Raw genomic sequence first — 121,896 nt, 5'->3', positions numbered from 1 at the left:
CAAGTGTACACCTTAGCTAGAGTTTAAGGGTGAGAAGCCCGACTTTGGACAGGGTTTAATGATCGATGCAGACGGACGAGCGCTGCTAGGAACTGCGAATTTCGTTAGAAATTGAGTTTCTTGAAATTATTAGAAAATGAAGCGAGTGGTATGTGTTGGCCTCCGAATAGTTTCAGCCAAACTGCAGTAATTTAGCTCTCACTCAAATCACAGTGCACTGGGGTTTCAGAATGCACGCACGAAAGGTCAGACACGTAGCCAGAAATCTTTTTTGGGGTTGCCCAAGACAATTTTAAGGTGATGGTTTGGTTTACTGGAGTTTAACGTCCCAAAGCGACTCAGGCTATGAGAGACGCCGTAGTGGAGGGCTCCGGAAATTTCGGCCACCTGAGGTTTTTTTAACGTGCACTGACACCGCACAGCACACGGGAAAACCTTAGTAGCCCCAATTAGACGAAATTCCGACGGCGACGGTTGTTGAAGCAGAGAGGGTCCCTAATAGACGTCGTCTAGCCACCGCTCTTCTTCTTACCCCCCCCTCCCCCCCCCCCCCCTCTCGGGTCCGACGCGCCTGTCCACATGACGCCAGAGTCCAGACGCCAGTTTTCCCGAATACATTTGCACCAGAATTGTGCTGCAACCTTTCTCGTACAGCGTTCTGGCTGGTGTCATACGATTTTTCGTTGCATATAGCTTACATGTGCTGGTCAAGTGAGAGGGTAGCTTGCGACAGGGATTCTAACCGACGACATGACAAGGTTCAATTTTATGCCTCCCTGGACTCTTTACCCCTCTTAAGAGAATATTGGACATGAAGAGCAAACTGGGTCGCACAATCCTCATCGTTTGCATTAAGGCGCGGTTAAAGTGTCCACTGAGATGCGATACAGTTACTTTTCGTATTAAAAATGTGACGCAATCGTTCGTAGTACACCGTTGCGGATGGTGTCGTACGATTTATTGTTGCATATAGAATACGTCTCTTAGGTTGGAGTCTAGCTCGCGACAAGTGTTCGAACGGAGTGTTTCACTGGGACCTTTGAGGATTCAGCGTTTCTGGAATCTGCGTTCGGTGGCGCGTCTTCGTTTCATTTCCAAGTGCGCAACCTGGTTCGAGGTGGGACGCTCACGATGACACACTAATGAGTTCGCCTTCACAGCACATAATTTTTTTTTTGTACCGGGAGGAGTACGATAGGGGAAGGGGGTGGGGAGGCACCTTGGATATGTGCCTACTAAAGTTGACTAATGTATACACGCGTGCAGTTTGTGTGTACATAAGTCTCTCCAGTCTCAGGCAACTTACGGACCAGGCACCCGTAACTGGGGCACATACTACACGCCGAGATCTTCAACCGGCGAAGCGGTGCACGGGGCGAGCAGGCCGAAGTTGACCATGCGGAACGAAGCGTTGAAAAGAAAATCCGTCCGAGAAGTTTCCCATGGTCGATCATGTAGTTCCTGGAGCAGCTTCTGGGGGCGTAATGGTTCTGAAACCGGTCGGCCGGCAACGGGTTTAAAAAAACAAAAGCAAGCAAGTTAGGCTATATATACTGATCTGCTGAAATCAAAGCACTTCGACCGTTTAGATAGGATGGACCGGTTATTTGAGACGGGTTCGGAACTGGTACGGCGCTTCATTTTATTACACGTGGTTTAATTAGCACATGTATGCTTAATGACCAGCTTTAATTCACACACATACTCGAACAAATTATCCGCTTGGCCAGATAATTAACCGAACCTCAGAAGCGGTGCTCCTAACCTATGTCAACATCTTCATTAAAAAAAAAAAAACTTGTATTGAATAAAATGAGACATATTGTATACACCACCCTCATTTTCGGATTCTTATGTTTTGAAATTCAAGGAGGTAATAAAAGTCGGGCGCTGTTTCTTCAGCGAAAAGTATGGGAAGATTTCGGCTTTTGTAGAAACTCTCAGTGATTCAGGTTTCCTAGGCTGCTTTTACAATGAAGCAAAATGATCAGGGCCGTCCGTTTTTTACGGCACGTCAAATACTTTGTTCACAGAAAACGTTCAAAAACCTAGGACGCAGAAATGAAATGTTTACCGTGTCATTTCGAACTGTCGATCAACACGCCCCCCTGCCATGTGCTAGCCGTCCTGGTTAGCATCGTTGCCAGAGCGATCGGCCCGGATAGGCGGTGCTCCCGATGTTGCATCCGCAGATCCGGTCGATGTTTCCTTGAACAAAGAAGTTTCTATGAAAGATGTACAGCTTCCTTTTTTTTTGTAGCCATGTGGCTGCGTTTGAGTGGATGTTAATGATTAATTACTACCTAATGCTCTTGAAATAGTTAGATGACACTTGCTTGATCTCGAGGCTTGATAACCCATAACTGCGGTCTTTCAGACATCTGCAAAAGCGAAACCTCAAGGGAAAACTGTTTCTCCGCTCTTCTTCGACTCGCGCCGGAGTGACTTCAGAAGACTGTCCTGCATCGGCATAACCATCGTCATTCCCCCCCTCCCCCCCCCACACACACATACACTCCCTCCCAACGCCATTGCAGGACAAATAACTATTCCAATAACCACGCATCCTCGCCAGCTGTTGCCACCCTCATACCCTTGCAAAATTCTTAACCTCATCTCCGCGCCAACGTATAGAGAAACGCCTAAACGTGACGTCAAATTTACGCAAGCGCATAGCGGCGTTTCTTGCGCAGTTTCTTCTCTTGTCCCAATACTCCCCCCCGTTCTTCTTTTGGCGATCGACGCGTGTTGCCTCAAAGTAGCGCGCACACACACGCGAAAGTGATCGACTGGTCACACGAGCATAGAAGAGCGTGTCTGGCACTTTCTTAGCCGACTTTGGGGTCTAGACATGGCGCGATGACGAAACGGCGCGCTCCCGTGCTACGGGGCAAGGGCATGAAAGGCGGGCTGATGGAACTGCTACAAAAAGTGTGACGGACCGCCTTACAACGCCCCTCGCACGATGTCTTAAACGTGTGCGACTCTAGAGCACCAATACGGGCAAAGGAGACAAAGAGGCCATAAGAGAGCCAACACAAAAGCTTAATAGATCTATTGCTTTGGATGATGTGCTTGAGTAGCACATAATCTACAAGCTAACTCTACTTATAGTTTTTCTTTTTGTCTTCTACAGAAGGCTGGAAGGGGGTCTGGGGAGAGAGAGCCGGGACACCGAAATCCTTTCAGGCAAGCGACAGAGTCAAGGTCGGCGGGAAAGCGAGGGTGCGTGCCCCAAATGACTGCTTGCCGGAGTTACCTCCTGCTCAGGCACTCTCCTAGCGGTAATGAAATAGTAATACTTCTAGGCCCCAACACGGCCAAAGTGCGCAAGTGCAGTCGTTGGTCACCACGTGCCCTGCGCGTCTAGCGGCATTCACATCTATAGCTCTCTTGTTTCATTCACGTACGGCCAAGCTAAGAGCTCGAAGGAAGAAGTGGAAGGGTGGGAGCTCGGGTGTACGAGTGAAAGCGTACACGACGTGGCCGCGAAAAGGGAGTACGTGGTTGTGAGGTGTAAAGGGGGAAGAGAACGGGGAGAGCGTTGTTGGAGGGGAAGACAGTGGGAAGGCACCCCCATCGATACGTGCGCGTCTAACGTTGCGACACTATATACAAAAGAGGGTTGCCCCTGGTAACCGCAGTAGGGTCCGTGCAGTGGCGTCAACAGACCACGTGGGTCCACTGGTTTCACTTTCCCTGAGAGGAAAGGGGGAAAGGAAGGGGAAGAAAGGTAGCACCATGAGAGGGAGGGAGAAGGGAAGTACGTGTTGTGTGTGCGCTCGGCTTGAACACGCTGCAGTCGCTGCCGTTGTAGGCGCGTGCTTCGGGCGGCAAGGTTCGTTGGGGTGCGTTCTACTGCAAGAATTTTTTTTTGAAACCTTATTAGTCTACATGCTTTTCACTGTGCTGAAGGAAGTGGATCTGTAGAGGTCAACTTTCGAGACACTTTTGACAGGTGACTGCTTTAGCACGCGCTCCCTTGACAAGCTTTCTTGACTTTGGACGCCGTTGGATTTTTTGGCTCTGAACTGACGTCAACGCCCGGACAGTGAGCGCTCGGTGGGGAGGTGACGCATTCTTCGCATTGTGAATGCTTCGGACAAGACAGTACACGTCAAATATTACCGAGGTCCACAGGTAACAGTGGGCACTCGTTTACGATACCTCAACTCACAGATCTCCAAAGTACAGAAAGTGTCACCGGTCGCCGGTACAAGTTTATTGCGAATGGTTTGAGAGGAAGACGTCGCTAGTCTGTAGTAAGAAAACGGTGAAGAAGTCGTACAGCAATTGTGACTCATTGTCGCGGAAGTGCGAAGACCTCAGAGTCTGTCCTGGACCCAGAGAGGCCAGAAGACAGCTCGGTCGGCGGAGGTCGGCGAGTGGTGCGGACGATGGTCTTGTAGGCGACGCGGTCGTCATGCCGGCCTTCCGCGGTCGGTGCGGAACCGCCGACAGAGACCGGGACAGCGCTAGTATGCCATGAGCGAGGACTTGGAGGCTTCCCTGCCGCCTACAAGCACAGAGGGCCAGACCTGCATCAGCTACGGAAACCCGCTGCCATCACGGTGAGTAGTGAGTGCCCCGCCGGCAGTATCGGAATGTGAGGGCACTTAGAACACAGCGAGCGATGTCTCACAGCAGTGGGCGTGGTTCCCGACGCAAGTTCACGATTTCGGTGAAGCATTATGTCGCGCAGTTAAAACTGTCTTTATCATAAATGAGGCGGCCCACCACTGTCGCAGTACACGGAGTCATCGTAGACCCATTACTGCTGTGATTACTGCGCTCAAGAGGGAGGTATAGAAATTTGTGTAGGGATCACATTATCCTTGTTAAGAAGTCGGTTCAGATGTATCACCATGGAAGACTGATCCCACATAACTGGTGATATAGGAGGAGAGGAAAGCCGAATTTCTGCAAGCCTACCGTTAGCATTGCCACTGCTACACACCATGCACTGTTCTTTATTCGTGCGAAAGCACTGTTCCGCATTGATCTTAGCCAAAAGGCCGACAAGCGGGTTCGATCCCGGCCGTGGAGGTTAAATTTCGATGGAGGCGAAATTCTAGAGGCCCGTGTACTGTGCGATGTCAGCGCACGCTAAAGAATCCCAGGTGGTCGAAATTTCCGGAGCCCTTCACTACGGCATCCCTCATAGCCTGAGTCGCTTTGGGGCCTTAAACCCTCATAAGCCAAATTAGACCAGCACTGTTCTCATGGGTCAACCCGGAGCAAGACCTTGGGATGTTTGTACGCTTGCGGTGTTCGGTGTTTGTGGGCTTACGCCATGTAAAAAGGTCAAATAACTATCCACGACTGGGAGTCGAACCCACGGCGGCGTGAGCAGAGAAGCTTCGCAGGCCGCTGCGCGAGAGCAATGGGCTATCGCCGCAGCCGAACACGCGTCGTGTTAAACTACAACACACTCTCACGCTGTGCATTGCACCTGATCATATTTTCCCACTAATACTGCTCTGACACTAATATTCGCGCTTTGGGATATATGTGATGGTAGTGACAGAGAGATGTGTGCTGCATAAGGTGGCGTGGGCAATGCTGTGGCAGAAACAAGGCGCTAGAGCAGTGCGCGTTGGCGTTGACAACACTGCTGCAGAAACGCGACACTGGAGTGTAGACCGCCGGAGTACATTAGATGAATTGGCATGGACGACGAAAAAGTTGAAGACGATCACAACTGACTACCTTGGTCAGTGGACACCTCAATCGCACTTTCAGGTACGTGGCGGTGATGTCCACCTGCGAAAAACTGTGATTTCGCACAATATTTCGTGCTTAGCAATGCTAAACCACGAGAAATTTTATTTTGTTCAAAATAGCCACAACCATGAACTGTCAGGGCAGACAGTCTGTACTTTTTTGGTGCTGGCAGTCAGAACCGTGCCCGCAAACGAGTTCCTGAAGAACATTATTCATGTACTCCTTGTTGTCTTCTTCGTGCTACGCGTTAGCAAACACAACCTTCGTATGGAATCTATGATAGGAAGAACGGAGGTGGGAGGTAAAATAAGATAATGATGATGATGATGAATATGGCGAAAACTTTATTGGCCTCAGGGGTTCTTGACGACTGGTTTGGTCGCTGCCCTCAGTTGAGGACACCATTGGCTTCCCCGTTTGCTCTATGACCTGCGTGTCGTATATTGCGTTGGCACTTGCGACGCGTGTACTTAAAAATGTGGCTTTATCTTTCGCATTGAGTGATTTCATGTGGCCCATTGTTTTTCCTTCGTAGGGCTGTCTGTAGTTTTTCAGCTCACGTGTGACCGGACTTCACGACCAAGCTCTCTAAAGGAGTTTGCGTGAATGTTTTTTATTCTTACGGAAAGTTAAACGAAGAATACTGGATGATAAAACCGTAACTGTCAAGGCACTTTTGTATTCTTTCTTTCAGAAACGTTGCGGTGAGGTTGTTTCAAATAAAGATGTGATGCGATTGTTTTCGACATCCCTTTGCCTTAACTGTTGTCTTCTCACCTTTGAGCCCGTGCGCACCAGAAACAGATGAACGAAAATGGCAGTATAAATGACATGCGCTTAAGATGATAACCGCTATTGAGTGGGACATAGCTTACCAACACAATCCATTAACCTCTGCATCTGACCATTTGCGCGCATGTTAATTTTCCTTTTGACTATTTGGGGCTCTGCCGAAAAGTCAGGCCATTGTTAGCTCGATAGCAGCGGTTCTGTTTACGCTTCTTTGGTGTACAAGCAGCGATGGGTGCAAACAACAAAGCACTGCTGAGTGGTCATATTCTCTCCCCCCCCCCCCTCCGCCCCCCCCCCTCCAAAAAAAAAACAACGTGTGAGGGAACAATAATATTGGCACGCTTCCCGCGAAATGTAGTACGTATAGCCTGGTCCAAAGTGCATAGGTTCTGCATCGCATGTGTAGGGTCACAACAAAAGCTGTAGATTCCTAGGAGTCACTGCAATTGTAGGGAAGACGATTTTACCCGCCAAAGTGCCTCCCTCTTTAGTGTGCGAATGCGCAGGAATAAAGTGAGCATGATGTTCACCCAGACTGAGACAGTTTTAACAACCTGCTTCTTTCCGCTGTCCTTAAGGCCAGTTTCTACGAGAAAATTAAACAGGCTCTTTGCTACAAGCGATCGACACATTACATTGCTAACGTAGTAGGGCGACTGGACCGGAGGCTGCAATCGTGTCCCAAGACTCAAGTGGAAAGTTCCAATAGGTCACCGTAGCATCCGGGTCACATGAGAAAGGTACGAGGTTCGATCCCCAGTGCCACCGGGTATCCACTGGTATCCCAATAGACTTTGAGCGTTCCTTGGCCAAAGAATTTCATCCCAGAAAAGCCCAACGCCGGGCGTGGGGAAAGATTGCACCTATTGGAAAACCGGTGGGCACCTGGAGTCACTTGGGATCGAATTCCGTACCTTTCGCATGCGACGCGGATGCTCAAGTGACTAGGCAACCGCTGCAGTGGGGGAAATGTGGAAAGGGGACATCAATAAATTAACTTTTTTTTTGCGGCTGCGGTAGACACTACACAACTACGTCGACGATGTGAACTCAACAAAACTTTTTCCGACACAGCTCTAGTTTTAAGAATATTATGTAAATGCGCGTTAAACACTGGATGAGAAATGATGTTTCAGGACATTTCTTTGACGTCCGAAGTGCAGTTTAGAACGCGATATTGAAGCGGAGAGGAGGAAATGAACAACGAGGGCGACAGAGTTATGGTCAAGATTACATAATGGCATGCGCTATTGTTTTTCCTTTCGCACCTTCACACAGCACATTAGTTCCTAGCCACAAAAAGCAGCACAAATTGAAGAGAGTTCGCGCAAGGAAGGAAAACGCAATGAAAACGGGCTTCATCTGAAGTCTTGTCACGTGGAATGGGTTAAAGCTATTGCAAAAACCCCACGCAGGACCCCCTGCAATTGAGGGGGGGGGGGGGGGGTAAGGTGTAGAGGTCTTAATGAATGGGTTCGCGCTAGGTGCCGTGTACCGAGTTCATATATCTGGAAATTGTATTCATGTCAGACTCGTTTAATCACAACGACATTGATTGTCATTGACATATATAAAAAATTGGGTTCATAAATACCTTTCGATTGAAAAATTCAGTTGTCCAGAATTCCTGGCTAGGCTGCGGCGAAGACAGATAACTCCTTTTCTTGCATCCGCTGATCAAACGTTAGTCATGTACTTGCTACGTGCAGGCCCATCTTAACGCTGGTTTCGTTATGGGGACTTCTGACAACACACGCGTGTTTGGAAATGGAAGTGAGATCACCTGCAAGCAGCCTTCCGAAATATAGGGAAACGTACAGTCTTTGTCAAAAGTAACCAGGCTGCATGGTTTGCTTCTAGCTCATACAGTGGAGCCCTTGTGACTTTCCTAAAGATCAAAAGTTGTTGGAAGGTAAGAAGACCCCCAGTCCTTACATTTAATGACCATTTCAGCTTCAGAGAAGCTGTAAGGGCTCCACTGTATGAACTAGAAGCAAACCATGCAGCCTGGTTACTTTTGACAAAGACTGTACATTCACTTGGTGTTCCCTTCCTAGACGCTTGAACATTAGTTTCCTGCACGTTAGTTTTTAGACCCACCGCTCTGCTTTGTGTGCCGAGTTCATTGACCGTGCTTTAAAGTTCGGCCTCTGAGTTACTTAGCAATCATAGTTACTTAGTTACTGTAGTTCTTACTGTAGTTTTGTTGTTACTGTAGTTCTGTTACTGTAGCAGTAGTTACTGTAGTTCTTACTGTAGTTCTGTTGTTACTGTAGTTCTGTTACTGTAGCAGTAGTTACTGTAGTTCTTTCTGTAGTTCTTAGTTACTTACTTGCCATCGGTGAATCGCAGACTACTACGGTATTTTCCACTAATTCTTATGGTTTACTTTGGTTTAAGGGGGTCTAACTTCCCAAAGCAACTCAGGTTATGAGGGACGCCGTAGTGAAAGGCTCCGGAAATTTTGACCTCCTCGAGTTCTTCAACGTGCATGACATCGCAGGGTGCACGGACTTCTAGCATTTCGCCTTCATCTTAATTCCACCGCCACGGCCGGGTTCGATCCTGACCGCAGTCAGAAAGTAGCCAGGGATCCAACCCAAACTTTAAGCACGGCGAAAATTTGGAAAACGCTTGTCGTGTGTGGCTTTCTTGAGTTTTTCATCCTTTTTTCTTGTTTTACGCTACAGCCATATCATGAAACAAAATTTAAGTCAACAGGCATTCTAAGAAGCAGCCAATTTGATGAAAAATAGCCAGCCGCATAGGAGGAACGCGTATGCCAGTTTCGGCCGGATGTAAAACAAGTTATACGAAGTTACAGTTAAAGAACTCTCAAATGCAAAATTTTGAAGTTTGTTCTTTGAATGATGTAGCGATAACACATTACGTTACTGTGAGAAACCATAAACTACAAAGAACTATGCAACGGCGTAAGAATCAACTTCCTCAACGAGTTCGACCACGTCATCGGGCGTCTTTTCAAAGAGTCCATTGCGATTTCAGTACCTGGGTGCTCCACCATCCGCCGCTCTCGAAGCGCGGCTGCGGTTTAGCGTTAACAATGAAGCAGGCACACAGGAAACAGTTCGATGCAGACCACAAAGCGGATATCGGTCCACAAGCTCACGTTATATGCAAATAGCAAGAAAAATTTGACTCAAATCTTGCTCTATTTTTCAAAATAACTCGCTAGGCTATAGTATGGAAATCGCTGTCGTTTCGCGATGGAGTGCCGAATACGTAGTTATAGAAAAAAAGGAGGAAAAATATATCTATATATATAAAGAGAGGTAGGAGCTGAGATTTGCACGCTATATGCAAATCGCGAAAAGAAACATTGTTCCTCACGAAAGCCGCAGGTCTTTAGAACAAGCGGACCGTCAACACTGCCACTTCCTTTTCGTTCGATTTTACTAAACCCGCGCAGAACTTTTCCGTTCTCTTTCACCTGAATTTCATTTTACCCTTTCCCTCTATCCTATTTTTTTACCTAAAAATTTTCAGCCATTGCCACTTATGGGGAAAGCGGCGGTAATGTTAGTTATGGAGAATGTCAAATTGCACGTTGTACAACTAGTGGTTGCGATACGACGTACGCGTAAAGGTCACCGCACCGGTATATTTCTGACGTCACTGCGTTTGACGTCTGCGTAGTCCTATCAGTTATACAACACTCGCCGCTTTTTGTTGAACACGGTTCTTGGACCTCAAGGGCGTTATCACTTTATTCCACATTTTCACAATGCGTGTTCGGTCGATTTCCTGCTATCAGCATTCTGGACTCTAAGCGAATCACAGACTCTGAGGTACAAAGCCCGTCAGAGGGATTGTATCGCCAGTAGTCTGAGCATGTAGGTGAATGTTTGGTAAGGATTTGGTAACTGCGGAAAAGACGATAGATAAAAAAAGCATCAATAAAAGAGGACGGCAGAAGGATCTGCCTGTACGCAAAAACTATGTTATACGGTTTGCGATAGATGTGCGAACATAGGGATTCGATTGCGCAACCTTGGGGTCAGCAGCCGAACGCCAAAGCCACTGAGCCCCTGCATCGGGTAGAGCTAGAGAGTGTATATATAGTTTCATGGCTTACAAGAAGGAACGAAACGAGAGACAAGGGCGAAAAGATACGTAGGACCACACCGGTTGCAATCCACGAACCGACGTAGGTGCATGTTGCAAAACGACACAAATATAAGACGCCAAGGTCATAGTGTAACTACGAATAAGGGACGTCAAGGTCAAAGTGTAATTCGATAACTCGTACTAATGGGCGCATAATATTCGGACCACCAAATAAAGCATGTACGTACAGAACCTCTTTTGCTAACTGAACGTTCTGTACACACATGACGAACTCGAGCTCACAGCTGTACAAACTGGCTCATCGTGCTTGCAGCATGGAAGCGCTAAGCACTGAACGCACAAAGACGTAGTCTTGCTCGTTTACAGTTCAGTGACCTGAACCTGTGGCTTAATTTTAACCACCTCTTTCCGTTCATATTGCGCGCTGAAATGCAAGGCTACACTTCGATGAAACGTGGTCATGGTTATGGTTGGTTATGGTTATTGGGGTTTAACGTCCCAAAGCAATTCAGGCGATGAGAGACGCCGTAGTGAAGGGCTCCGGAAATTTCGACCACCTGGGGTTCTTTAACGTGCACTGACATCGCACAGTGGACGGGCCTCTGGAATTTCGCCTTCATCGAAATTCAGCCGCCGCGGCCGGGATCGAACCCGCGTCTTGCGGGTCAGCAGCCGAGCGCCGTAACCACTGAGCCACCGCGGCGGGGCAAAACGTGGTCATATATTAGCGCATAAAATTAATTCAAATGCATTTCACGGGGCTACGACACGTGATTCAAAGCTGCAAGGAAAGCTTTGGAAACTTAATAGGTCGACTGCAAAAACAACAACAACAACGACAACAACAAATTGTTGCTTGAGAAGTTATATTAAACCTCACCCAGGATCCAAACTCAATATCTCTAGGTTCGGGAAAAGCCACAAAACGACAGAGCCGACCGATGACACCACATCTGTGGTCCAGTATGCATCGTTCTCACGAAGGAAACACGTTATACAAAAGCTTTTAGAAGCGTCGTCCAGGACAGGGAGCGCGGCAGAATTTCGACATGGGAAAACCGTCTCGGTTGGAGACGGAGCGCAAGAGAAAGATGGCCCGTCCTCTTCAAGAAAAAAAAAAAGCATAAAAATAAAAATACACAGCCTGGACGTGGCGACACCATCATTTGCAACGACGACGGCGGCGCGAGCTGGCACCGCGCAATCGAAACACAGAGCCGTTAAAGCTCGCTCACCGTTGACGCTACGGCCGCTACAGTCAGCGATAAAGAACTCGCCGAGCGCCACGCTAGACCCGATAGTGGACGGGGTACGTGATGACAGACCGCGGTTCGGTTTAAACGACAGCTCTACGTGCCGCCGCATGCGCTGTCGTTGTGTGTGTTCTTGCAAGGCCCACATGCGTGGTGTATAGGGGCGGGGATAGAGGGTTAGGAGGAGGGGGGGGGGGGGGGGCTGTTGTGTAATTGATTTCCCACGCCCCGCGAAACGCCGAAAGATGATGAAGGGCCCTCAAGGGCGTGCGAAAGTCACGATAATTGTTGCGACAATTCCCCCGACTGCAATGTCCTTTCTATTGCTGCCGTTTCGTCGCTGAGTCTGTTTGCAAGAGCGTGCCCGTGATGTTGCGATGTGAGCTATGGTGGAGGCGTAACTGGCAGTCCTTTGGGAGCGAGTGAGGGCAGCAGCCTTTAATTTTAGCTGCGACGAGCTAACTCGGGGGAGCGTGTCGAAACTGCACTGGCGTCTTCAGTATATACGTAGTCGGCTTGCGCAGAGACCGTAAGGTAGAATAGAAGGGCTAGTGTGACCCGTGAGGCGTGGAGCTTTGTGAATTTATATACAGCGATGGCTGACGTCGTTTGACCAGGAATGAAATATTTTTCTCACGAGAAGATGGCGCAGAACTAGAAGGTGCTGTGCATACTGCTCGAGAAATAGTTTTTCAGTATGGTATTGGTTTTTGAGGAATGGAAATGGCGCAGTATCTGTCTCACTTATGTCCGTGGACACCTGAACCACGCCGTAAGAAAGGGAGGAAGGTGGGAGTGAAAGAAGAAAGAGAGGAACAGGTACTGAAAGTTTTTTTGTTTTATTCATTTTCTTTCTGATAAACCGCACGTTCGAGCGGTCGTAGCATGTAAGCAAGTATTGTCGAACGCCAGTAATCTCGCAGACGAAGTCATCGAAGTTGTTCGATGCTGATCAGTGGTTACTCACCGTCGACTGCAACCGTGCTTAGCCATCGCCACATCATTGTGCCTTCAGCCCTGCCCTACCTCGCTAAAATGCTAGCAAAAAATGCAGCTTTTCTCGAGAAGCTATACCCACCAGACAGTATATACCGATATTGTCGATATCTTCCTCATAGCCTTAGTCGCTTTCGGACGTCAAACCCCACAAACCGAACCGAACCAAACCAAACCAGACCTTGTCTGTACTGCCTTCTGCCATACTATGGCCTAGCGTACCTTCAAACTGCTCTGTAGACGTTCGCAAAACGCGTTCATTCGTCTGTAAAGTTTTTTTTTATTTCTTGCACGCCTTACATTTGGCAACATGCGCACAGGATAATGGGTGACAATTGCATTTGATGTCTCAGTAATTACCTGGTTCGAGCGCATGCAGTAAGTACACACAAATAACGTATATAGTGGCGAGTAGCAAACATGCGCAAAATCTGCGCTGTTCTGCTTAAATTGGCAAAATAAAATAAACAAAGCAGTAGACATAAAATTCTAGCAATGACATCACTTGGCACGAGAAACACAAACAAAACGCGCTTTCTTTTCCTGAAATGCTTCAAAAGTGCAACAGTACTGGAACTAAGATAATAGAATTAGCTGCAATAATCAAATATGTAGATACAAATAGCGTACATCGTTTTTCAACGCGAGAACAAACTTTGACAAGAAGCAGGTTCATTTTTTGTTTATTAGGCCTTTTTCTGAACGAGAATAGTTGTTTTCAACCTCTATAGACATTTGACTACTGGCAAGCTTAAGATGCCTTGGCCGGTTTTCATGGTCTAGCGTTCATTACAAGCTGTCCGCAGTTTAGCAACGTGGTGAGAGTTAAGCACTGTTCTAAATCCACCGTCATGAACATTGCAGAACACACCATACACGCAGGTACTGTTGGTCGCTCTTAATCGTGTAATGCCCAGCGCATCAAGTACTGTGCACACTGTAAAAATGTGAACATGTTTCATTCATACTCTGAAATGTAAATCAATTTCTTAAATTACTGTAGAAGGTGCCTTTTCTAACGCATGTATCTAAGCAAGGTGAAAGTGCCAGCGACCAGTTCTATAGGAAGCCTGCCGTCAAATAACGCACTGCAAAATAAAGCTAGCCCCAAGACCACCAAAAAATTTCCTTGGTCGTGCTGTTGAAGTGGCATATGATGGAATGGTGTGCAATTTCTCTGCTGATAAATGTTCCACCCGTCTGAGCATTTGTTTAGTTTTATCGTTATTTCACATCTAGAAATTACCATAGTTCGTAAATTCAGCCATGCAGTAATCTATAAACTAATCTATGCAGTTATCTATAAACTAGCAATAAAATGCTGGACGCTCCTAATTGGAATCCAAGATGTTAGTTGCTTGGGCATTACAGGAATAAACCGTTGTGTTAAGATGCAAGGCTGCCAGCTTCTTCTGCAAGCTGCAGCTTGCAGAAGTGATTATCAAGTCTAGTGATTCTCACTCCCAAACATCAGAGTATAACCATTCTGACCAGAGTCCTTACGTTCAGCCAAATCACACGGAAAAAGTAATCTTTTTTTTGTATCTAAAAGCCTGCCATTGTGCATTATTAGATGTCGCAATTTTTTTTCTTCACATCATCGACGTTCAAAACAAAACAAAAAGAAAGAACGAACTATTAGAAACTTGCACTTTTTCCACACTCTTCCTACAAATGTTGATGGAAAGTCATCAGATCTCATTTCGCCAAAGGGCACTGCCAACAACGCCAGCAAGTCCAGTCCGGGAGAGTCCGAGAAAAGGACCGTTTGCGCATCGTTAAGCCTAGAACGCTGTGTACACACACAGGCTCTATTGTTCTTCGCTTCCGCCCCATTCAGTCCGCTTTCGTTTATACGAATTTCGCTCTTTCGAGGGTTTCGCGAGCCCCCTGCGCCGTGAAGGCAAAGCTTTTGTACCCATCAGCTTTTGATTTCTTTCTTTTCTCTTCACGATACATTAACGACCGCGCACGAGCAAAACTACAATAGAGAGAAAAAACAGGAAAGTAGACGAGGAAAAGCATAAAGGGATGCAACAAGAGTCAGAAAGGCGTCGCGGCGAAGGTGCGAGATGCCGAGAAGATGAGCGTCTCTCGATCTCGAGACTCGCCCCCCTCGTCAAATGGACTTTCGGCCTGTCGTAATGGACGGGGCCCATCAGGGAGGCGCTATACTTTCCTAAGTCAACGATAGACGGAGAGAAGAAGAAAGAGAGACACAGAATCAGGTTTGAAAGCGCCGCTCCCTTTTTGGAAGATGTGACCGGGAAATAGCCGTCGCAGCGAACTGCACTCGCGTCCCTGTTTTCTTCGCGGTTCAGCGGGCACGGTTCGGTCGAATTTTTGTTTTTGTTTTTGGTCTGCATATATATATTTATGGACCAAGGTGGCTTGCTGCGAAGGTGGCTTGGTTGTTCGGGCTTTCGAACGTTGTTCGCTACGCTGTATAGACGTTCTTAACGAAAACTACAGGCTGTTGTTTTCGCTTGTGGACTACGGCCATTGGTTCTACAACCCTGGCGACTATGTCTAGACGAAGAGAAGGAAAAACGAAAAATCTGGCACAGTCCTTTTTGACGCCGTAATCGCACTGAACGTTCGTGCACAGTTGCCTTCGTTGTGCAGACGTTGCAAAAAAAAAAGTAATAAAAAAAGGTGTGTCCTGTCCTAAGGCGTTGCCTTCTACGAGCTAGTCTCAGGTCGGTGTAAATCCCCCTTACGCGGTAAGCCTGCGGTCGTTATACGTCACAGTCGGACAGAAGGGGAAGACATACTTATGAGGCTTACGGAGGACAATCGGCATTGTTCGTCGGTTACGGTGCCAACTATGGAGGTGATGTTGGCGGTAGCGTCTAGTGCTAGAAACCTCTCTGCCATTGGGCAAAGCAAGTCGGCAGACGATGTGGGCGTTCTCAATCAGTGGAGCTGTACACTCATCACAGCATGCCCAGCGAACTAATGTTGCTGAATAATAAGGGGAAATCACTGATTCACATCAACCCGGGCGCAGCAATACGGCAACTAAGAAAAGCTACACAAATTTCTCAGGAACTTGGCTGTTAAAGAAAAATTCGTCCTGATCCAGGGTTCGAACCCGGGACCACCTCTTCACCGGAGAAGTCGCTCTATACGAACCGAGCTAACCGGAACGGCAAGCGCATGGTAGGGCGAGAGCAAATTGATCAATAACTCGAAGTGGGAACAGTGTTCGTCAAATGTGTTGGTCATTTGACAAAAGTGTTGCAAAAGAGCAATCCAAATAAAGAGGAAAGCGCTGAGGCAGCTTGTGAGCATCGAGTGTTAGCAATATCTAACGAATATTGCGTCATTAGCCATCTTCGCTACACCCAGTACAAATCTTTTGTTATAGTCGGATATATATTTTTTTTATGCCAACGAATACAGCGCAAGAAGACAAATCATTTGACACCACTCCGAATGTCCTACATCAATTGGCCTGGCCGTAATGGACGTTGAAAATTTCAAGAAGCCACGGTTTCGGGAACCAAAGGTCGTTCGTGAAAATCCCCTATTACATGCTACGCTTTGATTCAACTAATAATCTTATGCTCCGTAACGCGCTGACTTGTTTGATACCACTCCGAACATTCTACGCCAATTAGGTGGTGCACAATCTGTGTACCAATGATACCACCCACTGGTCCCACTTGAATGACCTTGTGTTTTATACTGACGTGACCTTGAGTAATGTGAATGTTCGAGCTAATGATCTGAAACACTAAACCACGTCGCGAACTGTACTCTTGTATTTTTTGAGGGACTGTGGTCCCTTATCGTGTAACCATGGGGTCCAAAAAAATTCTCTTGACGTCAACCTGATATTCGTACCTTCATCCAAGTTACATTAACTTTAAGAGGGTTAACTGGTGAGCTAGTTGGTTTTCAGACATAATAAATTATTTTTAGCGCAACGGGCACACACCACAAAAAAGAAAGCGCCCGTGTTGTCGTCTTTCTTGTGTTGTGTCCCCGTTGCGCTAAAAATCATTTATTATGTTTTATCAACTACGGGAACAAGGCGTCTCTTGTCACATAGCGACCATGTACGAGCTATTTACGTGATTTTCTGCATAATTTCACCAGATTCTATGCCATCCCTGACAGCGTTTTTTTATTCTGTTCAGCATGCGCTGCTTGTAAATAAACTGTATATTTGTTTGCATGCAGATGCCATACCACTTGCCAGGACTAAACCACATACTTATTGCACGCAAGTCCACCCAAAACCACTTAGTCTTAATTTCAGCTAAGCTTTTTATCAACACTCGTTCTTTCTCGTCTGCATACTGCTATGTTTTTATTTCTTAAACAAACACAAAAAAGGTCTGTTAGCATTGCCAGGGATCTCTCGTGTTTTATCGTCGAATACCTGATCTCTTCCTTTGGACAGAGTAGCCTCATCAGACATCCAGTTGACCTAAATTCTCTGCTCGGCCGTCGAGGTTCTGGCGGGAAACAAATCGTGGGGCTTGTTTGACGACTTGACACCAATATTGTCAACTCCCTGATACGCAATGCAGCGCAGGAAAGAGCATATACGTACTCGAGGATTCAAATCGGGTCGATTCGACGATTCGGACCACATCTTCCATGTAGCCTCGAGAGAGGACGTTCTAGGGGGTAAAAATTGGGGGGGGGGGGGGGGGGGGGGGGAGAGATAAATTCTTAATATGAGCTGCAGTGCCGATAGAATGTGCTCTTCCTTTAGCGTCGCTAGAGTATGATTGAACGTGCATGCTTAACCACACTGAAACGTTTCATATGAGCCGCTCATATGAAATTATGGTAATATAGATTCTATATAAAATGGAAAGATATATGGAGACTCATATGCGCTCTTTATGTGTTTCGTATGGCATCCATAGAGTTTCCATATTTTTCCGCATGACTTATCTATAGCGTGCATGACGTCGGATTGAGTCTGTATGTTCCTTTATGCACTGCCCACATCCCCCATATCGAATCCATATGATCCATATAAAAAAGAGAGAATTATTGGACTTCTCATGGGGGAAGTTTCAGTAGGGCTGTGTGCGACATCGGTCGAAATTAATCTGGAGTCCTCCCCTAATAAAAAACTTTTATCGACTTTCTTATAGACTATACTGCCTCCCTATAGATATTTCCTTGGGCTATTCATAGTCTATAAAGAGTTGTGAAGAAGCCAGCGCAAAAAAAACAGACGAGGGACAGAAGAGAGGACACTTAAGACTGTCTATAGACAAAAGTCTACTAAGTGTGTATGACCATAAATCTATAGATTGTCTATAGACTGTCCATAGGACTTGTATTGTCTATAGACTAATCTATAGGATTTGTCTATATAAACTATATACACTTTAGTGACAAAAGTCTGTGGAGAGTCCATAGAGTTTCTAAAAAAAATTAGGTAAGGGTCCACTACGGAGACTATCTTTTCCTATGCGTCCTTTCAGTCACCCTCCATCGTTCTCCCTCCCTAGCGGCACGGTTCATCGCCTTTCCTACGAAATACGTGAACCGAGAATAGAGCGCGAAGTGTCGTGGTGATTGAAAGAAATAGTTGTAACTTACGAGGTTGATAGAAGAAGACTTCGCCCGCACCATTGATGTATAGCGGGTGATGAAGAACATCTAATTAAAAATAAAATAAAGATGCATAGTGCCAAGAAAATAAATAAATTTTGATAAAGATGAAAGGGAAAAAGGTTCAGGGATGAAAGCAGGAAAGAGCAAAGTTAGGCTTTTCACTAGTCAGCGTTTCACAGTCTTGTTTTTCCTTTTTTCTTCCTCCTTGTTTGTCGTTTTCCGTTGTACAAATCGTCACTGATGCGTCTTAGTACGCTGGTGCGATTGTGCTGCGTTGACTGATTCTGTTGCTATGTTGCTTTGCCCCCGTGAAAGCATGCTAGCCCCTTGCCTTGCGGTCGCAGGAGTAACTTCGGGGGGCAACGCAGCTTTTCAAGTTTTACTATCTCTGGTTTTCGCTTTTCTACGTTTTTTTCCAAGCTTTGCTGTCAATATTTTTCTTCCATGTTACGTTCGGACACAGTTCTGCAGACAATGATCGAAGTCTCGCGCTTCAGAACCACATTTGCAAATACTCTCTGCCTCGATACTGAATCGCTGGAAGTAAAATGGAAATCGTCCGTGTCCAGTGATGTGGAGGTCAACGGCAGCGCAGACGCCACACCCCGGTTGCGGGATCGTCCGATCAAAGGTGACGTGTTCCACCCAGTCGCGCCGAGGCATCCACTCCTGGCCGCACACACCTCCCCGCGAACCACTAGGCTAACAACCAAACGTACTTCCTCATTGTGGTCGTATAGATGCCGGTTTGATGTCTCCCAGGGTTATTTCCGGCATCCGTGATCGTTGTCCACGTGCAAAGATAGCATCCAAGATAACGCGCCGTCGTCCATAAATGATGATGATTACGTTGACGTCACGGCCACGGAGTAGTAGTTGCACAGGCCGGCGTATGGAACCCGTCAGCTTGTACTACAGCGCCGTTCCTCTCCCTAATCGACCTTGACACGGCACGGGAGACAGGTTTCCCAGCGTTGCTGCCCTGTCTGAGTCTTTGTTTATTTGGGCCTTCTGCCCCGGGCTGGTCTATTTTCGGGAGGGAAGGGAGGGCTTTAATGACCGCGGGAGAGGTCAGGCGTGCAATTATTTTTGGGGAAAGCGCGGCGGCGGACGGTACAGGACGCCCCCTTTCCTGGCGCTTTTCTCGTTTCATATATACCTTTCTTGCCAAAGCGCACACCGTCAGAATTGTGAAGGTCTCAGTAGTAGCAGTATAAGAGACAGTTACGCTATTAATCAGTTTTCTCGCTCGGTTCTCGAATATGCCTGCGCAGTATGGGACCCTTGGCATAAAACGGATATCGATAAACTTGAGATGGTACAAAACTTGGGTATCCGGTATGTCTTTAACAACTATACCAGGAGCTTTAGCGTTTCACGTGCAAAAAACTCGCTGGGATGGAAGACGCTTGAAAAACGTAGATATTGTTTGAGGTTAAAATTTTTTCATAGTATTCACTATTCCAATACTGGCATAAACCGTGACCTGTTCATCCATTCACCAAACTGTACTTCGCTACGCCGTGACCATCAATTAAAAGTTAAATCTCTGTAAATCAGAGATGTACAAATATGCTTTTTTTCCCTAGGTCTATAAGAGATTGGAACCGGCTCTCTGAAGAGGTGATATTAATTACGTCAGGTGATTTATTCTCTTCATCTCTGTGAATGCTGTTTTTAGGCTGTATTAATGTTGCATCATGGTTGCATTGTATGTGCTGCACTTTGTTACCTTTTTTTTTCGTTTGTATGATGTGTTATCCCCCCCCCCCCCCCCCACTGTAATGCCACTTGTGGCGCTGTGGGTATTACAATAAACAAATAAACAAATACAGTTCCTTAGCGGACGAAGCCTGCACTTTCAAGGTGGGGGCTCCGCCATAACTGCACTTGCAGAACTTGGATATTACAGGTGTGATTTTGTTTGGCGCAGCTGTACAATGGATTGTAGCTGGGCCAATAGGTGAACGTATTAGTTATATAGCACGCTTTCCTCCCTTTCTCTCTGTGAGAAGATGGAAGAGGATCCTATTGGCGAAGAAAAATGGCACGAGAATTTCAGCGAGGCAGCCATTAATGTGCCTAGAAAACATGAAAAACTTCACCACCCAACAGGTATTTGCACATACAGAAAAATTAATGGCAATTGCGCGTGTTAATGCGGATGTTTAGCGATAGACACCCGTTCTTAATTGGTTTGTTTATAGAGGAGGGCATGTAATGCGAAAGCAAGATAACTGCTGGTCCTTAAGGGTAACGGAATGGATTCCAAGGGAAGACAAGCGTATACCAGGGGGCGGCAGAAAGTTAGGTGGCCGGATGAGATTAAGAAATTTGCGGGAATACGGTGGCCGCACCTGGTACAGGACAGGGCTCACTGGAGGGATATGGGACAGGCCTTTTGTCTTTCAGTGGGCGCAGTCAAGGTGATGATGATGATGACGATCTGTCCTTGTGCTTTTGAAACTTTTGCATTTGCCGAGCATAAGTGTGACGATTTCTTTTCCTGTTTTGGGAGGGTTACAGCGAGATACGGCTTATGTGCCCGGGGTAATCACACCAGCGCCCCCGTGATGCGATACCATCATCAGAAATTCAGGACAAGCGCTTCTAGTTCCCCTGTTAGCCACCACATGGCGTATCGTTAAAAAAAAAAAATAACGCGTCGTTTTCATTCCGCACGTAAGAAGGAAAGAGTATGACCAAGGGCCTGCAGAAAAAAGCACGTGATGGGCAGTTAGGCTTAGCGACACTGGCTTGGCGCTGTCCCGAATTGCTTGTAATTTTCGTGCGCGGTACCACGCTGCCACGTTCGGATGCACGGAGGCTTGATGGTTACAACTACTGTGTTTAGGCCGGGAGCTTCCGCCTAGGCGCGAAAAGCATGGACGAAGTCGACTGGTTTATGAAGTTGGCAGTGGTGAATACTTAAGTATACATCTGAAAATGACCGTAGTTTATGACAGCCGCCGCGGTGGCTCAGCGGTTATGGTGCTCGGCTGCTGACCCGAAAGACGCGGGTTCGATCCCGGCCGCGGCGGCTGGAATTTCTTTGGAGGAGAAATTCTAGAGGCCCGTGTACTGTGCGATGTCAGTGCACGTTAAAGAACCCCAGGTGGTCGAAATTTCCGGAGCCCTCCACTACGGCGTCTCTCATAGCCTCAGTCGCTTTGGGACGTTAAACCCCATAAACCAAACCAAACGTAGTTTATGACAAGTTAAGTGCACAATAGATGGGAGGGGCTTCCAGGAATGTGAAAGAAATAATTTTAGGAATCTTTTTCATAATTCAAATGTTATAACTATACAATGAAATACCCCTTGAACGAACGTTAGGGCTACCTTGAGGAACTCCTCAGTAAAATGGTTGTTCGCCATACTGATATGAAGTTTGTTTCGATCAACCAAACTAAACATCGAGCATTCAGTAGCTCCCAAAGATACTTATTTCACACTACTGAGAACTGCACGCATGCATTGGGTCACACATGATAATGTGCTGCAATTTTCCAATGCTGGCACTGTCGTAAACCGTGCAAGTTCTATGCCTTTACATTTTTTCTGCTACAGACACGAAGTTTGTCGCCTTCTCTGGACATTTTAATTAGTGTCTCAATTCTCGTGCAACTAAGGCGGGTGCACTAGCCAACACTGACCAGGATACAAGCTGTGTGCGTATAGCCGCACCGTGAAGCAGACATGACATCCCACAACTGGGCAAGGGGAAGGGTGGCGCTGTGAGTTTCACAAGCATCGCAGTTTCAGAGTTGCATGGCCAGCATGATGCTTAAAAATGGGTTATGCCCTTTACGGCACGAAAACAACGAATAATACGAGCACACAGAGCGCGCTGTGTGTGTCAGTGTCATTTTCTCCGTGTTTGTGCTGTAAAGAATATTGCACGTTGTAAGCATCATGTACATACAACCAACTACGCCCTGTTCTTGTGCCCTTAGCCGTGCCAGCAGTTTTGAGGGCCGAAAATTGCTGCAAATCTGCCGAAATGTACATGTCCCGGTTGGAGTACTTTAATGATTTATACGTTCGCTGAACTGAAAATTGCGTTGCACTGAAATTCTTTCAATTAAAACTGATCTGCAATGGAAGCAGTGGCGTGTCTCAGGGAATTCCCCAAATGTTCGTGTATCTTGAAAGTTCGTTCAAGCTGCACTTCATTCTATATATTAAACCCGGCTTCGATTGCGACCGTCCGATCAACTTGACATGTGCTTCCGGGATACAAAGAGTCGAACAGCGCGAATGTGCTGGGTGTATATCCCCGAAACACACTGTTTTAACGCGCTCACGTTAAGGCTTCCGTACTGCTGAAAATCAGGTGTCGTCGTCGGTGGCAGCGTTGTGAGTCGAAAAACAGGTGACTCACCTGTCACCTAGGTCACGTGACCTCTTGGCGTCATCACAACCTGCCCACCGTGGCAGATGGCGACCTGCCCCCTTGATTGTCAGTAAACAGGCAACCAGGGCCGGCGGCAATTAAGTTAAGGATTGGTCGCGTGAGGTTGCTAGGGTAGGGCAACCTGGGTCTCAACAGCTCCTCCATTGATGTGTTTGAAACAGCCACCTGCCGGTGCAGTGGTGCATCACAGTGGTAGGAGTGGTATGAGGACTCCTTGCGTTATGTGAACGTAAAGTGGAGACTGCCCAATGCCGCATACATGGGCATGTAGGCACAACTTGGGCGACAGAGGAGCAATTGCGCGGGAGGGATCTCTAATGATATCGCACTGTACTCTTGAGAGAAGGTTAATAGTTATGGGATGGTGAAAGAAAGAATAGTGTTCATGTGTGCAAAGTGATACGCCAACAGGAGGCTAGACTGATGAAGGCATTCATTAACGCTATCACCTCATACCTTTAAGGCAAAGCTTAAGTGATCCCTAAAATTTTTCTCTGGTTTATATATCCTGCATATATAATTCCCAATTAGAGCAGTGACATTCATCGTTTAAACGAGTGCCGTTTTACTTATTTCTAGACCGGTAATGACAAAGACGGCAAGCACGATGGTCTTATCAAACAGCAAAAACGTCCTTCAGTAGGAAAAGCAGATTGCTAAAACTTCGTTTATTTCGTTAAATTTTCAGAGACGTATCTCCCAAAAGTGTCGAGGACACCTTCATGAAAACGCACGAAGCAGTTATAGTTAAGAAACAAGAACAGGGGTCAGAGTTAATAAACAGCTACCGCTGCTAGCATTTTATTAACTTTCCTAACTCTGTACAATATGAAATCATATGCCCGGAAAGAGATCCTCAAGCCCCGTGGCAGCTGTTCTCGTCTAAAGCGAAGTTGCAGCTCTAGAAGTAGATGAGTAGAAATATTTATCAATGGTTCACGAGAATGAAATTAATGCCTACAATGTCACGGCGAGTATTTTGAAGAAATGTAGCAGTAAAAGGTTCCTTGCGTTTCTCAACTTTTTTTGATCTGACTACTCTCGCTGTGACCCCCGAATGTAGGCATACGGTCGACCCTTGGTGCCGCACAGGATCCGGTTGACTTATGTTCCACCGAACGTTGAGCGGAGGCCTTGGCCTCCCAGAACTGTCTAGCCATGTGCACTCGAAATCTGTTTGGTCAAGAATGATATGAGGGTGGCAAGGGTAGCAGGGGGTGGCGGAAAGTTAGGTGGGTGTATGAATTAAAGAAGTTTGTGGGGATAAGGTGGCCGCAGCTGGCACAGGACAAGGTTAAATGGAGATAAATGAGAGAGGCGTTTGTCCTGCAGTGGGCGTAATCAGGCTGATGATGATGATAATGGTGATGTGAGGATGGAACACTGCATTTGGTCTGCTAAGGCTCGTCAGTATATCAATTCAGCGTGAATACACAGAGAGCTTTCCTGCCAAGTAAACTATATTCCCTGGAAGTCAAACGCATGCGCAGAGGTGCCAAATGCTCACACACGGTTTCAAACGTTCTTTTCGTCTCACGCCGCTGCATGCAACCTTGTGGAACCGGCGTAACTAAGAAGACAGAGTTACCAGGTGGTTCTTCCACGCACAAACCGGAAATTACGGAGGAACGCCTCCCCATGGCTTCTAAAACTGGTCTTGAAATGGAGACGGCGTCTGCTTCGGTAGAGCCTTTGTCAAAAACATACAGCCCTCTGAGTTTATTTCTGGGCAACGCAGTATGCGTATAGATGGTTACTTTTCTATCTCCAGCATTCCAAACCTCTCGAAGGGAAGATGAATTCCCACCTTCATACCTCCAGAGCTTGCAGGCATTCTACAAGTGCTAGAGTGGCTCACAATACGATCTAAAAGCAAACCCAATGGACAACATATTGTCGGCAAAGGCTTTAGATCTCGGATGCTCATACGAGTGGTAACATAAGGCTGCTAGGACACAAGAGCTATGCCATAAATGACCGACTTTAATTCGTTACTTAACTGTCGCTACAGTGGATCAACTGCTAGCAGCATTGAACAAAACTGTAGTCCCAGTTGTAGTTTACAGCAACTTCCACCGCTTACAAAGTGGATGCAATGTTCATTGAGTTCGCACAGTGGGGCTCCGCGCATGCGCACACTCCCGAGCCAGTTTCTTCAGCGGGTGCACCTACTGGAGCTTGCTGCTACCGTCTATCAGCCGCTCCCCGTACGGAAGGCGAGGAGGCCTAAAGGCGACGGCACACACCGCGGAGAACCGGCTGCTAGCGGCGTCGGGTGGGCTTTCGCGGTCGCCCTCCTGGCAAGCCGGTCCGGGGCGTCTCTCGCCACCGCCGACGGCAGCGGTCACGGTTGAACTCCCAGCCCGCGGAGCCGAGCTCGCGAAGCCGGAATACCAATGCCGGACGACTCTCCGCCGCTCGCACCAACACATAGATACACGCACAAATACTCCGGCGCACAGACATTGGGAGCAGACACTTTCGCGTGGCTCCTGTGAGTGCGGTTAGATTAAGAAGGGAGAGGGCGACCACGGACGTGGTCGTGACGGTAGCGGTGGCTGTCAGCTACGTGGGAGGAGAGGGGGTGAGAAGAGGAGAGGGCGAGACTGCGGGGTCATTATTACGTGCCGTGATGAAGGTGGGAGGTAGAGGGAAGTGAGCTTGACCGACCGCCTGAGAGCTCGGCGATTCTAGAGCGGTCTTTTGCGTGCGGTCTCTCGCCTGGACTAGGCTGCTGTGTGCCTTAACGAGATGACGCAGCGTTGAGGGTCTTTTTAGTCACGCATGGGAACACGTTGTGTACGGCGTGCATACTACTGTGCCAGTCCTTTGTGATACTTAAAGTTCGGATGCTAAGGGCGTAAGGGTTGGCATCTGCGGCAGTGTTGTGCTCAGGTATTTCAGTTGTATATAACTTCTCAGGGATGGCGGAATCTTCGCTATCTGAACGAAGCCAACTTTAACAGACGCGTGTGCAAAGCGTTAGACATCAACCTGTACGAAACAGACGGAACCACAAGATGTCCTCCACAGACGAACCACAAGAGAACGCAGATGTTGAGACGTTGTGTTGTACAATGCCGCCATTTTTAAATGCCATATGCAGCAGCAATGCACAGGTAGAAAAATTGGCGGGGGCTTAGCTTTGGTTAAGCCTGGTAGGTTGCGAAAGCAAAAGTGCAGCGCCTCCAACTGAAGGAACGTAGTGCGCCGCGTGTATACAGGTCACGCGTGGCTACCGGCCGCCGCTGCGCGAGGACTCAAAGCGTGTTCGGAATTTTTTTTTATTATTTTGTTTTTGATGTTGTTGTGACTGAGAGAAAGAAAACATAACCTACAGCTGGTATGACGTCTCAGCGGCAGTAGCGCCACAGGTGCGCGGCGCGGCGTAAACTGCAGCCGGGCTATCTGAAGGAACGAGTTGGTCGCCCATATTCACTCCGCTAAAGGTCAAACGTAACTGCGGCCGGGTCACGCGAAGGCTTGAAAGTGCAAGTAGTATTGCTTTCGCAATAAAAATGTAGCCTGCGTTCTATAAAAGCTGGGTTCCTGCAATGACTATTTAAATATGAACGGCGCAAGGGTGACACATCGAATATGTTTATTGTTTTCTTTCTCTTATGGCTTGTTTACCATTCTCAGAGTATTAATTGATATGTAGGTAATTTTGTATGCTGTATGCTCGCTACATGCCATGGTTCCTTGGGTTCCATTCAAGCGAAAATAGTTCGTTTTCTGCCTGAGCGTGTCCACATCTTTATGACGCAAATAAAAATAAAACAAAGGGAAGATACAGGGCGATTTCTGGAAATCAGCTAACATTTACTGAGGGAACACCCAACCCAGCAGCCAAACATAGCACGCGCAAAAGTAAAAAAAAACCCACAAAAGTTAGAGAGGCGTGCTTAGTGACGTCACTGTGACCCTGCACAAAAAAAGTTAAAAAAAGATCAGCGTTAAAAGGCCTGGCAAAAAAAAAAAGAGTAGCAAAGCTCCTTTTCACTCGATAATAGTTAGGGTACAATCGCAGGTGAAATCGCGAGTGCAGAGCTCGCGATTTACAAATTTCACCTACGAGAAGGTGGCATACTCAAGTTAGTAGTAATAGTCGTGTTTTATTTAGAAGTGATAATAAAATGAATTAAAAACAGTTTTGCTAGCCCCGGCATCTGCCATCGCTACGGAAAGTACCTGAGATAGGGCAGCGGAAATAAGAGTGATAGCACGCAGACTGGAGATATAAAATGAAAGAGGTTAGGGGACAGCCAGAAAGGATAGGGGGGGGGGGAGGTGCAATATACAAGTATTCCATTCACACTATAACATATGCACAGGTTGGACGCGTGCATTGTCCATATTCAAAGAGGAAGGAGAGCAAGCGCGCACAATACAATGTACGTACTCAAGTTCCTGAGATGCTCACGCACAACCATGAGGTAAAATACCACCCAATACCTTAACCTCTCTGCTGAAAGAACAGCTATGTTATTTTTAAGGTTCGCATAGCTGATTAAGTCATGTAGCTCCTGGTCTGTGCCCACCTACCGTACTTGTCTATGCGCTGGCTGTAAGCGCAGTGTTGACGCAGATGTTACGGACGCTGATTTGGCGGGCTCACGCAATTCCTTTAATCCAATTCATGCAAGTTAACAGTCAGCTTCTCGCTGTCTGCTTCCCGAATGACACTGCTTTCATCACCCCTGCGCAGACTTTTGCTGAAACATGGTTTTGGCTTGGTCGATTACTCACCACACATGATACCCCTTAAACCTCCTGAGTTTCAAAGCTTGCGGTTTGTGATCTGTCTAGTCATGAGAGGGCTCGAAGTTGAACCAAGGACGTACGTATCAGATATTATGCTCAGTTCTGTTTTGTTTGTTACTGAGAAAATACTGGGAACCGAAGTCGAAACAAGCAGGGGAGTGAACAGGCATCAATGAGCATTACGCCATGAAAACATGTTTACACCTCGTGAAAATTTTAAAAGTTTATTTTACATCAGCAGGTGTTCTATGTTGCAGCTTACCTTTGCGTAAGAGGTCTGCTTCTTAAAACAAAGCTCGCAGTCCTTCCTGTGCTTTGAAATATTTACGGCATATCTGCTTCCCACTTCTGGAAAAATTCATGTTCAAGCGTGGTGATAATTGAGAATAAAAATTGCTAGGACACTTTGGCAACTAAAGTGTTCAGAGACGAAAGCCGAGGACACTATTGTGCGACGACTTCCGGTTGATGTGACGTCAAACCGTTCCCATGGCTATATCGACGTCCGCGCTATTTCGACGCAATTTTGACATTTGTGTCTATAATTAAATAACTAACTAATCTACAGTCATCAAACTTGGCTTCTAGGTTCATTGTTTCCTCCTCTATCTGAAGCAACCATTCGTTTTCTCCTATCTTGTTTAGTTACCGAGTTAACACGAGTTAAACGCGGCCAAAAGTGTGACACCCGCCGCTAACGGACGACAGTCTGAGCCATTAAAGGCTTTCGCTTTAAAAGAGCGATTCTATCTGAGAACACTCGCCGGTATTGAAAAGTGAACATTGGCTAACCTGATCCAACATTGCGACTTCTCAGCTTCTTGTTACGTCATTAGCTTAATTAATTACTTTACTTAAAATACAGATTAGTGCTAGTGCGCGGAAACCTACCTCTTTGGCATGTGATAATGCTGGCTTGTGATCACCCACAGGCAAGTTTTAAGTTGCCCGCATTGTCTTAACTACACGGCAAACTGTTTCTCACTAACAATCTCTCCAATTACCTCTGAAATAACTACATGCATGATCAAAAGTTGCCACGGCAGAGTACATGATTAGCTGAGGCATAGGCAGAAGAAGGTTATAATCACACCCCCCTCCAGCACATTGGTCAAGAAGAAGTCGGTCATTAAGCAAAGAAGCCCAAAGCGCAGGGTTTTTAGTGCTAAAACACTTCTACCCGCACTGCCCGGGTTTCAACGGTGTGTGTCTGCATGAAGCTTCTGAGTAGTAAGTGTAACTGGCTCAATGGGTCAGTGGACTCCTCAGGGAAGGGAGGAAGGGGGGAGTGAAAGAAGAAAGAGAGAAAGAGGTGCCGTAGTGGAGGTGTCCGGTATAATTTCGACCACCCGGGGATCCTTAACGTGCACTGACGTCAAGCAGTCATCGTAAATTGAGAATTTCTTGATCTCCGGCTGTGGAGATTTCAGTCTACTTGGCTGCTAGGGCTAACTTTTAAATGAATAACCTTCCTCAAGGCTCCTGAATCCCAGGCGATTGGCAATTTTAACTTGATTTTCTAATTACATTGCAGAAGGCTGATTTCTGCAATAATGTGATGTATTGATATGTTTCTACGAACATAAATGAACACGTTTTTGTTCAGTATGTACGCATGTATGTATGTACGCATGTATGTATGTACGCATGTATGTATGTACGCATGTATGTACGCATGTATGTACGCATGTATGTACGCATGTACGCACGCATGTATGCACGCACGCATGTACGCACGCACGCATGTACGCACGCACGCATGTACGCACGCACGCATGTACGTACGCACGTACGTACGTACGTACGTATGTATGTATGTATGTATGTATGTATGTATGTATGTATGTATGTATGTATGTATGTATGTATGTATGCGTGTATGTATGTATGCGTGTATGTACGTATGTATGTATGCGTGTATGTATGTATGCGTGTATGTATGTATGTATGTATGTATGTATGTATGTATGTATGTATGTATGTATGTATGTATGTATGTATGTATGTATGTATGCGTGTATGTACGTATGTATGTATGCGTGTATGTATGTATGCGTGTATGTATGTATGTATGTATGTATGTATGTATGTATGTATGTATGTATGTATGTATGTATGTATGTATGTATGTATGTATGTATGTATGTATGTATGTATGTATGTATGTATGTATGTATGTATGCGTGTATGTACGTATGTATGTATGCGTGTATGTATGTATGTATGTATGTATGTATGTATGTATGTATGTATGTATGTATGTATGCGTGTATGTATGTGTGTATGTATGTATGTATGTATGTATGTATGTATGTATGTATGTATGTATGTATGTATGCGTGTATGTATGTATGCGTGTATGTATGTATGCGTGTATGTATGTATGCGTGTATGTATGTATGCGTGTACGTATGTATGCGTGTATGTATGTATGTATGTATGTATGTATGTATGTATGTATGTATGTATGTATGCGTGTATGTATGTATGCGTGTATGTACGTATGTATGTATGTGTGTATGTATGTATGTATGTATGTATGTATGTATGCGTGTATGTATGTATGCGTGTATGTACGTATGTATGTATGCGTGTATGTATGTATGCGTGTATGTATGTATGTATGTATGTATGTATGCGTGTATGTATGTATGCGTGTATGTACGTATGTATGTATGCGTGTATGTATGTATGCGTGTATGTATGTATGCGTGTATGTATGTATGTATGTATGTATGCATGTATGTATGTATGTATGTATGTATGTATGTATGTATGCGTGTATGTATGTATGTATGTATGTATGTATGTATGCGTGTATGTATGTATGCGTGTATGTACGTATGTATGTATGCGTGTATGTATGTATGCGTGTATGTATGTATGTATGTATGTATGTATGTATGTATGTATATATGTATGCGTGTATGTATGTATGCGTGTATGTATGTATGCGTGTATGTATGTATGTATGTATGTATGTATGTATGTATGTATGTATGTATGTATGTATGTATGTATGCATGTATGTATGTATGTATGCGTGTATGTATGTATGTATGTATGCGTGTATGTATGTATGCGTGTATGTACGTATGTATGTATGCGTGTATGTATGTATGCGTGTATGTATGTATGCGTGTATGTATGTATGTATGTATGTATGTATGTATGTATGCGTGTATGTATGTATGCGTGTATGTATGTATGTATGTATGTATGCGTGTATGTACGTATGTATGTATGCGTGTATGTATGTATGCGTGTATGTATGTATGCGTGTATGTATGTATGTATGTATGTATGTATGTATGTATGTATGTATGTATGTATGTATGTATGTATGTATGTATGTATGTATGTATGTTAGATGCAGCATGGGAGGTGCGGGTTTCGATCCCCAGTGCAGCCGGGTACCCACAAGTGCTATATGGTACAAGCTTTCCCCTGCCTGGTGCTCGGCTTATTTAGGGTGAAATGCTTGGGAAATGGCTCCTGGACCTCACCTTGAGTAAAAAAGAAAAAAAAAAACCTTGTGCCATGGCGCTCTTTGGTCACAGCCGCCCTTGCGCATATAAAAATCCATCATCATCTATACGTGCAGCATATGACGATGGTAAAACGGATCTACGTCACGATGCAAAGCTGTGCATTTTCCTAGTGCACAACTGTATCGTCAATTTTGCAAGCCCCATATTTTGGATCTTGCGGAGATTGTGAGATAAAGACGCGCTTATGGTGCAACTAAAAAAAAAAACGACAAACCGACGACTGCAGACACTGCCTCTGTAATGATGGGAGGACAGACAGACAGAAAAGGTAGAGAGGGACGGTCGTACTAAGAGAATGAATCGCCGTTCTGTACGAATGGCGGTTTTGGCGCGGCGTCGACGTGACCTGCACTACAGAGGAGATCTTTGCCGACCATTGCGTAAGCCATATAGTTAACGCCGGTCTCTCTCCTGCTTTTCGGGAACGCCTCGTCCACGTCCCGTATTTGCTTCTCTTCCACGTTGCCGAAAGAAAAGGCGACGTTGAACCTATAGGAGCAGTTTTACGAATGCATTAATCATGGAAATGGATCTTTTTTACTTGCAATCAGGCACTGTGCATTTATTTTTTCTCTTTTTGGTGTGAAAGCACTATTGGTCTCCTAACTTGGAAAATGCCGGTGTGTGGTGAAGCCTCTGAAGTTATACCCCTGCCACACGGCAAATTTAATGTCATTCCCATCGAATGACATTCGTTCAAAACGACATTAGTTTGCTGCCACACGAGAAAATCTAATGTCATTCGATGAAAACGACATTAGGTATCGAATGAGTTCCCTGAACACATTCGCCTGCGACGTCCGAGCTAATGTGTTCCCTCGACACCAGAGGCTTGGTGAGAATATACACCGAAAAACACGATTACAAAAACGTCACAAGCACTGTAATATTTCCGCATCCCTACGATTGTGCTGTCGTTCATTTATGTATATAAAAATGCCAAATAGAATTGGAAAAAAATAAAACTCACTCTCGCTACCAGCCTTGCGTGGTTAACATTCACAACATGGCGACGCCCAGCTCACCCGCTTCGGACCGAATACTGCGTCGCCGCTGCATTTTTCGACGCGATAGCTTGCTCTAAACGGTTGTATTCGCTTTTATTTTGTGCATTCTCATCCCTCCGTAACAATATAGGTTTGAAATATCAGCCGCTTTTGAGATAAATTTCAGAATTTCTTGATGCTAGGCTTAACTATGCACGGCGTACACTGTCGTCATAGCAACGACCCCGAGCGAAGTATTTCTCCAACTTTGCACTAGAATCTACATTTTCATTTCATCCAATTGATTTACATTTAAAAAAAACAAAGCCTTCGAATGCATTCATTACTGCCGTTAATAAAAGAGAAAAACGTTTTTTCGGCACTGAGTTCAGGAGGTTTGACTCGCTATCGTCTAGATGGCGCCACAGTATGTTATGCTTCTCGCGCGCTACGCTAGTCACACCCAACCACCGTGCTCCCTACTAAAACTGTTGTGAGGAGGGGCGGCAGTGCGCGCAAGGTGCGCCTGTAGCATGCGCAAAGCTTTTGCGGACGCACAGCTAATACTGTCTAATTTCACCATAGAGAGCATTTCACAATATGACGTCCGCCATTTGCCTGCCGCCGCTGGCTGAGGTTTGGCTTGGCTTGGACTAGTGGTGGATAGCAGTGATCAACACGCTGTTGAAATCAACGTTTTTAGATCCCTCGCACAGCGCGCCTATCTAAATACGTTGATTAAAATGAGGATGAAGATTTTAGAATCGGTTTCCATTAGCAAAGCAATACTTTTTGCAACGTATTGAAGCATACATCGAAATTTTTGTATGCTGTACTCACTGTACTCTCTTTCCATCGCAATCGCCATCATTTGCAAATGACATTAGTTTTTGCCGTGTAGCAGCGCACAGAAAAAATGACATTAAGTCGAACAAATGTCATTTGATGAGAATGACGGGACTTTGAATGTTTGGTAGTGGTTATGCTGGTTAGGGGTGGGGTCCATTAGATACCCGGAGAAATAAAATAAATATATCCGTGACCAGGCTTTTAACCAGCGGCAACACGAACAACAGATTCGCTGGCCACTGCACGAGAGCACTGTAATATCGCCGTAGCTTTTTTTTTCTTTTATGGTATTTATTCTACATGGTTATGTTCAGAATGTGTGTGTATATATATATATATATAGGTTGCGAAAGCGTGAAGTACTAGACTGCTTATAAGAATATATAGCGAAGTATACGCTTCGTTAAAGGAAACATATTTATTCAACTCGACGTTTCGATCGGAAGACCGATCTTCTTCAGGAGTGATTTTACATTGTGAATGCATCCCCTTTATATAGGGGCGGGCACAGAACAGGAAAGTGGGAAGCACATAGCAGAAAAATACGCATAAAAAATTATTAGAGGCAGTGCGACCCACACACACATAAAAAAAAAAGAAGAGTGCGAGGAACAGGTACTCAGTGAGAAAATACAACGTCCAGATGCGGCCTCTGCTTTGTTAAGCACCACAGGCTTGCTTATTGACAGTCGTGTCCAGCTGGGAGGTGCTCGACAGGTGCGTGGCCGTGCAACAACTTTCGTAGAAAAATGCGAAAACTTGTTCCTTCTCCTGGCCGCGAGAGCAAAAAAATAAAATATGACCCTCCAACAGAGAGAGCATACAACAGAAAAAAGAAGAAGAAGAAAAAAAAGGAAAATGAACAGAGCAAAGAAGAAACCTCGAAAAAAAAAAGTGAAATAGGTAAAAGAAAACCTTTAAAATACTGCTTTTTCTTCGCACCCAGCTATAGTGCACCCACCCCTGGTTGAGGGGAAGTATTGGAAGGAATGTAAAAAAAGAAAAAATATAAGGAAAAAAAATATATAAAAAATGTGAGCTTACATAGTAAAATTAAAAAGGAAAAAAAAAAGAAATTGTGCGGCATTCGCGTGACCACAAGGTGAGCACACCCCGGGGGGAAACGGCACAGGTGTGGCACAGGTGTGGCATGCAGAAAGGGGTATGACCTCAGACGACTTAGTCAGTGTTGCTTTGTTTAATTTCGTAGGCCCCTGACCTAGGAAGAGAGGTGAGGGTGCCGTAAGTTTCATTAATGCCATTTTGCACTGTGTTAAATTTAAAAATAAAATATGATTCTCGTTGCTCGCGCTCACGAGTGTTTTTGAAGCCACTCTGTAGTATTGTTACTTTAAGTTTGTCAAACTCGTGACCTTTCTCGCGGAGGTGTTTCGAAAGAGGGAGGTTGGGGAGGGATTGGGTATGTGAGCGGTGGTTATTAAATCTGAAACGGAAGGAATTGTCTGTTTGGCCTATGTATTGCATTCGACAGTCGCCACACTCGAGCATGTAAACCACGTTGCTGGAATCGCAATTCAGGTCTTCCCGGATAGAATGCTTGAAATTTGAATGGGTGCTTTTAGCCAGTGCCGTGGTTTCCATGTGTTTGCAGACTTGACATCGGCTTTTTTTGCATGGTGTGCAACCTACAGCTCTCGGTTTATTGACTGTCGAATGGACAACATGGTTTTGCAGATTTTTTGGTCTCCTATATGTTACTTGGGGGACCATTGTGAAAATATTTGAAAGGCGGTCACTCTGTTCTATGATATTAAAGTGTTTTTTTAGGATGTTGTTAATATTCGGGAGATTATTTGTGAAGGTTAGTATAAGATTACAGCGCTGTGATGATGGCTGAGTTTCCTTAATGACATGATTAATATTAGTTGCTTCTGCCTTTTTAATGGCATCGTTGATTATAGAAGACGGGTAATGTTGTTTTTTTAGAGTGTCCCGCATGCGATTAGCATTTTCGTGAAAATCTTCCGATCGTGAGCAAACACTGGCAAGCTGGGACGCTCCCATCAGCCTGGACCCATGCCAGCATGCGACTTATACCCAAACCGGGCAAAGCCCTCACTCTTCAAAATTTGCGCCCCATCTCCTTAACGAGCTGTGTCGGCAAGCTCTTCGAGTACGTCATTCTCAATAGCCTGCAACCATTCCTAGAAACAACAGGCTTTCTCTCAAACGTTCAATTCGGCTTCCGCCCAAACATCTCGGCGCAAGACGTACTTCTCGCGCTTAAAGAGTCCCTCTTTTGCACTAAGCGTCGTACAGCCTCTACGCGAGCCATAGTGGCCCTGGATATCCATAAGGCTTTCGACACAATAAGCCATGACCATATCCTCACGACATTAGCCACCACGGGGTGTGGCACCCGCATATGGCAATATATTCGGGCCTTCCTTCAGGGGCGCACGGCAGACCTCCACCTTGGGGATATTGCCTCCCAGCCTTTCCCCCTGCCTAACCGGGGAACCCCACAAGGGGCGGTTCTATCACCTTTACTCTTTAACATTGCCCTAGCGCCACTGGCAAAGGCCCTTGCTGCTGTCCCAGGGCTCCACACAGCCATATACGCAGATGATATAACCCTCTGGACAACGGGAGGATCCCTTGGAACAGCCCAGGATATCCTGCAATCTGCCATAGACATCACCACCACTCATTTAGCAAACACAGGCCTCCGTTGCTCTCCAAATAAATCGGAACTCCTGCAGCTGAAACCCCTCCCCAGTGACCCCCCGATTGAACTGCACATGTACGGGAATCCAGTGCCCATTGTGCCTCAGGTGAAGATTCTCGGCCTTCTAATTAACAACACACTCGATGCAACCGCCACCCTTCAGCTCTTGCAGAGACAGACCAAACAGGTCGCTGCACTTATCAGGCGGGTGGCAGCACGCAATCATGGGCTGTCTGAACGCGAGACCCTCAATATGACAAATGCACTAATCATTAGCCGCATTACATATCACCTTCCATACCACATACTCACTCAGCGGCAAAGACAACAGGCAGACATCCTAATACGCACGGCTGTCACCTCTGCCTTACGTCTTCCACGGACGGTTAGCACGAAACGTCTCCTGGCCACTGGTACCCACAATACAGTGATGGAATTAATAGAGGCTCAGCGCACCAACCAATTAGTCCGCCTGAGTCGCACGGAAACACGACAATGCCTACTGCGACAGCTACGTCTCAATCCACCAATTCCCACCCCAACAAGTCCTACACCTTACATGATTTCTCTGCGCACTCAGGATCACATATATCAGAAGCCCCTACCGCGCAATATGAGTGCTAGTCTCCATCACGGTAGGCGGCAGGCACGAGCGAGCTATTACACGAAAACATACAGCAACCGCTCCGATATCCTTTATGTCGACGCGGCACAAAATTCTAAACCAGGATATTTCACGGCAGTCGCAGCCTATGAAGACGGCACAGTGGGGGCCGCTGCCACTATTCGAACTAATTCGCCTGCAGAGGCGGAAGGAGCCGCCATCGCACTTGCTCTGGCCCACTCCATCATTGACAAAAACATAACAGAAATTTGCACAGATTCACAGGCCGCGTACCGCCACTACCTACAGGGCGTGGCGACTCCAGCAACACACCGTATTCTTACCACGGCCACCTCTCTCGACCGAACGGTTACTCTGTCGTGGGTCCCTGGGCATGCCTCGATCCCCGGTAATGAGCGTGTTCATGCGCTGGCCCGAGAACTCTCCTCCCGGACCACGGATGATCAGGCACCCATCCTTGCGAACGAGGCTACATCGGTCCTGTATACATATCATCAAATTACAACGTTCTACAAACTCAGCCGCATGACACTGCCACCACCCCACAGTACCTTGTCGCCCTCATCCAGCGCCACATGGCGGCAATTACATACAGGCTGTTTTATTTCCCCCCCACCGTCTCTCATGCTTTCACCCCACCTTTCCTCCTGATTGTACCACCTGTGGCGTGCCCAGAGCTACACTTTTCCACTACCTTTGGGAATGTCCTTCCCCAAAGGCAGTACTCCCCATCCCCAATCCCACTCATTCTTCCTGGGAGGCTGCTTTACGGACCGCTCAGCCCGCCGGCCAGAAATGGCTAGTGGATCGGGCTTTACGTGAAGCACTAGCCCGTGGACTCCTGGACCAGTAGGGGACCACCCTAGAAGATTTTTTTTTTGTGTGTAGTAAGGTTGTTTCCATCCATCCAAATTCGTTTGAATCTGATGGCCTGTGAGTATGGGATTGAAGTTTTGCAGTGGCGTGGGTGGCAGCTGTTGAAATGAAGATACTGTTGTCTGTCTGTGGGTTTTTTATAGACACTAGTGATTAATGTACTTCCTTCTACTCGAGCCAGAACATCCAGGAAGTTAATTTTATTGGTTGAGTAGGTGTGTGTGAATGAGATATTGGGATGGATTTTGTTGAATGAGGCGATAAAATGGATGAGTTCGTCCTCGGTTTCTGTCCAAACTATGAATATGTCATCCAGAAAGCGTTTGTAAAAAGCTGGTTTTGTTGGATATGAGGACAGAAAGTCAGATATATATATATATATATATATATATATATATATATATATATATATATATATATATATATATATATACAGAGCACCTAGGCGGGCGCTACGTGGCACAAACATGATAGAAAACATGACGGAGCTAAAACACCGACAAAGATATACAGCGCATCAGGAGAGGAAACCAATGCGGTAAAAAGTACGGCGATAGTATAAAGGACATTTACAAAGAATCGGACTTTATACTAACGTCTTGTGTTAAACTGTAACACACTATCGCGCTTCATTAGCTTCCATCTTTGCGCAAAAGTCCCAAAAGGAAAGAAAATGCGCTTTCAGGTACCTGGCGTTCGTGTGTACTTACAAAAACCTGCTTTCGCACAATATTTCGTGGTTAGCAATGCTAAACCGCCAGACAATTTTTTCCGAGGGGGAGGCGTTCCGAGGGGGAGGGTGTAAAGCATCATGGAGAATGCCACAGCGGAACTGTGTCCTACCAAAAATAAAAAAAAACGAGAACAGAGTTTAAACGTTTAAAATAGTATTAGGAGGCTGACCTGCGTAGACGGAACAGTATCATGAATGTTTGATCGAGTGAACACAGTGTCAGACTCTTGTTGCCTGCGTTTAATATACAAATGATGACATCAACTGTTTTCACGATGCTTGTATCGAAAGTAAAGCTATTGAATTTGTAGTACTTCAATTGCCAACAAAGTTTGCAATGAAAATATTTTATTTATTTATTTATTGAAAGTACCTAGCGCCCATGAGGCATTATTATAGGAGGGATATTACTATATACAATAACACATGCAAAGAAGATATTGGAAAACATGTCAGCAAGGATGTCAGCAAGGAATATGATGGAGAATCCCATTGCGAACTTGGAAATGCCAGTCAGATTATGCTTGCAAACGAAGCAGCATTCGCTGGCGATGAATCATTGATGATAACCGTCGATCACCAACGAATGATAGCCTCTGACCTTTTGCTGGACAATAGAAAAACGATCCAACAGTTAGCAGTGATCAACTGCGGAAGTTTTTTCCACACTTCCCTTCAAATAACCGTCTCAGTTATCACCCAAGTGTTCTTTATGAAGCACGAACAGAGAACAAAAATGGCTAGTGGTTTAGCATTGCTAAGCCTGAAATATTGTGCGAAAAGAGGTTTTTTTCTGCGGGAGAACATCACCGACACGTACCTCAAAGTGCGATTGAAGCGCCATGGATTTGTAGGTGGACGCCACCGCCTACTCTCAGCGCGATTGAGGTGTCCAGCGGGAAGTGCGGCTATAAGCGCTTTCACACTAAAACTGCCCCATTAAGACTCCGGCGCTTTCTGCTAGTGAAGCGTAAGATGGTCTAACTTAGCAAGCACGCCAAAGGAACGGGTTGACACATGGTGATAACCTGCCTTGTATCGCAATACTTAAGCTGTGTTACAGAAGTTAAAGGTGCACTGAAGAGGAATCTGAACTTGTCTTTTTGCCGCGGGAACTCGATCTACACGTTTCTAGCATTCTTAGAAACTGCGACTTATTGCCCTGTATGGCCGATTTCCCAAATTAAATCCTATTAACGGCTGGCTCCCGCCCTTTTTTTCAATTCTGCCTCGTACGGTGGGCGGAGTCGACCAACGCGTGGAGTGCCTTTCACCCAGTCCCGTAGCGGCTTGCCGCTCTGCCATCGGCGGAGTAATACGTAGTAGTCCGTAGTAGCAAATAGTCCGCGCGTATTTTTATTTCTGCGGGCTTATTTTGCGGCTATATTATCTGCGAATAAAACTATTTATTCATGGAAACCTAAAAAACAAAATAAAGCAAACAAAGCCTCCACGGAGCTGGCTGAAAGGAACTTCACGCGTTGGTCGACTCCGCCCATCGTACGAGGCAGAACTAAAAAAAAAAGGGCGGGAGCCGGACGTTAATTCGATTTAATTAGGGAAATCGGCCACACTGGGGAATAAGTCGCAGTTTCTAAGAATGCTAGGAACGTGTAGATCGAGTTCCCGCGGCAAAAAGACAAGTTCAGAATCCTCTTCAGTGCACCTTTAAGAGAGACGTCATCGGTATATCGTTTCTGTCGAGACACACAGTGCACAGCACGGAATTTCTCGCTGTGAAGCTCCGTAGTGCCAAAGGACAATACCGAAAGGGAACTAAGCATTTTATCGACCCTGTAAACACGAATACATCTATATTGGAGTAAAAAGAGCGGAAAGTGTCCTCTATCGCACTACGTTGTATAAAAGGGTCTGCGCTAGAGGATAACTTTACTCCCTTTTTACACCTTTCTGTTGGGAGTGTACTGCACTTGCCACTGTTCTTGCAAGGACGCATAAGGTGCGATTTTTTTTTTTTTTGCTCGTGAGTAGCTGAAAGCCACACACATGTTTCGAGTTCAAAACATCTGGCGTCCTTCAGAGTTAGCACCCGGTTTTATGGAATGGGCATAAAGTGTCCGTGAACACCCCGTGAAACTATACATTCATTAGACTATGGAAGTACATGAATACTCGCGCCCTACTTTCCTCTTTCCCGTATTCTGCATCTCAAAGACTCTTCACTGCAGTGAATATATCCGCAGTCGGGGTATAGAAGCTTCTGTTTTGCTGACCAGTTCCCTCTCTCCAGACTAAAAAAAAAATAAAAGAAAACTGCTTTTCACTCTATTTTCCTTCAGCGCAGTAAGAACTACGCTTCAACCTACTCCTACGTTTATGAGCGCTCACACACTTGTGTTGCGTTGTTTTACAACACAGCGCTGATGGTGGGCATTATTTTCACATGCTTCAGCACGCACAAAAATATAGCGAAGAAGAAGCGGACCTGGAACGGCGCGCTCAATACCTACGCGTTCTATTTTTCTGCTTCCATCGTCGTCCCCAAGGTCGGCCAAGCCGGCGACAACACCGGCCGCGGGTCGCCCAGTTGAGCAAGGCGTCCTCTGCGCTGCCACGGCCGCCGCGCTCGGCTTCCCCGCAAAGCATCCGGCACGCGCCGCACGTCTGCGGTTCGCGCACCGCGCGCGCACGCGTCACAGATAGACAGGTACGGACACGCACTCACGCGAGCGTGGACGACGGCCTCGCGAAATCAAATACCGCAGTTACGCGCTCATAACCTGCGATATTTATGGTGCCTGGTTTATGGGGGTTTAACGTCCCAAAGCGACTCAGGCTATGAGCGACGGCGTAGTGAAGGGTTCCGGAAATTTCGACCACCTGGGGTTCTTTAATGTGCACTGACAGCGCACAGTACATGGGCCTCTAGAATTTCGCCTCCGCCGAAATTCGACCACCGCGGCCGGGATATCGAACCCGCGTGTTTCGGGTCAGAAGCCGAGCGCCATAACCACTGAGCCACCGCAGCGGTCCTGCCATATTCATTTTAGCTTTTAAGTAATAAATTGGTTAGGAGGGAAGGAAAGGCACAGTAACTGTCTCACTCTTCGGTGGACACCTCAACCGCGCCGGGAGGGAAGGAATAAATGATGGAGTGAAAGAAGGTAGAGAAAGAGGCACCGTTTTGGAGGGCTCCGCGGGATAATTTTCATTATCCGGAATAGTTTAACGTGCGCTGACATTGCACAGCACACGGACGTTTTCAAATTAATTGCTTCTTGAGTAAAGGAAATGGCGCCGTGTCTGTCTCACATATGTCGGCGGACACATGAACCGCGCCGTAAGGGAAGGGAGGGATTCGAACCCGCGACCTTGTGCTCAGCAGCCGAACGCCATGGCCACTTAGCCGCGGGAGGGGGGAGGGGTCGTTTAGAGCATGAGAGATCGTAAACGAGGGATCAAAATCAACGGTTCACAGAGTTATATCAGCGGATCGAGCGGACCGCCGAAAGGCAGGCAACCAACAAGACGTGGACACTCCAGACTTTTCCTGTCTGCCAAGCCGAGAGTCATGCTGTCTTTATTTGGGCTGTCGCTTTCAGATGTTTTGCATTATCGTTGCAACGTATTTTCACTTCAATGAGCTTTAGTTTGGCATGCTTTGAATTCGTTCCCGGACACTCATGTAAGGCATACATGTTTCAGAGGGTTGTTCATCTTCTTTTTCCTGAATAATCATTAATGGAAACGCAACGTGTACCAGTTGCATTGAAAGCTGGGCATGAGCCCTTCACCACTCCATCCTTTGTAAACCACGCCAATTGATCTTGACTGCGTTATTCCTCTTATGCAGTGATCACTGAGCAAGCCTATAGATGCCACTTAAAAACTCTGCTGGGAATAATATCCTACATTCTTCAGTGTAGTACGGATGGGTTGCATATTTGAAAGATGTGTTAAAAAACACATTTCGAGGAACTTCCCACGCTGCGCCAGCATTCGCCAAGTTCTTTCGGTTATTGCAGTTGTACTTTATTGCTCCTCGCGCGTTCCATACATGAACAATACTACAATGCATGGTGCATAAAGGGTATTCCTTATTTTTGATAGAAAATTTATAGCCACTTATTGAATAAAAAGTTCAACATTCGCTTCTCGTGATCGCGTTGCTAAGTGTTCGAAGACATACACGACCAAGAGTGCAAGAGACACTCTGGTTCAAAACAGGCAGGTTTTTTAAAACTTGTTCTGCTTTGTCCAGAAGACGCGACGAGATGTATGACTCGCTTCTAATGGTTTCACGACGCATGTCCTTTCTTTCGTCAGTGTAGTAAAAACAAGATATCTTCCCACAAATTTAGCCTCAATTAACTAGCCAGAATTCTACATATTCCAGTACATTCTACTCGGAACATAAATTGTAGAGATCACATAACGAGCAATGGCGCAGTATACTTCGCTAAAGAAAGTCCTGTACAGGAAAACATCCCAGGCTTTCACTCCAACCCAGGGTCGAAGAGGTGATAACGGGAGTTGAACCGCGGTTTTATGCGACTGAGCATCGACACGACGGCTGCGCTCGCTTTAGGGCAACAAGAGACAAACAATGGCGGAAGTAGGCGCAATATCCTGCCGCCTTTTAAAAACAACTCACGCAGCTTCGTTCCAGCTCAGCTGCGTCCGTGACTAAGCTGTTACCTTCATACAGTTCTACTGACTGCAAGCATCGGCCTTCGGTGTACACAAACAAACTACTGGGTGCGAACCGCCATTTGCGTTAGGCGAGTGGCAAAACGCAATCACCGCAGCTTGCGTAAAACAAGCAAATGAACACAGACCCAGAGGGGGAAGTAGAAAGGACACTGCCGGACTAACAACTGGCTTTAGACTACCGCAGTTTACAACACTGGCTCCAATCTGGGCGTCGAGCAGAAAGAACGTGTCGACCTTGCTGTTGCGGGGGCTAGTGTTCATAGGGAGTTCCTGTTGCTTGGTTTCAGATGCATTAGTTTACCTTCTCTTCTTCCTAATCGCGCCTATGTACACTTAGTTTTGTTACGCTGGTTAAAGCCGCTTTCTTATGAATTGAGTTATTAGTCTGGAGGCACAGCCGGCCAAATCTTTAGATGGCGTGCGCGATGGCCGCGTTTTTCATGCTACTGCAGCTTATGACGAAGCAAACGCAAAAAATATCAAATCGAAGCACAGGCTCACTAAAACCGTGCTTAATATTGAACTTTCCGCAAGTTTACTTCGTAAAGCACAGGATCACAGAAAAAGCGGCCGTCGCGCGCACGTCAGCTAAAGATTTGGCCGGCTGTACAATGTCCGTGGAGACTCTTTCCCAAGTTTTCTTTCCTGCATGCTGTATGTTTTTTTTTTCATTGGATTGCGTCACTGTGTTGTGTTGGGTTTTACGAACGGCGCCTAATCGGCTAGGCTTACCCCGTTTCAAACACACAATTAAACTTGTCTGATTTCTCCGGAAAAAAAAAAACTATTTGTTTTTAAAGCATGAGCTTATTGAAAGTATTTGCTTCTTCTAGGAACCTAAATGCACAGGCAGAAACTAGAAAAGTAATTTCTCCAGGACGCAAAGTCGTGTGATATGCTCTTTGTTTATTGAGCTGTGTGCCTGAAAATAGCATATAGTCTCCGTGATCACGACTGATCAAAATTCAACCGTATGTTTATCTCATCTGGTGTTTTTAAACGACGGATTTGAAATTATATAAGTTGCATGCAGTCAGATGGAAGTTTGGAACGTTTTCTTTCCACCCACTGTGACTTTTCCATATGTTGCTTACCACCGGCAATGCACCTCTGTCCCTCACTGCACACAGAAGAGCGAGGGCGGCTGCTTTCCCTCTCCCGCGTTATTACAGCCAGACTTCGCCCCATAAGGCCTGTGGCTGTGGCTATAGGGCCGAAGGAGAGGTCGCCAGTGCACTGGGCTGCTGCTGCTTTTCACCGTGATCTTTAAACGAGAGTGTTTAACCGGTGCACCAGAGGAGGGAAGTGCGTCGCCACCGGTCGCGGGTACGCATACACAGAAAGGAGTAAAAATTGCGAGGACACTTTGGAAACTAAAGCGTTGAGAGGTGAAAGCCGAACACACTGTGCCGTGACGACTACCGGTGGATGTGACGTCACACCTTTCCCGTGGCTATATCGATATCCAAATTATACATCTTTCGGGGATCTCAAGTGTTAATTGCGCTTAATTACACATTTTCCCACCTAATTTGACACAAATCCGACGTTTTCCCGACCATTCTGTGACAATTGCCACTATGCCATGACGACTTCCGGTGGATGTGACGTCACACCGTTCCCATGGCTATATCGACGTCCGCGCTGTTTCGACGCAATTTCGTCATTTTTGCCTATAATTAATGAACTAATTATTCTACAGTAATCGAACTTGGTTTCTGGGTCCATTTTTTCCTCCTCTATCTGAAACAACCACAGGGTTTCTTCTAACTTTTTTAGTTCCCGAGTTAAACGCGTGTTACACGCTTTGTTAATGTACGACAGTATGAGCCATTAAAGGCTTTCGCCTTAAAGGTTAGGAAGCTCTCCTCTTGCGCACACCCTTTTATAGAGGACAGCTCACTCCGTTTCTACTCCCAGATAGGCGTGTTCGCGGTTAAAAAGTAGAGGAGTGGCGTGTTTCGGCAGGAAGATGTCACACTTATTCGGTAAAAAAATTTGAAAATGAGAAAACTGTGAGACACTCTTATGGAAATATTGAAGGTAATGGTCCATTTTTCTGATATGCCACAAAAATTTTTCTTTTAAAGTGTTGTGTTTCCATCCATCGCATCGAGCAGTTAAGACTGGCATTGAAAACCAATGGGGAACGCTTTGAACGATGGCAAAAACGCTAATAGAAGCAAAAAATTCAAGACTCCCGTCGGGTGATATGCGGATGTATTGTTACGAGGAAATCTTACATTATTATTATTATTATTATTATTAATATAATAATAATAATAATAATAATAATAATAATAATAATAATAATAATAATAATAATAATAATAATAATGTAACGAGAAGCGTTACTGTATCTATTGCCTTTTTTGTAGTCCTGGCCGTAACTGCCGGGCCCAGTCACTCAAGCCTCTTGTTGGCTTTGACGGGCCTGAACCTTATTGTATTAGCTACAAAGTGGCAATAAACATTATTATTATTATTATTATTATTATTATTATTATTATTATTATTATTATTATTATTATTATTATTATTATTATTATTATTATTATTATTATTATTATTTATTTTAGGGTAGCAAACCGATTATTCTTCCGGTCAACCTCCCTGAATTTCCTCTTATACCTCTTCCTACATAATATGAAAAAATTGCGTTCATAAACAGTGTCGTGCTCAAAAATGCTTTTATGAATGCTTTATAAAATATAAATGCTTTATGAAAAATGTTTTTTTTTTTCCTGGGTATGAGAAGAGAGAAGGCATTCGAAAGTTTTGTTTTAATACAACGTCTGTCAAACCAGTTTTGTAGTGAAAAAAGCTACAGCTTAGAAGCCAAGAACTAACTGAACAATCCTCACCGTTCATGTTTGAAATTCCTTCGGCGTTCTTCGCCGTTATTATATCAAGCGCCAACCAGCCCAGCTTTTAGCTCTAGCCGAACACGCTTTACCACGCGCAAACACAAAATAGAACAAAGGGTGGGAAAGAAGCCTCAGTCTTCTGAACAATGTTTCGACAAGAGGGCTTGCTGTCGCTCTAGCGCTTTGAGGCATGCCATTTTGCAGTTCACATACCGCAGTTATCTATTGTTCACAGGTTGTCCCGTGTGACCCTTCACGCGGAGTTATGATGGCGCAGAATATTTATCCTGGCGCACATCAGCTTTAATCGCACACGCTTTCGATCAGCCTGCATAACTGCAGATTTTAGCGTAGGAGAGATCGTGATGTTTACTTGACATATTGATGGTAGCATGCCGTACGTTTGCTCTTCGCTTGCTGACTCACAGCCTAGAAAAAAAAAAAAACCAACAGTCAGCTCTCACATGCGTCACACTGGGTCCAAAGCCTGTCTGTGCCTCTGAGGTCTCGGTTGATTTGCTGCAACGTATGGCACCTTCGATGATGGACCTGTGGTGTCTGATGCGAATTCAGGGTAGGAAAGAACGTCTCGTCTCGAATAAGGACCTACTTGACTTTCTTTCCAGACTAAGCAGTGATCTTGAAATTCAAGTAGCTTCAACACATGAGTAGATCATCCTGAAAAGTTCCCAACGTAATGGTGTGCCATTAATGGCACACTTTCGACAGCGCCCCCCTTACTCCACACAGCAGTTTTTCGCAATGGAAACTAAATAAATATGTACTGTATGCCTTAGTCAGGAGGCAAAACAGAGGAAAAGCAGTGGTGTTTGCGCAGTATGTACAACGCCTTGTCGCAACACCAAATTTCTCGGATTTCAATTGATTGATTGTAAAACATTTTATTCGCCGGAAAGAGCTTGGTAAGAGGTCGCGTTAAGTGGTCGAGTGTACGGAGCCCTCGACGACTTTGTCAGCCCACTCTACCGCCAAAACTTGCGTTATGGGGTCAGACAGAGCTAGCCAGCACGCTCTCCTACCGCTCGACACAAGGAGCAGTAACTAGATCACCCGGAGGTGGCTCTATTTTGCAGCACCATAGGATACGGTCGTAGTTGGCTCGTTGGCCGCAGAGTTTACAGTTCGGGTTGTACAGATCAGTATAAATGTGCGCGAGGAGTGATGGGGTGCATATCGATCTCGTCTGCAGACGACGCCACGTCACCTCTTGTTCTTTGGTTAAGGTTTTGTGCGGTGGGTGTAAAGTTCACTCTCTAGTTCAAAAATAAATGGTTAGATCATGATAAGTGATCATGGAGTCCTTCGTGAAATTCAGGGAGCCAGACTCATCCACTGCCCGGTCGGCGAAACCTCGGGCTTTATTGTGGGCTGCCTCGTTCCCCGGATTCCCCGAATGGGCTGGGACCCATATCAGTTCGGAATAATTTGGTGAGAATTTGGTTGCGGGTTTCAAACAATGCCGCAGTGGGCGTATTTAAATGGTGGCGCATTGCTAGAACTCCTGCGCACTGAGATTTCGGCGCGCGCACACACAAAAAACAAGACCACGGTGGTGAATCCAATGTGTACCACTGTAGGGCGTCACCCACAGCCAACACATCTTTGGAAAGGTAAAACGCATCAGTTATTTAGAGGCAGGAGAAAGGGGCAGTAAAAAGAAAGGAAGAAGGAATAACGGACCTACTTACACGCCGACCCAGAAGCCTTTCTTGGAGCGGTCAGTCGTCGACAGTCGTCCTGTGTTCTGTAAGCGCTCAGTCCCAGTGTTTACTACCTGGCAATTTCACCTCCAAGATGCGGCCAGGGACAGAAATAACGCCTTCAAACAGCCGCCGACTGTCAGAGCGGCTGCCACTGGCAAACGGCCGAGATACTGTGGACTGCTTTCGCGAATTATATGTTGCTGAGCACCTAAAACGGCTGGACAGAAGTCGTGTTGTTCGTGCACACTGTTGAGGTGTGCACTGTGCCCGGTAAGAGTGGCACAACGAGTATATGGAGCTCGAGAAAAAGAGCCGCGTCTTGCGTTGTTGCCCTCGAGAGTCATATTCGTCCCTGTGAATCTGCAGAGCCGAGCTGCCACCATCTTGCCGCATTGTCTGCTCTGAAAGCGCGCAGCGTGCTGTTTAAAGCAGACCGAGGTGGAATGAAGTACAAATAAAATGAAATATGGGATATTTGGAGTTAGTGACGAAACATATTTCAGCCGATCTTTGCGCCGCTGAAGCTTAATGGAGTGTGGAGAGATTTTGCGCAAGAATGTCGACGCAAGGAAATAAAGAAAAAATAACGGGGACTTTAAAGAACTTACGTGGCAGTAATGCGAAAGCATTGAAATTCTATTCCAATTCTATCCCATTTTCATTCTGATCATATTATAATTCTACCATATTCCTTCGTAGTTTGTGCACTTGCAAGTACTCACTATCACTGCTGAACATTTCGTATTTTTTGCGCATTTGATGACGTCATGGCGTTTCGACCAATCGTGTGTTTTGTAACACCGTTACTCTTTTGGGTGACGCCGGGTTTCCGTGTCGATGAGCCACCTCATGCTGTCGGATTAATAATTTAGCATGCTTACGCTACGTTGAGCAAGTGCCCGAAACAGCGAGAGCCTCCGTGAACGTTTTTTTTTTTTAGACATCTCCGCCCTTTACATCATTAGCAGGTACGGTCTAGGTGACTCATTTTTAGCGATACCTAATACCAATACCGAAAGATAGTATCGAAGATACGTGTATCTTCGACACTCTTATGCTTGATATGGTTAGATACGTAGACGTACACGCAGCATTGAGCGACGTTTCGAAGCGCTTGGCAGCGTCTTACGACGCCGGTGACAACGACTGTGACGAACAACGCAAATCTGACCGCTCCTGCAACGTCAGAAAGCACGAGGCGGAGACCAAGAATACATTATTACATTAATAACATAACACATCTCCGACCGAAAGTGTAAACATAACAATCTTGTTTAAAAAACAATTGGCACCTGTCAAAACAGTCGATTGTTAAGCAGTTATGCTACCAACACGACGCGAAAATAGATACACTTTAAACAGGAATGCGATTATATGGCAGTAAAAAGGGAGTGAGATGTCCTCGCGTTGCGTTGTCTTTAACTTAAGCTGAACCTTTTTCGTTAGTCTCCACGTTTCTGCCCCATAGGTGACCCATGAAAAGAAAAATTATAAATATAACGTTAAAAGACCGGAAACGGGCATGGTCGGTAAGAGAACAAACAAAAGTTAATGACAGCCTAGTGGAAACCAACACAATACAACGCTACTTGCAAACAATGCGGCGAGATAGCCGGATATGACCACATTTTATGGAGCGGCAAAAAGGCGCCGCCACCGGCGGACCTACTACCAGTCCCTTCTCTAAAGCGGTCGGAGGCTATACTGGCCAGCTCAGACCCGTTGACGCAAGTCCGGGCCACTGAGTGGGCTCACAAGGTCGCCAAGAGCCATGGGCTCGAAGCCACCTAGTATAATGCCCACTAGGGCTCAGCGTTGGCAGTAAAGCAATCCAAAAAGAGGAAGAAATGGGCTTGGGCAGGGCATGTAATGCGAAGGCAAGATAACCGCTGGTCCTTAAGGGTAACGGAGTGGATTCCAAGAGAAGGAAAGAGTAGCAGGGGGCGGCAGAAAGTCAGGTGGGTGGATGAGATTAAGAAGTTTGCGGGGATGCGGAGGTCGCAACTAGCGAAGGACAGGGTTAGTTGGAGAGACATGGGAGATGCGTTTGTCCTGCAGTGGGCGTAGTCAGGATGATGATGATGATGATGAAGCTGTGCTTTAGCGGGAGTGCGCTAGAGGACACCTTGCTCCCCTTTTTACTCCTTTCTGTTTGGAGTACAAAACGGTGTGAGTTTCGCTCCTTTCTGTAGCAGTCCTGCAGAACATTATATTCCTTGAACGTTTGTAGCACACGAAAACTTCGTTTTAAGCGAATGTAGCATCTTTATGATTAGACCGTGGCAATCTATTCATACCGGCCAACTTCAATTCCTCCTCAGTGCCCCTTTGGGCTTTGTTCGGCTGTTTTACAGCGAAAGCAGTGGTACTTTGCGACGAGTACTAATCATCGAGGGTAAATCCAGCTGCCTTAACAGAACTGGTTTGGTTTGGTTTGGTTTTGATTTATTGGGGTTTAACGTCCCAAAGCGACTCAGGCTATGAGGGACGCCGTAGTGGAGGGCTCCGGAAATTTCGACCACCTGGGGTTCTTTAACGTGCACTGACATCGGCAATACACAGGCCTCTAGAATTTCGTCTCCATCGAAATTCGGCCGCCGCGGTCGGGATCGAACCCGCGTCTTTCGGGACAGCAGCCGAGCGCCGTAACCACTGAGCCACCACGGCGTGGACTGTCGCATCAAATGTCTGGTAATCGTCCCATAATTTTTTCTCATCTAGATGGATGTGGTTGCAAGAAAACTTGGGCCCTTCTTTACCGCATTCTTAAACAAGAAAGTATGATAGCATTTGGAAGTTGGCCCACCTCCAAATATTTCAAAGGATCCTCCAAATTTTGGAAACGCGCCCACTACAGAAAATAGATTAAGGTGGGTTAGTGGGGATTAGTGGGTGGATGAGGTTGAAAGGGTGTCGGGTTAGTATAATCAAATATGTTAATCCAATTGAAGGTGACTGAGCATTCTAGTCCTCAGATTTTCAAATTTGGCATACTAATCTCATATGGCAATCTGAATGAAGGTGCTTGAACATTCTAGTCCTCAGATTTCCACATTTGGCGGTGCTGATGACGTCACGACCCCCTCGATCAATCAGGAAAGTTGGTGTTTTTTGCAAGACGACAACCTAAATGCAATCGATACAGCCTTATTATGGCTGCAGTATGTAGAAATAAAATAACAGGACGATGCAGAAGCGTACGCGGACACGACGAGACGATACATCTGCCTGCCAGAGGGGGAAAGGGCTTGAAGGCCAAGCGGCCGGTCTTTTACATGCGTGAGTGTGGGACCGCAGCGCCGTCCTTGGGGAGGGAGCGAAAGTTTTCCGCCGAAAGCCCTTCTCGCCCTCTTTCTCTAAGCGGCCTTCTCTCAAAGCCCCTAACAGATCACGTATGACAACGAAGTGTATTGTGGCATGTATGTGCTTTTTCCACGCGTTATTAGAAATCGGAAATTATAATTCCGTGCATTATCAAATGCACAACTCGACTGATATCTTGATAAACATTGAGAAGACACTGGCAGCAGTTATTTTTTGTGACTCGTTTGGAGAGCAACCGGCGCTTGTATGCCGGTCCCGTAGGAGGGCTTAGAGAGTCTCGTTGAATCTCGTTAAGTCTCGTTCGGTGCCCGGATGTTCTCGTTTCAGAGCCCGGATGAGTGGAATTCAGTGCCCGGATGATGGCTCTCGGTCTCGGCGTGACGTCACCACAATGCCGACAACGGGAGCTAAACGCATTTCATGCTTAAATAAAATAAATGGTGGCTGCTGTGAATGAGGGGCTGCTTATAATCGCGATTACGCGATATGCGACGTCCCCGTGTGCTCCATCACATCCGAAGCTTTACCGTCTCAGCTTTCTCCGCTTTACCGCAGACGTTTTTAATTAGTGGGTGGTCGCTGGTGCGCGCTGTGTCCTTTCTGCGCAACCTACTTTCCATCTTCTCTCCCCCTCCCTCCCCCGCCCCCTATGAAAATGATGCAAACAAAAAACAAGAAAAGCGGAGCACAATTAGGGGGCGTGGTCGAGACAGTTTCGCCGCGCTTGCATGCATGCTTAGCTGCCGCGGGAGTTAAGGACAAAGCGTTCAGCAGTGCCGCTTTTATTAAACAACGGTGTTTTCGCAACTCTGGTCATCTCAACATGCATACCGCAGCTCCGCCGGGGAAGCCAGCCGTGACGAGAAGCGTGTATTACGCGCGTTTTTTTTTTCTGGGTCGTCCAGCCCGCAATTTTCCCTGTCGTTTTCCCCTCGAGTTGCGTATAATGCCGAGCAGCTACGAATGTACGGCTAAGTGCGCAAAAATATGCTCATTACTCTCGCAGGCGAAAAACAAGAAGTTTCACGTTTCAGTAGTTTTGCAGTGTTGACCTCAGTATCTGTATGCGCTAACTAGAAGAGTATTGTCTTTTATTCTGCACTCATGCCAGTTACGAAACTACGGCGCCTCGAAACGCGCCTAGTTTCCGGGCATTGCAGAGAGAGGCGCCGTCTATGAGCCACCGGATAGTGTAATGCATGACGTCGGAAGCTTTTGATCGGTTTGCAGCAGTTCATTGTATAGATACAGTTTATGCCACAGTATGGAGATTTCCCATATTTTTCATATTTTCTCAGATTTTCCTACGACAAACATGGGAAAGGTCGTGGAAACGGGAAAGCTGAAAGTTATTAAAAGAATGTTCTGGCCGCTGCGATGGCCAAGATGTTATAGTGCTCGGCTGCTCAAACGAAGGACGCGGGCTCGATCCCGGCTGCAGCGGTTGCATTTCGATGGAGGCGAAATGCTAGAGGCATTGTATACTGTGTATACTGTGCAATGTCAGTACTGTATGAGAGGTATACTGTGCGATGTCAGGGCACGCTAAAGAATCCCAGGTGGTCGAAATTTCCGGAGCCCTTCACTACGGCGTCCCTCATAGCCTGAGTCGCTTTGGGACGTTAAACCCCATAAACCAAAACTAAAAAGAATCCTGTTCTGCACTGATTCTTGCATTAGAACAGGCTGTGTCGCTTGATACATATTACAATTTAGAACTTGACGCCGCTCCTGCACATTCCAAAATGCGTATGACATTTATGCGCACGTGCAGAACATAGAAGGATGAGAATACTGGAATACCCGCGTCCCGCACATGCGCACACACGCGTACGCGGGCTGAAACGCGTGCATGATATTCATAAAAAAAGTACGCAAATGTGCTATAGTAAGTGGAACGTATGCTCGAAGAGTTCCAAGAAAATAGGCGAATATGGCGCCACCAGAACAAAGAAATGCCTTCGCCGTACTCGAAAAAAGTAGTGAACCGAGGAAACGTCCTATATCACCAGTTAAGCATAAACTAGGAAACATATGGTCCAATATACAGTTTCATTATTCAAAGTCGAAAACCACGGAAAGTGGCAAGGCAAGAAACAATAAGGAAATGGGCTGCTGAGTCTGTTTCTTTTATTTAATAATTTTTAGAATGTCTGTCCTTTCAAAGATCAATCCGCTTTCCTAAGAAGTAACGCTGCAAAGGCATCGCCAGCCTTTGGTTAACGCCATTCAAAGGTTTTAACCTAACGCCTGTTCCCTGGCCGACGACATCCATTCCCCACCGCCTTGCTAGGAGTGTAAAATGGATCATAATCACTTTTAGTGTTGCGGTAGCTGTTATTCTGGTTCGTATTACGTTATGTTTGGCCCCTGATCTGCTTTATCACTAGGCACGCCTAAAGTAACAGAGATCTAGGCGCGTAGCCTTACGTACCGTTATCACACGGGGTGATTAGACAGTTTTAGTATAGCGTTTGCGTTTTTTTGCGTACGCAACACGAAAGATGTTTGCGTACGCTAAATTCAAAGCGCGAACAACACCTTTAGGTGAGCGTTTGCGGTCCGTTCCGCAATAGGCGCTAAGTAGACATACAACATCCAGGTTCAGCCCCGTTTGGGTAAGTACCTAGCGCCACCACACGTCGAAAAACAAAATTGAGGTCGTTTTGAGAAGTCCTAAAAATGGCCGTTGACATGACGACAGTGTACACAACCTGTCGTTAGGCTTACGGGCTTGAAAACAGACTGCTATCTCAAGAGTACCGGCAAGTTATCGCACATAACATTGCGTCCCAGTGAAACGACAGAAAGCGGAAGCGAATACCACCATTTATTGCCATTTGAGCGCCGAATAACTCAATGACGAGGTATTTTAGAACCGAAGCGGGCAAACAGGGCGCCGCCATGTTGTCTCCGCAAGCCCCGCAAAGACGCTACGCTATTTCCAGAAAATTGCGTGCGTACGCTAAACGCTAAGCTTCTTTTAGCGTTCTGCGCATGCGCATTCTACTTGCGCTATTTTATTGCGTACGCAAAGGTTTTGCGTACGCTATACTAAAACTGTCTATTATTAATGCGACTAGATTTTTCGTGAAAGATAGCGATAGCGCACACCTACACTCCAAACAAGAGTACGCCAATATGGGAGTAAAATGGAAGTAAGCTGTGCTCTGGCGAACTACATTGTATAAAAGGTACAGCTTACTCTCTTCTGTTGTGTGTGTGTGGTTTTTGGCGCTTTTCAAATTACAATGATTACAATGATCAATTAGCAACTAGCCCAACAAGAGGTTCTCTTAAGCTTACTCTCTTCTGTTTAGAGTGAATATTTACAATGACAGGGATGGTTCGCGAAGGCACACATAAATTGTCCACCAAGTCCTTTTGAATGCTTAAATAGTGAACGTACTAAAGCTGCGGGCATTGCGATCCCGTCTGCTGCAAAGTTTTGTGCTTCTAGTCCTCGCGTATCTTCAGAGTGTACTGTTATAATACTCTCCGCTTTGAGATGAGGAGGAGGCAAGGTAACTGTGAACGAAAAAGAGATGAACCTGTCACCACACAGGAGGGGCTGATTGTGCCGGACACTGGGCAATCGTGGGCATGTTTTCGTTTGCCCTGTCCTAGAACTCACTCCGTCACCTTGATACGTGCAGTCGGGGACAAAAGTCTCCGGACCACATGTTCCTCTAACGAAGCCGATAGCTCTGCTATTAGTCGGCGGCTGGAGACCACACTTGTGGAGGTAAAAGTTAAATTTTTGTTCTTTTATCTCCACAAGTGCGGTCTCCAGCCGCTGTCTGATAGTAGAGCTATAAGCTTCGTTAGAGGAACACGTGGTCCGGAGACTTTTGTCCCCGACTGTACGTTCGCTACGCCGTGGGTCACTGATGGGTGACGTCGCGCACTCCTGCTCTGCGGAATGGCGCTATTAAGCCGTGGGACATCTCAGATTTTAACTCGATAGCGCTCATGCTCCCGTTCCGTGGAAAATCAGGCGTGTCCATGAGTCCCCTCCTCCAATAGAAGTCACGAATACGGTAAAAACACTTGAAATTTTCACAATCCTATAAGAGGGATGATAAGGTAGATTCTGCTATATGTCGTCTTTCAAAGTGCGTTGGTATTCTTGCAAACTTCCGGTATTTTCTTCCCGCCCACCGCCCAAATCAAATTGAAAATATATAACGCTCTCTCTTTCTCCCATTTAAGCTACTTTTTTTGGTGGGGGGTACCACGACGGAAACAAATATACGTAAAATCTACACTCTAAAAAAAAGAAAACGCTGTCCGTTTCATAGCCAATGTTGTTATCAAGCCCCTATCGACCACCTGTTTTCATAGTACAATATCATTCAGTTCATAACCTGTATAAATATTAAATAATGACCAAGTATAAAAAAAAGCTATTCGATGCAATCAATGGGGACTTCGGCACCTACTTCTAAAAAAAAACTACTACTGCTAATGCCCTCCGACATACAGAAAAATGGTTTATCCCTTTTTGCCGCAGTAATTATGGAAAATAGATGCTCCGTTTCAGAATCCCAAAACTGTTCAATCAACTGTTATCAATAAACACTGATGTGGAATAAAGTGGGCTTCGAGAAATTCGCGATGCTTTAACAGGATAAATTTGTTGCTGCACTGTGAAAGAGTATTTTATGGCGTGTATGCAAGTTTTAGTATGAATATGTTTTATATTGTGAAAAGAGTGTTACCCAATGAAAAATCTTCTGAACGCTCTATAATTTATGCTGTATGTCATGTAAAAAGGGGTCCGGAGGTCCATCAAGTGATCAATTATCATTTTTTACCCGGACCTACCCACATCTATGGTGTGAATAAATTTGAATCCTGAATCTTAATTTTTTTTCATAGAATCTGCGAAAAAATCAAAAACACATACGAAGCTGCTATTACCAATAAGTTGAACACGACGGAGGCTCACTGGTGGGTCACGCCGCACCCAAGATAATCTAAGGGTGGCCAACTGGTGGGCCACGGCGTATAAGTATTACAGCCTCGAAAATTACTGCCGCAGTCAACGTGTTAAGGGACCATTGGAAGCTCCTTCCGCATTACATGCCCTGTCCAAGCCCATTTCTTCTTCTTGATTCCGGCTAGGATGTCATTAACTCTCGTTTGCTCCCTGACCTACTCTGCTCTCTTTCTGTCTGTTAACGCTAGACCTATCATTTTCCTTTCCATTGCATAGCTCGAATAATGGCCTATACTCCCGCCTCTTTGTTTTCCCCAGCTACACCAAGATCTCGGAGCGCCTCCGACGCAGCGCACCCGGGGAGTTCCAGTGTCAGGTGTTCTGCGGCGGCTCCCAGTGCAAGTACGAGGCGGGCGCCAATTGGCCGGCCGAGGACTGCGCCATCAAGGGACTCTACTCCCATTGGTCAGTGTGCATTCAAACTCCCGGTTTGAAAGGGACCGTGCTCGCGTTGCGTAAAACTCAAAGTCCTTACAGGTGGGACACGATATGCAGCATCACAGGCTGCCACTCGTCGTTTGCCGTCGGTGCTGGAATCTGACGCACTGATTAGTCGTAGTGAATCACGCGGCGCATGCGTTGTATAGAGAAAGTGCAGTATCAGAAGTTCTGGAACTCTTTGGTTTATTGGGGTTTAACGTCCCAAAGCGACTCAGGCTATGAGGGACGCCGTAGTGGAGGGCTCCGAAAATTTCGACCACCTGGGGTTCTTTAACGTGCACTGACATCGCACAGTACACGGGCCTCTGGAATTTCACTTTCATCGAAATTCAGCCGCCGCGGCTTGGATCGAACCCACGTTTTTCGTGTCAGCAGCCGAGCGCCGTAACCACTGAGCCACCACGGCGGGAGGAACTCTTTGTTCTTGTCGTATTTGCTAACGAGCAGCTGTGCACGTGGAAATACTACGTGAAACATATTATTACCCTATTATTACGCTATTAATCTGACATTAATGAAACCCGCCGCGGTGGCTCAGTGGTTACGGCGCTCGGCTGCTGACCCGAAAAACGCGGGTTCGATCCCGGCCGCGGAGGCCGAAATTCGACGGAGGCGAAATTCTAGAGGGCCGTGTACTGTGCGATGTCAATGCACGTTAAAGAACTCCAGGTGGTCGAAATTTCCGGAGCCCTTCACTACGGCGTCCCTCATAGCCTGAGTCTCTTTGGGACATTAAACCCCAATAAACCAAACCAAACTTTAATGAACGTCATAAATAAAAAAAATCCTCTATGCTACTTGGTTTCGGTGACTGTTGGCTAAATTAACTCAGCATGAGACGAGCCATTTATTTTTCGTTTATTTTTTATTTTATTCGCCACGAACGTTCGGTGCAACGGAGGGCGCCTGGGATACACCGAAGTTTCATCTAATCCATCGTAGGCTGACGGTGAAGCTTTATGCCTTGACTCTAAGGACATGTGCACCGTGTGCCTACGTGCCTTTGCTTTTCCCTAAGGTAGATTGCGGCTGGAGACGCGAGATGATGCCACTAGAGCCCCAGTGATGACGAGTACTATTTATCTCGACATCACTCCCCCGTCGTTTCATGTCAACTGACGTACCGCCACTTCGCGGCTCATCACCGCCTGCCGACGCACAGGCGTGCCATGCATGTGTGTACGGGTTTGGGGCATTGCAACATCCCGAGACGATCACTAAGGGCAAACCACTCTCTGACGTCATCAACACCCGCTGAACGTCAGAGAAGCTCTCATGCATCGCGATGTATAAGGGAGAGTCAGTTACCTTCACACTCTTCTCACTTTATAACGTGTTTTCGTGAGCGAAGTTTGTTGAAGGCGTCTCTGCACGCACAGAAATTCACCTACGCAGACGGCTTGAATGCAAAATTTCGGGCCACTAGCGCTTTAGTTAGACGCCTATTTTCTCTGCAACGTGTCTTAAAGGTGCAGTGAAGAGGAATCTGAACTCGTCTTTTTGGCGCGGAAACTCGATCTACACGTTCCCAGCATTCTTAGAAACTTCGACTTATTGCCCTGTGTGGCCGATGTTTCTAAATAAATCGAATTAATGTCCGACTCCCGCCTTTATTTTTTGTATTCTCCCCGTACGGTGGGCAGAGTCGACCAAAGCGTGGAGTGCTTTTCAGCCAGCTCCGTGGAGGCTTTGCTTTCGCTTTATTTTGTTTTTTAGGTTTCTCTGAATAAATAGTTTCATTCGCAGATACTATAGCCACAAAATAAGCCCGCATAAATAAAAATACGCGCGGACTATTTGCTTCCACGGATTACTACGTATTACTCCGCCGATGGCAGAGCGGCAAGCCTCCACGGAGCTGGCTGAAAGGCACTCCACGCGTTGGTCGACTCCGCCCACCATACGGGGAGAATTAAAAAAAATAAAGGCGGGAGCCGGACGTTCATTCGATTTAATTAGGGAAATCGGCCACACAGGCCAATAAATCGAAGTTTCCAAGAATGCTCGGAACGTGTAGATCGAGTTCCCGCGGCAAAAAGACGAGTTCAGATTCCTCGTCACTGCACCTTTAAGCCAGATTCCAGAGAAGGGAGACCATAAATAAACTCTATTTTAGTAATGGCGAAAGTTCAGAAGGGCAATCCTTTTAAGACCCGAAGTACGCGTCATTTCACCAAGAAAGAATACAAGCAGCACGGAGCGGCATCGCTTGAAAGTTGGGCTTGGTCCAGCTGTAGAGGTATCGATCGCACTAGTGCGCGAGAAAGCCACGCGATTAAATAATGCATGAGCTATGAAGGCACGCATGTCCGTGGGCATTGAGTTAGGGCAGTTACAAGGTCCCAGTAATCATGTCCTTTTGAAAGGCCATTGTAAGCTCGGTATTTCCAACCGGTAATGTCTTGTACAGGGCCTATACATGTGGCGTTCATAATGAGACGTCCTACATTTGCGATGTAGTACTTCGCTGAATACGGAGCGGAAGTCCATTACAGACCCTAAAGCAGGACGCTTAATGTTGTAGAGATACTAAGTGTACAGGCATTGGCTGTGTTTCGTGCCTTGCCGGAATTAAAAACAGGCGATGAGTCACGTGCTCCGCGCGTACGTTGGCAATTACAACCGCTAGGAGCCAGGCGACTGTGGCCAAATAAGAGCTGATAATGAACGAATACAACGGCGTCAAAATCAGCGACTGCTGTGGCCATGACGGAGTTGAGCTTCTTCGTTTCTCCGCATCTGTTCTCGCTAATAGTGAGAACACCCGGTTCTCCGAACAAAAACTATGCTACTGCCAAAAGTGAACACTAATTATGAAAAACAAACTGCTTATTTTTAGTCATAAAAGCCTGAAATTCATTACCATTGGCAGTTAAGTCAGCGCATCTGCAGCCCGAATTCCAGAGCTTACTATAAAAACCACCGCTTATCAATTCATTAAACTTCAAGCCATAACTAAGCTTTTGTTACTCACCTTTGTAGGTTCCCCTCTCCTACGGTAAACGCTCAAAATTGTTCCTCATTTCCAATATTTTGTTTCTCTCCATTTCCTTTTTATAATCTCTGCCTTTATACATAGCCAACTGATGTCTTCTTTTTATTATCCCTTGCTGTTATGCCTTTGCCGTTTATGCCTTTGCCGTTTATGCCTTTGCCGTTTATGCCTTTGTTTTATATTAAAAAAAATCTGCCACCGTTAACTGTTATACAACCTATTCATTGCCGCATAATGTACGGATAGGCTTCAACGTTGTCTATATTTATTCCAGCACATCTGTGAGACTTGTGGACTTATACCTGATCGGAGATCCCCCAGACAGTTTTACTTGGGGGACCTAATACTCTACTATCTTCGTAGTGCACTTCTTATTGATTGTATTTCGCTTCAATAAACCTTCATTCCTTAAGAGATGTGAATCTCACTTGCGTACGAGAACGCGATGAAAGGGCGACGTTGCAGTAGGTCGAGTTGAAGTGCCTGAACTAAAGGAGAATTTAGTCTTAATGCATTAGAAACCTATGTGGTCTCATGGGCTACAAACATCACATGAAATGAAAGGAAAGACAAGATGTAAGCACGGAACGTTGGATCAACATGAAAAGGAAGACATTCTTGAATATCAAAATTTTGATAGGATGAGGGAAGAGCCAAAACATTAAATGATTGCAAAGGAAAGAGTTAAAGAGCGAAAAAATTAATAGAACAATTTAAAAATCAGGTTCGGCAGTAATGTGAAAGACTTTATTCTGCACAGGCTTGCTATGTTTTACTTCTAAAAAAAACGTGGATCACGCAGCATTCCATTTCCAGTATTTTGCATATTGAAGCTCACCTGAATGCAATAAACAGCCTGAAGTTCCCGTGAAAGTGTTCCTCTGCTCTGGATTGGTGTCGGAAAAAATTAATAATTTAAATGCGTGATACCAGAAAAAGAATTTTGAGTCGTTATTATCCGGGACAATATTCAAACGAGTGTAAGCAATGTAAGGCCAAAGCGGATCTCAACCATATTCTCTGGAAATGCCCTTTTGGCCCCCTGGAGGGACAAAAAATAAAGTCACTTGAACAATGGGAGGCTCTCCTACTCAGCTCCGATCCGGAGACTCAAACAAAAGTCGTCCAACTGGCCGAAGACGCCGCCAGGAGCCAAGACCTTCTGGCCGTCGTTTAGGCGGGGGGCCTATATGCCCTTCAGACTGTTGGCAATAAACGTTTTACAATCCAATCCAAAAATGCACATAAAATATATCCTGTATTTGTACATTGTGTGTATTACCGCCCATCCCCTATCCTTTCTTCTATCGCTCCACCCTTTCTTTCCTTTCCCCTGTCCTCTCCCTGTCCTTTTAATCTCGCTAGCCGCAGCTCAGGTGCTTCAGGTTTCGATGGCAGATGCCGCGGCTAGCAACACCTTTTCCTTCCATTTTTATCCTTATGAGTAATAAATAGTCACTAACAGCAACAACAACCACATAAAATCATGGAGATCGAACCACAGCACCCTAAAACCAAATGCATCTATAGGACAGATATGAATATATGAATATATCACCCACAAATGTGCCACTGAAGAGAATTCCAGGGGAGTGAACTCCTGAACGACCTTGTGATTGTGCTTCATCTTTCAGGATCACGGACGACATCCTGGCCATGGCGAGACCGAACACGGAGGGCATCCTGCGCTATAACATTATCCAACAGTTCAACGAGTGAGTATTCTAACCCTGTAGTACATGTGCTCAGAAACGCAGCGCGCTCTTGTTCCGCCACAGCTGGCTGTGCTTTGTGTGTTACAAAGAGAAAGAAAGAGGGATACAGCATTATTATGCGTCTGATGTCTGGATAGCTGGCTTAGTGGGCGGGTTGTGGCTACGCTTGGCTAGATATGGCTGCGCTTGGCTCGATGTGTTTTGAGAAAAGCTAATGTAATGTAATGTAAGCAGTCGCCACAGGTAATGTGGCGACTGCTGGACTGCTGGATGCTGCCACAGTTGTATATATTGATTTCGATGTGATGTGATATCGACCGAGTGGCAGATGGAGTGGTGGATATCATCTCGAAGGCTTTCGTGATGGCATTCTTTTCAAGCAGAGAAGCGTAGGCCCACGAAGAAAAATTTATTAGTGACACCTGTCTGCGTTGTAGGCATGATATATGTAACGCGACCGGCAAATTCATAATGACAAGAATTGCGAACCTTGAGATGAGCATTTGGCTTGTTGGGAAATGAACACGTCCAGATATAGAAGAAAAAATATGAAGGACGCGGTAAGATAAACAGTTGTATCTTACCGGTACTCACCTATGCGGCAGAAACGTGGAGGCTAACGAAAAGAGTTCAGGTTAAGTTAAGGACAACGCAGCGAGCTATGGAAAGAAAAAATACCGACGATTAAGTTACTTCCTAATGCGAAATTTGAGCGCAGCAAATAAGCTGTTTCAACTTTTCGATAGATTGAGGCAAAGAAATCGAGCAACACATGTATGCGCTATCACAGAATTTTTTTTTTATTTTTCACAGGTATTCCTTTAACAAAGGCTCCACTAACAGTTCTTGACAGTCATGAAGGAAGCTTTGTGGTCGGAGAAATAGACTGATATATGTTCGACTTGGTACACCAATGCTTGATTCTCAAAGACGAGATCTATACAAGTGCCTCGCGAGGTTGTCACAGCCGTGGGACGCGTTACGAGCGAGAGGAACGGGATGTTCTCCCGCATAAGTGTTAGGAAATTGCTGTTTGTCTTTATGTCAACATTAAAGTCCCCCACTACTAACATCGGTGTGGATCGATGGACGGTTAATGCGAGTTGCAGGAAGTGCACGACGTCTTTCGTGAGTGCGGTAGGGGCGATGTAGGCAGCTACTACCAGCAAGCCGTTGGGCAACTTTGCGGCGCACAGTTCGCCAACTTCATGTGACGTGCCAAACATTTCGACTGGTATTGCAGAGAGACCTGTGCGCAAGTAGATAGCGACTCCCGCCGCTCTGTTGTGGTCTCTGCGAGCACCACAGCAGTATAGGAAATCTATGATTTCGAGAGGCTCTTCGGGATCCATCCAGGTTTCAACAAAGCAAAGTACAGAGGAATGGCGCAGAATGTGATCGTGGTGTACGTCCTTGGCATGTGCGGCAAGGGAGCGTACGTTAAGAATGTGGTTGTGAATGATGAATCAAGTGCTGCCAGCGAATGACGCGTACATTGGCTGTCTGCGTGTGTTACTGATGTGTGGTTAACATGTTAAGCTTCGCCTGTAAAGGCGGGGACACATGTGCGAAAAGTGCGTGCGATTCGCTGCGGCGCGTCGTTGCGACCGTCGTCGCAACGACCGAACGCAGCTCGTCGCATGCGTCCAACCTGCTGGATGCCAACGACGAGCCGCATGCGACAAACGCAACGACGGGAAGCAGGAGCCAATGCGAGCGCAGAGAGCGGCAGCGTCATGATGACGTAGAGCGCGATGCTCGGGGCGCTCGGGCCGAGCCATCCCGTCTGCCGGTGTCATAAAAACGAGCTAAAGTGTGTTCTTGACTTAAATAATAAACCCTGGGACGAGAAATGTGAAAGAATGTGTCATTTTTGAGGATCGCTGACCAATACTGAGCTGCTGCTAAAGGTAACGACTGCGATACAAGCAAACTTCTTTCCACAACCGCTTCGCAGCTGGCGCTGGCCGGCTCGCCTGGCGCCCGCTCGCTTCGCTGCCGAAGGCGTCGCGGAAATTGACCATATTATTACTTTATTGTGAGATCATGCTGTTGACAGTAGAGCGATGTGTGGAGTAGGCCTTTTTATTATAGCTCAGGCGACTTCCGAAGCGCCGGCCGCTGCGGCTTCGATACGAAAGAGGCTATAGGCCTAGCGACGACCACGGCAGCCAGGCAGTAGCAGAGCTCGTCGCCCAGAGCGCCCGCGAGCGGTGCCGTTGCCGAAAGCTCGCAACATAAGCAGGCATGCTTTGTCGCTGCTCGAGCAGACTTTCTGATAACAAGGCAATTTTGTATTTTCTTGAGATATTTGTACACGATCACAAGCAGCGCTGAGGCACCGCTGCACGGCGGCGAAGTGTGACAGCGGTTGTGGGCGGAGCTTGGGTAGAGCGGCGCAGCGATGCTCACCGCTCCGTGTGTCCCTGCTTGCAGTGGGATGGCAGATCGCACGCGACGATCGGTGCGGCGCGTCGGCGAAGTTGTCGCACATGTGTTCCCTGCTTAAGAGTGGAACGCGACAGCGTCTTGCAACGCTGCCAGGGAGTCCACAGAACGCCATCGCCAATTCAGCTGTACGCCTTGCTGGACGGTAAATTTATTTTTTGAGGAAAGGAAATGTATCTCTCTCGCATATCTGGGTGGACACCTGCACCTCGCCGTAAGGGAAAGGGGGAAGATGGGAGTGAACGAAGACGCCGTATTAGCTAGACGCGCCTTTGTTCATTCCAAACCATTCAGCTGGCATTACGGAGTGGCTAGCGTGCTCGTATCGCACTCCGGAGACCCTGGTTCGATTCCCCAACTCGACCAATTTCGTTCTCGGTTTTATTGATTTATGCGGTCTAACTAGGAAGGTTAATTAGGCTATTTCATATTTATATTCTTGTATTTCTATCATTAACCTGTCAATTGTTCTGTCATTAACCTGTCAATTGTTGGAACTGTCTAGGATGTTCGACACAACGTATATGAAACGAGCAACGTCTTACTGAGTGGGGAAGTGCGTGGTGGTGGAGGGAACGCGGCTTCGTACTTATCTGTCTTTTTCAGCAGCGTCTCCTTCCGCGGACGCTGCGGCGCGCATCTTTCTTTCTTTTCTTTTCTTCTGACCTCTTCATTCTCCTCTATATTAATTAGGCTAAATGATTAATTAAGCAATTAACTAAACTCAGTCCAACTTAGTTGCAGCATCACTATACGATCCCTTTCATTGGTTGCATGGTTACTAGCCAAAGTACAATTGGCCCCATTTGAAATTCGCGCACTGTGACGTCACGAGCATTTCGACCAATTGAAAAGCGTGACATTGGGGGCGGAGCTGGTTACGAGGCCGACGACGACGCGAAACTCAGGAACGGACGCCAAAGAGCTGCGCTCTAAAATGGTAGGTGTAACGTTAAGAGACTGGAAGCGGGCAGAATGGGTGAGGAAACAAACGCGGGTTAATGACATCGTAGTCAAAATCAAGAAGATGATGATGATGATGAAAACTTTATTTATAACAAGGGAGTTTTGGACACGTCGGTCCTTGGGCCCCCGCACGGCCCCACTGCACTCAAACGTTCATGTCCCGGAGGCTCATGACGCTGGCAGCCCGGCCGGTGGCGATGGCTTGCTTGGCCGGGTCCTCGGAGCGCAGTAGGGTCTCCCAAGCCTCCCATGAGGTAAGGTGCTCCAGGCCCCGCGGGGGAGGATCCGCCGGGCAGAGGAAAAGAATATGGTCGAGGGTGGCTTTGGGGTGGTGGCAGAGGGTACAGGAAGGGTTAATCAAGAAGAAGAAATGGGCTTAATTGGGCAGGACATGTAATGCGAAGGCAATACAACCGCTGGTCCTTAAGGGGGACGGAATGGATTCCACGGGAAGGCAAGCGTAGCAGGGGCGGCAGAAAGTTGGGTGGGCGGATGAGATTAAGAAGTTTTGCGGGGATACGGTGACCGCAACTGGCAAAGGACAGGGTTAATTGGAGAGACATGGGAGAGGCCCTTACCCTGCAGTGGGCGTAGCCAGGCTGGTGATGATGATGATGGGATTTACGAACAGAATGCTTTTACTAAGAATTATAAATGTTTGTCTGCAGGAGTATCGGCTGGTATACAGTCACGATCGCAATGACATGGGCGCTCACTCACTAGCTCACCCACCCGCCCATACACTTACCATTTCATTCACCCACGCACTCAATCTCACCTATTGACTTTTTCACTCACTCATTTAGAACTTCTGGCCTACACGATCGGCTGTGACTTCAACGAACAGTGACGTTTTAGAGTGACCAATTTTCTGTTACTCTCCTTTCTCTTTCTTTTTTTTATCCCTTCACCCCTTTTCCCCCGTGTAGGGTAGCAAACCGATTATTCTTTCGGTTAACCTCCCTGCCTTTCCTCTTCTACATCCTCCTCCTCCATTTATTCCCACTCATTTACTGTCTCGCTCACTTCCTCCCCCCCTCACTTGCATTTTCACACTCAACTGCGCACTCAGTGACTTCCTCAATCACTTTCACTCTCATCCCTACTCACTCACTCACTCACTCACTCACTCACTCACTCACTCACTCACTCACTCACTCACTCACTCACTCACTCACTCACTCACTCACTCACTCACTCACTCACTCACTCACTCACTCACTCACACTCACTCACTCACTCACTCACTCACTCACTCACTCACTCACTCACTCACTCACTCACTCACTCACTCACTCACTCACTCACTCACTCACACACACACTCACTCACTCACTCACTCACTCACTCACTCACTCACTCACTCACTCACTCACTCACTCACTCACTCGCACTCTCTCTCTCGCACGCGCGCACACACTCCCTCACTAATCGCCCTCATTTACTCCCACTCACTCACTCACTCACTCACTCACTCACTCACTCACTAATCGCACTCATTTACTCCCGTTCACTCACTCACTAACTCACCCAGTTTTCATTCATTCACCCCTACTCGACCACTCATTCGCACCCACTCACCGATTCATTCCCAATCACTCACCTCCTCCGCCATTCGCTTGCACCTTCATACACTCACTAGTGCATTGTCTCACACAACCTCTCTGTCTCTTCCTCATTCACTCTCACTTACCCACTCGTTGACTTACCCATTTACTCTCGCGCTCACTCATTCACTCGTTCACTTACCCACTTGCTCTCGCGCCCACTGTCGTGCTCCCTCCCTCATTCAAGCTGGCTCAGCGGTATATAAACCGACATCCGGCTGGGTTCAAGCAACCTATCCCATTTTCGACCAACAATTGAAAACCCGACGTCGCTTAATTGCAGGCGGCATGTTTGGACCAAGCGCTTTTTGTTCGCTGAAGATGAATTACATTGGTCGATCATGGCTTCACTGGAAACGCGATCCATCTCAGCTGTAATACACAGCGACGCCATAAAAAGCGCCGACCGATCAATGTTCTGCGAGCTATTGTTTTGCTGCCTGCGTTGTTTATAGAAGCTCGCTCATGGTCGACCTCGCTCATGTTCGAAAGCCGCAAGAATTGCCTTGAAAGTATGTTACAATTTGAAGAATATAGCCTGCCTTGTAGTACAAGGGCAATTTTCAACATGGGTGGGAGAAATGGCGTTAATTTTAATACGCCACAAGTCATTATATTTAGTTTGAATGCACCTGCTGTTATTTCGGAAGCAACGTTTTGTTGACAGTTCAGTTTCTGCCATTTTATTCCTCAGCGATATAACTTTTTTGAGGGGGACAAGAAGGTGCAAGCTATTGCACATGTACAGGGTCAATCACACTTAGCGTGAACACGGCTCCGCGTGGCACCGCGCTCCGCGAAGCGCCGCTTGCAGCGCCCGCAGGAAGCGGCGGTGGATTCTCGGGCAGGCGCAGAGAGCGCGATGGGCGGGGCCACCAGCGCGTCGTCTGCTTCTGCGCGTCGTCTGCTGTCGTGTGGAGTGTCGCCGCGAAGAGCGCTTGCCTGAGGTGCTGACGGGAAATCGTCGACTGTTTCAGACCGATCAAAATGCTCGTTACGCAGCACACACTTCTCTAAAACGGTAGCTCAACATTACTAAAACTCTCTTGGCGTGTAATAACTAGGCAGTTGCACGGCCCTGACTTCATACTGTAGGAATGCGAAATGGCTGGTGAATGGCAGCCGCATGCCGCGCTCCCTTCCTCGCCTATCTCTCAGGAACAGCGAGGAGAAAAAAAAAAAGAGTTCGAATTGCTTCTTTGTTTTATTTCGAACGAGAACGATGCATGAAATTATCACATGAGGCATGTTTATCTCCGAGTTCTACTACTGCATTTCAGTGATCGTTACACGCGAATGTAGTCAACCTGAGTTTCCAGACTAGAAGCCACCGAAGACAAGTAAATGGCTGAAAAAATATCTGCAAAATGATCACGCAACGCGGAGTGCCGCATTCTTCAAGTCATTGCGCTGTCTCGGCCGGGAGTCGGCACTGATGGTGAGGTTAGATCACTTCGAAAACCACGGTGGCTGCATGTAGTGCGCTTGCACGAAAAAAAAAATGCTAGGCGTTGTTATTAAGGGTAAATATTCGATGTGGCAGAAAGAGGCGTCGTGGTTATCGCTCTGATCGAGACCAAGCGCCGCTGGCGGCTAGCCAGCCGAGTCAGCGCAATGAGCTGCAGAATGGCGCACTCGCGGAAAGATTGTGTGATGAGTTTGCAGAAATTTTAGGCAGTCATCGACTTATCACTGGCAGCTTTCAGTTAGAAATTGCAGCCCCTAAATGCAGTAGCAGTTAATCTGTGAACACAGAACCACGTCGTAATGTCTTGTGTTCCAGAAGAGCAAAGAGTACAAATTGTGGAAAAGTGTGTGCTGCGTAACGAGCATTTTGATCGGTCTGAAACAGTCGACGATTTCCCGTCAGCACCTCAGGCAAGCGCTCTTCGCGGCGACACTCCACACGACCGCAAACGACGCGCAGAAGCAGACGACGCGCTGGTGGCCCCGCCCATCGCGCTCTGCGCCTGCCCGAGAATCCACCGCCGCTTCCTGCGGGCGCTGCAAGCGGCGCTTCGCGGAGCGCGGTGCCACGCGGAGCCGTGTTCACGCTAAGTGTGATTGACCCTGTACAGAGGGCAAAACGCTTGTCTAGAACACGCTCTGGGCGTGTTTCGGGCATAACACGCGAGGTCTATAGATAAAATTTGGTTAAAAATTGTCTGGATGTAAGCATGTGCAGTTAAACTTGTAGGATTTCGTTATCATTTTTTGACTTCCTGGTCGCAGCGGCTTTGGGAGGTGTGAAACAGACAGTTCGCTTGTTCTAGACATGCGTTTTGCCCTCTGTACCTATAAAAGATACCACGCAAATTTAGCTTGTGTACTTGTATCATTCATGATGTCATCGCAAACGCTTCCGTTATTCCTTACAATATAGAAATACTGACCGCAATTGAGGGATAAACTTGAGTACTTTATTAAAGCCCAAAAGCGATCGCGGCTACAGCGATATTTGAATGTGCAACGCCAGTCATATGAGTATCGAAATATAAAGCGCGAACCCAGTTCAAGGTCAATGATTATCTTTATATTTTTGCGCAAACAGGCCACTGGTTGGGAACCATAAAAGGACCATGATTCGAAATCTTCTTTACTCCTCTTTTCTGGGCCCACTAAACATTTGAGCCCTCACTAAACGCATATTCCCAAAAATTAACAATAATATAGAAAGCTGGCAGCATTTATGATCCGACAGAGCCGATTTGACTATTCATTCGTGCCCATTCAAGATGCACTCGTTTTTAAAGTTTATTTATGCGGAGTTTTTAAAAGTTTAAAGTTACATACAAAGGAGACGTGAGTCATATAAAGTTATAGTTCGAGCTACTAACGTAAATTTATATGCAGGGTAATGTTCCATACTGCGACTATGGGAGCCCTCTGTAGAAATCAAGGAGAAATAGGTACAGCCTTTGTCAAAAGTTTGGAGCCCAGGGTGTTTTCCTTTGAGCCACACTGTGTCGTTCTTAATGGATCTCTAGCGCTACAAGTTTCCTGGACATGAGAAGATTTCTGGTACTGCCCCCTGCAATAGATAGGACTTCCATGAATGCTCCTGGAGCCCCAGTATAAAAGTGAACCCCCTGGGCTCTAAACTTTTGACAAAGACTGTACGTTTTTCTCCATCGAAATAAACGGCTACTCGGGGATGGCGTAAGGTCTGTACGCCAAGGTCTGTAGCTGCCACTTCTACGCGCCTCGGCATGCCACAGCGCTTTTGAATACCACATAAAAAAAAAAGTTAAGCGTGCTACAGGGCCAGGTTCGATGAGTCGATGTATGCAACTCGCTTGAGAGTTTGCCGCCGTGCGTGTTCGATTCAGTGACAAGAACGGGCGGATGTTGTAGGGCATGCCGTGGGTATTGATTGATGGTCAGTGGAGAGTTGGGGGGTTTGGTGAAGGCTGCTGAGGACTGTAACAACGAGAGAAATAATAAAAAAGAAACAACAACACTGTCAGTCCTCTTCGTTTGTCGCCGGAAAATTGGCAGGTAGATGGAGGAGGGGCTAAGAAAGAAGCGAGTGCGTGTGTAAAAAGAGGTTAGCGTGGGCCGGCGGTGCCGGAGGAAACAGAGCAATCGGAAGAGAGACACCGCCGCCGCCGGTCGATTTCCCAGGCCGAGGAGCCTACTACCCCCCCCCCCCTCCCCCCTTGCGTGTGTGTGCGTGCGTGCGTGCGTGCGTGTGTGTGTGTGTGTGTGTGTGTGTGTGTGTGTGTGTGTGTGTGCGTGCGTGCGTGCGTGCGTGCGTGCGTGCGTGCGTGCGTGCGTGCGTGCGTGCGTGAGTGTGTGTGTGTGTGTGCGATGCTTGCGAAGAAAAAAGCGCGCGCTTCACCTTGTTGGCCGCTCCTGGCTTTTGCCGATCAATGCGGCGGTGGCGGAATCGTGCCGGACGCGGTTTTAGGGCGAAGGTCAGCGGGTCGATCTTCACAGTTTCTTTTTTTTTTTTTGCCACTTCACCCCACCGTTCTGATTCAAGGGCTCTTCCCGTCTATTTTGTTTTCCTTTTTCTTTTGCTGATGGCGCTTCGGATACCTACGAGGAAAGTAGCGAGTGTTTCAACCGCGACTCAATCGTTCGTGCGATGACGAAGAACTTTAAGTTTTTAAATTTAATTTTTAGGAAACGCTGCACTTTCAGGGGAACATTTTTATACCGGCGAGTTCGACAGCCGGATATGGGTCTCTTCTCTTCGGTCGACGGACTCAGCGTACGATCACGCTATAAATCTGTACTGCTCTGTTTTAAATCAGACTTCTAAACAATATAAATACTCACGATGCTAAGCAAAAGAAGAGGTATGGAGGCCGCTCAATACGTGTGAGATAACTTTTTTGTTTTTATTGTAGAGGTAATCGTTGACGTTATATCGCAGTCGCTTATAGTCGTTGCACTCAATTAGTCAGATTGAGTGCACAAAAATTGCGTGGACACTATGGCAACTAACTAAAGTGTTGAGATTCGAAAGCCGAGTACACTGTGCCCTAACGACTCCCGGTGGATGTGACGTCGCACCGTTCCCGTGGCTATATCGATACCCAAATTGTACATCTTTCGGGGATCTTACGAGTTAATTACGCTTAATTACACATTTCTCGATCTAATTTGGCACAAATCCGACGTTTTTCCGACCATTCTGTGAAAATTTTCACTATGCCGTGACTACTTCCGGTGGATGTGACGACACACCGTTCCAGTTGCTATATCGACGTCCGCGCTATTTCTGCGCAATTTCCACATTTTTGCCTATAGTTAATTATCTAATTAACTTATAGTCATCAAACTTGGCTTGTAGGTATATTTTTTTCTCCTCTACCTGAAGAAACCATTGGTCTTCTATCTACTTTAGTTCCAGAGTTACAAGCTTGTGACATGCTTTATTAACGTACGACAGTATGAGACATTAAAGGCTTTCGCCTTAAAATGCGAGGCGAAAGACACAGCGTCCGCGTTCGTTGTGTCTGGTTTGTGCGGTTTTAATTACGAGTCTTCGTATTCTTGGCTCTACTTACTGCTTTCCTCATATCCGTAACCAGAAATTCTGAACGGGCTCATTTTACAACAGGAAGATACTTATGAACGCAATTTTAACGCAATAGCGTTATAGTCCCCGTTCCCCAGAATATTCGGCGTTGGCGTTGTCGGCGTCGGGAGTTAAAAATTACGAGCACGACTCTGGTAAGTGGTGCCCATAGAGCAACCCAGGAGGAAGATTGATCACCTAGTCACGTGACCTTGCGGAGTCATCACAACCTGTCCACCGCATAGTGAGCAAACTGTCCACCGTGGCAGGTGACAGTTAAATTAATGATTGGTCACTCGGGAAGAGCAACCTGGTTCGCCCAATCCCCACAGGTGGCAGCACCTGCCATCCGAAGACAGTGGCGCATACCTTAACCTCTGCACCACTGGGCCAGGAGTGGTATGAGGACTCCCAGGGACCTATCAATGTAAAGTAGAGAATGACATTCTGCAAATATGGGAATTAACCCATCACGCTATCACGTCATACGCTAGAGGCGGTGCTCAAATGTCTCCTCCAATTTTTCCACAAATCGTAGGATTGCCCCATAGCAGTCAGTATGTCCGCAGAATCCCACTTAAGACGCTTCTAGTTTCCTGCTATTTATAGCAAAAAACAGACCCCACTGGTTTTATATATCAGTCTTAACTACTCGGTGCGAGGGAAGACAAACTTTAAAAGCAAAGTTCTTGCTTACCATCGGAAGATTAGACGAATCCCATCAATATGTTCACATCAGTTCCTTGTAAGGAAACTCTGGGACGTTGTATACAACGTCCCAGAGTTTCCTTACAATTGAAAGTGATCTCCAAGAAAGCCGTACTTGACGACGGTGATTTCCCACTGACGGCGAAATAACAGTGCACGAGAAAACCATGAACTAATCGTGGCTGCCGACGAATTCACGTCACCAGGTGCGAGAGCTGGTTCTACGTGTAGTTCGCTTTTACGCAATTTTCTGGCTTATAAAAGCTGTCAACGGGATCCTGTCTTCATGTGTTTGGCTGAGAAGAACATGGACAACGCGTCCTTCAATTTCTTTATTCTTCTCAGCCAAAACACATAGGGAAGGGATCCCCTTGAGGGCTATAGTCTCATAAAAATAGTCCTGGCAAGGTCTGCTATTCTGATTTTTTTTAAAGGTACGTTTTATGTATAATTGAAATTGACACATTTGCTATCCCACGACGAACCTAACCTATTCGTCTATTTTGACTCAGTAGTCCTCTTTAGTGTCCTTTTAAAAACATTGCAGGAATGTTGGCAAAGTTTTAGTTCCACGGTAATGGCGGCCATACGTGTACCGGTTAAAATCCCGTACTGAAAAGATCGATGCTGCCAGATAAGTACACTTTGCATTTGGTTTGCACAGCAGCTGCAGACTATCAAAAGATTGCCCCCCCCCCTTTCCCCCCTTCGCCCCCATTAACAAAAACGTGGAAAGGAGGCATTGCACGGGAGTGCGGCCAGAGCGCTTTCGCTATAGAGTCAGTATATTCACAACGTGCTTTTTTTCTGAACGCGCTCCAATTGCTTGCGGCCGTCTTCGGGGCCGGCTTGGAGCTTACTGAGCGGGGGTGCAACTCGTAGCGGGCTGACCGGTTTGCATACACCGCCTCGACGAGGAAACGGCGAAGATCGTGAACGGTTTCACGGGCCGCTGAGCACCCGCTTGGGTGCACTGCGCGTCGGAAGGCATAGGGAAGCGCCGGCTTCGACAGTTACGCAGTCAAGGTAGAATACGAAAGCGTGTAAATGTTTGGCCAGGTCATTGCTTAGTATTCAGAAGCGCGACTTAATCAGCTCCGGAAGAGCTTGCTTCATATGCAGTGGCGAGTGTGCTTAGCTGAGCGGAGCAGGCAACGCTTGCAAGTCTTGTAACACTCCCCGGTGGTGGAAGGCGCGACTGCGGGGTTCGGTAAACTCAAACTAGGTGTAGTGACATATCGCCGTGACAGCCTTGTGCGTAATGAGTAAACCCGACTGAGAGCGTCATATCAATGGATTGCTGAGCTTCAAGGTGAACTAGAGTTAATATTACGTGGGTGGCTTGCTTGCTTCGTTTGCCTTGGGTTTGATGTGCGTGTATTACGAGTGCTGGTGCTGTATTTAACCTATTTCTTAATTTGTTCTAGTACACGCTCGCCTGGCTTCCTCACTTTGGTGTGAACGTCAGCACATCACGAATGAATGAATGAATGAATGAATGAATGAATGAATGAATGAATGAATGAATGAATGAATGAATTCGAAAAAAAAGTGTGGTAGCAACACAATAGAAAGTTCTGAAGCCATGCTCAGAAGGCCTCATTTCACCGTCACTGCTAGGCGCACCCCTGGGAATGCACAAAGTCGTGCGAGTCGTAAAGACGCGAGTACCGCTGAAGCTACAGATTTCGCTTTCTTCGCAATAGCATGCAGTTTCTCCATACGACCCCGCTGCAACTGCGGGAGAATTTGTCCGGCTATGCGCGCTTGTTAAAGAGAACATTGAGAGGACCTTAAAGAAATTCGTCGCTTTTAACCTAATGCTTCTCTTTGTAAAATGCTTAGCGTTACTCAGAGTAGAGCAATACTCAAATCTCGCACTAACTACATGCTCGAGCGCTGCGTTTCTTCACGTTGAGATCCTGCTCCCTGGCCACTTTCCCTGAACCTTCCCAGCGGAAAATTGCTGCTGGGTGCTGAAACGTACGTGGATACAGTGATGTAGACATTTTAATTGTAAGTTGCATGATGTTTAGAGTCCCGTAAATGCACCTCAGCTGCCGTGGATGCCAAATCTGAAGACTCCGTTTTGAGTTCTACCGCCTAGGGCTCATAAGCATGCACGCGCGTCGCACGGTACACAGGCGTCTTTTTCTTTTCGCCTACATCGAGACGAGGCCGTCACGACCGGGATTCGATCCGGCGACCTTGGGCTAAGTAGCTGAACGCCAAATCAGCAATATTTGTTTGCGCTGCTTTTTGCACTGTTTGGTCACGAACGGGGCATGGTGCACCCTGTTGAAGAGATTTGTAATAACGAGCTTTGTAATGAAGTAAAGCAGCAAGTTGGGCTAGTTGGTAATGCTTCGTGACTAGTAGAACGTAAATGCGCTAAAGCGCATTGTAACCTTCCCATCTGTTGTGTTTTTATTTTTTTTTCTTTGGCGACTCAGTATATAATCCTTTGGGTACCCCATAAACGTTTGCTGAGAGCCTGCGCATGTCCTGTTCCTTTCGTGTTGTGTCCGCGTCTTGTAGCGCACTAGTCCAACTTTATCGGACATCAGTTTTAATTGTGAAGCACCTGTGGAGTATTGTATGATACTTTTATGAACATTCTGATGGGACTGGTCTAATTTTCCAATGCGTGTCAAAATTTTGCGTTTAAAGTTTGCCCTGCGTTAGCACCGAGTAGTTAAGACTGTTAGAGAAAAATCCAATTGGGTGCATCTTTGAAAATAGATAGCACAAAACTACGAGCGTCCCCGGGGAGGGATGGGCGGATTTATTGACTGTTATAGTGCAATCTTAAGCTATGCCAAGAAATTGCGTTCATAAAGAACTTCTAGTAGAAAAAAATGTGTTTGCCGAGAATTTCTGGGTATGGTGACGTTCTAATAGTCACTTGCTTTCTCAACAGCTTGTTTTCGGCTGTTATTTTTTTTTTAAATGCCATCCTGTCTTTTTTTTTCTTCCCATATTCCATCTTCACTTCCGTGCACGTACACCGTGGTTCCGTGCGGGGTGCCGTCGTGCAGCCATGGCATTCGGTCCGTCTTCAACCTACAGCTGCCCGGCGAGCACGCCCATTGCGGTAATCCGCTGGAGAGCGGCGGATTCTCCTACGACCCGCAGGACTTCATGGACAACGGAGGTATGTGCACACACGGGCACACGCTCGCCTATTATGCGCGTCCCCGAGCACACGCGTTGTCCGCGTAATGTGCTACGCAAGAGGCCCCGTCGGTCGCGTCCGTCCGCGCAACGAAAACCGCAGCGCACAACGACCGTGCCTTGTTCGGCACCAGGAGTGGGTTCAGGTCGACCGAGCCTGCGAGATGATGTGGAGATTTCCGTGTGTGATCTGCAGAGCTCCGGAGCGGCGGTGTGTCATTAAGCACCCAGTTGGTTTGGTTGGTTTGTTGCGGTTTAACGTCCCAAAGCAACTCAGGCTATGAGAGACGCCGTAGTGAAGGGCTCCGGAAATTTCGGCCACCTGGGGTTCTTCAACGTGCACTGACATCGCACAGTACACGGGCCTCTAGAATTGCACCCAGTCGGCTTTTCAGTTATTTTGATCTCAAAAGGCTGTCGGTGATCCTTCGGGCCTGCATCTGCCATATACTTGTGGTTTTTTTGTTTTGTTCTTATTTTTTTTCTGAAGCCACTCCTGTAAAAGTTCGCGCTAAGGACGAGTACATGGCTCCACTAACGTGTTTGAGCGCTCTTTCCTAAGTAACACCCAACAAGAGTAAAATAAATTATTCGATTTTTTATTATAATAGCGGTGCAGTATGAAACTTGGGCATCTTCTTAGTTTTCTTTTCTCACCACTGCATAAGAACGGTGCCGGTGCTTATACTGCCAAGGACTTGACTATTTTGGTGGCTTTTGTGTTCCCAGGACTTTTGTGATCACCTGTACGTAGCCTCGCCCACACGAACGGCTAAATTATGAGCGACACTAAGCTTCAGACAAAGGTGACCGCCAGTTACGTTGTCCAAACAGAAAAGCTTCGGTGGGAGTCAATCGGAAACTGCTTATCGGTTATTCGGAATAAGACGCTGATTTGTACGGACGTTGATCCTGAGCGAGTGTCACGGGTGCCGGAAGTGGGCACAAAGAACGAAGCGACCGCATAAGCGCTGACTAACGCTGACTGAAGCTAGCTTGGACAAAGGGAAACTGCTTGCGGTGAAAACAAGGCAACTGAATTCTTAGATTTAAATCTGTCTTGACGGCTCTAAATATGTTTGAGGCGATTGTGTCCGGGTTATCCGCTCCATAGAAAGGAAAGCACCAGCGAGCAAAGCACTACATAAAGCTAAACTAGGACCAAAGTGTAAAAGCACCCAACTCAAATCCAGTTATGTATACCCAAGTGAGGAAAGCTTGATAGAATGAAACAACTGGAATGAACAAAGCCCTGCATGCACTGAAACCGGGAGTACTAGTAGAAAGGAAGACGCGAGGTTCGTAAAATGAGGCCTCCGAACGTCTCAGTGTAAACAATCATGGATTAAGTTAAACAAAGAGGAGGAGATTATGCAGGAAGAGAAGTCAAGGTAACTGTTTTCACCGCTGGGCACCTTAAACACACCAGGAGGGAAGCGATGAAGGAGAATACAAGACGGTCGAAAGAACCGGATATGACATTCACAGATAGGTAAATTAAAGCGGAAAGACGAGGCAGTTCCATTGTCTTGGTTTTTATTTATTTACCATCATGCCCACAGCGCCATTGTCTGGCATTACAGTGGGGGGGGGGGGGGGGGGGTTGAAGAAAAAGTACACAAATTGCACCTCATGCAGGTGGTTATAAAAAAAAGATAACAATGAGATAGAAAGAACATGGAATTATTTTCTTCCATGCTGTGACATTTTTTATGTGACAGCATGGCAGAAAATGAATCATTTGATAGTATGGACACTACTTCCTCAGGCAGCTTGTTCAATTCCGAAACCGTTTTGGGGAAAAAAGACATTTTAAAAAGGTCAGTCCGGCATCTGTATTCTTTAACTTTAAGTGGATGATCTCTTCGTAAAGACACGAATTCAGGGTTGGCTATATATTTGGTTCTGTCTATTCCAGTTCTAGAATGAAATATATTATAAATAATTTTAAACGCAGAACTTTCCTACGTTTTTGAAGGGAGTCCCAAGCCAAAGATTTTTTCGCGTTCGTTACACTAAAATATCGCCCATAGTTATTGAAATCAAAACGAACAGCCAAATTCTGAACTCTTTCTAGCTTTTGAACGTCAAGAAAGGATTTCGGATCCCAGACTGTGCAAGCATACTCAAGTATGCTTCTAACATTTGTGTTATACAGCAGTTCTTTAGTCTTTAAAGAGAAAAGTTTGGCATTACGTCGCAGGAAGCCTAAAACACGACAGGCTTTGGCAGTGAAAACAGTCGTACAGCCACTCCTGAGGCTCGCAGTCGATGTTACTACATGCAAGGGCCGAACGAGGAATTAGTGTCGAGCCGACGATCGACAACAAAGGCAGCTGCTTCTGGCCGCGCACTCGATTCATCTGCGCGGGACCGCGTAGAGCATCCCGCTTTCGGTCGTGCACGAGTTCCCGGGGAGATGAGGAGGACGAAGGAAGGAGGAGAGATGGGAGACGATCTCTCGTCGAGAGGCGCTCGTTATAAGTCCGACGGGATACGCGACCTTAATGGACTCGGTATTATACACGCGGCCCTTCTCGGCAGCAGAGCACAATACAGTGGTGAGGAACACGTCTTGACTTTGCGGGTCGGGTAAAGAAGGGCGAACATTTTAAAGAGGCTGCGCTACGTGCAGACAGCCGCTTCTCTCGGTTTATTGAGAGAGAGATAAAAGTAATGCTGCGAATTCTCACCATCTTTTTGACTGGATGCGCTGTTGAAGGGAACAGAAAAGAATGGTGTACACAGCGAAACAAGCACAGAATTCTCTATTACTAGAGGCTTTATTCAGAAAGCTCTTTCTTATCGTTGCTCGTGATTAGATCAGGACAGCGAGAATACAGCAAATTAAAAAATAGACGTTTTATTTCAGACATTCCCACTTGAAAAATGTTGCATGATTCAATAGCCTAATACAGGCTTTGTCATACAACTGTCATACAATTTGAATACTATTATAAGACATTTGTATGACAGGTGTATGATTTTGTAAGAACGTAAGGCATTCATATGACATATGTAGGATAATTATATGACATTTGTATGAAAAACACGTATGGGGTTATTGCATCATACAAGATTTTTTCCCTAGGTTTTTTTTTTAATTTTGTGAATTGCACCACGTCCTTGTTCTTGTGCAGCTACATCGTGCACACAGCGCAAGGGTGCAATTGTAGACAAAATTTTCTTTTGCTTTCATGATGGAGATGGGAATAGCTTAATCCGAAATAGAATGAAAGTTGGAAACTGATGTCTGACAGAATTCTGCTTCCTTCATAACTGGAGACGTACCTTTCCTGATATTGTGTCATGAATATGATAACTACGTAGATTAGTTGACCAAAATGCAGCATCGTCTAGGTACGTACAGAACACAGGAGCATATTGCGTTCTGAACAGAAACTCTACATGTCGTGTTTTGCTTCTCGTAAACGCCAGACAGTATCACAAGTTCCAAAAATACGAACGAAACATCGACTACTATCTTGCACTTAATCGCGTCTTTTACAGAACTTGTTCGCTTTGCTTGTTGATGCTATATAAACAACCTGCAGCCCTTTGGCTGCGTTGGGGCAAAAAAAAAAAAGCTCTTTGTCAAGACAGTGAGAAATCTGTAACAATCGCATTTCTTGCATGCAATGTACGTCGCGCTCAACATGAGCTGCAACACACGAGCTGTGACAGGAGGTCATTTCATAAAGCAGTGTGAGCCCAGTGCTGCTGGAAATGTGTGCACACAGCCGCTGGTGCGAAGAACCAAATAGACTCAATGTTTGTGTAATTCGGGTGATCTGTGTAAAGGCGCATTATTTTTCTATACACTTTAAACACAAATACGCCTATATGGTAGTAAAAAGAGAGCAAGCTGTTCTCTTTTCACTCCTTTTTTGTTTAGAGTGTAAAGTGAAGACAGCTTGTTCACTCCGAACGCTTTGCAAATTCATATTGAGCCCGATACTTATAAGCCAGCTGATTCGCTTGGCCTAAAAGGTAGCACCAGGTGAAAGACCCAAGAAATATAACATTGCAGCAGGTTTTGAGACATTTTGATTTTTACTGTTGCAATGTTCCTGTGCTCATGTGAAGTGAGCCTTCAAGCATGTCTTCAAGCGGTTTCGTGCCAAAAAAGTGCCTACCGCTTCTCCTTTCATGGCGCTCATTTGTGTGTTCTTCGTCTGCGTCTCATTCCCAAACATGCAAACGCTTGACGGAACGCCTGCAGTCTTCTTCTACAATTTTGGCTGGTAAGTAATAAACAGACTAGTTGGGCTAGCTCGTACGCACTGGCGGACATTCATCTTAGCTAATGGCAAAAAAAGATAGAATAATACCTTGTGAATGAAGGAGCTGTAGCTACATGATAAAACATTAGTCAGTGTTGCAGCGAAGGCACTTTAATCTCAACTAATGATGTGTTACCCTTTATGTATCATAGCTTATTGCAATGAGACGCTATCTGGTAACCGTTATTGTTGCATATTGGCTTATTACGGCGATGATTGTGTTCTCTTGTTATAATTACTGATAGTGTACAGGCTTCTTTTTTGATGCTGGTGTAGTCTGGGCTGTTCAAGTCTCTGCATTTAAATAAGTGTAGAGGCCGCCCAGACAATGGCTTCCAACTATTTAGCGCAATATAGCGAGATAAGCAAGCTAGTTATAGACTAAACCATTAGCGCATAAGACGGAGACGAAGTGACGAAACACAAGCTAGCGCTTCTCTTGTGTTTCTTCATTTTGTCTTCTTCGCATTCGGTGGAGGTTTACAGCCTATTTTCAGGATGTCGCGGTCAACAGCCCTTGCGATGCCACATTAGCAGGATCAAAGCGCTTGACCGTGACTTCATGACAACGGGTCGACGCTATTGCTTGAGGAACCTGTTTCGAGGGCATTTGACGCCTCAGTCTTGAGTTGTACCCGTTTGTGAACTGTATTGTAGCTTTTCCTTGTACTTTCCTTAAACAGGTACCCAGAGAAACGTTATATCCCCTTCAGTCACAGTGTATACAAATATGTACGAAACTTGTTTTGTGTCGGCTTCTGTTACTGCTGGGGAATAATGTTCTTAATATGGATGTAGCTTATGTTTTGAACAACCTGGATAAACCACGTAGAACTATGGTAAGCCGTTTTCAGGCCATTTTCAAGCCGAACTCTTCGGCGTTGCCCGGAAGCGCCAGTGTGGCTCCGAAACATGTGTATCCATTCGCTTGCTGTGCATATATTATCGTCGTGAACATCGGCAAAATGAACGAAATTTTTTACGTAACGATTTCTGCTGACAGAAGCGACTGAAAACAAACGTTATTCGCATTCTGAAAACAATGCTGAGTTGCGACGAGGGAAACAAATCCGGTAAAAATTCCGCGATTGATTATCAGGGAGGGTTGAAGCTTTTGTTGGCAAAAATGTAATTTTAAAAGTTTGCTCCCCCAGGGTCATAATTCGTAACTGAAGGGGCTACACTAAACTGTGCTGTAGCGTCTCCTTTTTCGGGTCTTGTGTTTCTTCGGCGCTCGCTGAGTTGGTAAGCAGGGCTTCGAAGACACTCAAGGAAAAGTGTTCTAAGCGGTGCGTTCATGAAGTGATCATCGAACTGCGCATGCGCACACGTTCCCTGCAGGCGCGACTACGGCACCCCCAGCAGCCTGGCGCTGCTGGACATGGTGAAGGTGATGTCGTTCGCCCTGACCGAGGGCAAGGTGGCCGTGCACTGTCACGCGGGCCTGGGCCGCACGGGGGTGCTGGTGGCTAGCTACCTGGTGTTCGCGCTGCGCTGCCGCCCAAACGACGCTGTGCGATTCGTGCGCCTCAAGCGACGGGGATCGGTTCAGACGCAGAGCCAGATCGACTGTGTCCAGAAGTTCGCCCAGTTCGTGCTGCCTCTTCTGGTCGTCTACCCCATCGTGTGAGTGGGTCAGGAAGCCTCCGATGAATACTGGCACAACACAGGGTGGCCAGGAAGTCTTAGGAATTGCACACAACCAGGGAACGGGTGACAGAAATTGATGTTGCATACAGGTGCGGATGACATTAGAGGGAACACTGTGAATAAATGCAAGTTGACCTGTATCGACTAGTTGCTGTCACTACAAATGGAGCTTTTGTAAGCTATAAAAGGACAAAAATAAAATGCGAGCGGGTACAGCAGCCGCAGGCGACTTGCACAAGCCAACTGTGTTGATGTGAAGGGCTTTATTTTGTTTCTAGATTTCTGAGATTAGGCCACACCGCAGTGCATTTCCTGCTAGGAATCAAGGAATCCTATGAACTGCAGACGCCATTATCAACCCCACAAGTATGAATAATTTAAAAATAAATACGTCTCTCGCTGCCCAAAGGACGTCAGCGGAACCGCAAAAAATCGAGCACTTGAATTTTAAAGAGTAGAAAAATTGGTTGTAGCTCTCCTCAGTGTCCTTAAAGAGGGTACATTTAGCTCGCGCTCAAATGCAAAGTTTACTGAACTACCTGCATCAAAAATTTAAAAGGCATTAAAAGGGCTAAGTTCTTCGCAGCGCATAAACTACTGAGAGAGAAGAAGGAGTGTGCTTCTCATTCATATCAGCGGAGAAATCATTCAACCTATGCTAATTAGGTGTTTCAATAAAAAATTGGTCTATAAACTTTGTATTGACTTCCTGTAGACTACTTTGCATTCCTAGAGATACTTCCCTTTTTTCTATTCATTATGTACAGACTGTATACACAAAAGCCTTCTAAAAGCGTATTACCATAAATCTACAGATTGTCCTCGTATCGCCTACAGACTTGTCTACAGGATTTCTCCATAGATAGTCTATAGACTTTGTGATAAAAGTCTATGAACCGCCTGTAGACTGTCTAAAGAAGTTATTGTAAGGGTTCGCTACCGTGATGCTGCAGCATCAGGACAAGATTCAAAATGCTAATGCTGTTACGCATTGTTTCTCGACTGCGTATTGAGACATCGATGCTGATCCGGCTGATGAAAATACGCTTCTCAAGAGTCTTACGGTAGCGATACGACTGATGCTAGCTGGCATGTGAAAACGAAAGGAGGAGAAATGTGTTCTGGTCACAGGCAATGGTCACTTTTCAAATTGGCCTTGTAGCGTCTGTATACGCGTGGTTCTGGAAGTAGTTGCTCAGTTCATTCTGTGCTCTTCAGTGCAACTTTGGATACGCAACCTCTATTAATCCGAGATAAGTGGTACACTGATGCAAGGTGTCGATCCTTTTCCTCCAGGCAAAGTAACGCCACGTCCTGTAACCATCAAGTCTTATCGCCGATCTGCCTCAGCCCTTATAAAAGTGATCTGCATACCTTCTATAAACTTCTTATAGACTCCATTTCCTTCCTATTGATATATCCTGTTGTCTTTTTATAGTCTATGTACTGCCTATAGACGAATGTCTGCTAAAGGTGCATGACCGTAAATCTATAGACTGTCTAGAGACATTGTACAGAATTTTTAACGCTTGTAGAGTACCCTCTAGGATTTGGCTATGCAAAGTCTATAGAGTTTATAGACAAAAGTCTGTGTAAAGCCTAAAAATTGCCTTAATAAATTTTTGTACGGGAGCACCTTACTGGGGCGTACTAATCGAAACCAACCTTATTGATCTTCCATGTCCATTACGTGTAGTACATGTTAGTTTCTAAACTGACTCACACGGTTCTTTCTTTCTTGCGCAGGTACACAAGTAGAAAGCCTAGCAAAGCTGACAAGTACAGGTAGGTTAGTGTTCGAAGTGCGTTTTATGCTATTTCCTTCCGTAGAAAACACCAGACGTCGCCACTGCTGCAGACAGCAGACAGAGAATTCTCAGTCTGTCGACTTGCGTCAACTGCACAGAATGACGTCCGTAATCTGAATTAAAATATTTTTGTAGAAATAGCAGAACAATGGACGTCTCCCGACCTACGTCATCAGAGTACATGCTTCTGGTCCGATGGGCAAAACATACCGCGTATCGAGGAAACTATAATTAGGAGTAGAAAGGTGGCGGGGGAGTGCGCCACTAGCAAAACCGGTTCAGAAACGAAAGTAGACGGTTTTTCCCATTGGACAACGCCTCTTTGACGTCACGTTGTTTGCACAAGGAAGAGGTGTATTGATGATCAATTTAATTGATCAAAGAAATTCTGTAAGTCGAATAGCTCACTCGGGGAATACGTGAACAATAATGATTTTGAATATATATCTCACTGAGGGATCCGTCGTGCTGCAACGTATTAAGTACCTTTTACCGTCCTTTTTGCAGACCAGCCAAGGCTACCGACTTCACTCTCATACAGTACATAACAAAGCAGCGAAAAGTCATGCATGGTACCGAGGCCAGGCATCTCAGGTACATTCCAAAGGTAAGCAGCCTTTCCACATCAGTTATCAATGGCTGAGCATTCTGGCACGTGTCTTATATGCAAGAGGAGGCTCATGTGAAGTGAATGTAGCAATAATTAACAGGCCCACTGAAGTCAAGGAAACCGACGGTAGTTGGCTTCACATGACTGCTAATCACGACGTTTCCTATTGTTGGTGTCGCTCAGTTTCTTCTCAACACTCGGTTTGCTCCGTTTGTGTGCCACCTTATGACGGAGCATGGGCAACTTGATTGATTGATTCGTTCATTCATTAATCAACCATTGTGGACGTATAAGAGCTGCATAGTCAGCTATGAGGCGCGTCATACTGGAGGACTTCGGTATCATATCGACCACCTGGTGTTCTTTAACGTGCACATACATCGTACAGCACTCGGATGTTTTAACATTTCGATCTCACCAATATGCGGCCACCACAACTGAGTTCGAACACTGTATCTTGTTCTGTGCAGCCAAAAGTCATAACTACTGAACCATCGCACTGTATAGATAGAAAATTTGAACGAGCATGCGCGCGCAAGTTCCGTTTCTATTTTTGCATATACGGCGCAATGTGAAAGTCACCTTCTAGCAACACTAAGGCGCAATGTACAACGCAGAAGGGACATTACGCACGCCTCCTTAACGTGCACAGACATCGCACAGCACTCGGGTGTATTACCACTTCGATCTCACCAATATGTGGCCGCCACAACTGAGTTTGAACACTGTATCTTGTTCTGTGCAGCCGAAAGTCATAACTACTGAACCATAGTAGTGGATAGATACAAAACTTGACCGAGCATGCGCGCGCAAGTTCCGTTTCTATTTTTGCATATGCGGCGCATTGTGAAAGTCACCATCTAACAACACTATAAGGCGCAATGTACAACGCAGAAGGAAAATTAGGCACGCCAGCAAGACAGGAGCTGTAAGCGGGCGTCCAGGTTTGCCAAATTACGCAGGCCTTCACAGTGTACTTTTCTGCCTGCACATAGCCGCTAACTGTATTCGTTTTTTTTTAAAGGAAAGTTCTAAATAAGTAACTCGTTCTATGTGGCACTTGTGCGACTTGTTCTTGTTTAGGATAGCGAAATGGTCAATTCCTTCTTGTTAATCTTACCGCACTTGCATCATCGTAGTCTGTCCCTCAGCAAAAGAGCGATGATCAAAGCAGCGTAAATAATAGATGGTTCACTTATCCTGCTTTTCTTATTTATCGTTATCCTTGTACACCAAGCATTTCGGATGAATCTCGAATTGTGCATGTGTTTACTCTATCACCGCATTCACATTCCGCAGATCCTGTACGTCCTGTGCGAGAGGCTACTCAGGTTGAGCCAGTCCAAGGGTACACTCGGTACCAGCAGCATTAAGAGCTCATCGAGCAGCAGCATCAGCAGCCGGAGCAGGTGGAGTCGATTTTTCCCCTTTGCGACCCGACAGGGAAATCTTCATGCATTTCAGCAGCGATTTAAAAAAAGTGTCATAACAGCCCTTGGCGGCAGATTTTGAAGAGTATACGGTCGCATGTATGTGTTCTTCGAATTACTTAGACAAACAGATGTGTAGACAGGGTGCATACTTCAGGCGTTTAACCAGGCTCCAATCAAAATGTGAGCACGGGGCATCAACAGAACACACGTGTTTTGTGATTTTTACGTTCATCTATGGTGAACAACTAGTGTAATGTACAGTTGTACGTAAATGGCCTCACGAACTTCCCATTCACCGAGTGATCTAAAATCGACGTTGCTCTACACAATCAAGGAGTAACGTCACGAATAGTTGCGTTAGTTCTGGATCCCAGTCATTCGCGCCTAACAGAACTACACCATTCGTTACAGTAGAGCAAATGCGCTAATTTGGACTGTCCTTGTGTTAGCTAAGGCTACTCCAACATGTAAATAATATAGTACGCTCTGTGTAGATTCTGTTTTGTTTACGCTCGAGAGCCGAAAACGTTCTAGTACGTTTTCATTTCTTTGCTTAAAGGGTCAGTCTACTGAATTTTATCGACCATATTTTCTTTGCGGCAACCGATAGCTCTTTACTCAAATTACCGTTTAGCCAGCTGTGGTGCCAAGGAGTGCGGTAGAACATTTTAAAATAGAATTTATTAATGTGGGAACACATCTGTATGAGATGGTAGTCTCATCTGGCAACCACCTGGATTTCCGCCGCGCGGCGACAAATATGGCGGCGCCCGTCGAAGCCGGACCTCTCGCTTCGGACTGAATTCTCGTTGTTGCTGCCTTTTTCAGTGCGTTCAGTGGCCATAAATGGGGCGCCTGTCTTTCGCTTCGTCTCATCTCGCCTATAAGAAAACGTATAAGTGATAAATTTGCTTTATTTTAATAATTAGAGTGACGATTCTGCCGCTCCTAGGCTTAAGTGTAGAGTCGGTTTGTTTACAGCAATGGTTCCCGTCCTGACGACCAGATGGCGCCACTATAGGCTGAGTTTATTTTTGCGTCTCTGCTAGCATACGCTGAACTAAAAGTGGGAATGTGCCTGCGTTTTGCGTACGTGTAACTATAAATATTCATGTGATTTACAGAAAAAGCGAGCGGTACGCCTTCTACAGTTTACTAGAACAAAACGTGCGTTTCTCTGACATTGGGGCATACAAATGGTACGTAGTATATTCACTTATGCTTCTACAAAAAAAGACTACCACTTTCTTGAACAAAATGAACGTTTGGGGTCGCCACCATGCTTTTTTACGCGACTTTTAACGCCGAAATAAAATATAAATTCCTGCCTAAACCGGGCGCAGACCCCTCGTTATTGATGTTATAGGGTGCCAAGTACCAGAATATGCCATTATTTATACACTCATCTCGGTGAGTGGACTGACCCTTTAAGATCAAGCAAAATTAATGGATGGAAATACTGGATGCGCGTGACCTTCTTAACTGTGGTGTCATTACTCTCTGCACTCTTGACCTCGACCAGTGCAACCCCGTTAGTTATTTAGAATGCCTAAGATTGCCCCTCCCCTTAAACAGTCACTTGAACTGCTCATTAAGGCTTGTTCATTAGCACTCTTAGCTAGAATCGCTAGTTTGAAACTTAAGACGGTTACAAACCTCCGCAATTCATACCGTTGTCACACGGGAACTTTCGACTCTAATTGAGCTCGATCTGCATTGAGGTTTTCGAGCAGCATCGAAGCATCCATTGCTACACGGGCGTTTTGAATGTTCTCAGAGAAGTTGTCTTCATATGCGTAGGTTGGTGCCAAATGTACCACTGACAACCATAGCACGCTAATGTCCGCTGAGACTGGACAGGCAAGGCCAGTGGTGTCCTGCCAGTGGCTTCCCTACGCGGACATACTTTTGTCAATTTAGCGAGAAGACTCAGCGGAAGCGGTTGCAGGGTCAACCGACTAACATGGGGGCGCTATGTGTTTTTACCAACGGCAGAGCCTGACGTAGGGATTATTTAAAGATATACCTTTGTGTAGCAGGCATGGCGCACTAAAGGCGGTCTTATGTTTTAATGAATTTGTGCGTCAACATTTGTGATTTTACATTCTTTTATTTTCAATGACCAGTGCGAGTAAGACTGTCAACGCGTGCTTTCTATCTTGCTTGAAACCTCAAGAGCGCCTGAGGAATAGTGATCGAGCCAAGCGGAATCGGTCTCGACTGCGCTTGAAAGTGTGCGGCGACCTTTGATGTGCACCGAATTCGATGAGCCTTGACACTGTGAGGATCGAAACTGCCCTTGTTTGTTTTTATTGCGAAAGCAATATGGCACTAGCTTTTGAGCCTTCAGCGTCGTCCCGGCGGTTTCACGTTTGACCTTTAGCTTGACCTCTGTTGTGGCGTTCATTGATGCGCTCTGACATAGACAGCGTTGTAGACTGCGTTGATTTGGAGGAAAGGAAAGGCGCCTTACCAACTCTGTGGTTTAGTGGACACCTCAATAGCACTTTAAGCTAATTCCGTCGTTCCGTGCAGCACTCAGGCTTTTGCCTTTCACTACTGTAGTCGCTAAACTTGCCCTTAATTTGCTTTCGCAACCTTCCGGGCTTAACCAAGCTAAGCCTCTGCCAATTTTTTTCTTGTTTTATTGGGGTTTAACGTCCCAAAGCGACTGAGGCTATGAGGGACGCCGTAGTGAAGGGCTCCGGAAATTTAGACCACCTGCGGTTCTTTAACGTGCACTGACACCGCACAGTACACGGGCCTCTAGAATTTCGCCTGCATAGAAATTCGGCCACCGCGGATCGAACCCGCGTCTTTCGGGCCAGCAGCCGAGCGCCGTAACCACTGAGCCTCCGCGCTTGGAAAACTGCCCTTGTGACAAGGGCATTAGACGAAGAACATTTAAGAGGCTCACACACCAGCGTTAACTTTTCTGAATGCGTGAAGCATTAGAGGGCCCATGAAGGCAGAAATCGACCGTCGAGTGAGGCCGCGTCGATAGTGGAGAGAAGGAAAGAACTAGCGAAGAAAAGAGAACGCGTGCTTGGGGGGAGGGGAGGCGGCCGGGCCGAATGCGGTGGGAGAGGAGCGAAGAAGACTGAGTGCGGCAGCGGGAGCTAGTGCCATATGTGCTTTCGGCGTGTCTAAAGGCGTCTGTCGCGGACGTGATGGATCTTGCTCAAAGAGTGTGGCTGTTAGTGTGGGTTAAAATGGATATATAGAGGGTGTCTGAATAAATGAACCTCGCGTGTGCTATGAAATCACGTTATGCTCATGCATTTTCGTCGAATCGATCCATCGATCCCCCCCCCCCCCCCCATTTTTTCCCCCTTGGCATGTACAGACGGTGACTAGTGAAACCCCAGAAGGCCGGGTTTTTTACTCAAAGGCTGTGACACATAAAAAGCTCGAGGCACAATTGTGATCACATCATCCATCTAAGTTCTCTGGAGGGCAAATACCTGTATTAATCAATGAATAACCCCTGTCCTGCGCCATATCTCCCCGCAAACTGCAAGACCACATTTGACATCATGAGAATACGAACCCCCCCCCCCCCTCTAGTGATGCAAAACCATCGGATCGATAGTATCGATAGTTTTTTTGAAACTATCGATAGTGTAAAAAGCTATCGATAGCCTACTATCGAAATTAATACTATCGATAGTAGAATCGATAGTATTAATTTCGATAGTAATAATATCGATAGTGTTACTATCGATAGCAGAATCAATAGTATTACTATTCATAATGTTGCTATCGATAGTATTACTCGCGATAGTACCACTATCGGTAGTATTGCTCGGGATAGCACCGCTACAGATAGTCTTGCTATCGATAGCGGTACTATCTCTAGTAACACTGTCGATAGTAACGATATTGATATTATGCATTTGTTGGCGAGCGGTATAACCAAACACATATGCGATACCTGATCGGTTTCACGGTCTCATGTGAATTAACTTTCCTGAGACTCAAGCTATGAGGGATGCCGTAGTGGAGGTCTCCGGGTAAATTTCGACCAGCTGTGGTTCTTTAACATGCACAGGGACAGTTCGGAAAAATTCCTGGACCTGCATCCGATGAAAGAACAAACAACACATGTTGTGCTGGCTTACACGACACCATCGTGTACAGCAGACGTCATCTTGCTGACGTAACCGCTGCAGAAATGCTTTTCGGACACATGCTTCGCAATTAGGAGATTTGCACGCTAACATTTTATCCAGCAACTTTACGTAGGGAACGTCTGCAGAGCTCGGAGACGTGTAGGCCGCGAAAACCGGCGAGTCCTATCAGTTACTCATACCATCACCTCCATACCACACGCTCGCGAAAATAAGTTTAGGATACAGTGGGTACGCATGGTTGATTTTATAGAATTGATAGAGCTATATATAACGAATAGTATCGATACGGCTGTCGGTTGTACTATCAATAGAACTATCGAAAGTACTAACTATCGATAGTACTATCGATAGTTTTCTATCACTACTCCCCCCCCCCTTCCCCCTGATGCATAACTTTCCTTTGAAATCGGCTCTGTTAACCTACAGAACCCTGATTTCTTTGTTCTCGTCATTCGATGTCCCACCATGTCAATTTCATCATCTTGGCTTCAGCTTTGACATCATTAACTTGCGCCCGTGCCCTAACCTCCTATGGCCATCTTCCTGTCTCTCGATGTTAACCTCATCATTTTCTGTTCCAAAGCTTGCTGTGCTATCAGCAGTTCCATTTCACGCGAATTATACAGCATTACAGATGCAATATACTCCATCTACTAAAATCTCTAGTTAAGCTATTTAGGGGAAATCAATGACGAAAACAAACCAGCTCCGGTGTTTATTTATTTATTTATTTATTTATTTATTTATTTTATTTTACTCTCAGGGTCTTTCAGCCATTGCAGAGGAGAGTGGGCAGAAAATATAGAACGAACAATGGAGAAAAAGGAAACGGGTATATAAAAGATTAATCCTGTGTATACAGTGTTAGATAATACAAAAATACATTAGTGCAGAACAAATCGTCAGAGTTTATACAACACCAGCCAAAGCTTTGCGAAAGTTTAGGTCAGGAATAGATACAATTTCATCAAGAAGATCGTTCCATTCCTTAGAAGTGTGGGGAACAAATGAGCGTAAGAAACTGTTTTGCATAAGGGGATGGCAACTTAGTGGGGATGATCAATACGGCGTGATAAGTAATAGGGGGTATGAGAGAAATTATTGTTTAGGCTGGAGTGATAATATAACTTGTGAAATAGGGCTCGTTTTCTTCATGGTCTTGACCTTTCTCACTCCTCCCACCATTCCAGCACTACGGTCGGTTCCACCTCCAGCACGAGCAGCACGGGACGGTGCCCCAGCTTCGAGCTGACGGACCTGGACCCCTTCTGGAACTACTTCCTCTCCTCCTCGGTGAGCCACGAGCGCTGGCGACCCACGGCCCAGAGCGAACGCGGAGACTCGGCGGCCACCAGCTCCTCGATGGCGACCAGCGCGGAGGACATGCTCTCCCCGTCCCCCGAGGACGAGGAACCGTCGGACACGGACGCCGTGCTGGACTCCCTGCTCATCGCGGGTCTCGCTGGTCTCTTCGCGTCCACGCCAAACAGCCCGGAGTTCAGCAGCTACGAGGACGAAGAGTTCGAGGCCAGCGAAGCCGGTGGCAGCAGTCAGGACGAAGAGACCCTCACCGAGAACGCCTGCTTCAAGGAGCTGTCCTCGCAGAAGGAGCTGCGCGCTCGGCGTCAGGTATGGCCCATGGCCACTCGCGTGTTAGTTCGTTGGACGAAAGAAAGTGATAGGTCCCCGCCGCGGTGGCTCAGTGGTTACGGCGCTCGGCTGCTGACCCGAAAGGCGCGGGTTCGATCCCGGCCACGGCGGCTGAATTTCGATGGAGGCGAAATTCTAGAGGCCCGTGTACTGTGAGATGTCAGTGCACGTTAAAGAACTTCAGGTCGGAGCCCTTCACTACGGCGTCCCTCATAGCCTGAGTCGCTTTGGGATGTTAAACCCCAATAAACCGATAAACCAAAAGAAGTGATAGGGTTTTAACGTAGTTAAACTGAGTATTCGTGCGAAAGCATGTTTTCTTTTTAGGTTTTATGGAGTTCAACGTCCCAAACTGACTCAGGCTATGAGGGACGCCGTAGTGGAGGGCTCCGGAAATTTCGACCACCAGGGGCTCTTTAATGTGCACTGTGTTCAGCCTGGTTGGCTCATGGTTTTGCTTTGCTGAGTCGTCGGCACGTCTGGAGACGATATCAGACTAAGGTTAATCTCTGATCATGGTTAAGCTGATTTGGCATGTTCGCGCCGCAGATTCGGAGGTTGATGAAGACGACGATGTGCCATGCACAGCGCGAGAGTGTGTTGCCGTTGAGCACGAGACGAGATCGGCTGCGGCGATAGCATAGCGCTCTCGTGCAGTGGCCAGCGAAGCTGATCTGTTCGCGCCGCCCCGGGTTCGAAACCCAGTCGCGCCAATATTCAGTTTGTTCCTGCACCCTCATGGTCATGCAAGCCACAAGATTCTTGGTTGGGTTTGACTCCGTGAAGTAGTGGTTTTGCAAAAAAAAAAAAAAAACTGGCACCACGGTTACGCTGATGCAAGGTGAAATCCAGCTACCTGTCGTCCTCAACGCGAAGGTAGGGAGATATATAATCGGAAACGCCTCTTGTACCGCGGAGTGGCTAGCCGGTGATAATGTAGTGAAGTTATCGCGGAACCGCAGAGATCATACTGAGAGCAAATGTAGTCAAACGTAGCGAAACTGTGACCAAGCACATCGCGCTCGCCGATGGCTCAGTGGTTACGGCGCTCGACTGCTGGCCCGAAAGACGCGGGTTCGATCCCGGCCGCGGCGGCTGAATTTCGATGGAGGCGAAATTCTAGAGGCCCGTGTGCTGTGCGATGTCAGTGCGCATTAAAGAACCCCAGGTGGCCGAAATTTCCGGAGTCCTTCACTACGGCGCCCCTCATAGCCGGAGTCGCTCTGGGACGTTAAACCCTAATAAACCAAACTAGACATCACGCTCGCTTCGGTGTTTCTTTCAGTTTTCTCACTCTCCCCTCTATGATTCTTTCCTTCTTCTTTTTCTTCTTCTTCTTCTTCTTCTTCTTCTTCTTCTTCTTCTTCTTCTTCTTCTTCTTCTTTCTTTCTTCTTTCTTCTTCTTCTTTCTAGAACCCCAGGTGGTCGAGATTTCCGGAGCCCTCCACTACGGCGTCTCTCATAGCCTTAGTCGCTTTGGGACGTTAAACCCCATAAACCAAACCAAACCAAACCTTCTTCTTTCTATTCCTCACCTCCACTTTGCGGATGACGGCCAGCATCAAGATCTCACGATCTGAAGGACTATTATCTGTTGGCATAAAACGAATCATGAGTAAAGTTATTTGCGGTGTTTGTAGTCAAATTTTACAGACCAGCGGGAATTGTCTTGGTCGCTGTTCCTCTCATGACTTACTAAACTGCTCATGTGACCCGAGTATCTGAAGTCTATGCGATGTTTGCTTCTTATCTGCGTCTATTATTTTCGTGGGCCTGGCTTACAATTGCGTTCTTTGCATCATTACGTATGTCGCTTTTCGTTTATGCGCGTACTAATGGGTGTTTCCCCTGAAAGATTAAAGCTTTTGGACCTGCTCTTGTGGTACTGAATTTCATGCGTACTCGTAGTACGCGGCTATCCAAGTAAATCCGGGAACGAAATATGAAATATGCCCTGTAGCTAGCTTGACAACTTCGCCTTTCAACGTTCGGGAGGTTTTCGCGGCAAGAATAAACGCTTTCTAATTAATTTAAATTTAAGCAGTTTATAGCTGAATTCTTTGTCAACACATCAGCTTGTCATGCTTTATACAGTATCTTTCTGGGCGCTACGACAAGTATGGCACGGTACTCACGTTAGCAGGCATCCGTACTGTAGACAGAGCACTAAGGCTGTTGTGTATTTTCTCAAGAACTGTTGTAGTGTTCTGAAATCTTGTCTCGGCATAGGCAGTTGCGACGAAGGAAAAAAAAATATTTAACATTGGCCCTCCGTGTTAGTTTTCCCTGAAATATCTTTATTGTGCCACGCTGCAGTTTTTATTTTTGTAATTTATACTTTTCGCTAGTCTTGTCAGTCATATTTACTGCTTGTGTTGCTTATTTCAATATACTTTTCGATCCAAGAACATCTAGAATTTTCTTAATTTCTTTTCCTGACTTTACGAAACCCCAGGAAGAAAACGCCTGCTCGTCCGTGGCCCTGTCTCCTTCGGACGTTGCCTCAGCACTGCTTCTGGAGCACAAGCTTTTGGGACCCGTGTTCCTGGCCCGCCTGCGGAAATACCAGCGCGAGCTCAACTCGAGGGGCGCCGCGTGGGACAAACTGAACGTCGAAGAAGACCCCGCGATCCTAGCTGGCCTCCTATGGTTCTGGTTGGATGAGCTTAGAGAACCAGTGCTCAGCAAACACGATCTGACATCTGTCGTCGTTCGGCCCACAAACCCCGTCGCCGTGCTCCTTAAATTGAACAAGGTATGTAAAGCCTTACGTATCGATGTGAACTGCGCAATCTGTGCTTGAGAGGTTTCAGGGCGGATAGTTTGCTGGTCATCGTACACACCCAATAAGCACTGGTATTCTCTTGGACGTCCCATGGACATCCTAAACGTCCATAGGACGTCCAAGGAAGTTTCAGTGCCCATTGGGCAGTGGCTTTGCACTGTTTAGGATTTAAGTCTGCCTCGTGCACAACCATTTCTGTTTGCCATTAAGAGTGCGCAATAAGATTATGTCAGGGAGCAATGATATCCTAGCCGATATCCAGAAGAAATGGGCTTGGGCCGGGCATTTGTTGCGAAGGCAAGATAACCGATAGTCGTTAAAGATAAGGGAATCGATACCAAGAGGAGGGAAGCGTAGCAGGGGGCGGAAAAAAGTTAAGTGTGCGGATGAGATTAAGAAGTTTGCGGCGATAGGGTGGCTACAGCTGGAAAAGAACAGAGTTAATTGGAGAGATAAGGGATAGGCTTTGTCCTACAGTGGGAGCAGTCAGGCTGTGATGATGACGATGATGACTTCAGGTCGGACATAGTTCAGGGAGGCGCGTATACGCGAATTCCTGGCGCTCGCATGCAAAGAAGCAGTCGGCATATACATTAAATCTGCTTTCAAAATGGCAACCGGATGTCACGAAATTTCTCTTGCCACCTCAATGAAAACAGCAATAATACAGCCATATTTCGTACATTGCAGCAGGAAGGTATCTTCCTATATCTCTATAAGCTCTCCTCAGTTTGCTTACCTCTCAATTTTTTATTAGTTTATTTATTTATTAGTTACCTGCATCGCCCCGCAGGGCATTACAGCAAGGGGGGAGGGTACAGACTTCATTATAGGTATAAAACAATTATTGCAATGCATTTAGTTACGTAATCTCAATATGTCCTATATTCATGGACCACGAACTTTGAAGGTGCATCCGTCCGCCAACTTTGTCATATTTATCACTACCACTGTATCATATTAGCCGAAAACAGAGGAAGGGAATTCGAGTGGTTGTTAATCATTCTTTTGAACAGTTATGGCCAGGGGCTGCCGATAGTACAGAGGGATTCGGTTTCTTGGTTCTAATATTGGAAAGTGGCCACCAGTAAAACAAGAACGCTTTATTTTAGGGGAAGGAGGACACTTAAATTACCACCGGCACTTTAAGTGTCCTCCTGAATTTAAATGACATTCTGACTTTGTTTTGGGCAGCGTCAGTGTGCATGGGTTTAACAAAAGAACGAACTGAGACAATGACACCTGAGCCACATTGACGCGAGACGCTTATCTATTGAGCGACAGTTGAGGACCGCTTGAATAGAACCTGAATACTCAGCCAAGGTTGCTCACTGGGCGGCAGTAAATGTCTCTAAAGTCACGCACTCCACAATTAGCGCTTGATTATATATCCGGGCACGATAGACTGTTCCTGAATACAAATGGCACATTTACTCTTCTCTTCCCTACAGGCAACCCGGTTCACGACCGAGTACCTGGTGAGGTTCATAGCACGCCTCAATCTACCGACCCTCGCCGAGCGGCGCAACGTGATACGGCGACTGACCAGCGCTCTCTGCCACCAGACCCTGTCCATCGACGGCATTCAACGACCCGCACTGGCCGGGTGGGCCAAGATGCGACAGGGCACGGCCGCGCGAGCCACCGAATTCATGGAGGTGCTGCACGACGCCGTGTGCGAGAACGTGCCTTCGGTCAGCCAACGAGACAGGCCCTTGCAAAAGCAGAACGGAACTCTCACCAACGGTGCTTCCACGTCCAGGGAGAAGAACTTTCGGGGTATCAACATCATGGCTTCTGCCATCGCCAGGTAGCAGCGCGAGAGCTACCGTGGGTGCAACTACCGCTGGACGTTGTGCGTCGAACTTCGCCGCTGGTTGGCGCGTAATGAAAGCTTCCAGAAGCTACTTGAACACGGTCTGTGACTTTTGGTAACAAGTACTCGAGGGTGAAGGAAAACGGGTGTGCCACCGCACGTCAGTGATGGTTCCAGTGTCATCCAAACTTACTTCCAGAAGCTACACGAACACAGTCCGTGACCTTTGGCAACAGGCAGGCAAGAGTGAAAGAAAACAGGCATGCCACCGCATATCAGTGATTGTTCCAATTGGATCCAAACTTGCTTCCAGAAGCTACAGGAACACAGTCCATGACCTTTGACAACAGGTACGCAAGAGTGAAAGAAAATGGGCATGCCACCGCATATCAGTGATTGTTCCAGTTGGATCCAAACTTACTTCCAGAAGCTACAGGGAGATGGTCCATGACTTTTGGCAACAAGTACTTTAGAGTGAAAGAAAACGGCTGAGCCGCCACACGTCAGTGATTGTTCCAGGTGGATCCAAACTTGCTTCCAGAAGCTAAAAGAACATGGTCCGTGACTTCTTGCAACAAGTGTTCGAGAATGCGAGGAAACATATGTGCCACTGCATGCCAGTGATGGTTCCAAGTGGCGGGATCCAAATCGGGCTAAGGGAACACGGCCTGTGACTTTCGCGAACAAGTATGCCAGTGATTTCAGGTGGATCTAAACTTGCTGGACGTTCTAAAGCTCACGTCGGCTGTCTGGGTAGTCACCAATGTCCTGTAAGAGCGAGACCTTCAAGCAATCTCAAGAGGCACGGTGCCCTGCGGCTCAACTTCCACTTTTTCGCGTCACTGCGTTTTGTCATTTTAGTCATTTCTTGTTCGGAAGACGACTGCTATTCTTCGTGCGTCCTTGCTTTAGTGGTCCTTGCTGTGAATGAACTCTGGCTTAGCTTCCACAGATCAAGATTAACGTAGAGTAGGCCTTGTGTCGTTGTGTGAGTAATCATGGGCTACAAGATTTTGCAAAGCTTTTCTTCGTATACTTCATTCTGATGGTACACTTCAACGAGTATCACAGCGGCCAGCAGATTGCGTGGAGTTTTTGTTCTTTGATCATAACGTAGACGTCCTGGGCTAACAAGCACTCGCTCTTTGCCACAAAGCTGTGCGCGTTGTGTGCACTACATTCACACTTCGAAGCGCATGCCACTTAAGTTATTCTTAGATAAACAATGAAAGTCGTTTTAATCAACAAGGCTCGGTTACAACAGTCGTTAACTAAGGACCTTGACAGGGCGAGAGCCGGCAATTATTCGACTGTTTTGTTCCAGGAATAAGCACTTTTCAGGTGGACTGTTGGCGGCTCTTACGAGAAGACAGGGTGATAGGGAACAGTGGACGGATTCATCAAACACTTCGCATGTAATACCAGAACTTTATTGGCTATTGGTTTGACTGTCGTCTTGTCACCATGACGACCCGATAGCACATGCACTCTGGCCAATAACAATTCCACCTTACTATGAGTCTAGCCCGATTACGGATCCAAATGCGTGCGGGATATGCGAATATGGCGCTGCATGAGCTCCTTTTGACGTTATATGATAAGAGGGGTCGCGAACTTTTTTTTTTGCGAAAGTGACATGCATGGAAGGAGTTTTCACTAGAAGTGAGGTAAGAACTTCAAAGATATTTGCATAATTTGGTAAGGGATACTACAATGAAGGTCGTTTTCCCAGCGCTGTCATGAGACAACAGCAGATGGGTCACGAACTGGCAACGACTTCATTGATGAGCCTACTCACAAATGTGAAAGAAGATTATATGAGGCAAACAGCAGAGATTTTGTATCTTCCCTCCAGCTCATAATTTTTTTCAAGCATTGCGCAGCAGTCTACTACCATATCACGCGGCAGTCTAGGATAACAAAACAATCGCTCATTTTTTATTGACATGGACATAAAAAGAGATGTTGGTGCGTGATTGTGGTGACGACTGCTCCTTTTCACATAATGGGAGAAAAACACCGGAACTAGCGACAAAACGCTCAACAATGCACAACTACAATACACACAATGCACAACTACAATACACACAATGCACAACTACAATACACACAATGCACAATACAAATAACGATACAAATAAATGCAAATACAGATACAAGTACAATAGAAACGCCAGAAGTGGTAACAGAAATTATAAAATTAAACTATAAGTAATGACATTAAGCCAACCAGAGGACGCATAGGAAGTGCTTGCAAAGCATTTTTATTTATGTGTGGTAGCAATGACATGCCATTTAGGCGTCCACAGATGTAAAGTTTAGAAAGTTGCAGGAAACATTGCCTTTAATGGCAGCGTTGAATCCTTTGTAAAGACGAATGGTTGCTTGCTCACAATAGATATAATGGTTTAAAATTTGTTTTAACAGCATCTGTACAATATAGTCAAGGACTAAAGTCTCTGCACCGCATGCACCCTAAACGAAGCCGATAGTTCTGTTGTTATCCATCCACTGGAAACCACACTTGTGGAGGTGAAAGAACAGGATTCTGAATTTCAGTTCCACAAGTGTGGCCTCGTTCCGGCAAATAATAACGGAGCTATCGCCTTTGTTTACAGCGCATGCGGTCCAGAGACTTTTTTCGCCGACTGTACGTCGAGAAACGCAGAATAATCAAAGGGCTGGACTTCCACTTACCTAATATGCGCCTCCTTTGTCTTGCCATTAACATAACTTCCCGTAACCTCCACGCGGCCTACACATAAGTTCAAGACTGAACAGAAACGTGATTAAGTCCACGGCCTAATAACGGCGAGGGCCATGTATAACACGCGTTGACATAATGTTATTCTAACTACTCGTGCTTACGCTTTGATGCAGTACTATACGACTGAAAACCGTCACAGACAAACCGCTATTAGATAAATAGAGCTTTAACCTAAGCGAATGCTCCACTGGCAGTAGCGAAAAGAAGAACAGTCGGTCATAAGACGCGTTAAATTTTTCAGTATGGGCTGGGTCGCGCCTTAGCCCTCGCATTGACCGTGGCAGTCGATCGCAGCGACAGGTTGTGCTTGGCACGGTGGCTTTAAAGTTTGAGAGGAAATCGATCTCACGGAAAGCACGGTCCCTTGTGCGAGTAGGGTGCTGCATGCTATTATGCAAAGAGGTACTTTGGACGCTGCTGTCGATAAAATGCATTACGGGCTTGTCCCGGCTTGCTGGGATCGACTGTTGCCAAAGAAGGCGAAGTGCTCTGTGGACTGGACAAATTAAATCCTCTTTGGACGTTATCGTAAATGTGTGCGCAGAGCAAATCTCAGAGCTCAGCTATGTGTATAACATCACAGCAAGTACCCAGACTCTAATCGACAGGAAGTTGGAGACATCCACTTTCTGTAACAACATATACCACAACCTTTACACTCGATAAGGGAGTAATTACTCATTGACGTCCACCCGAGCGCAGCCATACGGCTACAAAGGAAAGCTATACAGCTTTCTCAGAAACTGTATAGTTTCTTAGAAACTCTTTCTACTCCACCTTGGGGGATTCCCCTAAACATTTGACCAACACAGTTCCCACTTCGAGTTATTGATCAATTCGCTCTCGCCCTACCATAAGATTGCCGTCCCGGTTAGCTCAATTGGTAGAGCGACTGCTCCGGTGAAGCGGTGGTCCCGGGTTCGAACCCCGGACCAGGACGAATTTTTCTTTAACTGCGCTCGGGTGGACGTCAATGAGTAATTACTCCCTTATTACAAATCTACTCCACCTTGTGGGATTCCTCTGGAAGCTACAGTGGATGCTACACTGTGCTTTCCACGCAGCTGACATTTAATCCTTATGTTCAACATCACACAAGGGCATAATGTCCGTATCGATGCTTGCCGCACAAACGTCCAGATAATATAAGCTACGAGTACGCGCTCATAACTGTTCACAGGGAGACTTTTGACCGCGTTAACATGTTAATATTTTACTTTAAGGGAGTAAGGGGGGGAGGAAGTTTTTGTAGGTGCAAAACCTATTTGTTGCATAGAAATATGAGGCGTGTATAGGCCCCTATTCATTTGCGACTGGGGTAGAAGATTCGCATTTTTTTTTCGCCACTACGAGGCCCCGTTGGAGCGGTTGCCGGCAAAGCTCTTATGACGCTAGCGCCGCCTCGGCCTTACTTGACTACCAACAACTAAGGTTTTGAAGACTTCTTCCTCTGAATTGTATTAGCAAGCATAGCTCGAGGTGGTGTTGCTTTCAATTTGATATTTGTGAATCCTATGCAGCCGGAACTGCAGAATGCAAGGAAATTGCCATCACATTGGCGCAATGTTTAGTTGAAAGCTGGGGTTAAGCATCTAGCCGGCCTGCATCTGAAGAACGGTAAAGAATTCGTGGACCCGCGTGACCTGCCTCTCATGTACCATATCTATGAACAGCGTCGCAGCAAGTCTCTCGGTGTCACTAACTGAAAGTAATTTGGCGGCCTAAATTCCTCATGTAAAATTATGAAAACCTCGAGGGCGTATAATTTCTACTGCTACGATTTGTGAAGGCCCTTGAGGTGTAGTTGTAAAAGAAGTAGGAAAAACTTGCTGCTTGGAACTATCCCGGAATATGTTTCATCACAACCCGGAAGTTTTAAGGTTTTCCCCTGAGCTCTTGTTTATCCACCGTACTAAAAATGAAGGTAGATCGTATCAGACAGTCTCGGAAGACCGCAGTATTCAAGTCGCATCGAGGACGTTTCCGTGCGACCTCTCTCATTTCCAACGCTCAGGCATGCACTGGATTATCATCGGTGCCCACTGACCTTTATCACTTGTATCATAGCGCAAAACAAACTCATGTCCGCGCACACTGTCTATCTTCTTATAACTAACTTGAAAGATTTCTCCTGTTAAGCTTCCAATTTCAGTGACATGTGTAATGTTGTTCATAGCTTGTACAGAACTCTCCGGGCGAGGCTATTCTTCCTGTTGTCAGTGAACGTCCCCAATAAAAAACAAAACAAAACAACGATGTTTGTTGTTTACTATTCTTATTACTCACAACGCTCAAGTCCGTGGTGCCCGAGCGGCGAAAATTAGAAATAAAAGCCATAAACTACCAACATTATCTCACTAGTGGTCCGTGCATTGCAGAAGTGTAAAAAATAAAAAAAACAAAGTGGTAAGGTTTTAACGTATAAACAAAGTAGACGTGCGAAAGCACGTTTTCAGCCTGGCTGGCTCATCGTTTTGCTTTGCTGGGCTCGTCGGCACGTCTGGCGACGATATTAGTTCGATAACAGTATTAGTTCACGAAAACGACGATGTGCAATGCACATCGTGCGAGAATATGTATATTAGTCCAACAGCAGTATTAGTTGAAAACGACTGCGATGTGCAATGCCCAGCACGAGAATGTGTTGCAGGTTAACTGAGACGTGATCGGCTGTGGTTCTATGTAAAGAGTGTGTGTGTGTGTGTGTGTGTGTGTGTGTGTGTGTGTGTGTGTGTGTGTGTGTGTGTGTGTGTGTGTGTGGGTATACATACACACATATGTATATACATATATATCCTTTCTGTACAAAACGATATAAATAAATACCATGAGAAAAAAAAGATAGCGCTCTCATGCAGTGGCCAGCGAATATGATCTGTTTGCGCCGCCGTGGGTTCGAATCCCAGTCGCAGCACTATTTTTTTATATTGTTTATGGTTTGGACAAGGTCACCATCAAGGTCAAGCTTCACGCAAACTCGATGAGCCGGTTAGAGCTCGTGAAGTAGTTCTTTCGCACATAAAAAACTGGCCAATTTATTGACAAATATGATTACTGCTTATTCAAAATGACCGAATAATGATAATTTTTGAGTGTCTAGGAAAGATATAAAGCTGTCAAGAAATAGGCACGGGCATACAATAAATCGCTATAAAAATTCAAAACTGTTGCATAACCCGTTAATGAAGATGGCTTATGGGAGTTTAACGTCCCGATGCGATTCAGGCTATGAGGGACGCCGTAGAGAAGGGCTTCGGAAATTTCGACCACCTGGGCTTCTTTAACGTGCAGAATTTCGCCTCCATCAAAATTCGACCGCCGCGGCCGGGATCGAACCCGCGTCTTTCGAGTCAGCAGCCGAGCGCCGCAACCACTGAGCCACCCGGTTAATGAAGTGCGACCACAGAAATTTTTAGTTGCTTCTCCTTTGGGCGTTTGTTTTCAAAGTGAGTTATCATTTAGCAGATCTCCCGCGTATGTGTTGGACGACACCTTCACATTCATTTCGCTGTGACATTTACACCAAAAAGGCGTTTTTTCGCCATAATGCAAGGAATTCATTGTTGTAGTAACTAAAAAGTATTACCATTTTACAGTGTGTATCGTAAGTGACACGCTGGTCATTGTACATGGCTAACACTCTTCCATAACATACATGGCGAGATTTTATGCGCATATGTCGATAGTTAAAAATGAAAGAAAACTCTATGTAGCGGAAGAGCAGTGATTTTGCTTAGAAATACTCAATAACCGGACGGATCAATTCAATGACTTTATCAATACATTTTACGTGCGTGCGTCTAGAGCTTTCAAAAATTATAGAAGGCACTAAGTCTACTTACGTGCTGTGAATGCGAAAGAATTTGCGTTTCATCATGGGCTACTAGTCAACTGTATTTGTGTATAGCTAGTATTAGTTAGTGAGTAGTACTTATGTCTCAAAGGCCTTTCCAGTGAAGGCATTAGGCCAAAAGCCTTAGGGTGAAGGCCTTCAGACAAGGCCACGCGACATACGCGTACATATAAAGCGTCCCTTTAACCGATCCATCATGTGACTTCCGGTCTGATGAAGCACTTCCGTTTTGCTTTCGGTTTCATGGTGTCACTTCCGGTCTGATGCCATCACTTCCGGTTCCTGTACCATGGCGATGTTACACTGAATTTCTGTGGCCTGGGTTCGAAACCCACTTCGGAAGAAATTTTATTCTTCCTTTCCTGATGATGAAAGCACTACTAATGACGTCATCAGGTCACGTGGATGTTGCGGTTCGTTTCTCGTGGACGGTCGGTCTACGCCGGATTGTCTGACCGATGAGCCGTATAATGCTCTCGCATTAATAATATTGACCCCGCAAGCATGAAGCTCGCGCCCTACTGTCGTGGTCATACGTTTCGTTCGCATCTACGACCATTACGCGCACAACACTTGCACCCGGTTTCAACGCTCTTTCTGTCGGCAGATGGCGACACGGTGGAGCATGAAGAATCGGTGAGTGACGACGACAGGTTGACCTACAACAATGCTGCCATCGTCTATGGGGAGACCATAGCAAGTCGGCATACGTTTGTCTTAGATGAGAGAGCAGGCCCATTCGAATGCCGCATCTTCATGGTGTGTAACCCTGGTGCTTTTGATGTCAAAGAGAGTGCTGTAGAGCTGGAAACTGTACGGTTGTCGCTCTATTTGTTAATAGCAGCGGTGGAAATAACTACAGTGCAGGCAAAAGGCTGCAGGAAGAAGTTTTTATTACAGTATAAAGGAAACAATGAAATACGTACCATAATAGATGATTGGTTTGGTTTGGTTTATGGGGTTTAACGTCCCAAAGCGACTAAGGCTATGAGAGACGCCGTAGTGGAGGGCTCCGGAAATTTCGACCACCTGGGGTTCTTTAACGTGCACTGACATCGCACAGTACACGAGCCTCTAGAATTTCTCCTCCAAAGAAATTCCAGCCGCCGCGGCCGGGATCGAACCCGCGTCTTTCGGGTCAGCAGCCGAGCACCATAACCGCTGAGCCACCGCGGCGGCCATAATAGAAGAGTATACAAGAAGCCTGTTTTGCGAATAAAAAAAAAAGCCCTCGCATAAAGAGGTTGCAGGCATCGTGCTAGGAAACTAACAACAATGTGAGGTCATCTCAGTGGACGGAGTCTGCATGCTAGCACAAGTTACTTTCTCTTCGAAGGCGTGAAGTCCGCTCTCAGGCAGTGTTAATAGACCCTGTCTCTGTTTCCTCGCCAACAGCTATCATTTTTGTGCTCTTGTTAACACCTTTAAATTTTCCTGTTCGCATTTCATTTGACGAAGAAGGAGCTTCGTGCTCAATGTGATGTCAGTGCATGCTCAAGAACCCTAGGTGGTCGAAATTTCCTGAGCCTTTCGCTACGGCGTCTCTCATAGCCAGGGTCTCCCTGATAGGTTAAACCACCATAAACATTGTTGCCTTTTTATTGGTGCTCGCAATATAAAAACCAGTCCAAAGCTGAACATCCAGAGTCATTGCTCAGGAATAACGCGCGTGGCAACCATATACGAAAGAAGCCGCCCGTGTTAAATCCCAACGAAAAATAAATGTTACCATTTTTTTTTTTTTTTTGGGGGGGGGGGGGGGGGGGGGGGGGGAGGGTGGTGTCGATTAGAGGGTGAAATAATGCCTAAATGCTTGCAACATTTCCTTTGGTTTCATTCGTTTGAAAGACTGTCCGCTGCATCATTACTGGTTATCAGGAAATGAAAGGTGTGGTAGCTGTCTCAGATCTCGGCGGACACCTCAAATGATCCGTGAGAGAAGGCAGAAAGGTGGGAGTGAAAGAAGAAAAACGCGCCGTAGTGGAGGGCACCGGAATAATTACGACCACCTGGGAACTTTTAACGTGCACTCACTATCGCACAGTACATGGGCGCCTTTTGCGTTTCGACGGTTTCCGCGGCCGGATTTCGAACCCGGGTACTCCGGCTCAGTTGCCGAGCACGCTAACCACTGAGCCACCGTGACTTCATTCGAATACATTTTCGAACAAACTCGTCATCTTCCCTCCGTTCGATAAGTGAAAAACAGAGGTTTTAAAACACTTACTGTAAAACAAACGGCGGTGTGGATTGCCAAACACATGTCCTCATTCCTCGTCCTCTTCTTTCTTTCCACGCCTCTCTCTCTTTCTCTTTTTGTCCTTCCTTGAAGGGCGCGCGGTAACCCACCAGGCTTGGCTGTTGAAAAGAAGTCCTGTCGGCGCGTTTCCCGCGTTTTTTATTCGCGCGTTTTTTCTCCCCTGGTTCTTCCGGTCACCCCGCAACTCGTATTTTCGACTTCACAGAGGAGGAGATTAGACGGTACAAGAAGGGCGCGAAGGAAGACTCGCAGCACGAACATCGTGGCTCGCTCCAGTTTCTCGAGCCCCGCATCCTTTTTTCCGGCTGTCGTCGCCTCTTCGCTTCTCTAGTCTTGTTTTTTTATTATTTTTCTTGTTCAGCCGCTGTTTTGTTGTACGCAAGCGACGGCGACCCGAAACGTCGTAAAACGGTTCTTCTGCCGCGCGTGCATTTGCGGAAGCGTGCACGAGAACAATCAACTAACAAACAAAAGAAAAGGTCCTTGCCGCACGTAAAACTTCCACATACATTCGCGGTGATGCTTGCACGGAAAGCAGCCTTAAAACGCTAACCCGTAGGCGACCATACAAGCACAAGCCTGTGCAGTGCTCTGCATCCGGCGTGCCCTGGACTTTTTAGGAGAAGGGCCTCTCTCTTTCTGCTTTTTTGTTTCTTTTGTTACTCTTTCTCCACTTACGTGCTGACGTTCGTCGTCTGGGTCCATTTGCGTGCAACCGGGTCATCGGTTTAGGGAGGACAGAACGGTGCGTTATGAACGGTGTACCCGCCCATTCTATAAACACCGACGATGGCCGGCGAGCGAATTCTGGAACAAGCCTTATCGAACGGTTCTTAGTATACCGCGGAGTGATGCGACCCGACTATAGATACAAAGAAGAGGTAGGAAACTATCTAGACTCTTATCGACCCCAACATTACTGATTACAGCCGTCTGATGCAAAAGTACTGGCCTCTACGCGCCTAAGTAGGCCGTTCGAACGGCAAGCTGTGTTGTTCATTTATGACGGCCGCCGTTGCCTGAAGTCCCGATATAACTTTTAAAAACACGCGGAGTTAAACGCAATCTGCGGGAATGTGCAGGCACGATAATGTCTTGTTTCAAGCCCAAGGTTACTCGTAAGTGACGCCATTGTACAACCCGGTTCTCAGTGTAGACGACCGTGCTTGTTTGTTTCACGTACGCGAGCTTGCATTTCTTTTTTCACATGGGTAATGTGGAACAGTAGCTCTCGTTGTAATGAAGCATTAATCTAATGCATTAGCAAGCACGATCAGAGCAAAGAACAGAGAGAAATAGCTATACTTTTGCCGACCCGCATGTTTCTAGGGCGCTCAGTAGGTATATGTGGGGCTTAACGTTCCGAAGCGGCACACGTACCGTGAGAGACACAATAGCCGAGTGCACTGGACTGATTTCCACCGCCTGGAGTTCCTAACCTAACCCAACCTAACATAACCTAACCTACCGTAACCTAGCGTAACCTACCCTAACATAACCTATCCTAACCTAGCCTAACCTATCCTTACTAAACTTATCCTAGCCTAACCTATTCTACCTAGCGTTACCTAACATAATCTAACCCAAACTATAGCTTTACGTGCCATAAACCTACCTAACATAACTTAACCTAACATAACTTAACCTAAGCTAACATAACCGAACTGTTGAAAAACTATCGCGATGAAGCTAAAGACAGCGCTATAACATAGCTCAACAAGCAACTTAAAGGCATTGATTAAAAACCTTCATTCCTAACCTGGTTAATATATCTGCGGCAAAAACCAGCTCAAGGTAGCTCAGTTGCGCTCCATCATGCAGCTCAGAGAACATGTAACAATGGAACCACTTCCTAGCTAACATTATTCCTTCACTTTTAAAACTGCAATTTACTAACAGCGTGGTCATAGTATGAGCACGCTATAATCGACTGTGCCGAGACACGTCACAACGCTCGTCGGCGTACAGTCGGCTAAAATTATGCAATTGCGGCGCCCGTACTATTTCTCACTTGTTCTGGAAACGCTCTCTTCTCGCTTCTGTTCGCCACCGCTTGCGGACTGTCGCAGTTGATGCGCCTGTTTGCACAGACTATCTACGTAATGCGACTTCGTCGTTGCAATGTGTGCCGCCTTTTGTTCTTGAGCCCACCTCGAAGCGCGCAAACACGGCTAGACAGTCGAATCGATATATACGAGGCCACTGTGATCAAATGGAGAGCCTGCCGCTGTTTGCCCTAGGCACTGCGCATGAAATGCCGATAAGCAGGGGGCTGAAAAGGTACAGAAACAGGGGTCGAATAATCAGCGTCAAGTCGGCAGCTAAGTGAGAAATAACGAAAGACAAGTTTGAAGTGGATGAGTCTGACAGCACGGAGTATATTTAAGGAAAAAGAAAATGCACACCGCAATAAACGGTTTAGACCACAAGTAAAAAATTGATTGCTTTTATCAAGGTTCATCGCACGCCCACAATCACTGCTTACTTTTTCAACAATCGCAAACATTAAGGACGTTAATTATGTATATAAAGGTCTCTAACCTTTGGACGCTCTTTTTCTGCCGTCGCTGAAAAACGTTTATAGGTAAAAAAAATTGAACAAATTCAATAATGCATAAATTATGCACAATATTCTCCCTCCCGGTGCTTTCTGGGCGACCATTGTTTTTGGCGTTTTGCCCACGTCCCTGGCACTGCGTACCATGATATCAAATAAAGTTTGTCTGTCTATTGCATACGAGTCACACGTACCAAAATGTCCAACGGATACCATTCAATGGTCGTTCATGATGTTATTGCCACTGAAATTATTGCGACCACAGTTGGGATAATCTTAGGTGGCAGCGGCTTTCATGAAATATTTTTTTTTTCCATCGAATGCTTCGAGGGGCAGATGACTGAGACCGTGCAGTAGTGAGAGAGTAATGACTCATTGAGAGAGAAGAGAAAGCGGTTTGTTCCGAGTGGTTAAAGTGACCTCTGGGCCAGCCACGCGTCGAGTCGATAAACACTTGAAAGCCCCATAAGAAAGACATATGGATTCCTGCCAACAGCGGGATTCGTATCTATTGTACCTTCTGCATACCAAGCAGTTGTAACTAGGTGTGGTACCCGACATAGCCGCTTCCTCCGTTGCCCTTTACACTTCCCACCAGTTCATCTTTTCTCTTGACCGAGCACATCTTGTACTTTGTGGGCAAAGAGCTTCCTCACGAGTGGGCTTCTACGCCCTGTCCCTCCTGCAGCCGAATTTGACCTGTTATGACCTGAGCGCAAGATCAGTTTTTAAGCGTTAACTAAGTTGTATTTCTCCAGTCTAAGTGTTCCGATGAACCTAACGCGCAAAAAAGTGGCAGCCGCATGTCGAACAAGTCTTCCTCGATGACCTATCTCCATACCCTGTGCTACTAGTCTGCCTATGCCTATCAGCCGCATGTCGAACAAGTCTTCCTCGATGACCTATCTCCATACCCTGTGCTACTAGTCTGCCTATGCCTATGGCTTCAGAAGCAAGGAACAACGTATAGGAACTCATTTAGCTAATTTCATGCGTGGCAGGAGGCATAACTAAACCAAAATTACAAAATAATATGGTAAAGCACGAGAAACATGGCAGCTGCTGGGAGCTTAGAGCTCATTCAGACAAAGCAACAACACTGGAAGGCTACTAAGAAAGCCCATTCTGTTACGCAATACTTTTAAAAGTGATTATGGGGTAGCACAGTGACCGACCTCCGACTTACATTGGTACTTTATGTATTTCGTACTTTTGCAGCGTTTAAAAAAACCCCGCAAAAGACAAATAATAATTATAATATACGCGGCATCTGACTATGCAAGGTGTAGGAGTGTAGTGGCGGGCAAAAAGAAAGGGAGGAGGCAACTAAACACGTGAGAATAAGGGGCCTCATCTCAGTGGTTCGGATTTATTGGTGTTCATTCATTTTGACGCATCTTGCAGGCGACTGAGTAAAGAGTGGTGATGGTCCTGAACCAATCCACTAATCACAGCAGAAAATGTAGCTGTAGACAATACGAAAGCACAAAATGCAAGACATAAAATTCGAGGAAGGAAGAAATGCAGCCGCACGCGCTGTTAACACATGGCTGCGTTTATGTGCGGAATCACTGTTTCACGAGGTCAAACCGGCTCGCCGAGTCTGTGTGAAGCTTGACCTTGAGGGCGAACTTGGCCACACCACAAATAAATCAATCAATAATTAAAGCAAATATTGCCGTGACTGGGATTCGAACACGAGATGGCGCGAGCAATTCAGCTTCGCTGGCCACTGCACGAGAGCAATATGCTATCGCCGCAGTCGATCACGCCTCATGTTGAACTGCAACTCACTTTCGCGCTGTGCATTGCACATCGTCGTCTTCATTAGGTAATGCTGCTATAGAACTAATATACACAATCTGGCACTTTACATTACACATCGACGTCTCGATCAAGTAATACTCCTATCGAACTAATATCGTCGCCAGACATGACGACGACCCAGGTAAGCAAGAACCACCTGCCAACCAGGCAAATAACATGCTTTCGCAAGTCTATTCGGTTTAGCTGCGTTAAAACCCTACCACTTTTTCTTTTTTTAGAAATAGTTATTGCAATCTTAATAGCGTCAACATATTTCAACGCTTGCTAAACGCACAGGAAAACCACTCCTGCCTAGAACACATCCTCGGAAGCATTGTCGACGTTTCCTTGGCAGCGGAGGAATCTTCAGGGGAAGATTTTTGTGAGCTGAGTGTTGATAGTGTTCAGTGAACAGTGCGAACCACTGAAGGTGTTTGAGTGACTTTTGAAGAAACATTCGGCCTCATTGTGATGCGTTCTGAAGTAAGCAATACATATTGCCTGCTCTTGTTTCAACGATCAACGCTTGAGACTTTTAGCAACGAACAGTGCGGCGCTGTCGAGTCGCTTTTATAAGGAAACGAACTGTCGAAAAGGTACTAAACTTCAGGACGTTTTAGCCCACATTAAGCCTTGTACTTGGCGAATGCTTATTATACTCCTAATTATCCGACTTAATGTGTTTTGTAGAATAATTATCCGTGTCAAGTATTGAGATTCTGCACTGTAATCGTTGCGGTTCCTAAGGCCTTAATTTAGCTTTTGAAATAGCCTCTGAATGAATGTCGTCGTCCGTGACTTTGGAAGCAGCACATGGAACATCACAGTCCCTGTCTTTGTGAGTAACGGCTGATTGCATCTGGGTGTCCTGCAAGACACACTCTCTTGTATATTTCCTTTCTGTTTCATGTTTTTCCCCTTTTCTGAATTAGCGCTTGTGAATTTAAAGCGCTTAACCTGAGCGCCAGCCCCCCCCCCCCCCCCCCCCCCACCCCCGCGAGCGCGCGGGCACGCACGCACGCACACACACACGCACGTACATACGCACACGCGCGCTCACACACACACACGCACACACGCGCACGCACGCACGCGCGCGCACACACACACACACACACACACACACACACACACACGCACGCACGCGCACACACATAAATAAAGTGGGCAAACTATTGTTCAGCCACCGTTCATGTTCATCTACGCGTTGAAGTCACAAACTCGAGCGAGCTGTAGCCCATTACAGTGCATAAATATTTTTATTCCCCACTTCTACTCATAACAACGCAAATTCTCTCCTTGTCCACTAGGCCTGTTTTATTACCTCGTTAAAGCCGTCCCGCCGCAAAGCGCTTACCCGTGCACCGTCGTAAAGGAAGTAGAAAAAAAAAGAGGGCTTTCTGGCCCGCTCCACTCCCGCTATGCCTCGTCCACAAGCGGTGGTCAACGAGGCGCTTTAAAGGCGTCGTGACTGAACAGGCGTGGTGCAGCCTGTGGTGGTGGTCGCGCACTTCAGAGCAGGCCCTTGTTGCGTCTATTGTAAGCGGCAGAACACACAGCGCTATATATAGGTCACCCCCCCCCCTGCCATCACGCTTTTCTTCGGCACGCATCCGCACGTCTATAGAACGTCGCTCTCTTTACAACTTCGTGAAGAACAAGGCAAGGCTTGCACGCTGCCCCACCGAACGTAGTACGAGCGTGTGTTAAAAGAGGGCGCGGTAGAACGAACCACTTCGCGCGTGTAAACATCGCTCCAGTCAGATAGGAAAAACCTGGAGAGGACGTGCCCCCCGGCGTTTACGAACACGGGTGGGAAGACGATCGCGGGATTTAATCGTATCAGAAGTAGTCTGGGTGCGCGGAAACCGTGATATTGGGCCTCTTCTTTTTTCAATTTTTACCCGGGTTTAACGCTGTCAGTGCAAACATGGGGAAAAAAAAGAGAAAGAAAAGGGGGGTCAGCAAAACCTATAGAGATTTTGTACGGCTCTTCAGAGTGTGTCGCTTCAGTGAAGCGAAGGAACAAGACCATTTCATTACGTCGTGTGCGCTCGACGACGCGGAAATGGAAGATTGTGCAGAGTGCGAGTTTAGAGTGGGCTCCATGATTTATAAAAGAAACTGATCCGCGACCAGAAATGCGCCGACATAGTTGCACACAATCATCATTGGAATGGAGACGAGAAATCAGTTAGACAAGCAAAGCATTTTTCATGCTTAAAAATTATCACATGCGAGCAAGTAGCAACACATACTCACGCACGCCAGCATCGAACAAGATACCTAGTGCTTGAGGGAGTGCTTCGTGCTCGTAATTTCGATAAGATTGCTGGAATGCATAAAATTTTATATTGATTAGCTTCCATGGACGGCTACAAAAGATAGGTTTGTTTTGCGCTTGTTCTTTTCAAGCTTGTTGCTTCTAGTTCGCGCATTCAGTGTAAAACATTACTCCACATGTGTCGGTGTTTCTGTTGCAGACACCACTTTTATGAGTTTTATGTGCGTCTACTAACCGCGATGCGAGTGCCAGCCAGTGTGGTGTGTGTGAGTGTGTGTGTAGACATCACCCGTGAAACTCATTGTATTATGCCATCATCAGCCTTCATTCGCACTTTCCTTTTCCTCCTCTTCCCTTTCCCCTGTGTCGAGTAGCAGGCCAGGGTAATGTATACTCCGGCCGACCTCTCCACCTTTCCCTCATTAATATTCCTTTCTCTATGTATAAGACTTCTTTGCAAATAAACAGTTTTGTATTTTTTCTTTGTATGCAGTTTCTTGTTCTCCATTGTTGCCACAATGTGCAAGTCAAATCTATAGTGCCTTGCCTGTTTTCGTTTTCGTTACGTCACAGGCAGCTGTGTGTACGGTAAAGAAACAGTCTACATCCAGGCCGCTTCTCGGATGTTAGCAATATCTAAACATACTATCCGACTAGTGAGGTGATTAAGACTGCTATTTATACATCGCGCGACCAAATGTTAATCTCGTTTCGCCTTCTCTTCTTCTATGGGCTACAAATATGAATACAGCCGAACCCCGTCATAACGAAGCGGTTTGGGACCCCCACACTGCATTCATTTACTCTAAGCTGGAACGAATTCAGCGTCTCGGTGCTAGGTTTATATTAATAGGTGCCGACATTCTGATTCCCCTAAGTCCTTGTGTAAACGAGCTGATTTGGAAGCGCTCGATTTTAGAACGAAATGTGACAGGCTCAAGTTTCTTTTCCAGATTATTAATCACAGCTTGAAAACAAACCAATCAAATTACTTTGAAATTAATTAAGGAGAAATATCACGCCATCGTCACATGTTGTACATACCAATGCCCACGGTCCGAAATGATTGCTTTAAATTTAGTTTTTCCCAAGAACCATTAAGGAATGGAATATGCTACCAAACTCTGTTGTCAATTCACAAACGTTTAGGGAATTCTTAGACAAGCTGCACAATGTTTTATCGTCTACATGAATTATATGCCAGAGTTTCATTTTTTGTATAAGTGGCGAATGTTTTATGTACCGAATTTTGTGCCCGTTTCAATGTTTGTGTCATTGCTATTTTTTATACTACATTACCCACTCCTGTTATAGCCCGTGATCAGGGCTGACAGTATAAATAAATGAAAAGAAATGAATAATGAATGCAACGAAGGAATAACAATTTCCCGTGGAAGCTCGGTAAACAAGGCTTTAACGAAGTGATCGCCGGGCCCTTCCAACTACGTTAATACGAGGTTCAATTGTATTGATAAATATATTCAGTTTACAACTACAAGTCACTTGAGTTTGCGTGGATGGGGACGCATCCCTTAACTACGGCTGACGATTCTCGTGCGAGGTGAACTATACTATTAACAGGTGTGATTTGTTATCTGGGAAAGCTAAGTTATTCCTTGGCATTAAGACAAATGAAGCATAAACGAAGGGATATTGTGGCCTATGTACAAGAAGCATACTATCAAAGCCATGTTTGCGACATTGTACAACAATAATCAGAAGTGAACAAAGGACAATTCTGTGAGATAAGTTCACTGGCGCGCGAAGAGAAGTGGGAACCTGAATGTGATCGAGCGGAACCACGTAGTACTGATATTCTCTTGGACCAGTGCCACACACCACAGTGCCACGCACCATTGCGTTCAAGACCGAGAAGCGTGTCTTCTCGTTAACGTCTTGTTTCGATTGTTCAGCGTGACCAATGGTCAGAATCCTCTGTCAGGTGTTACTAAGCCTTCACGCTTCCTCTCCTTTACGGTGCACTTCGAGAAATGAAATCATCGCTTGGAATTTTCAACTATAGGTCAGTTTTATCAAATAATGAAAAAAGCACCCCGAGATAACTTAGTCCGTGTTGGAAGTCCGCCCCGTTCGCTCGAGGGGGCGCAGATGTGATGCGTGATATGATTGAGAGAGGGTGGGCCGATGGTTTCTTGACCCTCACAAAGTGAACAAGGGTGGGGAAAGCTTCGGGGTGCTTGCCGACGTTTCGACACAAGGACTTATCTTTGTCTGGGCGAAGCGTTCATCCCTGGTGAGGTTTAAATAGGTGTCTTCACTACGAGGAGGAAGACCCGGTGAGGGGATGAGGGCGTGAAGTGGGAAACGTGTGATGGTTTGGTTGGTTTGGTTTATGGGGTCCCAAAGCGATTAAGACTATGAGAGACGCCGTAGTGGAGGGCTACGGAAATTTCGACCACCTGGGGTTCCTTAACGTGCACTGGCATCGTGCAGCACACGGGCCTCTAGAATTTCGCCTCCATCGAAATTCAACCGCCGCGGCCGGGATCGAACCCGCGTCTTTCGGGTCAGCAGCCGAGCACCATAACTACTGAGCCACTGCGGCGGCGGAAACGTGTGAAGATGGGGAGAGTGAACATTGTCCAGGCATGACGACTGCTAAGGAGATCCAGGCATGATGGCTGCTAAAGAGAGAGAGATAGTAATTAGGTTAAGTTACGTTGTAAAGAAAAGAAAGGCGCGGTATCTATGCCGTTTTTAGGGGGAAACCTAAAAAAAAAAAATCTCTGCCTCTCCCGTAAACGAGAGTAGAGTAAGCATGAAATGTTTACGGGCCTAATGTCATCTCGGTGGACACCCGAACCGCACCGTACAGGAAGGGAGGAACGCCACCACCCGTTCAGCGCGATGCCTTGCCATTTGAACGCAAGGTTTTTTGAGGAAAGGAAATGGCGCAGTAATTCTCTGCCATCTCGGTGGACACCCGAACCGCACCGTAAAGGAAGGGAGGAACGCCACCACCCGTTCGGCGCGATGCCTTGCCCTTTGAACGCAGCGCTTCTCCCCCGGATCACGTATGACAACGAAGTGTAACATGGCATTTATGTGCTTTTTGCACGCGTTATTAGAAATCGGAAATTATAATTCCGTGCATTATCAAACCCACAGCTCCACTGATATGATAAACATTGAGAAGGCACTGGCAGCAGTTATTTTTTGTCTCGTTTGGAGACCAACCGGCGCTTGCATGCCGGTCGCGTAGGAGGGCTTACAGAGTCTCGTTAAATCTCGTTAAGACTCGTACGGTGCCCGGATGTTCTCGTTTTAGAGCCCGGATGAGTGGATTTCAGTGCCCGGATAACTGGAATTCAGTGCCCGGATGACTGGACTTCAGTGCCCGGATGAGTGGATTTCAGTGCCCGGATGATGGGTCTCGGCGTGACGTCACCACACTGCCGACAACGGGAGCTAAAAGCATTTCATGCTTAAAAACTGAGAGAGAATAGTTAAAGTGTGTGAAAAGGCGAGAGATAGAAAGAAGCACAGGAGTATAGCTTTGGTGAAAAGTTTTCGGGCCACATGGGTTACTCTAGCACAACACTTACGACATCTCTAAGCACCTAAATGTCGTGAAAGGGGAGCGCAAGGGCTTCTTGAGTGCTCTACAAGAGGGCCGAAAAGTAAACCCTGCGGCCTGAAGACATTTCGCCAAGGCTATACATACCACTAATGCTTTACTGGGCTTTCTGCAATGTTCTTCTCGCTTAGCCACTTCGTCGCGAAGTCACCAGGGCGCACTTTCTTCGCAGCGGCTTGGCGATCTTTCACACCGCAGGTGTGAACCCTGCCTTAACCTTTCGCCAGCACCGAACCCCTTCTCGCCGATGACGGCAGGTGCTGGACCGCAATTACTATGCCGCCTTCTCTGACGCGCACGCGAGGAATTCATTTGCAGTGAAGCGACGCGGAAGAATACAGGGACTCTAACAATATCGACCCCTGATGGAGATTGAGAAAGAGGCTAAGAGAGAGGAAATAGAAGTATAGAAAGAGAGAGAGAGTCAAGACTGAGGGTAACCGAACCGAAACGCGCAGCAAAAAGCAAAAAGCAAGCCTGCCACAAAAGAAGAGAGCCCCGTGCTCGAGTGAGGCACGATGAAGAAGGAAATCGTGGCTGGCTGCCGGCCGCTTTCAGTCCCGCTCCCTCCCGAGCCCGTTTCTCGATCAAAGTCGTGACGGACGTGCGCCGTCTCGAGAGGGGCTTCTCCCACGCGGCCTGAATATGTAACACGCGTAGAAGCAGCCCTCAAAGCCAATGAGAAAGCTGCGCGGAAGGCTTTGACTTCGGTTGTGTAGACTAGAATTGCCGCCTATAGCTTCACTGCTGCGCAAGTCCCGCACGATGTGATGCGTTAAAAGAGATTCTGGGAACAAATTTATCCAATTTTTTACCTCAGTAAAAACGGAAAGTTTGGCTCTTCGGGACTATGTTAATGTTTGTTCGGGAGCTAAAGAAGCCCTTATTGCACGAAAACTGTATTAAGGATTATAATTTTGTTCCCTCCAGTCGACTCAAACTCGCAACGTGAAGGAACGCAAAGGACTCCCTGATGAACATTTTAAATTGAATGAAGGTGCAGTCCATGCTCAGAGATCTTCGTAGAAACTGCGCTGACGTCATTGCAGATTGCCTTTGAATATTACCGATGTCGGGGATGTCTGAAATTTCATTTCTTGGTCATGTCTTGCTTATAAAACTGTTTTCTATGAAAGTAGCCTGTCTGAAAGAACACGGAAGCACTGGAAGCACGTCGATACACACAAACTTTGGTTGGTCCCCAGTGTTTGACTATCTTGAAAGATAATCAAACAAACCATCCGTGAACGTAGAAACATGTAGGAGTCAACTTTTTAAAAGGCAGCAGAGAAAGCGACGGTCGACATCGTTCCTCACGGATTGGGAAAAAATATTCGTTTCTGACGTGTACCGAAGGCCAACTTTGAAAAATACCTGCGGCAGTGGTCAGTTAACAGCGTTTCTTGCAAGTTAATACAAAACATTGCATGCCAGAGAGTGCCATCGAAGTCTCAGCGACTAACCAGAGCACAAAAAGAAAATTATTACTGCGGCTGTCATTGATATATGTAGGTGCTGGACCAGCGCAAAGAGAGCATGGTTTATTCTCTTCATCCTGAAGGTTCCAGCCGGTAGTAGAAGCACTTAATCGATCCAGCTTTCCTGCTTCGCGATAAAAAAGGCTCGCCATGACTGTGTCGCAACATATTTTCCGTGAACCTCTACCCTATGAGCGTAGGGGAGATACTCAGTGGCAAGTTTGGTGAAGGCCATGGGCGAACCACGGCCGAACTAGACGCGTCACCACCGTGTCCAGTCCGTCCGTGGGCGGGAAGCATGACCTCGACCCAATATAGCGGCGTGTTCACCCTCTCCACTTAAAAAAAATGGCAGTGGATTACATCTGCTATGCCAAGATATACGTAGCGTGAAGTATTGGTATAGACCGCAGCAGCGAGCGCGCGCGGAGAGGCGCGCCAGGTGTGCGTAGTGACGTCACGCAGCTCCGCACCGGCAGCGGCGGCGGCGAGCGCGCGCGGCGAGGCACGCCAGCTGTGCGTAGTGACGTCACTTGCTCCTCGCGCATGCGCAGTATGGTCGACGGAGGGAGCACGCGAAACGGCGAGACTGTGGCCAGTGTAGCTCACGCTACAAAAACGCGTGGCTGAGGACCCAGTCGAACTGAGCGGCGCTCGAAAATGCGGCAGCTGACGCGTGGCTGCACAGTATCGAAAGAGTGGGACTACTCAAGTGTGGAAACTACGAGTTCAGGAGCCAGAGAAAAAACAAAAAAACTTGTTGATCTCTGTATAAAACTTCTTGTCGCCTTCATTTTGGGGTCTCTACGTAGAAATTTAAATAAACTCCTTTATGCAAACTCCTCCATTCCTCCACGAAGCACTTCTCCATTTTGCTTTGTACAGCAGCAATAGTTGGATCATGGAGAGGAAAGATCAAGGAGTTGCGAAGGTTCAAATTCTAATCTTTGGAAAACTGAATTAACGCATCATATTTTAGACTGCTGCAGATAACAAGACCCACGTTAAAAGTGACATTGTTTCATCCACCAGTAGACGGAAGCCAGATTGATCAAGGTGCTATCAAATAGGCGTTAACGTATGCCTACAGTTGTTAGCTGTGAATTATTGATGCCAGCTTCAAACTCCTCTTTTACGTGTATGTGACCACGTTCTGCAGTTTGAATCGCATCGTGCTCTATACTTTTACGTTTGTAACCCCCCCCCCCACACACACACATACACACTAATTCGGAATGGGGTTGTGGGTATCAGATAAATAACAACAAAACGAGTAGGGACGCGTGTCTCGGCGTTTTATTTTTGTTTCCTGCACTCTCAATGCCAAAAGCTGTTAAAGGTTGTACATTGTTTGATATGCAGGGAGCTTCGTTTGCACGCATAGTGACACAAATAGCTTCAAATCATATGCATTACACGAGCCGTTATGTTTGTGGAATATCGTTCTCGAATAAAGGTTGCCTCCCAGCCTAGTCGAAAACGCTCCGTGGCGAAGTGAGTATGTACTCTTCGCGATAATTCTGTCTAATGTATTACAGGTACTACAGCTCTTGTTATTTTCCTTTGAAGTTTTATGTTTTTCATGAAAAGCGACAATGACATTTCCGGTGATTTTTGTGACATGCTTGTTTATTTAGTGGTTTGTTTTGATGTTCAGTGCCTTCTTACTTTTCTACGTTCAATTTGTATCATCTTTCATAGCGCCGTCGCGTACAACATCCCCGAAAATAATATAGCTACGCTTGTTAACCCTGCTATTCTGATTTGTATACTTCTGCCTATCCACCTAAAACAATATTTCTGCATATAAAAATTCATGTTTTTCTATTGATGTCCCCTTCATCAATGGGACTTAATCAAACAAACCACATTGGGGCCTATGTCATTTTGAATAAATGAAAAAAATGTAAAAGAAAAGGTTTTCGCACTCTTCTATACCTCGTGAGAGCGATGGTTCTTGAAGGACCATTAAGTATAAATCGAAACTTAAAGCTGGCATGAATCAATTGAGTGCCGCTTTGCAGTGACGAAGGGGCAAATTTTACAGCCTTTATGAGGTAGAAAACGACAGAAATATTAGTCAGGCATTGCAGCCGCAAGTTTTTATCACAACCAAACTTCAAAGGCGCCGAATGCAATTTTTCTCTGCGGATCTCTCAAGCCAGACCATACCAGTCAGCCTTACATCAGCTATCACGGAGTCCCTCATGCGCTCGGCGTCATCTCCGAGCTCATGAATTTGAACCAAAGCTGCGGGAAAAGAACTCCTTCCACGCTTTTTATGCAGCAAGATTTTGTAAGCAGTCCCGGTATCAATTCTTATCTTCCAACCAAAAAGTGATATACAGTAACTCGGGTGCTCGCTTTAAAAATCCTGATATTTTGGTTTGGTTTGGTTTATGGGGTTTTAACGTCGCAAAGCGACTCAGGCTATGAGAGACGCCGTAGTGGAGGGCTCCGGAAATTTCAACCACCTGGGGTACTTCAACGTGCACTGACATCGCACAGTACACGGGCCTCTAGAATTTCTCCTCCAAAGAAATTCAACCGCCGCGGCCGGGATCGAACCCGCGTCTTTCAGGTCAGCAGCCGAGCGCCGTAACCACTGAGCCACCGCGGCGGCCCTGATATTTTGATTTTACACTTCGATTTTACAGCGCTCGTGAAAGTTTTTTGTGTTCCTTCTTCTGTCCCTCGTCCGTTTTTTGCGCTAACTTCTTCAACAAGCACTTCGAAGTTTTGTGAGCCTTTGAACAAAATTTTGCTCAACAGAATTTAACCCAACTTTCCAACTGAAAACCATCGTTTGGCGCATACCGCAGCAGTATTAATTGCTTTAATGTCATCCTAGCGGCAGGCATATAATATTTATGTGGAGGAGTATTTGTAGTAGTTGAAATAACGAGAAGCGCCAGATTTGCTTAAAAGCACATTTTCCCAGCAATAAATGCCTCTTTTTCGCAAACAATCGCTAACGGAGCCAAAAAGAGTCCATATAATTTTTGCCGGAGCGGGAATTCAATAAGGTGTCGGCGTCCCCACAAGTATTCCTCACAAAAGACGGGCCGAACTTCGCAGCAAGTTTTCCAAGCTACCCTGAACAAAGGGCTCCTCGGGTTCCAGTGCTTCGACGTGTGGCCCGTTGCGAAGCCGTAATATTTCGACGCCGGCCTGCTCGCGTCCAGTCGATACACGCAACGTACAATCGATGAGTTCGCGAGGTTCCTATGCATGCCAGCCGGCTTCCGCGGCTCGCGACAGCTGTCGTGCGCGCCGCGTCGGAAAGCAAGATTCCGGCCATGTACGGGTATGTATGTGCTTGTGTGCGTCTGTGTGTTTGTCGCTAGAATGGGGTGTATGTGAATTCTTGCCTGATTCACCTTTCATTCCAGCTTCTGTTCTGTTCTATTTGCGTTGCTCTTCCTTAGTGCGCGGACGCGTCCTGGTTGAACGAAAAATAAGAGGAAATAAAAGTAAAGAGAAGGGAAAGACGCTAAATAATAGGCGCGGAGGGCGCGGATTTTGTGTGATATGGCCTGTGTAAGCGATCGAAAGTGCATAGCGAAAGGTGTGGATGCGCCCAGGAAAGGGTGAAAATGTAGGCATAAATAAAAACGGAAATGGGAACAAATGGAGCACGACTTTGGGCCAGCGTCTGTACCATGCGCGGAATCGGCCGTCTGCAAACCTTCGTAAACACCGTGTTCCCTTTCTCTCTCTCTCTATGACGCACGCACGCACGCACGCACGCACGCACGCACGCACGCACGCACGCACGCACGCACGCATGCAAGCATGCAATCATGCGAGCATATACGCACGCACGTACGCATGCACACGCACGTACGTAAACGCACGCACGCTCATATACAGGTACCCACACTCACGCAAAACGGAACCACCGCCATCTGTAGCCCCGGACAACCGTGGTACAACTGCAGCAACTTGAGCAGTGCGACCTCGCTGGCGTGTGTCGGTGCGATTAGTTTTACAACGGTGCAGGAAATGGGCTGCAGCGGCAAACCGAAAGCAAGCGTCACGCTCTCAAAGTGTGCTTTTCTAGCCGAAAGTGATTACACGTGCATCGCGTGGATGCAGAAAAATGCAACGATTCTGCATTGACATAACTTCTTGCACGTCGTTTGGGGAGATTTCTGTAAAGATATAACAAAAGCGAAGGAAGCCATATGCCTTAAATCATAAAACTTCCTTTTTTTTGTCAATGTATTCTAAGCATAGCAGTGCGAATTCTCTTCATACTTATTTGAGCTTGCACGTGCAGTAACTGCCGTGAGTGCTGCCGGTGCACTGTATACCATTATAGAGAATTTATAGAATTCTGCCTCCTCTAGAGGATTCTAGAAGCGGTACTTCAGATAAATGCACCAATGCCTAGCTTCTGTGCTCAAACTTGTGACGTATAAGTTTAACTTTAATTTATGGTTTAATACATGAGCGCGATTAAGACAATGAACACTCAAAGCCCTCTTTCCAGAAAGCTTGGTTCAAGGGAAATGTATGGTGGAAGAAAACTACCCCAGTTATCGTTATATTCTGAGTCTACTCGCAAACGAAGTACGACTAGTTTGGTTTCTAGAGATAACCTGAGAGACCAAATTTACAGATGGATTTAACATGAATGCTAAATTTATACTTAATTAGTTAGCGTGAGATGCCAACTAATAGCAATGTGCCTTTAACAGTGCTGCACTCAGAGCAGTGAATATATTGTGTAGATGTAAAAAGAAAAGAAAACGAGAGTACAGTACATTGCAGAGAATTTATCGATGGATAACATGAAGGTATATCTGTAGTGGGTTACAGACAGCAGATGTATCGGCCATGTAAATGCAGATTTGTACAGTTATGTACAGTGAGGAAATATGTGTTCTACATGGTATACGTTAAGTGTACACCGATACAGAAATCACAGATCTGAACAGTACACGCATCGTATTCCACTCAATCACACAAACGTTTTCATAAAGTTCACCATGTATATTAATAGGGGACAGCGGCTAAAAAAAAAACAGGGAGGAGTTTAACATAGTTAAATCGAGTAGACCTATACAGGAGCCTACACACAACCGAGACCGAATTTTAATTGTTTGGTAAGTGACCCGAGATAATGTCCCAGTGCTAGCCCAAGTAAGAACCGATCACTTTGAGACCTCTGGCTAACAATACATCGTCACTGCCCCGATAACCGACAGCAATCTATATTAATGCAGCTTTATTTCGGGTCCCTCTCTTTTGTTACTCTTGCAAAATCGAGAGCTTCGCAGGGAATATTAAGGAGTTGCTACATACCCGCGTCCGATAGCCTGAAGTTGGCTCATATGGCCTGCTCAATATTGATTTAATGAAGCCATTTAAACTACCTCTCGAGGTTACTCAAACAAGAGGGTAATGACTTCATTTATTCAATATCGAGCAAGCCATGAGCCAGCTGCAGGTAACTGGGCGCGGGTATGTACAACTGCTTAATATTCCCCGTAAAGCCATGCCACTTGCTTCAGTGCGTGAGGGCTGCAAGAAAAAAAAAGAAACACGCGTGAAGAATGTCTACGTAACCATAAAACGGTCTATTGGATGAAGAATACATCGCGGTTGTGTAGGGCTTTCGTTTATGCAGGTAATTAGCTCATAACGGTAACAATCTTCCACTCTAGCACTTATTTTACTCTGCACAGGTTTCAAGTGTGATTTGCCAGACCGCAAAATAAGAATTCGAATTTCTTTGCACACGAGCATCAAAAGCTAGACAGAATAAGGTGAAGAAGCAGGCAGACACGTGGGCACGCCAACCTAGTGTATATTTTGTCTGCAGCAGAATAGTCGGAGCGATTATGTTATATACCAAGAGAAACCCAGTAAAACCACAAAAAGGCCCCAGCAGATATACATCATCCATTGAACGCTATTGTAGCAAAGTGGGAATGCTCTTTGGCCAATCGAAAAACAGAGGGAAAGCTTTCGCGTCCCTTTGCAGCAGCTCTGAGCATTTTCTGAGTGCAGGCCAAGATGACCATTAATACTCTTTTGTTGATGTAACACTACGCTTTTAATACTTATAATGCCTGCTCCTTGCCGAACACACGCCATGCCACAAGAAATAGCATCGGTCTCAAAAAAAGTAAAAAATCTGTTATGGTGCTGCTTGCCAGACAGACTGCGTAATGGTAACCCTCACACACGTTCTTAGGCAAGCCCTTGTGGAGCATGAAATAGTGATTTGGCTATGGCCGATTAGCCCCCTTTTTTTTTCAAAAAGAGCGAGGTGGCGTCAATGTATGGAACTACAGCCTTGTTTCCTTCATATATTTGTTCCCGAAAGTCTGCCCTTCTGCACCTTTTCCTTTGTGAACAAAGTAGCAATACGGACACACCCAGCCCCTGGAGGAATCTGGCCGTTTTGAGGCGCCTCCTGCGACTTAAAGATCAAAAAGTAAGAAGAACGGTATGTGGAGTTTAATTCTTTGAAGCTGAATGAGGGCTTTGCATCGTAGTGCAGCGGA

General features: G+C 46.3%; 1 protein-coding gene across 1 annotated transcript; it reads left to right on the top strand.

Annotated features, from left to right (window-relative positions):
- Positions 1 to 4,227: 4,227 nt before the first annotated feature.
- LOC149327854 (protein tyrosine phosphatase domain-containing protein 1-like) lies at positions 4,228 to 96,821 on the top strand. Its single transcript, XM_089562411.1, has 12 exons — positions 4,228 to 4,571; positions 55,783 to 55,929; positions 60,595 to 60,675; positions 74,472 to 74,587; positions 78,830 to 78,851; positions 80,232 to 80,516; positions 82,287 to 82,325; positions 82,856 to 82,955; positions 84,258 to 84,367; positions 89,715 to 90,153; positions 92,630 to 92,929; positions 94,411 to 96,821. Exons 1-12 carry the CDS (start codon positions 4,486 to 4,488, stop codon positions 94,771 to 94,773), a joined length of 2,088 nt encoding a protein of 695 aa, XP_089418537.1. The 5' UTR covers positions 4,228 to 4,485; the 3' UTR covers positions 94,774 to 96,821.
- Positions 96,822 to 121,896: the final 25,075 nt, after the last annotated feature.

This window comes from Amblyomma mixtum, chromosome 10, assembly GCF_055824585.1.
Source record: "Amblyomma mixtum isolate Tamu chromosome 10, ASM5582458v1, whole genome shotgun sequence".
In the NCBI taxonomy this organism is placed as follows: Eukaryota; Metazoa; Arthropoda; class Arachnida; order Ixodida; family Ixodidae; genus Amblyomma; species Amblyomma mixtum.
This window is presented reverse-complemented; position numbering and strand designations above follow the sequence as displayed.

Coding starts and splice junctions, on each gene's coding strand:
- LOC149327854 (XM_089562411.1), top strand. CDS start 4,486: ATGAGCGAGGACTTGGAGGCTTCCCTGCCGCCTACAAGCACAGAGGGC. Junction 82,326..82,855: donor AGCAAAGCTGACAAGTACAG/GTAGGTTAGTGT, acceptor TCCTTTTTGCAG/ACCAGCCAAGGCTACCGACT. Junction 82,956..84,257: donor ATCTCAGGTACATTCCAAAG/GTAAGCAGCCTT, acceptor CACATTCCGCAG/ATCCTGTACGTCCTGTGCGA.